We start from the raw sequence: 142,447 nt of genomic DNA, 5'->3' as shown, positions 1-142,447 counted from the left end.
GTTTGATGTTATGTAACTGCCACAAACAGGTTAAGTGTTTTAATGCTCCACTACAGCCCGAGGAAATTGTGCGAGTTAAAAGGGTTGTACATGAGAGGAAACCAGAAGGTGTCAATGATATTGGTCTTACCCCCGAGGGGTTCTATTATCTTCATACTCTTTTCATTGAGAGAGAACATATTGAAACAACTTGGTCTGTCCTCAGAAAATTTGGATATGATGATGATCTAAAACTCAGGGAAGACATTCTCGTACTTCCATCCAAGCGTTCTCCAGATCAGGTATAGCTCAGTCGTATCATTTTAAGGTTTTAGTGTTGGCTACACTGTTTTGTTAATTAAAAGGTATTGGGGCAAGTTTTGTCATAGACAGTTGTATCGGTCTCTGCCAGTGTGTTTATTTTCTACCGTTTCTTAATACTTTGTTTTAATGGTGGATGTGAAATACTTACTCTTAATGTCATATTTCAGAGCATGGAGCTGACGAATGAGGCTGTTGAGCACCTGAAGGGGATCTTTCGTATAAATGATCATGATAATGTATGCTTAATATCCATTCTCACCATACTTGTATGCCTTTGCAATGTGATTTACGCTTTGTCTATGGTAACTGTGCTAATGAGTATGCTGTAATTTTATTTCCAAATGTACCTTGTCAACTAGGATGGAGCCCTTCAACCACGTGAGCTTGATAACCTGTTTTCTACTGCTCCAGAATAGTGAGTTCAGCTAATTGGATATGTTCCTTAGTTTACTGCAATATACATATATTGCATTCTGTTGGATTGCATACCTAGTTGTTCCCTTATTTTTTTTTTCAATGAAACCACTCTATTTGGTGCCAGCATATTATGCTGCTTGTGCCAGCTGAGAAGGGTACGTCTCTGTTTCCTGTAATAATTGGAAGTTAATTGATAGATGTGTGCTTGAGTTTATACTTTCTGTTTAATGGGCGGTAAATTTTCTGTTCCTCACATGACAACCAAATGTTTGAGTGTTGGGATAAGAATAAGATCCTCAATATATGGAGTCATGGTTAATTTCTCTCGTGAAGAGTTTAAGTTTGCGAATGGTAAGAGATGGCCAGGATGTCACACTCCAAATGTTAAAGCTTCTGTCTTTCTCTTATACAATACTTTTGATTGTGATAGTGTTGCAAGCTACGCGTTGTTAATTTCATCCAGCAACAACAAAGCCTTATCCCACTAAGGGGGGTCAGCTGTTAGGATTCATGAAGTCCTGAAGTAACTGTAGCTTGCATGAAGTCCTGATTTATCTCCATGTTTTTCTACCTTTTTTCCTTTTACCCTTTTGTTATTTGTGGATAAAATAATGTATGTTCCTATCATGGTTTCTATTTATTCTCCAAAAAATAGATTTTTAATATGCTGTTAACTGAAATTTCAGTCCTTGGAGTGAAGCTCCTTATGAGGATGCTGCAGAGAGAACAGCATCAGGGAATTTACCTCTTAATGCATTTTTGTCTGAGGTATCTTCTTTTTCATTGCTACCCTGTTTAAATTAGCTTACATATGCTCTTCATGAATTTTTTTTTTGTTTATTTTGGATGATATACATGTTTCCCTTTTTTCTTTGTTTAAAGAATCTCCTTAAGCCAATTGTAAATTGTAACTATATCTTTGTTTTTTGTGATTCCAGTGGGCCCTCATGACACTGTTAAATCCAAAGCAAAGTTTGGCGAATTTGATATATGTTGGATACAATGGCAGTCTTGCTTCAGCGATCCATGTTACTAGGAGAAGATCAGTAGATCGTAAAAAGCAAAAAACAGAAAGAAATGTTTTCAACTGCTTCGTTTTTGGTCCTAAAAATGCAGGAAAATCCGCTCTTTTAAATTCATTCATAGGAAGGTATGGCTTTCCCCCTTCACTGTACTCAACATAGTTAATTAGTTCCGTATATCATAAATGCGAAGAGAAAGGGTACCTCCATACCTAATCCCATTTTCTTAGTCTTTGGTATAACAAAATTTATTGGGTGATAACTTCCTAGCTCTCAGATGCTGTTATACTTCTACACAAATGAACTATTTTGCTCCTGAAACTACCCAATTTTCTCTTCTTTTTTCTTTTCAAACTGAGACAAAGCTCACCGTGTCTGCTATCCCTTTCCTGTTTGACTCTGCTCTATCTTCTATTTTAGAAAATATTTGTGGTGACTAGATTATTCTTTCATTTGGCTTTGTTAATTTGTTGTTGCCAATTTTGACCTCAGGCCTTTCTCAAAGAGTGAGACTATACCTACTGGTGAGCGTTATGCAGTGAATGTCGTTAACCAGATTGGGGTGAGTACTATTATATATAACACTTTTTGCATTGAGATAGTTTTTGTGATAATACAGCAAGTTTAATGAAGTCCTGGTTTAAATGGAAGTGTGGCAAATAAAATAAATGAACAGACAACTATACGAAGTTAAGTATCATGGATCTAAATTTATCCATGATTTGATTTCTTGACTTGTGCTATAGGGGTGTAAGACTCTTGTACTGAGAGAGATACCAGAAGACAAAGTGAAAACATATTTGTCTGATAAGACCTTTTTGACAGCCTGTGATGTTGCTGTATTTGTCCATGACAGGTAATTCAGTTTTCTTTTGTTCAATAAAACGATCGAATTTATTATCTCACTTTTGCACAAGATGTAGTGTAATGGTAATGTATGTTATGCTTTCCTTTCGTGAGATCGTTACTTCTTATAGTTGTTTACCAATCTATATTACTGGCATGATAATAGGATTTAAAATAATTTCGCATGGTATGCTCATAAATGTATATAATTTAACATTCAAGGGATTCTTTATATAGGGGTACTAACTTGGTTTGGTTTGCTTCACACTGGGCTTGACCCAATGTCAAAACTGATTGAGGTTTTTGTTTGAACCGAATTAACCAATTCATGTAAGGTTTGGTGGTTTTGTTTGTTTCGGTTGGTTCAGAGTTTGCAAATTACTTTTTTTGTGGACAAATGTTGGTTCATATGTATACCACAAACATATGGGGGAAGATCGCTGAAAAGTTGATCGAACTTAAAAGATCAACATCAAAATTTACACCTTTCCATGATAAGATTCATACAAATAATTCATTCATTTTGTATATCTTTATATGTAGCATGCAATTCTATTGGTTTTATGTTTCTTATGGCATTGCTTGATTAACTTAAATATACCTAAAGTCTTATTTGTGTCTCTGATAATATGTTGCGACACTGTTTTTTACTTTCTAGTTCGAGCGAACATTCATGGAAGAGAACAAGAGAACTCCTTGTGGATGTTGCTAAGCAAGGAGAAGAAAGTGGCTATGGAGTACCCTGCCTCCTTATTGCTGCAAAGGATGATCTCGGTGCATATCCAATGGCAGTGCGAGATTCACTTGTGGTACACAAGTCTTAATTGTTTTGACTTCACATATTTTCATATGTGCGGGAAATGCATTATCAACTGCACATGAACTTGGGTTTTTGTTGCCTATTATTTAATAGAGGAAGAATGAAGCTGATATATGATTTTCGACTCTGTTGTTTCAGATAAGTCACGAATTGGGCATTGGGGCACCTGTTCGTGTGAGCATGAAGTTGAGCACTATGAATGATGTGTTTTATAAAATCGTAAATGCAGCTGAGCACCCTCACTTGAGCATTCCTGAAACTGAGGCTATGAGGAACCGCAAGAAGTATCTCCAAGTTGTTAATCGATCTCTTATGTGTGTTTCAGGTACGTTGCACCTCTCTCTTGCTTACTCTCTCTGGCTTGTATATGCAACACCTTATGTGAATATTCTTTACTATAGATGTGCTGTACCAAATTACAGTTGGGGCGGCTGCTGCTGTTGTCGGACTGGCAGCTTATCGTGTCTATGCAGCAAGGAGAAACGCTTCTGGTTAGGCTCCAGGATTTGTCCATCAGTCGATTCCTGTTGCAATCTACGACAATATCATTGCTGGTTAGTTTTCCATCATACCTTTCTCAGAAAATCCGGGACTAGTTCAATGGGGACATTCTCGAAACAGCACCATGTACAGAAATATTAGCAATTATTACTTTTATCCTCGAGAGGGCTGACTTCCGTTAACATATAGAAATCTATAACCTTATAGTTCATACCAGAAATGCTTGTAATTTAAGCAGTCATGCAACTTCGAGTTTATTAACAGTCAATTTTGATCTCAAGTATTTTTTACTGCCATTTTTCACCCCGATGCGGAGAATTACACGTAATTACAACTACGAGTCTGCTTCCGCAGGGACGAATGATTTTCTTCCTTGGGCATCAATTGGAATGCAAGTCTGGTTTTACATTCCCAGTTAGGAGAGATGGTTATGCTGTTCAAGATTGGGCTTCTCTAAAGTCCAAATAACCCAAAAGAATGGATTGTCCCGGAAACCCAAAAGGAACTCAAGACTGGGCTTCTTGAGCTTAATACATATCAAGTTCAACTCCCCTTCCTCGTAAATAAGAATACATTATAATAAAATAAAATAAAAGTCCCAACTCTTTATATTTAGAACAACCCTTCTAAGTTGGTGTTTAAAGATATGAATCTCAGTTTTTTAGGGATGTATGATTTGTAAACGATATTTTTACTTCAACATGCAAAATCGAAATATTTTTTAGTGTGCCCGAAACATAGGCAGTTAATTCACATATTATTATACAAATGGATGGACACTTGAAAACAAAAAAACAAATTCCCGCCATTTGTATAATGACGTATGATGGACCGTCCCATGTTCCAAACACATTGAAAATCTCTCGTCAAAATCAAGTTAGTACCTAAATTTCCATGAAACAAATGGTCAAGATCAATATAATTAACAAAGTATTAACAATTTATTTTTTACCTTGATTTTTAAAGCTTGGGGCAAAACAAGCGCTGTGGTTTGAGAATTTATATAGTTGACCTCACTTAGCGGGATAAAATTTGATTATTGCTGTTCTTTGTGCGTGAAGTAATGTTCAAACTCGACTGCAAAAAAGCAAACCTAACCAACTAGACCAACCCACACATACCTAAACCCCCATTTGCCTTGGTACACAAAGTATGGACATTAGGTATTGCGCGTGATGTGTCCCAAATTATCTCAAATCTCTAAGTAGTAATGGTGTAGTTTCGGCCAAAAATTTTGTTTGCTCAAGTAGGGCGTCCTCCGACTGGATGGACGGGCATATGCGAATCTTGTAGTTCCTTTTCCAGTAGTGGGCATATGCGAATCCTAAATTATCCTATTTCCTAGGCAATTGAGTGAGAGAGAACAATGGAGCAAGAGCACTATGATTTTGTCTTTGGGGTGGTGTCTCTGCCTTCACTTCAAACCTTTGATGTTCCTCTTTAGGTTTACCTTGATTGAACTTGTTGGCCAAAATTTTCAACAATTTCATCATTCAAAACTTACAAATTGGGACAAATTGCTACGACAACTATAATTTCATGCGTAATATTACACTAGTAAAAGGCTTAATTTTATGTAAAGCAATGTACGTGGCGGATGGTCTCCTCTGGTTTCACGGCAGCATCAGCGTGTCATTTTTTACCTAGGCTTCTTTTGTTTAGGTCTCATTGGAGGATTTTTCTTATGGTTTGAAGCTCATGTTCGTGTATTTGTTTGTAAATGATGCAGGTGGAAGTATTACCCATGTTATGTTTGCATAAGTGATGTCTTGTATATGTCTGTCTTTTCTTAAAATTTTTCGTAAGCTTATGTGTGCACGATTGATGTACCATGTATTTTATGAAGTAATCACCCTACTTGGAATTGATTTCATAGTGAAGTTGTCAGCACGACTAATGTGAATAGTCAAAGTGGTTAAACGAAGCGTGAAAACCTAACGAAAATAATCAACATAATCAATTACTCTTTATATTTTGTGAAACGAACATTGCCATGCGTGAAAGTTGCTCTTCATTTTTGAATCTTATAGGTATTAGAGAGTGTATTATTTCTGTATGTATAAATAATATCCCACATTCTTAAAACAAAAATCAAAGAATCTGATTTGAATTAAAGGATGGGATTGTGGAAGATCGACGTGTATCAAGTTGGCAGATAGAGGTGAAAAATATCGAAAAATGATCATTGCTGGATTCTTTTCCTAGGGATTTTGTGATCGTAACTATTCATCGTACATCGTGCGATCAGTTTTCGTGAAGTACTATTTATATTTAATCTTAAAATAATTTCTGACCGTACGATGTATGATGAATGGTAACAATCACGGAATCCCTAGGATCTTTTGGAAAAAGATCCGGCAATGATATTTTTTCAAAAATATCTAGTTCTTTGCCGGATCCTTTTACAAAAATATCTAGTTCTTTTTCAAAAAAAATAAAAAATAAAAATCTAGTTCTTTGGTTTCCATCACTCCCAAAGAAGAACCTCCATTTGTCAAGTCTCTCTCTGTGATCTATCTGACTGACAAGAAAGAGCAGTTTTATATCTCTCAAGATCTCAATGTATCGCTTTACTTGCATGCTTTTGACTATTTTCCTTCATGCATCTCTGCAGCGGGCTAGCTCCTAAGATCTTTGTCCGCACGGTATTGGTGCATTTGAGAAAGAGAAATCATGCACATACACGAGAGATTTTTCAGTATGATCAGTACACAGAGTAGTACATTACATATTACTATATAAATAATAGAATATGTGTGTTAAAAAATTAATAACTTAAAAAATAAAATTTTTCACTTTTATAAAAACACGTGGTGTACCATTCATGTATCCGTTACAATGAAAAATTTCTCCACATGCAGAGAGAGAGAGAGAGAGAGAGAGAGAGAGAGAGAGAGAGAGAGAGAGAGAGAGAGAGAGAACGCGCGTCTAGAGAGAAGAAAGCAAAGAGAGGGTAAACTTTTGTGTACTCGAAACATCTGTCACCTGTAAGTTTACTATTTCACATGCTACAATATAAGCATGATATATTTAATATATTTCACTTACAAATTAATTATAATTTATGTAAAACAATAATACAACACGATAATGATTTTGAATACATAGAAAAATCTCTCGATTGTGAAATAAGGAGAAAGAGAGTATCTTTCCATGATCGACCAATGTAAACGCATGTATTCAGAGCTATAGTTAATACAAAACTTGAATGTCATTCTATACATGAAGATATATAATTCATCATTCTCCCCATGAACATGCATACATGCATGCAACGTGTTGCATGAAACTAACGTGAAAACCACCTGAACTAACTCTTTATAGCAACTGATGTACCCAGCTAGTCGGTACATACAAAGACGTACGGCTAGGATTTCCCACCAAGATATACGATCGACGTACTATAGTCTATAGCTAGGGTTCCTACTTCCTAGCTACCTAGCTAGCTAGTTAGCATAATCGAATGAGCGGGCCAGGGTTTACAATCGAATTCAAGACAGACACATATGTTAAAAAATGGATCGACGTTCAGAAAATCTTTTCCTTTCTTTTCTCATTTGAAAGAGGTCGGTAAATAGTTGAGCAAACAGACAGAGAAATCTTATGAAAAACCCAACAAGGAGCTTTGTCAAAGATATCGAGAATCCAAAATGCTTATGGAAATTTCGATCGTGGAATCCTGGTTTGATACCGTCTTGGATCTTCTGCTCTGAATATTCGTCCTTTTGTTAACCATGCAGATTCTCAGATAGATATCATGTGCCACTTGCTCATCAACTTTCATGATGACTAGTTGATTACAGTTTGCAAGCCATTAATTAATTAAAGCATTATATGTAATATTTTCAATTAGTAGACAAACTAGATGAAGCGTAAATATAAAACTTCAAAAAAATAAAAATAAAAGTAAAAATGGAAGAGAGAGAAGTTGGAGAGAAATGTGAAAGAGAGAGGGAGAGAGAACATATTTTTTTCTTTTTTAAAAAAAAAAAAAAAACTTTGACGACATGTAGTTGAGGCACAAAAAATATAGCAAAATTTTTTGTGTGAATTTACTATAATGACCATAATTTTTTTTTTTTTAATTTATTTATTGACAAAGAGTGGTTTATTAATTCAAATCTATAATCAAGTAATATATGCGTGTATGTAGAGGAGTACTAAGGGGACCCCTCAAAGTGAGATTCTTCATAGATTATCTGTCACTTCATGTTTTTGACATAAAACTACCTCAATTATTGGGTTATTAACAGTTTCATACCTCGTCTTTAAAAAGTTTCAATGTCATACCTCATCTACAAATTTGTTACAATTTCATACCTTCCGTTAGTTGTCTGTCAATTTCTCCGTTAAAATGCTGATGTGGCAAGTGACGGGACCTATTTTCTATTAAAAAATAATTAAATATTAAAATTAAAAAAAACCAAAAAAATCCAAACCCATACTAGATCCCCTTCCCCACACCCCCCCCCCCCCCCCCCGACCCACCCCGGCGAAAATCCCCATCCCCTTCCAAACCCATAACCCCACCCAACCTCCCCCGCAACCCCTCTCTCTCTCTCTCTCTCTTCTTCCTCACACATATTCTCACACATTTTCTTCCCCAAAAACAAATCCCAAATCGTGCGGCAAAGGGAGAAAGGGAGAGCGCCGTGAAAGCGAGCCAAAGACGGCGAGCGCCGAACCCCGACGGCACGGTCCAGAGGAACCGAATCTAAAGGCTGAGGCCGACTGCCCCAGGCTGCTCATGATGGCCTAGTCGAGTTCGGCGATCTGGGCGTGATAGTGGAAGAAGGGGGATCGCGAGTGTGTGGGGGTGAAGGCTGGGTGGGGTGCGGCGGCAGTGGTGGAGGACGGACTGGATTTCTTCTTCCGGGAGAAGAGGGATTTGAATTTGAAAATTAGGGGAATTTGGGATTTGTTTTTGGTTTTGGGGATCTGGTGGGGGTGGGGGGGGGGGGGGGGGGGGGGGGGGGGGGGGGGGTTGTTCTGGTTTTGGGTGAGCTGGGTTTTTGGGTTGGGGGTGGGAGCGGGGAAAAAGATGGCTGAGGTGTTTTATTATTATTATTATTTTATATAAATATTTTTTTAATAGAAAATGGGTCCCGTCACTTGCCACATCAACATTTTAATGGAGGAATTGACAGACAACTAACAGAAGGTATGAAATTGTAACAAATTCGTAGATGAGGTATGACATTGAAACTTTTTAAAGACGAGGTATGAAACTGTTAATGACTAATACTTGAGGTAGTTCTGTGTAATTTACCCAATGTTTTATAATTAGCATGAGAATTGACGTTAAATTATGAGAAGTCAGAGAGTCCATGAAAAGTCCCACTTTTAAGAGTCTCCTAACATTCCTCATGTATGTGTGTCCATGCATGCTTTTACTCGGGACAAAAAAAAATGCATTTGTTTCACAAGTTAATTTAATTAATTTAAGGTATATATGCATAGAAATTTCTCTGGTTATCATCGTTTTTTAACAAACGATATTGTCTACATTAAAAAGGAGGGGGTGGGTTTAGCCTCACAATGGGCTAACAATAATGTGATTCAAATTTGCCTTTGACGAGAATCGAACATAAGATCTCTCACTTACAAGTGAAGAGGAATACTATTAAACTGTAGTACTAAGGGGCATCTGGTCATCATTTATTCATTGATAACTTTATGTTCTCTTTGTTATCATTTTATCAATGGCCATTTACCGTTTAATTTGATATTATAGTGAAGAACAAATAGACATATTTTTTATGATTTAATTTCAAACTTAATGTCAAATCTAAGAATGAGTAATCATGCATTTTTTGATCAACTGGTGATGATTAAGAGAGCATTACACGTACATTATTATAATGAACTTGATTAATTCGCCTAAAAAATGAACTTCATTAATTATCATACACAATGTCACTTAACTTAAATAGTAGCGGTGCTTGATTGACTCGTTAGTATCGGATGGCTGAACCTCCTTTTTAAAATCTTTGACAAGTTACAAGTGCTTTGCCCTCACTTGCACTTTCTGTCTGTGGTTATAAAATCCAATATCAACTCAGCCATCACTATGTCATTTAGAATATTGGTGATAAAGATGTCTACAGAAACAAATGTTTTATGATTTTCAGACACCAAGTATTAAGTCGAGCCATCAGCACCAAGGACTCTGGTGGCCTTGGTTTAAAGCTACCATGCATATCTACGTGCCCTTGCTTGCAATATTGCCATATTAATGTTTGGTCCTTACTCCCTTGTTATCTGCTTGCTTGTTCAGTCGACATTTCCCGTCTCCATTATCAAACAAAAAAGGACTTTTCCCATCTATATTATCAATAATCTTGTACTTCACTTGATGCTTTGAATTTGCACACTAACCCTAATTATCTAGAAATAATACGAGTTATATGTTTACAAATAATACAGTTAATTGCAAAATTTAAAATAGAAACTAGCTTTTGAAATTGTCTGAATAATATTTCCCCTAACAAACTAGGTGCAACTTTATCCATCTTAATTAACCCAACAACTACTGTCGTTTATTTGAAACCAACAAAGGTGTGAATTGAAAAATCAAATCAAACATGGCAGCTTCAAACCCCGGAATAGGAGAGGATTGAACAAAGAGGGAATCGGATTAGTACGATGACATGGATATCCAACACAAGGTACGTACCGAACACTGTGGCCTAATGCATGGGTGACAAGAGGTCCAAAATATTATTGGACGCAAGTGGAGAGCAATGGAGTTGAACACGAGGACAAGAGGGGTGACAATGCTGCGTGGAAGACCACGCATAATTAATGGTGGGATTTACAGTCTTCCCATTCTCAAGGCATAATATTATGCATATCAGTATATATGCATGGCAGGATGAGATGGATCACCACGGTCCAGGGGACCTGTCGATGTTGTACATGGACCTAATTTGTGGGTTTGTATAAAGCCTAGCTTTGGTCAAGTCCCTTTTTAACACGCAACACATTAATATATATATATTATATTTTTTTTTGTGTGTGTGTGGATAACTTCTTTTATTCTCCACATGGATGAAGGCTCTTTTCCTTGTTAATATGACATTATTTTATTTCATTATATAACGTCATAATCAAAATTGCTTATTTTCTTTATTACAATCAAAGCCGCTTATTTTTTTAAAGAAACATTTGTACAGTGAAATCAAGTTAGGTTTTCCAACTTACTGAGGATTATGGAAGTGTTATGTGCCGCAATAATTTCTTTGGTATCCATGAAAGGGACAATTAAGGACAGCTCAGGAGTAGCCATGCCGTACATAAACAATGGTATATAGAAGGAGAGAGGGAGAGAGAGATAGTTCAGTACACAAAGTAGCATCTGTATAACGCAGAGGTAGCCAAAGCTTAAAATGTGGGGACAATTCAAGATTTTGAGGTCTTTGTGCGGGCTTTTGTGTTTTTATTTTTCTTGTATCCAATTGGGTGGGAGAGAGTGGTGGGAATGTTTTGAACGTCAAATTTTGAGGAAATAAACTTGTTTGGATTAATATTTGAATATTGGGCTTAATTGATGGGAGACCCGAAGACGCCCAAACAAGATGAATTTGCCTGAAGCCCAGCTACGAAACCTAGAGCAAATTGAAGCCTTCTCGGCCAAGGCATAGGCCACGTGCCTATGATTAAAGTGACAAGTGACAGAGACCAGCTCACTACTAACCAAAAAGTACTTTCTAGTGGCACTACAAGTAAAATGTTGACTCACTACCCTCCAAAAGCTTTCGGGTAAGAGCAGAGCTAAAAGTAGTCGGGCCAGATTGCCTATAAAAGAGGAAGCAAGCATCTAAGACAAGGACACTCAACCATTCAAACAAACAAGCATACAAACTCTGCTCTCAAGCCAGATTTGCATTTAGAAAGCTGAAATCAACCCAGATTCAGTCATTTTAGCAATAGTTTCAATAGAAAAGCCATCTTTTGTCTAGTATAAAAGCTCTGTTACCATCCCTAGTGTTGTAGTATTGATTCCCTCGTGTAAGACCTGCTTACCATCCACCCTTTTTAGTGTATAACCTTTGTAAACTTAAAGAGAAATGGCTGTAAGAAGTTCAACCTTGCCAGACAAGGTGAAATCTTGCCCAAATCTTTTGGTTTGTCCTTTAAATTAGTAGATATGTCATCCTAATGAACTTTTCAGTATGTGTTCAAGTTATTTCCAATTATTTTCTACCTAAGAGTCACATTTGCATCCAGATTTAGTTAACTTAATAAACCTGTTTTCATTAAGAATAATTTGGAATCAAGGAAATGGTTTAAAGAGCTCTGGACTCTCTTCATTTGAACATACAAGATCTTGAACTAAAAGTCTTTGTTTACAAGGCAAGAAAAAGAACTAAATACAGACTTAACACATCTATGACAATCCTTTGATGACAAGAAGTTTGAGTAACTTAGGGCGCAAGTAATCAACTTAAACCAAATCTGTACTACATCTGTTATATTGAGATAACAGTGGCACGCCTAGCATTTTGTTAGTTTTGATTGCGAGCCTCAAGGCCTATACCTAAGACCCCACAAATGCACCTTTCAAAACTAACTTTATATTCTTCTTGTAGTATACTAAGCAACAAGAAGTCAGCAGATACCAACACAAACACACCAAGTGCCATCCACCCCAGGGGAGCTATGCGAAGGGCCAGATCCACATTTGCCTCAAACATAGTTTTGGCACGTCCGGTGGGACCTCATAAAGACTTTTGTATGCCTAGAAGAGGAACGAACGAACTTTCAGGTGGAACGTAGAGTATGGGCAACCACATTGCCCAAAAGGATTAAAAATGACAGATCACCCCAAAGATTTCCCATCCTTACAGAATTCTGCTGTTTTAGAAAGCCCAACTTCATTTGAGAAGTCAGGAGGAAAGGTGACCGATGAAGACTTGCAAGCCACCATGGTACAAGTATTGAAAAGTATGAAGAAGATTTCCCTGGAAACTAGAGGATAGGTAAGCAGACTTTGTTCCCTAACAGGAAGTCTGCAAGGTAGGCTAAACTTAGAGTATTCTTCCCCAAGATATGACCACGCTAGAGAAATAATCAGGGAGAGAAACCCTGAGAGAGACAATGATTCCCCTATTTCCTTTGCTTGAGGAAAAAAAGGATAGGGGAAGGAAGAAGGAAGAGCCTAGAACCAGCCAGCCAGAAACAGAAGAGATATTGGAGACAGATTTGCCCAACCCTCTATTTTTCCCACTAGATAGTAGGGGGCAGATCGGGCAAGATAGAAAGAAGTATGGGTTAAATCAACCAACTGGAAAGACATGTGGGAAATGTGGATCCACAACTGCGGGCAAACTACCTCCTTATAGGCCATCATTATTGGGTAATAAGGGAGGGGAAGTCAAGTGGAGACAGTCGGAGCCAAAAAAAGAAACTTTCTCGGGCAATAAGAGAAGCGCGAAGTGAGGACCTCCTTATACCCCATGCAACAATGCAGCCAACCAGCAACTCAGAGATAAGTTAGTTGAGTTGAGAATGATCGTGGTCCAGAATACTCAACCCCAAGCTCATCTGTTGTGCAGGATCACATATCAGAAGCCCTACCCAGAGTATATTGATGAGCAGCACCCTTTTTCCCTTAACTTCAAGATGCACGCGCTCCCTACTTTCAGTGGAGAAGATTGCAATGTGTCCTCTAGAGATAACATTTTTAAGTTCTGCAACCATTGTGTGGCATTTGAAGACAATCCTAACTATAAGTTAAGGTTGTTTGGGAACTAGTTGGTTGGCTTAGCATCTCAGTGGTATTCTCAATTGCCCCATAATTTCATTGTCAACTGGGGGCAAATGGAGATGGCTTTCCACGAACAATTATATAGGGTGGAACCTGAGATGACAATTAATGATCTGGTGGAAGTAAAGCAATATGAGCATGAGTCCACAAAAGACTTCATGATGAGGTTTAGAAGGATAAGGATGAGATGCCAATTCCCTATCAACCATGCCCAACTTATATCATTGAGGAAAATGTTTTATGATGTGCAGTTCAATGAATTGCAAGAATTGGTGATTACGGCCACAAAGTATGAGAAGTTGTTGATTAAGGAACAATAGGTTAAGCACTCATCCAAGGTACCTCCTTTCTACAAAAGCAAAGCTGTGATTCATCAGTTGAAGTTTGAAGAATCAGAGATTGGAGAAAGTGACAACAATGGAGGATAAGGGATTGAAATGTGTCCAGCAGAGATGACCGCTCTTTTCAAGCCTTTAATAGTGAAGGGTTTGGTCCAGCCATTCAAAGATCAGAAAGTAGTGATGAATGATGGCGGATTCATGCCTATGAAGCCCCCCAAATACCAGAGTTATTCTTTTGATTTAACCAAAGTAATGGAAATCTATGAAGAGTTGGTACGGGCAAGAGTGATTGTGCTTCACAACACCAAAAAGATGCCTAAGCCCGAGGAATTAAGAGGAAATAAGTATTGCAAACTGCATTACATTTTTAACTATTCCATAACCAACTGTGTTCAATTCAGGGATTGGATACAAGACCTAATAGTCAAGGGTAAATTGTTGTTGGAAAAACCTCAGGCCACTATGATGATAGATATAGAAGATATACACAACAACTTTTAGATGCCCAGGACATGTAGGAGCATATGAATATGTGGTCATGCTATTCGGGCTCAAAAATGCTGATGCAACCTATCAAAGGGCGATGAATGCCATTTTTCATGACTTAATCGGCAATAGCATAGAGGTATACATTGATGACATTGGGTCAAATCCAAGAATGAAGAGCAACACTTAGCTAGAATGATGACCCATAAGTTGAAAATGAACCCTAAGAAATATGCTTTTGGGGTAAGATTGGGCAACTTTTTGGGATTCCTTGTTCATCAAAGAGGAATGGAGGTAAGTAAGAACAAAGCTCGGGCAATAATAAAATCACCTTCTCCCACCAATAAAGTACAATTGCAAAGGCTACTAGGGAAAATCAACTTCTTGAGGAGATTTATTGCTAACTTGGCAGGCAAGATTCAGCCGTTGACTTATCCGTTAAGGTTAAAAGACCAAGAAGAATTTGAGTGGGGCCCATTACACTAAGAGGCCTTGACTATATAAAGGCTTACTTGGCCTATCCATCAGTGCTCATGCCACCTCAAAAAAGGAAACCTTTAAAGGTTTATATTTCTACCTTGGAAAAGTCAATATGAAGCTCATTGGCCCAAAACAATGAAGGTGGGAAAGAGCAAGCAATATACTACCTCAGTAGAATCCTTACTAAGGTAGAAACAAGATAAACCCAGTGGAGAAGCTATGTTTAACCTCGTACTTTACAGCTTGCAAATTAAGGCATTACATGTTGCCCTGCCACATCCACATTATTTCCAAGACCGATGTGATCAAGAATATATTGTCAAAACCAATGCTAACTAGAAGGATTGGAAAGTGGATTCTAGCACTCTCAGAATTCAGTTTTCAATATGTGCCTCAAAGAGCAATAAAGGGACAAGCAATTGCAGACTTCTTGGCCGAGCACCAAGAATCATAGGATAAACTTATCAATATCCTAGGAACTTTAGAAGTGGCTAGTCTCTGGATCCCACCAAGCAAAGTCCTCTCGGGCAAAGAAGAATGAATTCAACAAGAGGCAAAGAGAATAACCAGCCTTTGGATCACTCATTGGAGGTTGTATTTTGACAGATCTTGTACTCAACATGCTGCTGGGGCCGAGATTGTCATTATTGATCCCAAAGGTGTTCAACACTGTTATTCATTTATTCTAGATTATCAAGACACTACCAACAATCGGGCAGAATACGAGGCACTGATAATTGGCTTGGAAATCCTGATAGAGCTAGGGGCAACTGAAGTTGAGGTGTTTGGTGATTCAGAATTAGTGATCAATTAGTTGAATGGAGAATACAAGTGCAGACACATCACCATGGTAGGATATTACTTGGAAACAAGGTTCTAAAAAATGCTAGGCGCTAGTCAAGTGGCGGGCAGGGGCCTAGGTGGATTTAGGTAAATTTATTGTATATCGTGTAAATAAGTAGAGATTACATAAAGTACATGTATCCAATAAGCTTACAATTTGAAAACACATTAACCATGTAATCAATATGAGTGTTTTTGGACTATATATGTATCCAACAAGGCAATAAGTATCTATCAAGCTTACAATCAAAATGAATTTTCTTGGATAATATCTGTATGCAATAAGCATCCAACAAACTTCTAATTTGAAAGCACATTATCATTGAGCATATAACAAACTTACAAATTAAAAGCACATGAAAGTTGTTTTCTTGAGTATCCAACAAAATTACAAATTAAAAGCACATTAAGCATATAATCAAAATGAATGTTCTAGGATAATACATGTATCCAACAAGTTCACAATTTAAAGTTTAAACACATTACACATAAAATACAAAATGAAAGGGATAAGGATATAAGATACTTGCAAAGTTTTAAAGCTAGGCTGCAATATCTTCTTCTCCACATCCTTCCAAGACTCTTTCCGTGTCGGACTCAAACTCAATTTCTTCATCATCATCTCCTTCTTCTTATGTATCCTCATCCAATACAAAATCTTCTTCATGAAGCTCTCTTACTTAAACATTTCTAGAACTCATCCTAGGCTCTAGGGAACTATCCACCTTTAATTGCTCCTCATCCATTCTCGAACCAAGCTCAGTTTCTTCATCAACACCCTCCATAATCTATCCTTACGCCATATTAGCTTCACTAGCGAGTAGTATATTCACTTTCTTCTCTTTCTCTCTTTTCTTCTTGTTCATGATCCTCGCATTGAATTGGACATATACCAAATTATTCCACCTTGTAGTATATAGTCTATTCCTTTTATTTGTGTGTATTCCCTCAAAAGTGCTCCAATTTCTCTCACACCCAGACGCATAAAATCTGGCATCATTAGTCACCCCATATCGTCTAATATCCATATGCAACATCAGTCACCCTATATCGTCTAATATCCATATGCAACATCAGTATGCAGCATTAGTCACCCTATATTGTCTAATAGATTGACTCTTACTGATGTAATCTCATGTATTATAAATTTATAAATACACTACTCAACCACATTAATGCATGATATGCAACTCATTCAAATCAAATTGGCTACTCTAATCATTCTCTTAACTAAACTATGACTACACAATTGAACAATGTTTACTGCTGATAATCGAAACTTATGACTGCACAATTAAATAGTGTTTAATGCAACCACTCAATCCACACACCCGACACTCCATTGAGAAAACTAACACAATCGAAAGAAAAAATAAGACCCAAAATTAAATAAAGAAAATGAAAAAAAACCAGAAATCCAGTCAATCAATCAGGGGCAAATACTAAATGTTGTCTAATTCTATTAATTTGGTATGAATTTGATTCATAAATCAGTTCACGGTTCACCACAATATAATGTCTATATTATTAGAATTTACTCCCAGTCCCAGATTACAGAATCTTGCATAAAAAAAAAATCTGAAAAAACTAATGAGATTCATTTGGGCTGCTGGGCATCTCGATTCCTTACAGATACTCAATATTATATATCAAATCATCAATGCAGATTGTAGAGCAGCAAATCATCGCAATTAGCATCAAATATCAATTAGATTTTCGAATAAAATATGGGAAATGCTAACCTGCAAGTCTGCAACTATTGCAAGATGTGGAGATTGTGGAAATGACTAAAATAAGAAAGGTGGACCGTGGAAATCTGGAAAGGCAAGATGATTTGCCCAGTAAAGAAGTCAAGAGATGATGCCCATCAAAGGATTCAATCATTCGAGAGCCAGACGGCCGAAGAGTCGAAGACGAGGAGATACCGAGATAGATGCAGAAAGCAGAACTAAAGAAACTTATGTTTAGAAAATTAGGTTAACAGGGGATTGGACACGGGGGAAAGAAGGAACTTAAGTTAGAATATAAAATTAAAAAAAAAAAAAAAAAAAAAAAAAAAAAAAAAAAAAAAAAACGCCTAGCTGCCTAGCTTCTAGCTGATTTTTCATGACACCTTGCCCAAAATCGGGGCAGGGTTCCGCCTCCCAGTGCCTAGGCCGATTTTTAGAACAGTGCTTGGAAGTAACTCAACTACTGAGTTATTGGGGCACTGAAATATCAGTCAGTCATATTCCTAGATAATCAAATTCAATTGCTAATAAGATGACGCAATTGGCTTCGGGAACACCAATCCAAGAAAGAAGGTTCGAGGTAGATATGGAAGTACAAAGGAAAAATCTACCTTCTATCCTTGAAAGAGGGTTCAGCCTACATCTAATGACTAAAGAACCAGAGATAAAAGACTGGAGAAAAACCATTACTCAATACTTAAAGAATCTTTCTTTCCCCACAGACAGCAAACAACTAAGTATGTCATGTGGGAGGGAAATCTGCTAAGAAAAATCCCAGATGGACTTTTGTTGAAGTGCTTCAGCCAAGAAGAATCAATAAGAGTGATGGTCGAAGTACATGAAGGAATCTGTGGAGCACACTAAGTTGGAACTAAGATGAGGTGGTTGCTCAGAAGATATGGCTCTTTCTGGCCTGAGATGGAGAAGGATTAGAAGGAATATGCCTGAGGATGTGAAGAATACCAATGACATTGACCTCTCCAACATGTGCCTTCAATACCCCTAAATTTGGTGGTGAAGCCTTGGCCCTTGAAAGTATGGGCAATGGACTTCATCGGGCAAATTTACCCAGCTTTTAGCAAGGGGTACACTTTCATAATTGTAGCAACATATTATTTTACCAAATGGGTAGAAGCTTCAACTGCAAAGACCATCACTTCAGCTGCTATAAAAAAGTTCATTGAAACCAACATCTTACACGGATATGGGGTGCTCGAGACAATTGTTACAAACCGCGGGCCATCTTTTGTCTCAAAATAAGTAGAGGAATTTGTAAACAAGTTTAAGATAAAAATGATCCAGTCTAGTCCTTACTACCCCCAATCAAATGGTTAAGTAGTGGCCAGCAACAAGATCTTGGTAAATATTATTAAAATAATGGTAGCAAATAGTCCAGAGAAATGGCATGAGAAGTTATGAAAGACTCTTTGGGCCTACAGAACCTCCAAAAAGGCAAGAACTGGAACTATTCATTATGTCTTAACCTTCGGGCAAGATGTTGTGCTTCTTGTGGAAATCAATGTGAGCTCAGTCAGACTTTAAAACCAGTTTGGTCTACACAGTGAGGAATACATTCAAGATTTGGATGTAGCCCGAATTGAAGCATTGAATAAGATCCAAGAGGGGAAAATAGTTATTGCCCAAGCTTATATTAATAAAGTAAAGTTGAAAACCTTCAAAGAAGGGGAATTAGTATGGAAGGCAATTTTGCCTTTAGGGGCTCAAGTTAGAGGTTTCGGGAAGTAGAGCCCTACTTGGGAATGTCCTTTCATTGTCTACCAACTTTGTGGGATGTCAAGGATTGTTATATTGAGGATATTTAAGTTTTTGAGAAAAGTTGAAGTTAGTTTATGTAGTTAAAGCTTCAAAAAACAAAAAGACAAGTTGATATGAAGAAGGAAGTCATTTTATTTCAATAAAAGAAGGAAGTTACAAAACTTTAGCTCAACAGTTTTACATCTTTTGCCAAAGCAGATATTCTAAAGTAATATGTTTGCATAATAGTGAAAATCTAGCCAAGTTCTTTTAAGTGCATGTTGTTGTTGGCTAGTAGGGCTTCAGAGTCTTCAAATTTTTGGTTCACCTTCTTCACTTCTTCTATTTTCTTGTAAAGTTGACTTGCCAAGGTCATCTTCTTAGCCTTCAAAGTGGAAAACTGATCCTCTAACTTTTGAATCTTAGACTCTACCACCACGATCCTATCTTCCATGGCTGATCTTTTCTCTATTAGTTATTGAAGTGTGGCCGAAGTCTGAGTGCGTTTTTCTTTATAACATTTCACTTTGTTAGATGTCCATTGATGTTGATCCCTCAGTGCCCGCAAATTCTTAAAGAAATTGAGAAATGACTCATACTGAGCCTTTGACATTAATTGAGCCTTGTAGAGCTCGGTCAAAGCCTTCTCAACATCATGGAGAGCCTTGAGGCTGAATGAAGCTATGAAATCTCTCTTCATCCATTCCTTGAAGACTTGGAATGCATTTTGAAGATGTTGAGGCTCAGAAAGACGCCTTGGAGATCTTAGCCTTGTCCTAATTTACCCGAACTATCTGACAAGTTCGGGCAAAGATGTCATTGTAGGAATGGATGCAATTTGGTGATGGCATCACTCCAAAAACCTTTGATGGTAGTAGAGGAGGCAGCTGTGGTTGGAAGAGTAGAAATGGACCCAGAAGTAGGAATGGAAGTGGAAATAGTAGTCTTTTTCTTCTTTGGCCGAGGAATAGGGATCCCTGTAACCTCATAAGCCAAAGGAAGCCTAGGAAAAGCTACTTTGCGCACTAAGGGCAGAGGAGATTGGCCCAAGCCTTCGCCAGAACCCTGTTGCAAACCAAGGAAAAATAAATTAGAAGGTTAGTCTACAATTGAAATTAAAGAAAGGCTAGAAAATGGAAGTTGGTATACTTGGGTTAAGCTTGAGACCTTGGAAGAAGGTGAAGGTGTTCTTGTTGCATTTAACAGCTGAGAGAGAACAACCTCGCTTACAAAAGGAGGATGTGTTACCCGAACCTTCCCCAGAAACCTGAAACACCAAGGGAAAAGACAAGTGTTGACAAGCTGATTTGTACGATGAAGAAAATAGAAGTAAAAATACTTGTATATTTGGGATGAAGCTTAAGATTGTGGGATAGGCACTTCTGTTACCCCAGCTGCCCTAAAATGAGCATGTGGGTTGGCCCGAGAAGCAGCCTGAGAAGCCTGCGTGCTAGTTACCTCTGAGACCATATGGATCTCATAAAATATGGGTTCCCCAAAGGTTGAAGGTGGTTGCTTGACGGTCTCAGGTGCGGAAGAAGACTAAAAAGGCAAATGCAGGACATAAGTATAAAAGAAGAAAGAACTTTAAACATAGGAAGGTTTGAGCAAAGAAAACTCACCTGAGTTGCTATCATCCTTCACAAAATGTAGCATCTCCCCAGTTGATGGATTGAATTGAGAAGTTGGAGTCACCACCAGCGCTGGAGGAAGAGTCGAATGAGTGGGAGTAGAGCTCTGCTCAACTGAACATGCAGGTTCCAACCTTGGCCTATAAAGTCATGGACCTAAACCAAGAATGAAAAAGAAGTATACCTTTGAAGATTTAGCTCGAGAAGGGGAAACATGCATTATTCGGGCTGGAGGAGAAAAAGCCTCGGGCTAAGAGATCCCTTCTTCCCTAGTGTCCTATTTCAAGCAATCATGCAAATGTTTAATACAAGGGTTAGATGAGGTGAACTTCAAAAGGTGACTTAGTGCTTAAAAGAATCGATGTCATACCTTCAGCTCCTCAAGGATAGTGTCAAAAAGCTCATTGTCCTTCTGGTGCATTTCTGCACTCAATGGTCCATCTCTTGCAGCAAAAATGGGTCTTTTGGTTGCCTGAGGCCTTAGTTACAAGAAAGAATGAGGTATTAGCTCATGCGCTGAAATGGAGTGAAACTGCAACTAAGAAAAGAATATTACTTACTGGAAGACTTCTGTTTTTTCCTGCCCTCGTTAACTGAAGGGGCATGGGAAGATTTGGAGGCTTTGAAGGTTTGAGCCCTAGTCATTTTCCTTGTGGAGGTTGCCCATAAACCAGGTAAACAAAGTTAAGGTTAAGGTTGCGTCTCGGGCTCGGATTCAGAGGACCCTACCACTGTTGTCCTTGTCCGTCGAGATGCCTGAGTCTCCACTTCAGGCTTGGCCTCACCCTCAGAGTCTCCAAATAGCTTGAGATGTCCCCAATTTCTCCAGCTGTATGACTAGATCCAACTTCTTGCCTTGTAGCCTTGGCCGCATCCTTTTGAAGGACAATGGCCTCCGCAGCTTCATCATTTGGCCTGTCATCTACCTCTTCAGTGTTGCCTTGAGCTGCAAGTTCAAAATAATCAAGAGGAGAGTTAGTGGAGAATAGATTATAAAAGCATCATAAATACAAGTTAAGGCAATGAAGGATACCTATTAGAAGAAGCTGATTCTTCTGCTAGATCATCTCTTTCCAGCTCTCGAGCTCATTCGGCTTCGTGTAGGGCTTGATGGAGAGTTGCCCGAAGAGACGATCATGAACCTTCCTAAAGTCATCTCTATACTTCTTTGACCACTTGGCTTCCCACCAAGTGGTGAAAGAATGAGTGCACTCAAGGTTTAATGCCACAGGCTTACGAGTAATCTTGCTCAGCACCTCTAGGTTACGCTGAGCTGCTCGAAATGTGACTTCATGAGGAGAATGAAGGCAGTAAGAAGTTCCGTAGTGAATAGAGTCAAAACTAGCACTGGGATGGTTTGTCTGAACCCCAGCTGCCTACCACAGAAGTTAGGGTAGTAGACTTTCAACCCATGCTCGTAACTCATGCGGTTACTCCGCACTCCCAAAGCCAAGTCTATTTGCTGGATGCAGCTGATAAACTTCTCCTTGCAAAGTTGGGTAGAATCTTTCCAGAAAGCATCTTGGAAGATTTGGTTTCGACAACCATGGATATCTTCACAGGACAGAGGCGCTTAATTCCAAGTCTGCCCAAGTCCTGTAGACTCTGAAGAAATATAGGCAGAAGAATGTAAAATGGTTAGTGGGGGATGCCTACGCTAGGATGCGAGCAGGAGTCACGCCTTTGGGGAACTCTAAATTTGATGCCCAAAGTTCTAGGAAATACCACTGGAGCCACAATTGGACCATCCAGGTTGGCTCGTTGAGGTTAGTCTCAAAGGGTTTGCCTCTGGTCATCTAAAAAAGAAGGTGGTAGAGGTGGGCAAGGAGAAATGGCTTCATAACCACATCATCAAGGGAATGAAGGGCTTCCATCAGTGGGATCCACTTCTGCTTCACTCATTTAGATTGTTGGGGAATACATGTTTGTTAAGCCAGTACAAAAAGAAGTACATGTGCTCTTGATCCCTATTCGCATTGGCATAAAACGGGCTAAAGGTACTCTTAGCAAATAGGATGAAGCCTGTGAATGAAGTCTCGTAGCTCTTAAATGTCGAGTGAGTGTATTCTAATCGAATAATGGAGTTAAAGTTGCCCGAACCTTCAGCAGTCGGGCAAAAGGGGGAATACCAGTCATAGGTCACATCCACGCATCGGCCTGAGGGCCTTAGCCCGAAGACTTGGGCCATATCAATGATGGTTGGAGATATGAGACCCATTCGAAAGTCGAATGTGTTGGTCCCCGTGTTCCAAAAGAGGAGAGCTGTGGTTAGAAGCTCGGGCTTACCTGCCATTGTGGTCTTGGAGAGCATAATGAGCTTGTATATACCATTGCTCATCCTTTTTTTCTTCCAGATGGGTTTCAATGTGTCCACCCACTATGACCAGGCTTCATCTTTCATCAGAGGAAAACCTCGACAATGAGTTGACCATTTGGAGAAAGAAATGCCAACCTTAGCATAATATGGGTTGGGGGTAAACCAATTGGCTTTGGGCATGTTATTTTCCACAGCAATTAAGACACTGGAAGTCCAGGCAGGTCTGAGTGAGTGTACTCCTCCCTCTTTGAAGAAAATTGAGGTGTTCAGGCCTGTTTGCCTGAGGTCGATGAAGGTTATTGAACAAGCAACGCATAGTGACAATACCCTCACCGGACTCGCATGCAGGGCGAACAATTTTGGGTGTCATCGAATGTTGTTTGGAAAGAAAATGGAAGAAATTAAAGGCACAAAGCAAGAATGAACTGTGAAGGCAAGTGAGTTCTGGAAAAATTGGGAATTTTGAAAACTTAGAGAATAGGAATTAGTAAGCAATTAGTTAACCTTGGGGATCGTGGGTTAATGTAAGGCTTTATTTGAAAACAATTGGTTAAATAGTGCAAGTCCTGAGGTAAAACATGCGGCGGCTGTTTAATCATTATTAATGTCTTGGATTGCAGACTTAACAATGATTAAATGGGGCACTGTTTGGGTTAATATTTGAATATTGGGCTTAACTGATGGGAGGCCCAAAGACGCCAAAACAAGGTGAATTTGCCTAAAGCCCAGCTACGAGACCTGGAGCAAATTGAAGCCTTCTTAGCCAAGGCATAGGCCACGTGCCTATGATTGAAGTGACAAGTGAAAGAGACCAGCTCATTATCAACCAAAAAGCACTTTCTAGTGGCACTCCAAGTAAAAAGTTGATGACCCACTACCCTCCAAAGCTTTTGGGCAAGAGTAGAGCTAAAAGCAGTCGGGCCAGATTGCATATAAAAGAGAAAGCAAGCATGTGAGACAAGGACACTCAACCAATCAAACAAACAAGCATACAAACTCTTATCTTAAGCCAGATTTGCATCTAAAAAGCTGAAATCAACCCAGATTCAGTCCATTTAGCAATAGTTTTCGTAGAAAAGCTATCTTTTGTCTAGTATAAAAGCTCTGCTACCTTCCCTAGTGTTGTAGTATCAATTCCCTCGTGTAAGACCTGCTTACCATCCATCTTTTTTAGTGTATAACCTTTGTAAACTTAAAAAGAAGTGGCTGCAAGAAATTTAACCTTGCCAGACAAGGTAAAATCTTACCCTAATGTACTTTTCCAAAAGCTTTTGGTTTGTCCTTTAAATTAGTAAATCTGTCATCCTAATGTACTTTTCAGTATGCGTTCAAGTTATTTCCAGTTATTTTCTACCTAGCTAAGAGTCTCATTTGCATCCAGATCTGGTTAACTTAATAAACTTGTTTTCATTAATAATACTCTGGAATCGAGGAAATGGTTTAAAAGACTCTGGACTCCTTTCATTTGAACATACAAGCTCATGAACTAAAAGTCCTTGTTTACAAGGCAAGAAAAAGAACTTAATGCAGACTTAACCCATCTGTGACAATCCTTTAATGACAAGAAGTTTGAGTAACTTGGGGCGCAAGTAATTGACTTAAACCAAATATGTTCTACATTTGTTATATTGAGATAACAGTGGCATGCCTAATGTTTTGTTAGTTTTGATTGCGAGCCTCAAGGCCAATACCTAAGGCCTCACAAAGGCGCCTTTCAAAATTAACTTTATATACTTCTTGTAGCATACCAAGCAACAAGAAGTCAATAGATACCAACACAAACACCCCAAGTACCATCCACCCTAGGGGAGCTATGCAAAGGGCTAGATCCACATTTGCCTCCAACAAAACTTTCGATGTTGCAACAATAATTCTAAATACATATATGTCTACTAGCTCTTATAGCATGTTGTTTTTTTATAACTCAAAAGATATTTTAAGTTCAAATTTTAGACATAATAGTTAATATTGATTTACCATGCATGGAGACATGGACTTATTGATAATAGAATATATCATTACCCTGCATGGAGATATGGACTTATTGATAATAGAATACATCATCACAACACTAAAACTCTTTTTATTTTAGAATTAAATCAATATCTAAAAATGCCATTAGTTATTTATTTACTTCTTTTGACAAACAGTAGTGTTAATAAGTTAAGTTGTTAATAGTTAGGAAGGATTAAGGTGGGAGATTGATGGAGATCTAACTTGCACTAGTGTGCATAAGCATGATTGCTTTCAACCACTGCAGTTAAGCGTCATTTGGAGAATTATTTATGGACGGCATCTCTTTGTAGATGTGCCTTAATGGATTTAATTTCTAGTATACTTCGGGTGCCCTATAAGACGGAGTTTTTAATAGTTAGATCTTTATTCAAATATTAATAGCTAAAATCTAAGGACAAAAAACTTTTGGGTGCATTTGTTTGCCCTTGCTAACTTTCAATAGATTGGACTGGACTAAGTGTTATTGTAGTCCTTTGTTTGTTACCCACAGTGACTAGCTTTAATGAGACTAGGAGGGACTTGCCTCGGCTAAACGCCTCGCTAACCAGCCTTAGCGAGATTCATGGCCAGAAGTTCAATCTAATTTACAGCGTCACAGTCAATGAGTTACACAAACCCTCAAATCAAAACAATTTTACAAAACTCAAGTAGAAAATCAAAATATGCACAGGAAGCATCGTATACTTTCCCTGCAGAGAGCCCGAAGGGCTATGGCTCGGAATCATTCAAGACACGAAGGAGATATATGCTTAGCCGTCATAAAAGAATGATGTCTGATCTAATCTAACGGTTTGAGCAGAGTGAGCAGAAGCTTCCAGAGAAAAATGGGGCAAAAGGCGTGAGAAGGTAAAAGAAAGGAAAAGAGAAAGGAAATGAAAGGAAAAGAAGAGAAAAGAAAAGAAAAGATGGAGATAGGGGAGACAAAGTAAATAAAAAAATGACAAAAAATTATATTTGGATTTCAAAAATAATTTAGTTTGTGGCTTAGTCCGACATTGCATCAGACGGTCGATGATTCTTATACTACTTAGTCTATATCAAGTTAATCTAGGTTAGTTCTTAAGGCTCCAGTTTGAGATAATTCGGTACAACAAATGCACCTTTAAAGTATAAGATACCTCAAAGCATAATAAAACTCTCGATGCCCCGATGACCAATGGGATCGATAGAATCAAACCAAGATGAAGACTGGAGTACTTTGATTGCTTTCAGTTCAAATAGGGAAGAGTATGACCAGTTACTGAAGACTGAAGTGGCTACAGAGCTTTAATAATTTGGGAAGAAAAATGAATTTCATTGGAGGAGGAGTGAATCTCCTAACGTGCAGTATTGCAGAAAGCCCTCCACTATGGGATGTGTCAGATCCTTTCCAATGAGTAGTAGGGCAAAGACATGTAAAATATAATTGCCATGAAAACTGGAAACCCTAATTGGTCCGCATGCAGAAACTCTGAGAAATGCATAGTAACAACATAGGATGTACACTTACCTTTGCAAGTACTAGTGTGTCATGGTGCGAAAATTATAATCATTGACCAGTGCTATCTTTTGTTATCAAATTTCGGCCCTTATGAATTTGCACATCATCGATCATCTGAGCGAACGACACTCCGTCTCTATTTTGTTAAGCAAAAGTGTAAATCAGGTCATTTCAATATTTTTTTTAATACACTAAGGGGGTGAGGGAGTGAGCAAAACCCTATAATTGGGCTGTTACAATAATGTGGTTTGAATTCGGCCTTGGTGAAAATTGGACCTAAGACCTCTCACTTACAAGTGAAGAAAAATAACACTAAAGCATATTTAGTTTGGCGAGATTAAGTTAATCACAGGTGTGTGAAGGCATTAATTCTACCTTGAATTTGGTCCTGATTGGTACAAGAGTAAACCGGCAGAAAAAGAAAAAAAAAACACTATTCATCCTCAATATGGCAATTACAAAAAATAAGAACTCAAGAAAAACATTATATATAACTTTTCACCATCAGTTTGATCATTGATGCTTGGGTTGAATGTATACATCTTGGTCTTGTACTAGAGGCACTTATTGGTGTTATTTTCTAATTGGCACAGGCTCCTAATTAATTAACATAGAGGAAATAAATAAATAAATAATTAAGGCATACATACATGCATAAAGTATTGAAGAATGTAGGTCCATATGTTGGAAAATTGACAAAATAAAATACCACCTATAAATGAATAGTTTCACTCTTAATAAATCACTGAAACTTTTTGTGATCCCAAATGAGAGGAGTTTTGAAGAATGCACACCTCATTTTGGAAACTTGACATGTATGAATGGTTTCACTCTTAATACTACCAAGGTCTTTTGTAAATCACACTTTTTAGTGTACCATATATATACAGATGATTAAGTTAAACACAATATGTGTAATTAGTAACAAATCGTTGACTTATTTCTAAAATCTTAACATGAACAAGCTTGGAAGCTAAAATACCCATATGAAGACGGAAAAAACCTCCACTATATTAGAGGTGCGTATGAAACTATTATTACGAGTGTGATGTTAGCCATCTATAAGAATCCACCAATGGCTAAATGGGGCAGGCAGTTATATAATGCACCAATATGCCAGTTTCTTTCATGGATATTAATAGTACTTTCAACTGGCAGTAAAATGAAAGTGATCCTTCACCAAAAAAATGTGAAAGTGATCACAAGATAGCTTGGCCCCAAGAGTTTCTATCCTAGCTTTTTTTATGACCTTTCATAAATCATGCTGTGAGAATATATTTATGTACCATATATTAGGAGTATGATACTCTCTTCTCTAAATTTTCCTTCTCTCTCACTTTTTTCTTTTTCTTTCTTTCTCTATAAAGAAGTTAACACAAGCTGTTAACGTGATTTAATAGTAACCGTTAAAATATAAAGAAATTGAAAGAGAAGAGAATTCAAAAAAGAAGGAATCCTACTCCATATAATTTAGGGTCTATCTAATCTATCAATGAAGCTCTTAAATTAAGCACATGATGTATTAGATACACTCTTGCATGCGGCTAAGTTAACAACTTCATTTGCTTTCGCATTCTAATCGTACACTCGTTGTACAATGACGTAGGGATGCCCCAACTCCATGAACGGACAATGTCTCCTCTCGTAAAAGTACATTAGGGTTTCGCTAACGTGGATGAAATATATATTTAAAGGAGTAGGATTCTTATTCTCTCCCCTCTTCCCTCCCCTTCCCTTCCCTCTTATTTGAACGGTCACGGTTAAACCATATTAACATCTTATATTAATTTTTTATAAAAAGAGAAAGACAAAATAAAGAATGTAAAAGGAAGGGATAGAAGAGAATGGAAAAATGAGGGGAGAGAATCCTAATCCATATTTAAACTCCATGTGCATGAATGAAAACTCAGAAATTGCTCACGCACGCAAGTACGGAAGTACGACAGCTAAAAACCACTTTTCTTGCAAAGACTCCTAATATTCTGAAAAGAACATGCATCTAGATTAACTTAACCTTGTTAATCATTGTTTTCATTGCCTGTCGATATCGTTTATATCAACCATCATAGCCGTCGATCGCACTAAATTTGTAAGGGAAATTGTATGCCAAAACTGCAATACAAGTGCATGTTATTATCGAATACTTTTTTTTTAGGACAGTGGTCCTCCTCCTGCTGTACTACATGAACGATCGATCGAGCTGACTAGCACAACTTTTGAGTCTTGAGTCTCTTGTGCGTGATGGAATATATCATATGAATTGAGAAGAGGAAAAGCGATCACACATGGATGATGAAGATTGACGAAGTCACTCCATGTTACCTTGTGAGCCCTACCCTATGATAGTTACCATGCATAAGTACCACAAGGTCCACAACTTGCAACATAGTTACCTTTGCATGACACAAAATTTTCGACCACTTGGTTATCTCATGTAAATCCTCTCTTTATTTCTCAATAGTAATTTCTCGTGATGAGATATACCTTATAATAGTTACCAAGCACAAGTACCATAACTTGCAACGTACTTACAACTTTTGCCTGAAACAAATTTTTAGCACACTTGCTAATCATAAGGTTTATGTGACTTCTCTTTTTATTTCTGAAATTGTCACGTAATGCGAGATATATATGATAGTTACATGACACTATATTTACAAGACACACATAGTACATACCACAAATTGCAACACACTTACCTTTGGTTATTGGGGGTTGGTCTCTATTTCTCACATTGTTGCATGGTAAGAAAGAAACTCATATTACATTATGAGATAAATACAAAAAAAATAGCATAAACTCGTTTTATGTAATTTCTTTCTTATAATGTTTGTAGTCGCCTCAAATAACGAACATTGTTATTTGTTTTTTAGAGTTAACTCACACTCATTGCAAGATAATACCACTGAACTCAGCTGTGTTTGCAATGAAGCATATTATTGTGAAGTAGTTTGGGAAGAATATGGGAAACATGAAAGTTGAAATTTTCCAAATACATATTATTGAACTTACAACTTTCAAAAAGGGTCCAAAATGCTAGCCGTAAAAAGTGATTGGACACATTCGATTGGATGACAGTATATTTGGGACCAAGACCAGCAAAATACTTTAAAATTGTGGTAGTTGGTGAAAGTACGTCACTTTGTTCACGTTTGGTTGTCAGTTTGGCTATGGAATTTGGAAAGGGATCATTCCTCTTAATCTATCAAGTTTGGGAATCTGAACCATTAAAATTTAATCAAATGGTTATAAACAGAAATTCATTTGAAAAGTTATAATAACTTTAGTTGTTAGATCAACTTTCAATGGTCCGAATTTTCGAACTTGGTGAATTAGGAAGAAGGGATCCAAAAAGAATCACTTTCCATGAAATTTAAATTAATTCTTGTACCAAAAATTAACGGTACGAAAACCAACATTTTGAATTAAATTTTATAAATCATGTGACGATTGTTGATGATTTAATTATTACTTAATTATTGATTAACTTGTTTATTTTCTATTAGTGACACATCACATGATTTATAAATTTAGTCTAAAAAGTTGATCTGCCTGACATTACTCAAAACGAAATCCACCTTAAAGTATTGTTATTATAATAAACGTTCATGGCCATTATTAATAAAAAATTATTGTGTATTGCTAAAATACATTTTCATGTTATAACTAGTTAACGTGTTATATAATTGTTAGTTGGACATATAGTATAATCGATTTATGTATTACGTGAATGTTATTTACATGTTGGAAACAATAGGTTAATTATATCCTGAGAAAGAAACAAAGGGTAGAAATGTCCAATAATGATAATAACTAACATTAGCATAATTCGAAATTCGAAGCTACGAAAACTTCAAATTTAAGTGACTAAACTTTCAAGGAAAAAAAAGTGAAAAATCATAGTGAATTTTAAGCAGGGACAGAAATAGAGGAGAAGGCTTAAATGGCAACCCAAAAGGATTCCGGCCAATTGATCACCATCTTGTTGTTCCCACGCCCACCTTCTTTACATCTGCTTGGCCTTGGAGGCCTCTTTTTCTTCTCCTTTCCAACCCCAGCATTTCCATTATTCCCTTCCATATCCTCGTTTTCAACAAAGTGTTCATTCTTTCCCTCCACCTCCTCTGTTTCAGCACTTTCAATATCCCCCTGCATCTCTTCTGTTTCAACATTTTCAACCTTCCCATCAAGTTCATCTTCTTCAACTTCACCACCATTTTCTTCATTTTTCGCCTCGATTTGAACCTCGTCGTCTTCTTCAACTTCTTCAATAATGTCACAGTTAGGGGATGAAAAGTCCTTCAGCAATGTAAGCCTGAGTCTCCCATCACCGCGCTCCGCTTGGAAATATGCGGTGGGAGGGGAGACAACTGTGACGGCTTTCAAAACCAGCCGGCCGCCTTCCCGGTGAGGCGTCACTTGAACACCATTCGAGCCACTGATAGATGTCAAAGGAGGAGGGAAATTCGTAGTAGTTATGCTACTACGTTTCAATCTCTTTGGTGTAGCTTGAACATTGGTGTCACTCAATATTTTTGAGCTCTCACTTGTGGAAATAGTAGTAGCAGAACATTTAGGGTTAGGGTTAACTTCCCCACTACTTCCAAGTGAGAGTAAAGGACTTTCAATCTTGTGTAACAAAAGTGAGAGCTTTTCGCCGCCATTTTCGCTACCCGTCTCGTTACCTAAGCTTTCCGTGCACATTTCCAAGCTTCCTGGACTGAGCGCTGAAGCAGAGCGCTTAGCGAGCGGATGGACATAGACTTTCTCCGCTTCGCTTTCGCTCTTGGGGGGTTGAATTGGGTTGGCCAGAGACTGGAGGAAGCTCCAGCCAGCTACTTCAACTTCCTTCTTGTCCTTCTTGTTATTCAAGTTCAAGTTATCGATTTTCTCGATTTGGGATGCTTTCTCTTGAGATAGGGAGAGGAAATTCAATCCGGGTGGATTCAATTTGAGCAGAACAAGAGGCTCGAGGCATGATTTCAGGCCTGGGTGACAGACAGTGCTTGATGTTGAAGACATGTTGGTATGCAAAACAAGAATGTGAAAAAAAAACGGAGTTCGAAAAAAACTTAGGAGCGGAGAGCTTGAATTTGGATGAAAAAAGGTGATAAATTTGAAGGTGTATGAGAAAATTTGTAGGGAAATCCGGCAAAAGACTTGGATTTAAAAAAAAACAACCCAAATTTTGGTTTGGGTGAAATAGCAGATGGTTTGAGAAATATGGAAGAGGGAAGGCCTGAATTTATAGTAAAGGCAGGGTGGGGTTTTGGGTAAATATATTAACTTTCCAATACCGTGTGTTGTGGACTGTAGTGAAGTTGAACTTTTGTGCCCACTAGAATTATACATTTACGATTCCACTAAGATTCTCTCATCTCTCTCTCCATCCCTTTCTATCCCCTCATCTTACATTCTTTATTTTGTCTTTTTCTTTCTATAAAAAATTATTATAAGATGCTGATATAATTTAAACGTGACTGTTTAAATATGAGGGGAGGGAAGGGGAGGGGAAAAAAGAGGAGAGATAATCCTACTCCTTTATGATTTCCTCTCCCACACTGCCACACATGTTAAATCTATTTTTTCTAATAAAAGAAGACCAGCAGCTACTTAGTATTACGGTCTAATAGTATTCCTCTTTACTTGTAAGTGAGACGTCTTAGGTTCAATTCTCGCCAAATGTGAGTTTGAACCACATTATGCTAGCCAATTGTGAGGCTAAACCCACCCCTCCCCTTTAGTGTAGATAATATCATTTATTCCAAAAAAAATAAAATAAAAAAGGTGTAGATAATATCATTTATTCCAAAAATAAAAAATAAAAAAGGACCAATTGATGGTTTCGCCGCAATAGATCATTTTTTAGGGGGATCAAAAAGACTTATAGAGGTATTTTAGTCTCATTCTGATAACCATCGTGTGATTCACGTTAGCAATTGAACCCTAAACGTGTTGTGTGAAAACGAGCCTTGAACATCAACCACTAGACCATCCCGTGGTAGTTTACATATCAAGTCTACTTCATATAACTAGAATTGGAAAAAAGAAGCAAAAGGGCGGGGGGGGGGGGGGGGGGGGGGAAAGAAATGATTTTGGATGGTGGTAAAGGCATTTGCGGGTTGCAGGGCAAACCAAATCTTAGGGCATGTTTGGTTGAGTGTCTAAAAAACTCTTGTCTAATATGGTCTTCTAGAATTAAAAGGTAGAAGAAATATAATTGTTTTGACTTTCATTTGTATGATTTAATAAGAGCCAGTTGTTTTTGAATGAATAAAAAAGAAGAATACTAAGGCTCTCTCCAACCGATCCGGCCGGAGGGTTATAGGGCTAAAAATAACTCAAAATGACATGAAAACCATCTCCAACCGAGGACTAGGCCAAAGGGTTTATGGGCCCTACCGGGCCAAAAATACCAAATCAAGCCAACTGGCTGGCCCAATCCAACCGGTCCAAACAATTCAAATCAGGCCAAAAATACCAAATCATGACGCCAGCTAGCCGTTGGATTTAAATTTTTTTTTTTTTTTTTTTGGGACAAAATTTTAAAAAAAAAAAATTCTAATTTTTTCTCCTGTAACTACCTAAACCATTAAACAACATTAAACAACATTGAACAATATTAAACAACCTTAACTAACATTAAACTTAAACACCATTAAAGAACACAATCTCCACCTTGGTACTACTTGGGGAAGTTATTCAAACTTAAACAACATTAAAAAAAAAAAAAAAAAAAAAAAAACATTTCACAACATAAAACTTAAACACCTATTCCATGCTTCTTTTGGCCCAAAGATGTGCAACAAGATCCTATTGTAGGTACTTGTTTGTGCAGGCGAACATATCATCATATGGCTTCTTAAGTACTCATTTAAAGAGATATTACCAGTTCTTGGATCCAAAGACAAATTATGGCTCCTTAAGTATTCATTTAAAGAGATATTACCAGTTCTTGGATCCAAAGGCAAATTAGGTCCATCACATATTTTTGCACGAGCCCTCCTTAACCTATTTAGATCATCTTGGTCGTCATCAAACTCTCCATCAATATAACCATCTCGCTCATCCTCCATAATCATGTTGTGTAATATGATGCATGACATCATAATGGAGTTCAATTTATCTTTACCCCACCTTCTTGTCGTTTCTTTAATGATCTTCCACCGTGCTTGTAGAATACCAAAAGCTATCTCAATATTTTTCCGGTATGCCTCTTGGTGTAAGGTAAACCAACATTTGGGCGTCAACCACAAGGTTTGCAATTGCTTGGACAAGTGTCGCCCACTTTGGGTAGATGTCATCTGCCAAGTAATACCCCATATTATACTAATACCCGTTGATGTAATAGTTAAGTTGAGGTGATTTACCCTCCGTTAGGTTATTGAAGATGGGTGAACACCCAAGAACTGTAATGTCATTTTGGGATCCTGGGACTCCAAAGAAAGCATGCCAAATCCATGTGTCAAACGAGGCAACCGCTTTTAACACAATAGTTGGCTTTCTCGATCTTCCACTAAAGCCTCATTGCCATCTGGTAGGATAGTTCTTCCACTGCCAGTACATGTAATCTAACGACCCTATCATGCCTGGAAAGCCATAATCTTCAGCTTTGCAAGGGAGCTAATCCATATTTGCTTCATTTGGTTCACGAAGGTAATCTTCTTTGTAAAGCTGAACAACTGTGTGACAAAATTCAGCAAGATTATCAAGGCACGTAGACTCAGACATACCATATGTATCATACATCACATCAGCTGGGGAGGCATAAGCCATAATTCGGAGTGCAATTGTAAAATCTCGTTCTTGGATTTCACTATTATAATTTACGTATTTCGTATTCGCGGTATTTTATAGTATTTTCACGAATTTAAATTAATTTTAGATTTTAATTACTTAAGTACAAAGTTTGAATTTTTGAAAACTAATTATTTATAATTCATAGACCTTCAGGGGTCACTCTTAATGTTTTCGAATTAAGCTCGACACCATGAGCATGTAGGCAAAGGCTGTTCGTGAATCGAGACGAGGAAGGAGAAGTTACGGACTTTAGAAGTTTCTTAAATAAAATAGAAATTTAATATTTTTGGGGTTCCCATTACTTTGGGAAGGGACTAATTAGAAAAGAAAAGAAAAAAAAGAAAAAAAAAGATTAGAAGCTGCCAGATGGCAACAAGAGAGAGGGAAAATTAGAGTTACGGGAGAGAAATGAGGGGGAATGACTAATCAGAAAGGGAAGGAAGGAGGGGAAAGGAGGGAGAGGAGAAGCATGGAATTCCCTCGACTCGTTTTGCTTCTTCCCGACCAAACCTTACGGAAACAAAGGTTTCCAATGCTTTTCCCAGCCAAATTCTGGTGAATTACATCGATTAAACACCTGAAATACCCCACAACCTTCCCTCTTCCATTTTCATCAAAAATCTGATACCAATTTGGTCCTATTTTGCGAGAATTGAAGCCGAGGGCTTCGTGGGGTGCATAGCGATGATCCGCCGTTTCTGAAAGGTATTCCGATGACTACCACCACCAAAATGTTTCCCTTAGGCCCAAGAGCAAACCCCAAACAAGTATGGGAGTGGTGGAGTTGAGAATTTGACGAATCGAAGCACACAATTTCAAGGGTTTCCGGCGAATCGAGGTGGTTTTCAGGCATTTCCCGACCAAATTGGACTTCTGCCTAGGTATAAAAGATCTTCCTCTTGATGAGTTCTACATTTATGTAAAATTTGGTAATTTTTGGAGTTAGTTGGAAAATTGGGTTTTCGTTCGCCGAAAACCGCTACCTGCAGCAGCGCATGGCTAGTGGGCCGATGCTGCCTTTTTAAGTTAAATTCGATGTTCTAATTTCAAATTTGATAACTGTTTGATATAGTTCAATAGTTTGAACCTAGTATGGAATATTACGCCACTTGATCTTTTTATGATTTGACAATCCGACCAATGGATCGTCACCAAACTCTAATGCATTATAGTACGTAATATTTGAGGATCATAGGAACTGACGGATTAGGAATCCAACGTACAGATCTTCCCAAATTGATTTTCTAAGTTTGTAAAACCAAACGTTGATAGCAACCTAATTCTAGCAATTGGCGGAGATCTGATCATTGAATCTTTCCGAATTTTTAGAATATTGTTCTAGACGATAAATGAGAAACTTGGGAAGTTACGAATAGGAAATCCATGGGCGGATGTTCCAAATTGACTTGTATAGGGTTGTGGACCCCACCTTTGACAAAGACTTGACTTTTGGTCAATAGGCTACGAAATGATCTTAAATATTAAAATATGTATTACTAAAGACTATGTAGGGCTTATTGGGCCTATATGGGTTAGTGGGTTATCCTAGATGATATATACATCGGTTTACGTGTATAAGACGTCATATTGTGATATATATGTGTTTATTTATCTTCTTAATAATGTGAATGATAAGTATGGCTTATTGGGCCTATATGGGTTAGTGGGTTATCCCAGATGATATATACATCGGTTTACGTGTATAAGACGTCATATTGTGATATATATGTGTTTATTTATCTTCTTAATAATGTGAATGATAAGTATGATAAATGTTATGACAATGTGTTTTTTATCTGCCATATATGATGTGTTGCGCCATGCTTCATCTTCTTCATCGGACTCCTCATCTTCTCGTCTCATATGCGCCCATTTATCTTCCAATTCGGAATTGGATGAAGACCCCCAGTTGGAATCCGAAGAGGATCCAAAGTTGGAATTCATTGCAAATTTGAATTGAAAGAGATACTGGAAAGGGCAAAACTGAAGGTGTGTGAATTATAGCCCAATATCCACCCTATTTATGGACATTAGAAGTTAAAGATAAGAAGTGTCACGCAGATAAAAATCCTATCTAAAATTCCTACAACCAATTACATCTCGACACGTGACACTCGAAATCCTATCCGAAAAATTATTGAGATTACATATCGACAAGAAATCTGGAGAGTTACTCACATATTGACACATGGCACTCAAAATCCTATCCGAAAAATTATTGAGATTACATATCGACAAGAAATCATGAGAGTTACTCACATATCGACACGTGGCACTCGAAATCCTATCCGAAAAATTATTGAGATTAAATATCGGTAAGAAATCTGGAGAGTTACTCACATATCGACACGTGGCACTCGAAAATCGAGACGTAAAATTATTGAGATTCCATATCGACAAGAAATCTACAAAGTTACTCACATATTGACACGTGGCACTCGAAATCCGAAACATAAAATTATTGAGATTCCATATCGACAAGAAATTTGCAAAGTTACTCACATATCTACACGTGACACTCGAAATCCGAGACATAAAATTATTGAGATTCTATCTCGAAAAATTATTGACATTCCATCTCAAAAATTATTGAGGTAGTTTAATTTAAGTAACCATAGTAATTCAATTAAAATAATAAATTATGTTTGGCCTATGACCCTTTGGCCCCTTGGTTGGAGATGGTAAGAAATATGACCTGACATTGTTCATTAAAATATTAATTTCTTGGAGGACTATAGGGTTAAAAGGAGCCATATGGCCCTCATTCGGTTGGAGATGGCCTAAGGTGCATTCGGGGTGTAAGTTCTTGTTTACCTCCTCGTGATTAACAAAATTTTCACCTTACATATGTTATGCTCAAAATTGTTTATGAAATTAGGTTAGGGTTGGCTTGGATATGAAATTAGGTTGAGATTTTTTTTTTTTTTTTTATAGAGATGGTTTTTAAATGGTTATTAAAAATAAAAAAAAATTATGTTTAAACATCTTTACCGTACATTATTTATCTTCACTTGTAAGTGAGAGGTCTTAGGTTTGAATTTTGTTGATGACGAATTCGATACCAAATTAGGTTGCCCCCATTGTGTGGCTTAACTGAACTCCCTCCTTTTCTTAGTATAAAATATATCGTTGTACTAAACATCTTTACAGTAAAAATTTGTTAATCATAATTTGGACAAAGAAAACTTGGATAATTATAATAAAGTAGACATCTGTACTGAGTTAATAATTCTTAGAATGACTTGGGTGTCATTCTTGGCCGCTAAGACAACTCTTTTTGTTGCTTAACTATAAATTATTGTGGGCTTGAATCAATTTTTGTGATGAAAACGAGTAATTTCCTCATTTGATAGGGAACATAATGCTTTCTCAGCCATTTGCATTTACTGCCAAATGAAAACCAAACAAAGAGACCGGAAATGAAGGAGGATTCTCTTTGTTATTTTTATCATGCGATCTCTTGCATGTGTTCGGGTCATAAATTACGTTTGTAGTGTGCATTTCACTGAGGACGAGCCTTATCACAATGAAAAAATTGTTCATTTGTGATGTAAAAGTCACGAATTTGAGTCGTGAAAACATGCTCAAATGCAAGACTCATTTTCGGTTGACTAATTGCTTCAACTTCCATACAAAAAGTTTGCAGTTATCATAAAACATATAAAATGACCGACCAATTGAAATTAAGAGAACAACCTTGGTGGATGCTTAAATAAATTAATATTAATTAAATTTAACCTTTACTTTGTTTTCTTCTAAGGCAAGAGTTTAAGCACTAATCATGAAGCTTATTGTGCACTCAAAATCCCAAAATGTAGTTATCTTACTCTGTAGAGCAACAGAAAGCAACTTTCTCTCTGCATATTAGTGACAACTTTTTCCTCCATGTTAGTGACAACTTTTTCCTCCATTAATTTAAAACATGCATGCATATTTTTCACCTAGGCAAAAAAATAGACATATATAGGGTCCTTAAATCATGCAACATGTCCTCAAGATAAATGGCATGCTAATTATTGTACTAAATTTGCAGACATAAGCTATAAATATTAGTGAGGCATTTTGATCCCACAACGAAACAACTTTATGGACATATCGTCATTAGACTTCAAGATTAACTTTCCAAATGCTTAATTGTAGTCCTTTGATCTTAATTGGTATTGATAATGAATTTCATTAGTTAATTAGTCCAGTCGCTAGAGAAACTGATAATGTTAGTGAAAATAATATTCGGGTGCAAAGTACCATTTTAAGAAAAAAAATATAAAGTACTTGGAGTTAACGAAACGAAGGACATAACACAAAATCGAGCACAGTAGTATTCTAAAATTCATACGGCCAACCCTTTTTAGTGGGATAAGGCTTGGTTGTTGATTATTGTAAAACACCATTTTGGACATTTTCCCCTTTTGGTCATGTTGTTGAGGATGTGAAGTCGTTGCTTGTATATGCCATTGGAGATGGTTTTACGGTTTACCCATATTATTTGAGGTCGGGCCAATGGTGATGCGCACTGTCTTGCTCGATTTGCTTTACATATAAGTGTAGCTTGCACTTAATGAGTTTATGTACGTATGAATTGTTGTATTATCTGATTAATCTTGTTTTAGTTGTTCGTCGTACACCTTTTTTTTGTTGGGTTGAAAACTCTTAAACAAAATTTTAACGAGGCTATGCTATGCACTTTGTCCTCTTTTACAATGAAAATTGTCAATGAATATCGTACTTTTTCTCAAAAACAAGGCACCCTTATAATACGTTTATGTGGACTTCGGAGTTTCCTTCATGGCATGGATCGGTACGTCGAATTTTAATCAAGATTTGAGTAATATTAACCACCAATTGAAGAGGAAATGATCACCCTCCTCCTTTAGCACCAACATGACAAAAGTCAGAGCCCGAATCAGTTCTTATCAACTATAAACATACTGTAAAAAGTGATTCGGGCTATGACTTTTGTTGATTTTTTTGCATTCTTAATGGAATCTTGTTTTAATTTGTTTCTCCGTGTTGATATTATGGCTGCAAATACTAGTTTATTTGCTTAATTATGGTTTATTTTACTAGTACATGATTCTGGTATTGAATTTAAAGCCTTAGGCTATAAATGCATCATCAGAAACTAAGGAACCACAGCCTGGGGGACCATATCCTTCTCCTGAGAGAGTGGAACAGCACCCCGAAAACGCTGGCCCTCCTCCACGGGAGAAAACTAACTCAAACCTTAGGATGCAAGAAAAATCTGCCAAACCATCTCATTCGAGAAAGAGACCCAACAAGTACAATGCTGTTGTTAGGCGTTCTCTGCGCCTTCGTAACAGCATTACGCCTGTTCAAAACCAGGACATAGAGCCTGTGTACGTTAGTGATAGTGAGACGGAAGATGAAATATGACATCATGAACTATCTATCTTCTAGTCAGGAAATATGACATTTCCTTTACATGTGCAGATTGAAGCCTTGACAAATGAAAACCGTAAGCGTACTTCAAAGTTGGAAGTTGCTCATGCCAAACTTGAAATCATAGTTTATACCAGCATTCATAGGTTTAAAAGGAAAGAAAAAAAAAACGTTACATATGTCGAGCGGTGAGTGGTTGCCATGTTTACTTTGTTTGGTTGTAGTTTGAGAAAGGGACTCATGCATTTTCTGTAGTGATGGAGAAAATGAAGGACGTGATTTTGGTCTCAACTTTATCGAAGGCTACTGAAACATTTATGAATTTCTCATCTCAAGCAGCATGTGATGCACTTTCTCCTCAGGATTCTGCTCAAGATCGCAAGTCAGCATCTAAGGACAAGAGAAAGAAGCCGTCCTGGTGGTTTAAACAGTAGCTGGATTGGCTTAGCTTGTAAAACATGAAACCAGTAGGCAGTAGCCTTAGACATTGAAGCATAACTTTGGTTGGTTGTTAATATTTAGTGCTTGGTTACCCGTATGATGTATGTTTCCTTGCTTGAATGATGAATCGTAACTTTCGTGGTAGTTAATGAAGAATGTTGACTTGTAATATTCCTTGATCTGATATGTTTCCTTGCTGAGAACTGGTATCCGAACTCGTTTTTGAAACTTATATGGGAAAAAGGTTGGATTATAAGATATTTTCCATTGAAATCACCTTAACATATAATTTGAGTAGGGAAACGAAGTTCCGAAAATCAAAGTAAAGCGATAATATAATTTTCATTGAGATCATGTGCTTATGTTTCTGGTAAATCAGTGAAATCACAGAATAGAAGTCAATGGCATCAAAATTTACATCTGCAACAGTTTATTTCGAACCCCGAAGAAACAATCTGCAAAACTATTCTGCTACTGATCATCAAGCGAAGCAGAGAACCCTAAAAGATTACTTCTTGGTTTCTGAGAAACTTCATTATCAGCAGCAGCATCACCATCTCCACCATTTGCCTCGTCTGCTGTCGGTCGTGGAGGAGACGAGAAGTCTAGGCACAACCCTTGTACAACTTGTTCATATGAATCAGAGAGGTCTTGGGAGGTGAGCTGGTGGTACTCCACAAGCTGGTGGAGGCATTGATTTTCCCTAACTAGGTTTGAATTTTCATTTGCTAGTCTTGATTTCTCAGCTAGCAGTGCCTCCAACTGAAGCGTCACCAGATCATCTTCCTCAGGCCTTAACCCTTTATCCAGCCCGTCTCGAAGCCTCCGATTCTCCTCCTCCAGCAAAACACAGCGCTCTTGCATAAAGTTAAAATCTAACCTTAATGACTTGAGTTCCCGGGCAAACGAAGCTGCTTTTGTTGCCATAGAAATCGCAAGCTGTAGACAGATAAAACACACATAAGCACACAATTAGCAATCAACTCAAAACTCATCAAAGCTTTGACACTGAACAAAACAGAGAAACCTACATTTTTCGCTTCCTTCAGCTTCCCCTCTCTCGGGCCTTCTTTATCATTTTCTTTCTGGGATTCATCTCCTTGTTCCTCTGAGCAATGGCTGTCATCGAATTTCCTCTTCAATCCAACATTGGAATCTTCTGCATTCTGCTGTTCTTCCGAATCCTTCTCTCTACTCTTCGTCTCCGAGTTGCTCAGGTGGTTATGTAATATCTCCGTCAATGTGGGTGGCTTAGCTAGACCGTTGGCTCCCTATATAAACACAGCAAACAAAGTAGTCCCATAAGCTCAAATCCCACCTGGATTCGACTAATTTCTACAGTTCAGGCAATCAAAAAACAAATTTCAATCATTACTATATAGGGTCTACAATACGAACACCTAAAAATACCATCATCGTCACCCATTGAGCGGTGTACTACACCGTCTGCTCGGTCTCATACGGTGTACTACATGGATCATTTGTAAGTCTTCGCATTTAGTACATGTTCGTACCCAAGAAAAATCGCCTATTTAAACTCTTTCCAATTCAAATCTGACATAAAAGTTCAAATCTTAGCTACAAATAGGGTAGAAATTTACCTGAAGAGCATTATCCAAAGTATTCGAAAGCTGAGCCAAAGTGTGAGATATGGAATTAAACCCTCTCATCAAAAGCAATGAGTCTTCCTTCGTCGCTCTTGCTCGTTTCGATCCTCCGCCATTCTTTTCCCATAAAAAAAAAATGTAAAAACTTTCAAATTCACAACCACAGCAGATAACCCAATTGAACAATAACCAAAATTCTACAGTTAAACCAACAACTCACCGTTTGAATTGGCCGAGACGGATCAACATTTGGTGGGTTCTGAGCAATTGGGATTGTGGTGCTGCGATCATCTAGAAGCGCGTCAATCCGGCTGCGGAGAGAGCTCCAGAAGCGCTTATCGGAGGAGAGGCTGAATACCGGAGAAGAAGAATCCATGAGTGACTGCTTGTTGAGGTGGATAGGCGACGGCGTGTCGACTGAAGCTGCCATTTTTGAGAGAGAACAGAGGAAAAAAGAGTAACGGCTAGTTTTTGGGGGTTTGGAGGAGCTTTAGATGATGTGGGATATTTCATACATATATTCTAGTTTGATATATCTAGAGGAGACGAATGCCAACGTTACAAAAATAGTCAAATCGATCAATTTATTATTGATCTCAAGATTCTTGACTAACAAAGGGAGTTGGCTTTTTAGGGGAAACTTTTTAGTTTGCTCGAAACACAAGCGATACATCATAAGTCATTGTATAATTTAAGGAAAGTTCTTTTTGCAAGCGTCCCTCTAATTTTATAATAACATATGGCGTACCGTCCGTCTTCTGAGCACATTGAATTATCTCTCTTTATTGAGGTGGGATGGGAGGAATTATTACGTCTTACCCTAACATTTACTCGTTGCATGCTAATATTATAAACTCAACACGTTACAATATCCCTGCCTGAAGGAAAAAAGAAAAAAAAACACATATTACAATACGAGTATATTTATCTCGATAAAATATATGTTAAATTTATTGGATAACACGTGTATAATTTCTGAATTAGGAATATTCTCTTGTACTTTTATTCCTTTTATCTTTTTCATTTTTCTCGGGTCCATAATGCTATCCTTACCATATTTTTATACCACAATTGTATACCACCTTAGATGGCATCTGATGTGAACAATCACATCATCTAAATTAATTAGCATTTAATTTCAAAATGTTAATAAATAATTAATAAAAAGATTGTTTAAAAAGATTGTTAATTAAATGATGATTGTGGTATACGAGGAGTCTTCTTCTTCCACCTAAGATTATTTAAGTGTTTTAATTAATAAAAAGATTGAATTAAATGATGTAACTTGTCCAACTCATCTACTATCTAAGATGGTAAATAAATGTGGTATAAAATTGTGATAAGAATAGCATTATTTATACCATATTTTTATACCACATTCATATACCACCTCATGTGGTATCTGATGTGGACAGCCACATCATTTAACTTAATCAGAATTTAAATTAAACTAAAAACCATTTAATAAACCAATAATTAAAAAAATGCTGGAATTAAATGGTGAATGTGGCATACGAAGAGTCTTCTCCTTCATTCCCCATCCAATATTGATTCTTCTCCCGTTTCTTCTTCCACGCCACTTCTTTCACGCCATTTTTTTTCACCCCAATTTTTTTCACGTTAGTGTGAACTACCACAATCTCAACTAATTCTCATACAGCAAAGATTCATCTAACAATCACAATCAAATGTTAGTGCAATTTTCACCAATTCGCTGCAAATTTTCAAGCTTTATCAGATAATTAAGCAATCCAAATTTCCCAATTATGTCTAACAGAAAGTTGTTTATTTGTTGGATAATCTGCAGTAGGGGCAAAAGAAAGACACTGGCTTCGGGGGCGGAGGTGGCAGAGAATAACAGCACAGCCCAGAAAGCTGTGGCCCAAGAAATCAGTGAACCGAAATGGGCTTTTCTACCAGTGCAATTACTGCACCAGGTCCATGAGCGACGAGTTGAGCTCCAGTACGAGCACTCTCTCGCCGAACTCTGTCCTCCACAAATCGAAGCTCTCCACAATTCTTTCCAGAAAAGAAGCCAAGGAAATCGGAAACCCGAAACAGATATATTCAGAAGAAGAACCACAAAAGAAAGTAGAAAGGAGGAGGAAAAGAAAGAAGAAGAGTGAGAGCAAGAGTTTGACACCTTCAGTTTGAAGAGCTAAAAGGGTTTATAGATCTTGGTTTTGTTTTCTCATAGGAAGATAAAGAATCAAACTTGGTTTCAATCATTGCCAAGTTCATAACTGATGAGATGGCCAAGGCGAATGAGTTCATAAGGAAGCAACGGCAAAGAGATTGGGAAGATGCTCGGCTTTCTCTCATTGAGGTGGAAAAAAAAATGTGGTGATTGATGACAAGTTCAGCACCGAAGGAGAATTTCACATATATGTTGATTTCTGGTGTCACTTTTCAATGACCATATGTCATCCGTTTAGGTACACTAGTTTCAAGTACATATATGCAATCAACTTTGTCATGTTTCCCAGTTTCAATGTTGCCGAATAAGTATTTGTGCTTCGTAACATTGTTTATTTATGTAGTATTGATTGATGGATCAATGTTTAATTTAAGTATTTGTGCTTTGTAACATTGTTTGCAAAATAAGAAGACAACTGCTCTCATTCCCGAGTACAGTTCCTTTCCAGAACCGGAAAAACGGGGAGTTTGACTTCTATCTGTGTAAGTTGCAAGTTGGCTTTTCAACAACTAGCCAGTTTATGAGACCATGTCAAGTTCATCATATCCGTCAGCATTACTATATGGATTGTGCACCTGATAAAAAGAGAGACATCACATTTAGATGAGGACCTAGTGAGAAAACTTTAACTAGTTGCGTGATGAGTCTTTGTTTGAAGACTACAACTTCACTACAAAGTGTAGAAGATATGGATCGGCCCAGTCCTCTTTGACTTTCTCATCTGCCAGAACTTAACAATTTTATGATTCGAATCATATCAAAATTCTCACCGAGGTAGGTAATTTTTTACAGTTCAAGTCAGAATATATATTAAGATCAAGTTGATCAACTAAGTTTTTTGGTATGGAGATTATAATATTTTACCTTTGGTAATCGCCGATTTCAATATCTTGAGCCTTAGCTAGGTCAGGCTTTCCAATACCAACACCATCATCATTTTCATTGTTGAAAATAGGTGCAAGTGAGCAAACACACGACCCTTTTTTGAAATACGATTCTATATGAAAAACAAATCAATGAAATTGTCCAAGAAGTTATGAGTCATGTATATAGTTCTTAGCCCCTTCAAAAATTGGCAATGTTATACTTCTTCTGAAGCTCCAGCCAGGCACCGAAATATGCATATATATGTATGATATCATATATACCTCTGCTTGTGTTTATATATCATAAAAATAGTAACACGAACTCAACGGCAGCAACAAAACCATTTTAGTTTGTCAGTTATGTAGCGCTAGGAACATATGACATTGATGGTGACTAGAGTGCGGATAAGAATTTGATTAAACTCCACTTTCAGTATAACAAGAATTAGAAGAGTAACACGTCTGCATACTGGCTGCTGTTACAAAATATTTGAAATGCATTGAAATCTATGTTTAGAAGAAATAGGATCCAAATCCACAAAAACTCAAACTGCATAAAGAAATTGCTTTCATTTTTGCTTCCACTGCTTAGTTGAGCTCTTGGTCATCGTTTCCTCTTGAAGTACTATAACCTCCATTCCAATATGGATATTGTTGACCCTAAAGAAAGAGAAAAAATAACCATAAGAACTACAGATAGAGCATTATACCATAAGAACCACAAGAACTCACTTAAACTACATCTTCTTCAGTAAATTCATTAGAAGAACTCCCTGTTCCTAAAACATAAAACATAATTATACAAGTTTATATATTACACCACATTATCAATGTAAATACACTAGTCATATGTGCAAATCTCTTAATTCTAGTGTATGCACTACAATGGCTGAAAAAACAAACCCCCACAACAAAAAATCTTTTATCCCTAACACGAAGTGATGTATAATGTCGATCACAACAATATAACAAATGAAATAACAAGCTCGAAAAATTACTATATACACAAATAAAACAATTACTCATAGCTGTTTTACATACATATTTCAGGTGAATCTAAATGGGCTATTGCTTGCATTCTAAGGAAAACATTCTTATTTGCAGGCAGTATATAGAGCCTCAATTCGGGTCAGAAAATCGATTCAATCTTTTCCCTTTTAATGCATTTTACTCTAAGGTCATCCCAGTCTCACCTTTTTTTCCAATTCCGGATTCTAAATTCCGCTCTAGCTATATTCAAAGCTTAAAAATTCAAAATTTCTTCAAGCAATTTCAACTAGTCTAAGATATCAGAAATAAAACAACTTTGAAAATGTAAAGGGGAACTGACCACAACCCTGTAAGGGTGATTGCATTTGTGAGGTGAAAGCTCAGCTCCAATAGAGAAGCACTCAATGCAAAGGTCAAAATCCGGACACACCACGCACTTTATCCGAATTTTCCCAGAAATATCCTTGTTGCAGTAATTGTAATGGTAGAAAGCCCCTTTCGGTTCGCTGATTTCTTGGGCCACATCTTTCTGAGCTGTGCCGTTGTTATAAAGCTTGAAAATTTGCAGCGAATTGGTGAAAATTGCACTGACATCCAATTGTGATCGTCGACGTCAATGAATCTTTGTCATATGAGAATTAGTTGAGATTGTGGTAGTTCACACTAACGTGAAAAAAAACTGGGGTGAAAAAAAATGGCATGAAACAAGTGGCATGGAAGAAGAAATGGGAGAAGAAGCAGGATTGAACGGGAAAGGAAGGAGAAGACTTCTCGTATGCTACAATCACCATTTAATTGCAGCATTTTTTTTTTAATTATTGATTTATTAAATGGTTTTTAATTTAATTTAAATTTATTTAAATGATGTGACTATCCACATCAGATGCCACATAAGGTGGTATATGCACGTGGTATAAAAACATGGAAAAATAGCATTATTGATCAGCAACTAGACTGGTAGTCATCAATGGGCACTCTTGCTTCATCCTCCTCCTCAGTGCTTTTCTCCTCCACACCCTCCAACCTCTCTCCACCGTCTCTCTCTCCTCTCCCCCGCCTCTCTCTCTCCTCCTCCTCCTCTCACTTCTCCACTCTCTCCTCCTCCCTTTCAAGCTCTCACTCTTTCCTTACACACCCTGCAACTTCCAGGCGCTTCAATCATTGCTCCTTCAGTATCCGGGCCAATGCAGGGGAAAAGAAAAAGGTCCTAATAGTCAACACCAACAGCGGCGGGTACGCGGTGATCGGATTCTACTTCGCAAAAGAGCTTCTGGGTTCCGGCCATGATGTCACCGTATTGACAGTTGGTGAAGAGAGCTCGGACAAGATGAAGAAGCCCCCATTTACCAGATTCTCAGTTATTATCTGTGCACATTTTTTTCACAGACAATATTTATATATAACACATTTTGTATATCTTTCTAGATTTTCAGTGTGGGATTATTCTTAGAATTTGTTTGGAATTGCTTTTGTACAAAGTACTTCTGCTAAGTACTTTCATCAAAAACACGCTGAGATATTCATTGGAAGTGATTCATTGAGTTGGGATTTGGCATTGGGTTTAGGTATTTGGATTGGGCCTTAAATTTTATTATGTACGGTTGAACTTGAAGGACATCTTCATGCACACACATAAACAACGGCACGTGGTATTTCAGGTTAATGAAACAAGGATATACAGACAAAATTTATACATTGCATTTATTTCATTGGCACGAAAGGTTAGGTAACAGTGTATCCATGTCAATGATTAAGAAGATTATCTTTTTGTTTTATATGATACGGTAAGTAATGTATACACGTAAGTTGTTATATTCAATGATTCACCAATAATACAATACAAAAATGCGGTTTCCTAAACTTTCACGACATGACAATTTTTCGATTTATTTCTGCACCGACATTATTTGCAGTCCAAATTTCTAACGCGGTCGGATTCGACATCTGCTGGCTGTACCCACCGGACTGTAATTTCGGCCTGGAATTGAGGACTAATGAGGAGGGGATGCCAACAAAACAAAAACTTACAATAAACATGCAGTCTTACGTTCACTTGTCCCCTCAGCCCTACGCCAATGTCAATACCAGCTAGTTTCGCTTGTCACGTGACTTGTAAAGTGTCAAATATCATATATTGTTGCAAGAAAGATTTGAGTAAATATTGAGAGTGTCTCATTTATCATGTGAATGGTAAAATGTCAAATGTTGACTGATACTAAAAGTTTAGAATATTATTAATAATACAATTCAAAAATGATGTGATAAGCAATGTATACACATCATTTGTCGTACTCAATTTATACACTACAAAAATTTGAGTAATATCGAAAGTGCCTCATTCAACCTTACGTTCACTTGTACCCTCAGCCCTATGCCAATGTGGAATGTCAATGTCAGCTAGTTCCACTCATCACATGACTTGTAAAATGTCAGGTGTAGTATGTTGTTGCAAGAAAGATTTGAGTAATATCAAGAGTGTCGTATTCATCACATGAACGGTAGAATGTTAGATGTCTACTTACAGTGAAAGTTTAGAATATCATTAAGAATATACTGATTTGTAATTGTTTCACTCAAAACGTTCGAAATGAGGAGAAACTCTTGAGTATAACAGCAAGACTAGACATTTCCAAAGTGATAAGTTATTTAAAATCCAATCAAACAGTAAAAACGAAAGGAGGAAGAAAACCAGTCACCCCACTTGGATGATGAATCATAAACGCATTTGAACTTAATTAACAATTGGGGATTAATCAAGTACACCTTTATTAATCCAATTCTCCTCCCAGTCACAAATTTTTTTTGAAATTTTTTATTTTTGAAAATGTTAGGTAGATAAATTTTTATCATTTTTTGTAGATCATGATGTGACAGTTGATAATTAAAATTATTTTTAATAATTTAAAGAGAAAATCCAACCATCAAACGTAACATGATGTTATCTATAAAAAATGGTTTAAAAATAGAGAGTCTTAACGAAACATTTCGGATAATATTCACTGTAACGAAAAACCACATTTTTACTCTAAAAAGTCAATCTTGATACTATTCACTTACAACATATTTTTGTCATTTTTGTTAAAACTCAAAATATTCAAATCATTTTCATTGGTTTTTCTTTATACATGTAATGTAACATCACTTCTTCTTTTTTTTAAGTATATATTATTGGTTGCCAATCATTATCATTACAAGTGACCCACTAAAAGGCGTCATGTCCTGTCTTGTGGCATTGTCTGGGGAAATAAAATTATATTTATGAATTTGGACTATTCATATTTTTATTAGTGAAAGATACTCTTTAGTCACATGAATCCTCATCATGTAGGATAGGAAATAAATTAGGATTCTTGAAGAAGATTAAATTTTTAAATAAAATTTTGTAAATTAAATGATATAGTTGTTGATAATTGGATTATTATTTAAGTGTTAATTAATGTGTTTATTTCAAATTAATGACACAACATTTAGTTTTGCAAATTTAATTTCTATAGCTTTACCCAAAAAATTATACAATGTCCATGCATGTATTGAGTTCGATACAATAACTTTTTGGTTTCTATCTGACAAGAAAATATGATGTATAATGATAATTTATTCGATATCTTTCCATCTCACATCTTACGTAATGATAATGGACCTAATGATTGTATTAACACTTTCCTTTAACGTTTTGAAGGATGTAAACTGTAAAAACGTAAAGTTAAGTTTTCCTAACTTTTAATTACATGGCCTAACTAATTTTTAATTACATGGCCTAGTTTTTAATTACATGAAATTAAATTTGCAAAAAGATAAATACTGAAATTTAAATAACTAGAAATTATAAATTGACTGCAGTCGCTCTCCTCCTCCCTTGCGGTGGAAAAGAAAAGGAAAGGGATAGTCTTGGGGGTCCCGCTTAACAACCGTGAAGGCAAGAATAATAAGAAGTCTTTGTATTTGCAGCTTATTCCTAATAAAAATTGGTGTTGAGTGCACACCGACACCTTGTTTTTGCTAATTTGGAGAGAGATAGACATAGACAGACAGACCTCCCATTCCATGTGAAGAGAGAGAGAGTGAGGAAGAGAGGGAGTAGTTGTAGATGTAGCATTGCCTTTGCCTTGGGGATTCCATTGAGAAAGCAAAGCAAAGCTCTTTCTCTCTCCTCTCTATCTCTCTATCTCCTCCTGACTGCAGCAGATAATTTGCATAAAAGAGATTTGGCGCCAGAGAGAAGGCAGAAGAAACTCCATGAGCTAATATTGTTCTGCCTTTGCTTGTTTTCATGTAAGCAAAACTCTCTCTCTCTCTCTCTCTATAAATTATCCTTATATGTCCTGCATGAACAGCATTGTTTAAATTAGTGACTGGGATTTGGATCTTGCATCTTCTGGATTGGGATTTGATGAAAATTTGATGAAAAGGTTTATCCTTTATATGTTTCTTGATCAGATAATTTGTGGGTTGCTCTTGGTGTGCTCAGTTTCTTGATTTCCTCTTCTGGGTCTGTTCATTTTTTATATGTAGATACTTTGATTCTATGACTTCAAATTCTTATAGTTTATCGAAAAAATTGTTCATGGGATTCAAATTTTTGAAGATTTGATGATAAATTCGTATCTGCTTCATATATTTGGACATTTTATTTATCTCAAGTTGATAATTTTAGAACTAGTTTCATGCTAGTTTTGACCAAAGGTGACAAATTAACTCATTGAATTGTTAATGCATACTTGTTAAGACCCATTTAATTTGATATCATCGTAATATAGAGGTGAGATTGGTCGTGGTGACGACGGTATAAGGTGAAATCAAATTAAATGGATCTTAATGAGTAACCATTAATAACCAATGGGTTGATTTGCCCCTTCTAGTTTTGACAAGTAAAGAAAGAGGGTAGCAACTTCGTGTTTGCTAATCGATGTTTTACTTTCCAGCTTGAATATGGCAACTTTAGCACTCGACAATGAAATTGTAAGCCCAGATGTTTACCTTTCCTTGGGGCTTAAGACATCGGGCAAAGGCGTGATGAAAATTCCGCGGGTGCTGTCACCTCTCTCGTCCATTCTCGAGAGATATGTTCAAAGGAACGAGATGCTCTTGGAGACAACAAAAATTAAACAGGTTATAACCATATATCATGGTTTAAGAGCACCCCCTCTGAGCATTCGACAATATATTGATCGCATCTGTAAGTACTCTGGTTGTAGCCCATCGTGCTTCGTTGTTGCACAGATCTACCTTGACCGATATCTTCAGTGCACCCAAGTGCATTTAACTTCTTTCAATGTTCACCGGCTACTGATAACAAGTGTAATGCTAGCAGCGAAATTTATGGATGACGCGTAAGCATTAAATCTTAGAATCAGATTTATGTGTATTGTTTCTGAACACGATGTTTTTGTTATGCGAAACCTTCTGACATTAAAGATGAACGCGGTTTTGCAGATTCTTCAACAATGCATACTATGCAAAAGTGGGAGGAGTGAGCACAACAGAGTTGAATAGGTTGGAAATCAAGTTTTTGTTTACCATAGATTTCAGACTGCAAGTTACTATAGAGACATTCAATAAGTATTGCTCTCAACTGGATAAAGAAGCTGCAGGAGTCCAGATCGAACGCTCAATCCAAGCTTGCAGGATCAAAGAGAATTGGTCGAAGTCAAAAAAGAAAGATTCAACTTACGTTCACACAGTTGCGAGATGACACAAATTGTCATATCATCTCAGCATTTATTACACGAATTTTCTGAATTTCGATTGAGTTACAAAAAATCCTATTGTTTGGTAAAACACTTGAGTGAACAATAATTTTAGTATCTCGCTTTCGTTTTGTGCAAAGTTTTGGTTTCCATTTTAGTATCTGTCTCGGCAATGGACATCTTCACTCCAAGATGAAGCTGGTTTGTATCCTTCATGGCACCGGCATCTTCACTTGCCTAGACTTTGATACTCCATGAAGATGCTTAACTTGTGTTTGCAGCAATTTTGGATTCTTTTGATATTTATAGAGTGACCTTAAAGCCTGACTACTTGCCTACCACCAAGTCGTCCCAATAAAACATCATGTGGGAGGACTCTCGAGTGCAATCCAACCGAACTTCCCTTTCCGAAAATCCAAGAACACACGAAATGCCACTTGATGACCATCCATCCCCATTGAACATGTGAACGGCAAGCTTCTGAACAAATCTGCAATTACGAATACATGGTCCTCTTTGACAGTCTGCAACGCTAGGAGAAGGCCGAACATTACCCCAGTTACTCGTTGTAAGTTTCGTGAAATCGAAATTTCAAAACCAAAAACTAGAAGAATGTATAAGGACCCCACTGCACGCAGAAGAAGTCCTTTGGCTCTGCGTTTGACATTCACATCTGCTGCTAGCGATCTTGCTAACCGGCCTAGCTTCATAGCGCCCTGTACTTGCCACGTCAAAGAAACCATCATCTGCCATGAGCGTTTTAAGTCGGGGAAAGAACATTTAGTTAGTACTCACGTCCAGAACTTTTACTTAACTTCACTATGAAGCGGAACATATTAATTTGTGACACCTCGTCTGCGTATTTCTATTCCGTAGCCACTTGTTCTTCACTTGTTATGCAACCAAGAGCATTGTTGTATATAGCAACAAGAAAAGCCCCCCAAACCTTTTTTCGTTGACATGCCCATTGAAAACATGTGGCTCTTTCATGTTTCTGAATAGTAACAAACATTCATTGCGTTTGCTACAGAAAACCCAAGAATTTATCCATTCCCATATTGTGTGAAGGTAAACAAATAACTCTTTTCTGTTTGCAACAGAAAACCCAAGAATTTACCCAACGAATATGTTTGAATACCCATCTCTCTCAAACCGTTAACTTAAAATAGTAGAACATCGGCTACCTGCAGACATCCCCCATCAGCAATGATCAACCCAATAACCTTGGTTCTTTGACTTTGGTAGGACTTCTTTGATATAAAATTTTGGAGAAGCCAATAATGATTTTTTTTACCATGTTAAAAACCGATTTTTTTTTTCATCGGGTCTGATTCATTGCCTTCGTAATGCCCATTTCATGTCTAATTCATTTGTTTCATCTTGTTAAAAATCGATTGTTTTCTTTTACCAACATGAACAGCAGTCTGTAAGGTTTATCGCCGAGATTGGTGTAAATGATTTTTTTTTTTTTTCTCATGTTAAAAATCGATTTTTTTTTCATCGGGTATGATTCATTTGCCTTCGTAACTCTAATTTCATATATGTCTAGTTCATTTACTTCATCTTGGTAAAAATCAAATTTTCTTTTGCAAACATAAAAGGCATCGGCCATGGTGATTGGTGTATACGAAGGGCGACGCATGAAAAGGTTTGAAAGAGTTGCAAGGCTTCTTGCCGAGATTGGTGATATAAATGATTTTTTTTCTTCATGTTAAAGATCGAATCTTTTTTTGTCGGGTCTGATTCATTCGCTTTTCATTTCATTTGGTTCCAAACGGGCGACGATTTGGCACCAGATATGTTTATAAAAATCGATTTTTTTCTTTTACAAACATGAATGACAGTCTGCCTTGGTGATTGGTGTAAACGAAGGAAGACGTAGGAAAATGTTGGAAAGAGTGCAAAGTTTCTCTTCGAGATTGGTGTAAATGATTTTTCCTTCATGTTAAAAATCTGTTTTTTTTTTTCATCGAGTCGGATTCATTTACCTTCGTAACTCCCATTTCATATGGGTCTGATTCATTTGTTTTATCTTGGTAAAAATCGATTTTTTTTCTTTTACAAACATGAATGGCAATCTGCAAAATTTCTCGTCGAGATTGGATATTCATTTGCCTTCATAACTCCAATTTCATATGGGTCTAATTCTTTTGTTTCATATGGGTTATCAATCACGTTTCGTTAGTTTCAATGGTAGGAATTAAAAATCTTTGAAATTTCATTACAATTTATCTAGATATCTGTTAATAATGCTTTCTTTTTAAGTTTGTTTTTTTCTGCCATACTGGAAAATTCAATATTTTTTTTGTCACGCAAGAAAATTCAATTTATCCATTCTTTACAAATTTTATTCTTTTACATTGCCATTTGAGGATTACCATGGCACCGTTAATATCACCAAAGATTGGGCAGATTGCATATGCGTAGCCATTGATTCAAAGGCTACGAATGGTATAACCAAACAAGTGGCTAGCTATAGTTAACCCAAAGTTTCGTGAACTGTACCAAAACATCTGCATGACTGCTATGGACTTCAGCTCTGTTTTTGAAAGTCTTTTGTAAATTACACACATTTGGTAAGAATTTTGTGGGGTTTGATAATTAAGAGGATCTTGAAGAAAGATTTTCCACCAAAAATCTGGTATTCAAACTATTTTGGACTAAATATTTAAAAGGCCTATGTATGTAATTTGTTGATAAAAATGAAACTTATTTTTAAGTGGAACTTGAGATTTAAGTTGTTCTTGTCTTTATTCATTTGAAGCTAGTTCTTGTCTTTATTCATTTGAAGCTAGTTCTTGTCTTTATTCATTTGATCCAAAGAATATTTTATTTGGAAAAAAAAAAAAAAAAAACACCATAATTATGTAGGATGCTTCACTGGTTAAATAATCCTCAATTATGTAGTAATAAAAGATTCACTAATAATTCTAATTTAAGGAAGGATGATGTTGCACTGTCATTCTTGAAACATCGATTTGTAACCCTAATTTTCCTATGGGTCTGATTTTTTATTTTTTCATCTTGGTAAAAATCGATTTTTTTTCTTTTACAAACATTAACGGCAATCTGTGTGTGCAAAGTTATTATTTAAAGAGGACTATGTTAGGCAATGAGATTGGAGCCAAAAAAAGAGGAACTGTGTGTGCAAAGTTGCAAACTACTAGGGTGTCGCATAGATGTATGATGGGCTCAGGCTTTTACCAAAGTGGGAGGGAGGGATTGAAAAGGAAGGATAATCTCTTCCTAATCATCCAACGATTAAGGTTAAACAACATTAATATTTTATACTGATTTTTTTATAAAGACAATAAGACAAAGTAAAATGTTGTATTTTTATTTATTTATTTAACATCTTGTACTGATTTTTTAGAGAAAAAAATGACTTGTTTTGTATTTGTATTTATTGCTATGTTGTTGTGATTTTTTTTTTCTTTTTTTTTTTTTTTTGCATAAATTTATTAATTATCCATTGCAAATTCATGATTAGTTGCATCCCCAAAATAACTACTATTTTTGCATTTTTTTTTAATCAGGATTTTCCAAAACGTTTTTATTATTACCATCCCCACGGTAATATTAAAAACTTTTTATTATTACCATTCCTACTCCGACTTCTTGTTCTATTTGTAAAAGTTGGTCTAAAGGTCTTTTATTTTATTTTAAACAGTTTAGTTTTATCAGATCAATTTATGAAAGATAGATAATTTATAAACTAATCCACAATATTCATTTCAGCTGTAATTTATTATAGTTTTTTATAGTTGATTATGAGTTTCTTCAATACTATTTATTCTAATATGTGACGACGAGTATGAGGCATCTCCAATCATATCCGTAACATCAAATAGCCTATCACAGTATCCTCATATCTTCGGTATTGTATTCCCTTTGGTCCTTATTGCATAAATGATAAAGGTCATCCTGGGAATGCTCTCGCGCTCGCTTAACTTCGAAGTTCCCATGGAACTCGAAGCCAATGAGCTCCCACAAGGCCTCGTGCTAAGTAGGGATGGGAATATACATATAAAGATCACTCCCTTAGGCGATGTGGGATGTCACAATCCACCCACTTAAGGGCCCGACGTCCTCGTCGGCACACACGCGACCAGGGTTTGGCTCTGATACCAAATTGTCACATCCCGCCCTGGGGGGACCACTTCCCGAACCCGCTCCATCACCATAGCACAATATTGTTCGTTTTAGGCCCCGACCACGACCTCACGGTTTTATTTCTGGGAACTCACACAAAAACTTCTTGATGGGTCACCCATCTTGGGAGTGTTCTCGCGCGCTACTCGCTTAACTTCAGAGTTCCCATGGAACCCGAAGCCAGTGAGCTCCCAAAAAGCCTCGTGCTAGGTAAGGATGAAAATATACATATAAGAATCACTCCCCTGTGCAATGTGGGATGTCACAGGTAATGCTATTCACATACTCAATTTTATTTGTCACACATTTTGTGCATTGATTTTCTGCAACTCATTCGATCTAATGGTCGGAAATTAAGAGGAATGTGTGAGGGATAAAAATGTGTATAGACAGCACTACCAAATGATAAGGAACTCTGTGAAGATTTTGGCCAAGGGTTCTGCCTTTTTAGCATTTCTTAGACTAGGTTAGACAATGAGTATTTCATCACGAGATTTGATGGCTAATCTAATGACAAACAAAGTACGACAAGAGTACCGCTCCAAATATATACATGTCTTCTAAATTATATAGTGCTCCTAGCAGATTTAAAATAAAGTCACAAGATTACATGCCCATTAAACCAATTAGACATCAAAAGGATACCTGTGGGGAGGGTGATGGAGGAGCTGCATCCACACGAGAGAGTGAAGTAGCTTTTACTCTAATCCTGCAAGTAACGAATTTGTGCAAAAGATCAAATTCTTGGAACCAGATGTGGTGAAATTATGAATATCAACAAGGTAAGATAAACCAAACTTTCCGATAGACTAAAGTCCTGTATTTGGAGGCAATTCAACTACAATATTAAGTGAAAACATACGAGTAAACAAAGAAAGAAAAAACCCCATTAAACCAAGCAAGCGTGCACATTATAAGCTTCTGATACTTTATTCTGAACAGATGCAATAAACAGAATCCTAGGAAAATTTGAACGCATAAAATTCATACCTTTTTTAGAAATAAAAATGATTTCCCTGTCACTAGAGTTGCAAAGACGAGCAAGAGATAAAGCCACTATTCGAGTGGCCTTATCTTCAACCCGCATCATATATAACAGATGGTTTAAAACCTGTCAAGGGAAATCAGGTAAGGAATTTGGAACATGCTAAATGAACATGCGATACGAGCACAAGAAGAAATTACAAAACAAAATATAATAAACACCGGACAGCCAAACGAAAAAGACAGTCCAGAATTATAGTTGCAGTGTTATCCTGCAAAAGAAATCTCACTTTTTAAATGATACACTGAGTAAAACAGCATGCACTACAAACTGAACTGAAGCAGGGAGATACCTCATTATCTGCAAGACCATATAGACAAAACGCAGCATTATGTTGGAGAGATATGTTTTCTGAACCAAGAAGCTCGATTAGAGGCATGATACCACCATTCTGAGCAATGCCAGCTTGGTTATGTATTTCCTAATAAGAATCATTGAGGAATCCAATAAGCTGTATATTCCCTGAAAAATTAACCACCACTTAAACAAAGTAAAATAATCTAATGACAGAAAGCACACAAAATTGACAAGTAACCACATGCCAGTAACCATTTATGATGAAGAAACAATATAGCCAATAAGAGATTTAACACTAATACAAAGAAACGTGCATTACAAGTAGACATGCCCATGATATTGCAGCCTTAACCTTTTCCAAAAGTACAAAACAATCCGAAGTAACATAACTTTATTAGGGTTCCTATCAAAGATACATTATACAAAAACAAAAGTATAAATGAGTTCTAGGACTGTTTAAAAACCAGCCGCTATGCTAGTATGATACTTGCAACTGCCTGATTATATTTCATACATATATGCACTAAAGAATCGACAATGAATAAAAGTAATGCTAACCTGTGCCAACCTCCCAAGTGTAAAGGCAGACATCTCCTTAACCTGTGGATCAGGTGACTTAAGCATCTCAGTTAATGGTTTTAAAGCACCCCTCTGAACAATATGTGCCTGCATTGACCACATAGTTATAACATCTAACAAAATCATCTTACGAAAAGAGTATGAGGGTAAAAAATACAAGTTTAACCAAAATGGTTTATTTTACCTTGCAATCTGTATCAGTTGCAGCAAACTGACCAAGTAATAAAGCAGCTTCTCTTTGGCTCTCCATACAGTCGGAACTGTCAATAAAGAAACAAACAAAGGAGATGTCATTGTTTGAAAAATAAGTAAAATTTTTCAGGCAAAAATGATTATGACAACAGCAACAACATGATTGTTCAAGGAAAAAGTACAAAGTTCAGAATCACCTGAGCAATCCAATAATAGGTTGTAAAGCACCAGCAAGAAGTACTAATTCCTTGATGTGTGGGGATGAGTGGACAAGATTGCCTATTACACCAACCTGATAAACCCCACAAAATTTCAGCAAGAGCTTACAGAACAATGAGGTCCGAACTCTCAAAATACGAGAGAAGAAATATTAAGTATATCTCAAAGCTCACCGCTTCAAAGGACATCACAGGATCCTCAGATCGAAGCATTAGTACCAGGGTAGGCAAAGCACCGCACTCTACTACAATCTGGAATTTTGCAATGCAAATCAGCTAAATACTAAAGATTCCTAAATCAGTTATGTAAAATCTCAAAAGGAAAACTTAAATACCTGGTTTTTGTTTTCATCATTTTTAAATGCCAGAGTCCGAAGGGCACCTGCAGCCGCTATCTGTACCTTTGTGTCGAAGAAGTTAAGCAGTTCAACAAGAGGAGGGATTCCACCTTCAATCCTGAAAGTCCAAAGATAAACAAAGCGGTAAGTACCGAGACTTCTCTAATATGAGACTCAGGAGAGGAGATGCAAACAGACCTGACAAGGTTCTTAGTGTTGCCATTTTCATGGGCAATGTGAGCAATTGTATCACAAGCTCTCCTGATCACAGCATCAGGTGCCGGTGATCCACTTCCCCGCTTGTGCCTTTTTAACAGATCAACAAGATGTGGTAAAGCTCCGGCATCAACCACGAGTTGTTGATACTCCAGCTATATAACATAAACACAGATACAGAGCAAAACCCATCAAATAAGAGTACACAAACTGAGATTAAACCAATTTTTTTCAGAATCCAAATCAAGAAAAAGCTACCCACTAAGAGATCAAACATTTGTATTGCAGTGAAGGTATTGTTTTTACAGAATCATAATATTAATTAATGCCCCAAATATTTACAATCCTCATAAGATGTACCATAACACAAAAAATTTCTTACAAATGGATACAAAGAACAGGCAAAACAAATTTAGTTACCGTACTATGTAATAAAGGTGTTAAATTTACCTTAATGGCAATAAGTCCCAGGGCATAAGCACAGTATTTCTCGACCTCGTGCTCGTAAGGGATCGGATATTTTCGGCCGTCAGCCGCCGGCGCCCGCAGATGCTTAACCAGAGCCGGAACAGCTCCACAGTCCACCAAGATGTACACGAGCTCCTCTGCATCCAAATTACCAAAAAATACTTAAGCTCCAAACAATCTCACAAGATTTCGATCAGTTTAAAGATGAAAAAAACAAGTAAACTCCAATAACAACCCACCAAAAATAGAAGAAAACGGTGGGTACGCTACCTTCCTTGGCGGTGAGAGCGAGGCCATGGGCGGCCTGCTTGGCGAGTAGGCGGTCGGATTGGGCAGACGAGAATTTGGACTCCAGAATCTGAACCTGCTCGCGAACCCGAACGACGAGATCTGGGCGATCGTCCTGAGGTTCGAGGACGGCCGGGACTTTCCGGTCCGGTTCACCCTCAAGCTTTTCTTCTCTGAAGCCTTCTTCGAGCTTCCGCTTCAAGCCTCTTTTGGTAGTGACGGTTCGCGTCTGAGAGCGTTCCATGACGGATGGCAGAAATGGTAAATTTGGAGAGTGGTTGGGGGCAGTTCGGGAATAAAAGTGTGGCGGATGGGATTTTCAGAAGTAAATCTGGGGTGGCGCTTAAATATCACACCGTTAATTTCTCATCTCCCGCCGAAATATAATTTCAGTGGCTTATTACAAATTTTGGCTCCCGCCAAAGTAATGATTTGATTTTACTAATTTGGGCCTGGTGTATTCGAAAATCTTGTTTATTTTTCGTCTTGGGCTTCCGTAAAAAGGGAAGTATTTGGGCCTATTAAGGTAAAATGGGCTAGGCTTTTTATTTGGTTGTTGGGTCTATTTAGACAAGTACCAGCCCCTCATTTTTGGGGCCACTTTTGTTATGAATTGGAACAACCGCCACCAAGTCTTATGTCACTATATGGAGTCGGTTGTATGAATTCTAGATCGTCATTGTGCTTGATTTTCACTTTTTATGCTTTGGTGACCATCTTTAATTTTAGGTTTTTACCTTTTATGATTGAGATATGTGAAAATGATTAACAAGAAAGAGTGGTGAGACGGTGAGTAAGAAACAAAAAAATGATAAATTAAAATAAAATTTTGAAAACGGAAACAACTTAAAAACAATTTTAGTTATCATTTTGTACATATCTCTCACGCAACCCTTCCTCAACTCTTCTATATCATCATTTCTCAAATCTAGTTTTCCCCTATTTCTAACATAGAAATAAAAACGTAAAATGATAAATAAAATGGTTATTAAGTCAACCCTTAACGAATCTTACTTGTTATTAGTGTTTTAATTGACACTAATAACTAGTAGAGCAATGTTCTTGTTTAATTGACAATAATAACTAGTAGAGCAATGTTATTGTTGATGGCACTAGCATTATTGGTAAATTGGCAATATCAACATCATCGACAACGAATCGATACGTTATTTATGTCATGTAAAAACTATTAGGGTGGTGAGAAGATATGTACGTAGTGAGACTTTGGGTATAGTAATAGAGCTTGTTGAGAACACTCCCACATTGTAGTTTTCCTTCTTTTATTTTTTATTTTTCATTCAATAACAAACGTCCATAATTTAAGCTTGGTTAATTTTCAAATATACTAAAAATTATGTGTCACTAAATCAAACGATCATTTGATGCTCATGACGGAAGATGGAAGAGCCATACAACTTAGGGGTTTTGTCAGTATATGAAAAAAGAAAAACTAATAAAAATAACTTGAAAACTTTAAGTTTTAACGATAAGGACAAAATAAAGAATAAAGTGAATAGTACCATGATTGACTTTTTAGTGTAAAAATATGATTTTTTGTTAAAGTAAACAGTACCGGAAGTTTTTCATTAAAGTTTTCTATAAAAAAAACAATGTGTGCATTGCAAGTATGATATTATATGGTAAGAGTACACTCGTAATGTACTGGCACTGGAAGGTGTGGTGAGTGTCAGCGGTGCAAAGTAAACAGGTAAACAAAAGTGTGAAGAAGCTTCCCAGATGGTTGTCATAGATCACATCAACATCATCAACAAGAACACGACCTCCATCTCTCCCCTTCAGATTCCCTCCCTCACAGCTAAAGCCGGAGAGCCAGCCATTCCTACACAGACACATAAATATGAACAATGTTTGGCTACTCAAATACAAATAGGAACTCTTATTCAAAGATGAGTAGGAACTTCTACTCAAAAGTTTTGCGTTTAAATTATAGAGCTTTGTGTTTACGATCAAAACCGTTTTTATTATTAATCACTCTGTAAAGATTATCTCTGCAAAAAAAAATGAATTAAAACTAAGGTCGTTTAGTCAATCTATTGTAGCAAATACATAGAAAATTCATAATGCTTTTACCAATTCCGTTCATTTGTTTTTATACAATTAGATGACTAAACAACCTTAGTTTTAATTGATTTTTTTGCATAGGCGATCTTTGTAGAATGAATTGTAATATGAACTGTTCTGATCATAAGCACAAAATTTTATGAATCGGTAATGAACAATTTTGAGTAGGAGCTCCTACTCACCATTTGAGTAGTCAAGTATTGTTTTATAAATATATACATAGTTTTTAACTGCTAGCGCAAAACAAATAGAGATTCACTCCGAATTTCATTCTTTGGAGTTTAAGTATTAGACAATTCGAACAACTAAAATTGAATTCGACAGTCCCCATTAACTTAGTCTGCTGCCCACCCCACACAACTTAAGGACTCCAATTTCTCTTTCACACAAATCAAAGGCTCGAATTTCTTAGTATTTAAACTCCGAACACTAAGATCCAAAGAGAATCCAAATTAATGAAAAACTCAACAAGTTTGTCCTTCTCCCATTCTCCAACACATAAATGACAAACAACTCTCCTTCTTCATCTTCACAACATGGGCTAGGGCAGGTGTTTTGTCCTCGAATAATAATAAAGTTATAATTGAATCCAAATCGTACAAATGAGATTTTTTTTTTTTTTTTTTTTTTTAATTTGATCTTCTCACTATTACGTAATTTTATATGTTTGTTAATATTAGAATACTTATTTTATTATATTAAAATTTTAAATTAATTGGTCAAGAGAATTAACCTAATTACACAAAGTTTCAAGTTCGTTTCTCTTTCTAAATCTCGTTAATATAGAATAATATATGATCTTTTAATTAATATCCTATAGATATTTAATATATCGTTCATATCAAAGCACATCAATTTATAATTTTATGTAATGATGTGATGATATGACGATCAAAATAAAAAATTTCTCTCGTCACACAATACTATACTAATGCACGTGTAAAATGACCATGCCTATCATATGAGAAGTTGAGTGAAGCAGGTTAAACCATCGATGAGTCATTACAAGATTATGTGTAATAGTGTAAGAATCCCTTTCCACACCACGGTAATGGTGAACCTGTTTTACAAAAGTCTCACATGCCATGCAACTAGAGTTCTAAACGAGTTGAGCCAAACCAAATATTATTGTGCTTAAATTTGATTTGTTTAATTTTTTTTTATCTCCAGTTAGACTTGGCTTTTATGCAAGCAAAAGCACAAACGAGTTCAAAAAATTGAGCCCGATGCGAGCTCGACTTGTTTCGAGCAAATTTACAACCCTACACGCATATGTTATTTCGTGACAAGTTTTCCACGTGAGTATATGTACTATTGTGTACATATATACGGAAAGGGATCATCTCCGGATCCCTTCCACCAAATCCACCAAGTTAACGAATCTGAACCTTTGAAATTTGATTCAATGGCTAAAGTTATTATATTTTTTAAAGAAGGCCCTTATTTTTAGCTGTTGAATCAAATTTCAAAAATCCGAATTCATTGACTTGGTGGATTTGGTGCACGGGATCCGGAAAGAATCCCTTTTCCCATATATACTTAACTGTAGGGGCGGGTAACTCAATTGGCCAATACAATAGTATCTAGTACTACTGCTTGATGTGCCTGCACTTGTAGATGTTGGGAGATCTCTCCCTCTCTCTCTCTCAATAATCCTACCAATCTTATGTTAATTTGGCATTGATTAAGTTTAATAAAATCTGTCCTTAAGATCAAAGAACATCTTTCCAGGGGTGAGCTAGCTAGCATATGCTTCACGGGACTCATACACGTACGTTCCTACACAGTCCACAATCGATTCGATTAACAAAAGTATTAAATCTTAAGTAATCTCTATTAATTAATTTATAAAGTAATTTAAATTAATTACTTTAAGGTCAATGGTTTTGACTGAATTAAATGCCTATTCCATTGGTGTGCGTGTGACCAAGGAGGACTTGTTTGACTAAATTTAGTAGCAAATCAAACAACAATTTTATGCAGACTAAGGACGCAAGAGTTCGTGAAACATACTAAGCAAGCAGTAGGAAAAACGCTAACAATCTTCTTATTTGAACTTGCTAACTCTTTTTTTTAGTTTTTTTCTGTTTTTCACATTCGACATTATTACACATGATTTTTGCCTTTCATTTTCAAGGTTACATTTAATTAAAGATCTAGCCTATCAAAAATTAGTTAAATTTTTAAAATATTGTAGTCATCTAACAGTTATTTAATAAATTAAAGAATTATATTATTTAACTAAATATGAAAAATTTTACAATTTGAATTTTGGCATTTTATGATTTAGTTAGTTTCTTGCAAAATTGTTCTTTAAAGAGTAAATTAAAAATATATAAGATTTTTTTGTTTTGAAGAAACCGAAAATTTTCTCCATCTGATATCCTTTTAGCATGTTATTGGAAATTTCCTTCTTGATATCCTTTTCTTTTCAGTATTAGTTATTGGAACTTTCCAAAGGAAAGCACCATTAATATTGCACCCGAGGCACATCGTATGAGTATGATGGTGATCAGCCATGCACCGCCCGCATGTGTGGCAAGTGGCTTGCTTAGAATAAAAGCATGAAGCCACGAACCCTAACAAACCAAGATCCAAATTCACATGGAGTTCAGCACATACACTATAAAATATAGGAAAACTAACAAAAAATCTTTAAAAAATTTAGGTTTTAACAAAAATGATAAAATAAAGATGTAAGTATTCAGTACCGTGAATGACTTTTCAAGATAAAAATGATCTTTTCATTAAAAGTGAACAGTACCAAAAATGTTTCATTAAGATTCCCATAAAATATACTAAAAAATCAGTAATATTGTCATAAGGAAACAAAAGCGTCACTATTAAACAATCATGAAAGCTTTTCTGGATTTTAGTTGGGACTTGCAGTGAGCGATCCCAACATCCACAGAAAACTCTGAAGCATGCCCGAGAGAGGGGATTTGGATCCTCTCATGAGCCTAAGGAGAGGATCCTCCTAACCAAGCTAATAACAGGAGGATCCTTTTAAAATTATATTAATTATAACCGTTGGATAAAAATCTAACAACTTACACTGCTTGGTCAGAAAGATCCTCTTCTTAAGCTCAGGAGAGGATCCAGATCCCCAGAGAGGCATACTGGCGCAACCCATGACAATTAATATGTCCTACGTATTAAACATGTTGGTGCTTTTCATCTTCCAAAGTTATGTTCTGATTAGATGTCTAGAAACTATAATCTTTATACTATGTTTGAATGAGGAAAATAAATTTAAAATTTGGATAAAAGTTAGAATTTATAAATTGACATGCACCAATTCCTTTGTTTGGATTCATAAACATAAAAATTTAGAATTTCCGCGTGGAAATAAAAAACTTGGAATTTGAGACCTCTAATTCCCAAATTTAATTTCCATGTAAATATGTGTCATTCCCAAATTTAATTTTCATAAAACTCTCAATTATAGAAATTGGGAGTTTTAAAATAACAAATTTCGTATTCAATTTCATTGTTAGGTTAACCAAACAAGAAAATTCATAAATTCTAAAAAATAAAATCCCGTCATTTCAATTACCGTCATTTTAAAATTCCTTACACTATATTTGAATGAAGAAATTTAAGATTACTAAGAAATTTAAAAATGACGGGATTTTATTTTCTAGAATTTTTGAATTTTTTTTTTTGTTTGGTTAACCTAAAAGAATAATGGAATTGAATACGGAATTTGTTATTTTTAAACCCTCAAACATAGAAATTGGGAAATGATACATATTTACATGGAATTTAAACTTGGGAATTTGAGGTCCCAAATTCCAAGTTTTTTTCCACATGGAAATTCTAAATTTCTATGTTTATGAATCCAAATAAGGGAATTTGTGCATGTCAATTTATAAATTCTAACTTTAGTCGAAATTCCAAGTTTATTTCCCTCATCCAAACATAGTGTTAGTAATCTTAAATTTCTTCATCCAAACATAGTGTTAATATTAAATATTTATCCTATCAATTACTGTACTCTCCCTGTTTAAAGGGATCCTTATGTACTCAAAAGGAAGGAAGCCAATTTAGTGAATTATAATCAGTCTAAGAAGAGAGTGAGTTTTTTCCTCCTTAAATCAAGTGTGAGACTTGGTTGTGTCGAGTGAATCCACGATTAGCGACGTGAGTGATTCTGTTACCTCTGGTTGAGTGATTCCCAAGTTAATTATCATCCCTCGTCTACAGATACTGTTGGGTTCTCTACTGCATCAAGTGGTATCAGAGTGGATTTTTGGATTTTTTTTTTATCCGAAATCCTGATGGAAGCACTGCGCATATCATCTGATTTCGTCCTCAAAGTTGACTTAGTTACAGTGACTTCTATCCAGAGTCATACATCACTAGAAGCCGTGGAAGTCTAGTTTCCAACGCAACAAACGATGTGTCAATCCAAGCTTTCTACAGAAACTTATTAGCAAAATACTGAAGGGTGTGGTTGTGCGCGAAAATCTGCAAACGCCATTTCTTCCGAAGAAAATAGGATATACAAGCATCTTGCTCCCATGGATGAGAATCAGGTATCGGTAATTAATGTGAGTCAAATATTGTCGGAAAAGAATTTGTGTTGACACGCCACATGCTATCTGACACCTGAGGTTACACAAGTCATTTTATGAATGCATATGCCGAAAACATGTGAAACATACATATAAATTTCGCACATAACTATGCAATGTAATATTCAAATACGACATAAACAAAATAATATAATAAGTTCAACTGCTAACAAAATAATAGTGATAATGCATGACATGTTCAGAGCATACTACTAATTCAGAATACAAGAAGAAGGTGTAACAGAAAGTGCTATTACAAGAATGTCCAAGCAGAGAGAAGGACACAAAGTCACTGGTATGAGAATGCCTCGAAGCTCAGATCGTATGCCCCATTCCTAGGTCTTGAGGGGGTGCAGAACAAAATATGAGTGGACCAAGTTGATATATAAGTAATACTGAAACAATTATTCATCAAAGTACTAACCCCCAAAATTTATGAAAACTCAATAGTATAATATGTAATAGATTTTCCGAAAACCCTAGCGTGCCATAAAACTTCATAAAACATATATTATATATAGTGTGTTTAGTAGTGGTATCAGTATTGCCCGAAGGCATATAGAACTCTTCATTCGCCCAAAGGCCTACATTCGCCCGTAGGCCCCTACAGTACCCGACCGAAGCCATATATAAATATCAATCGCCTGTAGACCCCTACATCACCCCGACCGAAGCAATATATAGATATCATTCGCCCATAGGCCCCTACAACACTCGGCCGAAGCCATATATAGATATCATTCACCCGTAGGCATATAGTGACCACTAGATAAGCACAAAAATCATTGAATATAATATTTCCAAAATATATCTCATCGGTGCTAAATAGCTTAAACATCATATTGTAAAACCACATTCATAAGTAGATATATAGTCATCAATCACACATACCACAAATAACGTAAAGTCGATAAAGCATAATATATCATAAAGTGTAAATCCAATTTACACATAAACCTTTCATAAAATGTAGCCATTAAATCATGTTTTTCATGTATGCATTTCTAATAGTAAAATATGCATTTTAGAAGGGGTTCACTCACAGCTACTCCGTAGTCGAAGAGCCGTGCGAACTAGGAAGAACGAAAACGCCACTAACAAATGCACCTAAGCATATAAAGGGACCAATTAATAAAACTATACTAAAACGATTGAATTTCGGAAAACGAATGTCATAAATAGATTTAGGACGTCGAAAAACATAAAAAGGATGCCAATTTAGTGAATTATAATCAATCTAAGAAGAGAGTGAGTTTTCTCCTCCTTAAATCAAGTATGAGGCTTGGTTGTGTCGAGTGAATTCACGATTAGTGACGTGAGTGATTCCGTTACCTCTGGTTGAGTGATTCCCAAGTTATCATCCTCGTCTCCAGAGACTCTTGGGTTCTCTACTGCGTCACATACCGATCGACCACTTCTTTTGGAAATTATTTTGGATGATAATCCTAGCTAATTTGTCTCGACTATGTCAAGTGGTTAAATATAAATCTGAATTCGTATGCATGCAGTTACAAACTTACTACGATGAGATAATTATTTGGAAAGGATGCTAAGTTTCCATATTTGTCATCTGTGGATTTACGTGTATTTAGACAATTCTTGATCATTTGATTAATCTAAAGTAATTTAATCCGTTCATGTCAAATTTAAATTGAGGACGCCTTCGCACCATATCACTCTGTGTCTCTCTGCCATTCTCCTCACCCTTCTCTCCTGCCGTCTTCTCCCCTCTTCTGTAAATCACAAAGAGAACTTCACATGGATGTTGTGTGGTTTCGTACGATGGATGCGTGAAAGGGTGACTAATATCAGTTAATCCTACTAATTATGAAATGATACTGAAACGTCGTGGAAAGTTTGTTCTACTTTCGAAACTTGTAGTAGTTTTGTGAAAACCCAAAAATTCTTAGGGGTTTATGTGTATTTAACCCTATCGCAATCTATATATAGTATTAACACCTTCTATAGGGTTCGAAAAGGAGAGATATGTACACGTACTTGTGCATGGGATCTGGAAGGATGGAGGAATGGGCGGCGTTGTGTGATTTGGTTTGGTATAATAAGAGAGATCAGCTGATCCTATCATGGTGACGATCATTTTCCCTGGTTTTGTTTTGTTATCAATTTTGCAAATATTGGCAACGATGAAAATATATTGACTCTAAAGGCACTAGCTCCTGTTAGTTCAGTAGTGATGAAGGTAAGGTTGTGGGCTAGAAGTAAACAAGGTGATCTAGGGTTTGAAACTGCCCAATATAATGGTTAATCTTACACAGGGTCCTATTACATGGATGTTATATATCATCAAGTATTGAGCCTCAAATCAATTTTATGTATTGACGCTAGGGTTTCTAGGTTTTGCATGAATATATATTAGGGAGTTTTAACGAAAAGGCCGTGGTACTGCTCACTTTAACGAAAAATCATATTTTTACACTAAAAAGTCAAACTTGATACTATTCACTTTACCCTTTATTTTATATTTATCGTTGAAATTAAAATTTTTCATATCTTTTTCATTAATTTTCCTTAAATATTATGTCTTCATTCACTTAATTGATCTCATATCTTCATTGATACCATGTGTTTTTGAGAAAGATTGTCATTACAAAATGTATACCGTCATCTTAGTATTCTGTATTATTTAAGTTGTCTTTCCTTTGAAGGCAAACTTTATGTATTTGTGTCTAATCAATTATTTTCACACCAAAAGAAAAATGGATCAGGATCCTCTCCTGATCTAAGGATGAGGATTCTCATGACCAAGAAGTGTGAACCATTTGATGAAAATCCAATGGCTATAATTATTATAACTTTAAAGGGACCTCCTTGCTTGTAGTCGTTAGATTTTTATCCAACAGCCTACACTCCTTGATTATGAGGATCCTCGTACAAGGATCAGGAGAGGATCCTCATCCAAAGAAAAATGAAGGAAGAAAAGGACAATTGACATTATGCATGGGTGCCATGCACACCCACTTGACATATATAACTATGAAAATTTTAACGAAAAGATTCAGGTACTGTTCATTTTAACGAAAAATTATATTTTTATACTAAAAAATTAATTCTAGTATTATTCACTTTACCCTTTATTTTATCCTTATCATTAAAACTCAAAATTTTCAAACATTTTTTTTATAATTTTCCTTAGATTTAAAGCAATCAAAGTCGATAGTACTAGTATTACATTTCTTCCTGCCTTATTTAGTAAGGGAAATATCTTAGAGTTGTTCTCTATTAGGAATTCAATGAGAAAAAACAAAATACGGATTGTCAACTACTTGATACTCTCTTCCCCTTCCTTTATTTGAGTTTTGGAACCGACAGTGTAAAAAAATCTTACACAAGCGGAGTTAGTTGTTCAAATAAAACGAACAATTACAATCTAGTTGAAATCATTAATTGGTAGCTCAAGAATTAAAGAAAAATGTAATGTAAATGTCAGAAGGAAAAAGGTAAAAATCATATTTATTAGGTGTCCTCGCTCCTTAGGCCATTTAAATTGTTCAGGTCCTATTCACAGAGACTCACGGAAAGATCTTAAATTGTCATACCGACTGAAGGGCTTTATGGGGTGGAGTCTTTAACCTGACCTTAAATTGTTCTGATGCATAAGGACATGGAGATGGTGAAGCACAATTAAATAAAGAACTTTAACGAAAAGTTTTCGATACTGTTTATTTTAACGAAAAATCATATTTGTACACTAAAAAATCAATCATGCTACTACTCACTTTACCTTTTATTTTGTTATTATCGTTAAAACTCAAAGTTTTCAAGCTCTTTTCATTAATTTTCCTAATTAAATATAGTCCTAGATTTTTATGCCTCTTTATAACTAAATTGAAATAAACGTAGCAAAAGCTTGTACTTCAAGTTATTATTTAGAGCATTTGTTTATATCCTCGAGGTTCTACATATATTTAGGATGCGTTTGTTGCACCGGACTATCTCAGACTGGATTAGCTGCAGGGACTAAGTTGGGCTGACTTAGACTAGGCTAAGATGGACTAGCTCAATGAAGCGTTTGGCGCAATGTCAGGACTAAGGAACAGACTAATAACAAATTCCAATATTATATTATTTAATTCATATTTATTAATATTTTACATTATTTAATAAATATTTAGTAATATTTTATTATTACTTCAGTCTATTTTCTCATTCTAGAAACTTTCTTCCATTCCCAATTGTGTTCCGTTCATCCCATCTTTCTTCCTTAATTTTCTCCACCCCTCTCCCTATGTTTTCTTCCTAATTTTTCTTCGTCCCTCTCCCTCTTCATCTCCATCTTCTTCTTTTGTTCTCCGTTCATCTCCCTATTTTCTACCTTTTGTTTTTTGTTCATCTCCATTTTTTTATGAAAGAAATTAACATCAAAATTAAACTCAGAAGCTGTTCATCTCCCAACTTCATAATCGACTGCAAATCTTCACAATCAAACCACGAAGCAAGAAAGATATTGAAAATTTAGGAGTTAGGAGCAGGTTGCATGTGCGACTGGCCCAAAGGTAGAAGATGGGGGTTGGATTTGGTTTGCGTTTTCTGGGTGCTGTGATTGAAAAATTCAAGCTCACCTCACTACAGTTTTTTTGGGTTTCTGGTTTTCTTGGTGTTGTGTGATTGAAAATTTCAAGCTCATCTCACTTTTAGATTGTTTTTTTTTTTTTTAGGTTTTCTGAGATTTTGGGTGTTGGATGTGGTTTTGAAAATAGAATGTTTGCAGATTTTTCTTCAATTTTGTTTATGAGATTTTGGGTGTTGGATCTGGTCTTGAAGATGGTTCTAGGAAACGTGGACGAAGTAGATGGATGTGCGAAGCGGGAGGGGGAAGCTAAGGTCTTAACAGTCCGCCAGATTTCGAGGGGTCTCACTAAGCCCTTTTAGCGAAGTGTTTAGTCCAATTTAGTCAGGGTGAGTCTCATTAAAGTCAGGCCCTTCCGTAAACAGACACGAGATTAGACTAAAAGGTAATCTTGTCCAGTCCAGTGAGAGCTAAGGAGGGCAATCAAACACACCCTTAACCTCCTCCTCCTATCAAAAAAAGAAGAAGATAATATGTATACATGAAGTTGATAGAATAAAAACGTTTTAAGGATTCTTTGTTCCACAAGTATTGTAATTAATTGTACTTTAGAATCCTAATCCTTGAAACCCAAGTTTTGTGACATATGTATAACAGGGTTTACTACTTTATTGTATGAACGAAGTATAATGCTATTTACACACTCATTTTTACCTCTTACGTACCATTGTTAATTTTTTACCATTGACGTTCTTCAATTCATTTAATCTGACAGTTTCAAATTGAGAGAGGTGTATGAAAAGTAAAAATGAGTGTGTAAATGGCACTGCCCATGAATGAAATATGTTGAAATTCTTACTGTAATTAAAGGAAAGGAGGAGTTTCGAATCCAGAAAGCATGGGTTGAACTACAGCTTGTTCTTTCCAAGCTTAATCATAAGCTTCAAGAATAATTAGTCAATTATTTTAATTAATTAAATAGTTTGGAGATGAAAATATTAAAGGTGGCTCTCAATGCTTGGTCTGATGGAAATGGATATGATTCTTAATAGGAGCATAACTTGCGTCTTAATCAAACGGTTTCATCACTAAAAAGTTGAAAATTTACTCTTTCTTGGTATCCTAGGTCTTAATCAAATGGCCTCAAAGATCAGTTGATCATTGCATGTATTGAACAAGATTGCCCGCCAAACCACTTTAAGTTCAATCTCTCTTCCTTTTGAGCAAGGATGATATTAATCAAATAGATTTAATGCAAACCAATCGCTTGAAGATAGACACAATATTTATCGAAAGTCTCTATCTAATCTCTTATATGAAATAAGAAATATATATTAAGTGGAGACCTCGTTGAAAATACCAAAATAGAGGTAGTCAATTATGACAAGCCAACGACCAAAGTTAATAACCATTATGGATGGTCCAGTAGTTGGGAACGAATTTCAAATTTGTATTTCACACAACACGTCTTGGGTACAATTCATAATGGTGGCGAATCACACGATGGTAGCCAGAGGGAGGTTGAAATGCATTTTTGAGTCATCTCGTCCTTCAGAATGGTGGACTGTCGTGGCAAAACCACCAGCTGATTCGCTTTTTTAGAAAGAAAAAAAAAACCAAAATTAATAATTTAATTAGCAATATGATTATTAAAGGGAACTTTAACGAAAAGCTTCCGATACTGTTCACTTTAACAAAAAACCACATTTTAAAAAACCATATTTTTACACTAAAAAGTCAATCCTGGTACTATTCATTTTACCCTTTATCTTGTCCTTATCGTTAAAACTCAAAATTTTCAAGTTATTTTCATTAGTTTTCATAATTGTTAAGAACATAAAGTGACCATTTTAACATATGGGTTATAAAGCCAAGAATCTGCTTTACTAAAAGAGGAAACAAACACTGTTAAATAATAAGCATTGATATGAAGCCAATAACGTAAATGAATAACAAGGAGATCCTAGCAAAAAATTGTGTGATTTTTTAACCATGCACGATTAAAAGTGAAAGAAATGTGGAGTTGATGTGTGATAGGGTAGAATAATAATATAATATATGGCAGAGGTGCTCTTCCATGTTACTTGCACAGTTTTGCTGGTGGAGAATAATGACCTTGTTTTTAAGGATCGATATATGTCATGAGTTTTTTCCCTGTCAGTTTATAACAGATTTGAAGTTATCATGGAAAGTCGGAGCACAAAATATGATGCAACCCTACAAGTTTTTCTAGTGAGATGAATCGAGATGTATGGCATCCAATGGCAAAGAGGGTGAAGGTTTTCCTATATGATGTCTTATCTTCAGGGCTGGTTTTGAAAATTTGGGGATTTTAGGCGAAGCTTTTGAAGTGAGTTTTAAAGTTTTCGATCCCTTAATCTTTGTACATTGATATGTATAAAAAAAAATTTGTTAAATAAATAAAAATGTCTAATTTTATATTAAATATCATTAAAAATTAATAGACGAAAGATAAATAAATATTACTTAAATATTACACGCCTCGTGGTTTCAAGTCAATAAGAATAGATTTGAGTTGTTTGACGTTTTACCTTTCATGTACAAAACAAGTTTGCTGTTTTTTATTCAATTAATTATATAAAACAACTAAATCTTACAAATGTTGGGCTCAACCGCTTCGCTTAATGGGTTATTGTATTTAGGCAAAAACTCAAAGTATATAAACTTCTTATTTGAATTGACACAAAATTTGTAAAATTAATCTTTATAAATATATAATAAAAATTTTTGGGGGCCACCCCGAAGTGGAGTCCTTAGGTTGCCGTCTACTCCGCATACCTCAGGATCAGCCTTGTCTATCTTTCTTGTCACGTAAATGACAATGAGAATCTTCCATTTCACTAGGAGCACATATTATACTAGAGATTTATAGAAGAATATGCTTTTATACAAATACGTGTCTATCATTATCATCGCATCACAATAACACCTGATATGCAAAAAGAGGTTAGCAACCATGACGATGGAAGTACAAAATAAATATTGCTCAATGTAATTTTTCTATGGTACGTACTTATCCTACCTACAAAAGGAAAAAAGCATTGAGCCACGTAATTTGGATTCTTCAACTAGTTTGGTACACACGAAACAAAACATGAAACAAAAAAGGTTAAGCAGTGAGTTAAAACGAAAGGAATTTTTAATTAATTGTGGTGGCCAGAACGGCCAGGGATGAGGGATCGCCCTAAGATATGACTCACATCCCAAACTTGTTTACCCCCAAAAAAAAAATTAAATAAATAAAAACCTTGTCGGCCTCAGGTCGTTTCTGAAACACAACTTATACGAAAAGCAGAAGCCACCCTCGTCCGCCAATTTCAAGCCGCCATGCAGCCAACCTTATATCTTTTTTTATTTTCTCTTTTATTTTTCGAATATTTGTGTTCTCTCAATTTCTAACACCACTCTTTATTAATTCGCCAATACAGGTGCCTTGTGACACACTCCGACCGAGATCGGAGCGTGCTGGCCGTCACACAAAGGTGACGAAGCCATGTGCACGTGCGGAAGCTAATAAAGTAATAATATAAAAGTACGAATAATAAAAAAAAACTAGCATACAAGGTACTAAAACAAGTGCTAATAAGTGAGATACAAATTCAGAGCAGGTCTGTAGCAGCCCAAACAAAACGACAACAGTAGTACGCCCGAAGGCGACCCTACAATGTGGAGTGTCTGTCAGAACGCCGGAAAGCCCTCAAGGGAAAACCACCGCAACGGCTAAGCAACTAGAACCTGGAGGGGCGCAAAACAAAAGCGTGAGTGGGCAAAAACAAAGCTCTTTGAAAACCATTTAGCAAAATACATTCTAACCCCTCGCCGTAAAACCTGTATGCTTCCCAGAAAATAAACATATAACGTATGTATAAATATGCCAAACATGCTCAAGGGTATATTAATCATGCTCAAGAATATGCCATGCCAAAGCCTCATAATAAATGTAAGTGCCCAGGTATAAATCATATCAACATCATAACATCTGGCAGCCGGAGTCACCTAACGTGACCTGTACGGCTGCATCTAGAGCTCAAATCTCAACTCTATAACTGAACCTGCCCACGAGTCGGAACCACTCAAGGTGGTCTGTACGACAGGCCTGGGTGTAACATATATATACGCTCTAGTGCTACGATCACGTGAAGACTGTGCGAATAATCGCGGGTCACCTACGAGTCGGAACCACCTATAGTGGTCTGTACGACAGGCCTATGCACCTAACTTGGATCCAAGCTGAGCGTGTGGTGCGGGAGGTGAACATCACGTGAAAGACTGTGCCCTACTCTGGGCGGGAGCACTAACACCGGGGGTGCAGGTTATGAGCTCTCTAGGCATCTCAAACCACTACTGAAACATAAACGTGAATGTCACTTACCTGGCACTTACCTGTGAGTCCACAGCACCCAATATGCATATGAATGTGTATGCCACAAATAATGCATGTAATGATGTGTAAACGATAATAATAAAGTGCATGGCATAATGTACATAACCCTTTTTAAATCAATTTCTGGGAATATAAATGTATATAGGTATATACGGAAAACAAAAGCCCACTCACTGGTATGTAGAAGGGTCGTAGCCCCCCTGTCTCGCGTGTGCACACTCGTCCTCGGGGTACGTGTCACCTAAATGCGAAACAACTATAAAAACGTTAACTTTAAAGCACATAACCCATTTCTCGTAATAACTTCTCATACAATGCTCAAAATGGACAAATGAATATACCCACGTGCTCTACACAACCTCAGGATCACAACCATATTTTTAAAATAATTTTTGGACCCCGCACGCGCCCCCACGCGCCTGAACAGGCACGGACCCACGCGCCCCCACGCGCGGCCACGTGCCAAGCACACTGACGGTGTCAACAGACGCCGTCAGGAATATTCCGTTAAACTGACGGAATATTCCGTTAAACTTAACGGAATATTCCTGCTTCTTCTCCGACCACCCTCGCCGGACTCCGGCCACCGGAAACTGGCCGGAAAACTGGAAAAAACTTTAAACTCACTAATCTCCTTCGTTTTTCATCCATTTTTCACGTATTTTATACCAAAATGAAGCCCTAAACCTCATCTACCACGTTGGACTAGTTTTAGAGCCTAAAAACAACTGGAATAAACTTTTCAAAAACATGGAAAATCGGCCAAACTTACAGTTCTTGGTTCCAACGTCCAAAACCGTCCAACGATGCACTCCCAAGCTCCTTGGGACCTCACCAACACAACTACAACCTTCAAAAGTCCAAAAACTAACTAGATTAAACTTGCATGAACAGTACACAATTCGGACCACTTCGAATCGACGTGAAAATGGTAGTTTCCTTACCTGAAAATGGTATGGCTGTGCTCGCCTTGACCTCACGAGTCCAATGGTACCCTTAGTTCCTTCGATCTGTGAGGTTTTGTTGGGTTATGGGTTTGTCCGTACGCAATAGGGTGAGAACGGGAAGGGAGAGAGAGATGAGAGACAGAGACAGAAAAGGATAGAGAGAGACAGTGGATGTGCAGGTGTGTGTGTGGTCCAACACTTGCCATAACACACAAAACCACCAATAATGTCAAAGAACGAACTAGGGGTAATTTAGTCATTTCACACGTGCGTTTCGATATTTCCGGGACGGGATGTCACACCTTGTGAGTCTGTGACCAGTGCCGGTCTAGAGATTTTTGAGGCTCAGGAGATATCAAAAAATGTGCTCTTATTTTATATAAAAAAATTATTTACTTTCACACGTAAGACATCGATAAAATTATACTTAGAAAATCACTTTAAACTTAATAATTTAGAAACACAGAAAAACTAATTTATTTTGTATCGTGAGAAGAAGACAAAAAAACTCTGGTTTATAAGTAGATAGATATCAGTTTTGTTTTCAATTTGAATTTTTAAAGTGTTTTTGTATAAATCGTGATGTGTTTTTTCTTATTTACTAACCTTGTCAATATGGGATTAAAAAATAATGATGTTTTTGAGTCTTTAATTGATATGTATAAGTAATAAATAGGTACTAAATTAAACTTTTTGATGACATGTCATATGATTTGCAATTTGGTCTAAAAATTTGGTCAACGCATTACTCTTTATTGAAGATTAGACTTGAATTGGAACAAATGTTTAAAAATAACAACTCACATAGCTACTAGCTACTAATTAAAAATAAATTAACAACCAAACAAAAATTCGTAAAAAATCAAAGATAAATAAACACACATGGTGTTTTGAACCCAAGACCTCCTCATTAATTTCAAACAACAAAACCAACAGTTCTAGTCAAATTTCTTTGTCATTGAACCAAATTTTATAAAATTATACTCTTAGAAAAATATATAAATATACTACCCTAATAATTTTGGTGCCCCGGACGATTGCCCTGGCAGCACTGGGGCGGGCCTGTCTGTGACTATACAATTTCCATTGTTCGTGTATTATATATTATATGTGTAATTAGCATAGAAAGATCATCCCGTAGACCTGGCAAACTGATTTTGTTTGTTGTGTTCATGTCGTACTTGTTATCTTAACAAGACATTTATGTCAAACTTGTTATCTTAAATAGTTCCTAACAGATGAGCCGATAAGAATATGATTCGCTAGTGGATTGTGTCCTTTTGTGTTGGGTAATGGGTCATCATAATTTGTATGTATCATTTGTAAAGTGTAATTGACCTGTTAACATCTAGAATTGTAACCAATGAATTGTTGCAAAATGCAAAGTTATGGATGGAGATATTGATCATGACATTTCATTTCAAAGAAGTTACAAAAAATGGTACAAAATAGTACGTACGTATGGTAAACTGAGAGAAAGAGACAATGGAAAGGACCTGCTGCAAATTCTTATAGAGATGAATAATTCGGTGAAAGAAATGGATGGACGACTGAGATATACTGCACCAAAAAACCAAAAAATTAGTACTTAGCCATGTAAAATATTAAATCCAGTGCCAAAATTAGATTAGGTCCCCCCCCCAAACGGCCAACCTAACCTCACATTCCTCTACTCCTTTTACCATGAAAGCCGACGGAATTGAAAAAACCATGCACACTGAAATCCCTAGGATTCTGTTTTCTCTTCTCTTTGTGAATGTGATCCCCACGGAGTCCACATCAAACAGGTTGGCTGGCTCTACTCCACAGTACAGTCACACGAGAGAGAGAGGAACTTAGTTTTTAAGTCGCAATAGTATATGAGATTGTCATAACTCTTTATTTTGGTTATTGAGATTTAAAATCGATATAAGTATTGATCCTTGAGATTGTTGACCGTTAATCATTTTGGTCATTCGAGGAGAAATCTCCTTTGAATTGAGGGTATTTTTGTCAAATCAACACCTCCACTTGAACTAATGGTTTCTTCAATTTAACGGAAATTTTTCACAGAGTGACCAAAATGATTGATGGTGGACAATCTCATGGACCACTTCTATCAATTTTAAATCTCATAGACCATAGTGCAGAGTTATGACAATCTTAGAGATCATTCTAGCTACAATACCGAAGAACTTTTATGACACGATTATACTATTATTGTGGTGTTGTATGTATGTGATACACCATTATGGAAACAACACGCAAATAATCTGTTTGTTAATACTGTACCTTAAGTCGGATTCATGTGATATCAACCACATAACTAAGTCATGTTATAACATGTGTGTTAATAAAAAACCTGTAACAACCATCACACTCATAAACGTTTCTGCCATTTCTCACGCATGGTTTAATAAGCCGCAAATCTTGTCTTATTTATTGCCACTATTGTCATGTTAACATCCGGTAGAAGATGGAAAGTACATGTATATATTTAATTAAACCAACTAATAAATTTTTTTTTTTTTTTTTTTTTTTTTGTCAAACGATAGATTTTGTTAGATTAGATGTTAGATTAGCTACCGACGGGGTTTGAACCCATACGGTTATGCAATGGCTCAACTCCTTTCCACCATTATGGTAAAGGACCACTTGCAAACCAACTAATAATTTGACCAAAGACAACTATGCATCTACTATGTAAGAAAAATCCAAAAGGAAAACAGAAAGTTTAGGAACATATGCAAACTAGTGGCCTAGGCCCCTTTATAGTGCCGAGAATAAGTGCACGAAGCGATTCACATTAAGAGAAAAACTTATATGTATATGTTCCATTCAATATATATATCATATTAAGCGCCCCAATATAAATGTAATGACAGCATGCAAGTTTTAGACCAAGCCAATGACGAATGCTTAATAAGACCTAGATGGTCCCAGATTCATCCGATGTTTGAAAAATATACATGTGAAGGTCTTTCAAGATTCTCTGAATGTCTGGTATGGGTCCTTTTTGTACCCACCAAGTGTTTTGACGAAATGCATGTCGCATATTGCATCAACAACACTTCTCAAATTCTCTCAATAGTACGCATCAAACTGTTTCGACATATGTCAACATGTGTTGACAGGTGCGTTAATTTGTTCAGCTGACAACATCAAACTCACTAAGTATTCGACGAAATGCCTTAGTGAATAAATTGAATTTTTTTTTTGCGCGCTTCACGTTATGTTTCTATTAAAAAAACCTTGAACCCTTAATACTAGACTCCTTGAGATTCGAATCCTAAATCTGCCAATTTGACCTAGCATATGGTATAATTGAGAACCGAAAGGTGAAATTTAATGAAAGATGTGTGTGTGTGTGTGTGTGTGTGTGTGTGTGTGAGTACAGCAGGTTAAGAAGATGAATGTTGAAAAGGTTGTTTGTTAGAGGCTCACGGTATGTGAAATCTTGCTCACCTAATAACGGGATTCGGTTCCTTTTCTTTGCCTACATTAATTACTACATATTTCAGTTGTAGCTGAAAATAATATGCAAAAGGGTTTGCAGGGCCCACTCGTTTGATGTTCTGAAAGTACAACATGGTACTTTTTTGTTCAATTAGTCATGAATAAAATTACCGCATTTGCGATAATTATTTTGTTCTTAAATAGTTTCTGGGATAATTAATACAGTCCTTTCCCTACATAATTATTTACGGGATGTAGTGTAGTCAAACTAAGATTTTAAAGGATTTTAAAGGATTTTAAAAATGATAGATTTGATAAGAATTAAGAGGATTAAAGACTCCAACAAAATTCATATGGATTTTTAAAGAATTTGAATGGATTGTGGTGAAAGGATTTGAAATCCTAGGGGGTGAGGTTAGATTTTTTTTTTTGAAAACAGGTTAGATTTTTTTTAGTATTGGTTATATATATAATTTTGGCTCTCAAATCTCACAAAATTCACAACTTATTGAAATCCTCCAAAATCTTAATTTTTTGAATACGCTTATATTTGGATGGATTTTAAAATCCTTTAAAATCTTTTAATTGACTACACCTAGATTTTAAAGGAGTCTAAAATCCTTTAATTGACTACATCTAAATTTGAATGAATTCTAAAATCCTTTAAAATCTTTTAATTGACTACACTAGGATTTTAAAGTCTTTTAAAATCCTTTCAAATCCAAGTTTGACTACACTTGAAACTTAGATCTCGTCTTTCAACTTTCAGCGTAGTTTAGATATGATTCTTAAATTAAAATTTAAACGTGCATCATTGTTTCTTCGTATGTGAGATTTTTTTATCAATTTGACTACATATGGCAGGGTATAGGGGACTCACAATAATATCCAAAATTGGTCCATTAACTTTACAATAGTTTAGATTTGGTCACTAAACTTTTGGGCTTATTATATTAACACCTCAAGTATTGTTGAATAAACCCCACATACTTAATACACCATATATTTACTTTTTTAATTAAAAATTATCTTAATACACCTCACATACTTCCCCATAATACCCGCATACCCCACATTCTCAACATACATCTCGCATTTTTTTCATACACCCCACATTTTTTAAATCTTATAACACTCATTTTTAAACATCTTATGATTTTGTTTTTCATTCTACTCTGTTGTTTTTCGTTCATTTTTAAACGGTGTAGTTGGCTCATGGAACTGTGACTCAAGTTTACTACTTCACCATCCGAATCACGCTCTAACATCTTAGAAATTAAACGTCTTATGATTTTGTTTTCCGTTCTACTCTGTTGTTCAAGCAAGGGCTTGCCTGTGTAGCCTATTAATTTTCGAAGATGATTTTGATACATGTGAACTTTTAAGTTGTGCTTTGATGTAGTATCTTACGAAGCAATATTTGGCCCGTGTAATGAAATCAAAAGCTCTTACCAATTTGTAGGCATTTTTCATATGAAAAATTATGGTTTGCTAACAAATTTTATAGCTATCATATATGTGTGTTCATCCAATTTGTAGTATTCCACTACTACAAAATTACCTATAACCGGCGGTCCAAAAACTGACAAGAAAACATAATTTATGTCAGATATTTGGTAAAAATCTAACATAAACTCATGCAATGTCGGATAATAGAACTAACATCACTGCTAGCGTCACGAAAAGGCTTTTGATGTCGGTTAGTCCCCTTAATTCGCCACGAAGAAGGAAAGCAAAAAATAAAAGAGGATAGTAGCGTAAAAAAATGGAGGGTGGGAGAAGTTTTGATAGTTGGTGAAGATAAATAATAAAAGTGATTTGTGGTGTATTTAGAATTTTTTTATTTTTTAAAGCCTAATAAGGTCAAAATTGTCATTGCATAGTATGATACATAAATCATTTAGTATGAAAATTTAATGTGGGGTGCATTTAACATTTTGTGAGGTACTAATATAAAAAGCCAATTTTTATCCTTGCCACGGAACGCATATTTAGAATTAGATATGTGAACTCGCACGTGTGCCACATCATCATACTAACATAACTTTGGACAAAATTAATGGCGGGGGCAATGGGGTGTACAGTTGTTAGTTTGTTCAACAAACAATAAGATAATCTATATTAAATGAAGTGAAAATGGATTCAAACACAGGACCTCGGGAGCAAGAGTGAATGCAACCAACTTAGGTATAGTTTAGGGACTAAATGTTAATTAGGATGAAAGTTAAAACAATTGAACTCTTTTATGTGAGTCTCTTACACCGTCATTGATGTGAGGAGTTACTTATCGTAGTAGTATATTTCAAAATAATTATACACTATCATGTGTATTTTAATTTTCAGTGTTTGTCTAAAATACCTTTACAGTGATGTAACCGGAGTAAGTACACCTCATAAACAACTCTTAATTATAAGGGATTCCCCTAAATTCAGGATCATTTTTTGACAAAAGGATCCGATGATCATGGACGGAGGGAGGTAAGGCCCAGTGGGGGCACATGCCCCCTCTCATCCTATTTTTTTTGCATTACAAATTATTCAATTAATCATTCCCTTTTTTTTTGCTTTACAAATTATTCAATTAATCATATTAAAATAATAAAAATCCTCTTTTAGTTTTTAAATGCCCCTCCTTTCTTCCTGTATATTTTTCTCATGCACTAATGTCTGAGCCTTATTGAGTTGCATGTATTTGGTTAGTTAGTACAAATGAGCATTGGATTGTCAATACAACAATTAAAGACAAAATTAAACAATAGAGTAATAAAATAGGCATTTTGTAAGTAATTTTTTCAACATTTGTAGAAGAACCAGCTTTATTTGTCCAAAAAATGAGCTCAAATTTTTTAAGGTGCCCCGTCTTAGTTAAATTTCTAACTTCGTCCTTGCCGATGATCAAATCCAAAACTACATATCAATCACAAGAAGGATATGATTTTTTTTCCTTTTTATAGGCCTGTGGCTGTGGCTGAAAAACTAACACCTGAAAATTTGCCATTTGCCATTTGCCAATAGATTTTTAAATTATATGCATATGACGCTAATTTGTACTATTGGCAGATCCTTGTGATCATTTCTATTTGTATTTAGTTTCGAAAAGGATATATTGACAGACCACCAGGTCGAAGTGCAGGCTGACACTCGAATAATTGGGAAATGAAAACCAAGCTCCCATGTACACAAAGGTAAAATAAGTGAGACTCGTGGGTATAACTGGAACCAAAATATGGTATTGTGATTTGAGATTCTATCCAGATTTTTGTGTACGGAGTCGACGGACTCAGAGATTCAATCATTCATTTAAAATTTTACAGTTCTTATTTGTCCATCACAGTAACACGTCTCACACATAATAAGGATCTAGATCTCTCTTTTTCATTTGAGCAGCCCACATTTTTTAGTCAGTCGGCTCCAGACTTGAAGATCCAGATAAGATTTCGATTTTATTTCTTATCGTGTGACTAAAGTAATTCTAATTGTATGATAAAATCTAATAGAGGTTTTAGTTTAGACGATAGTGGCCTCAAATTTACATCAAGTTTCATAAAAGTAGCACAAAATCAATTTATACTACTAAAATAGAAAATTGATCGCATCCAATTCCTAATCTTGCACATGGATAAGGAACAGTGTAATTTGGAGTTAATCTGAAATGTCAGCATTATTGGTGTTTTTGTGTTTCTTCGATAGACCTACCTACAACAACGCCGCCATTGTAACACTAGTTACTCATTATCATATCATAAGCAATGTTAAAACTCATAATATTTTAACGTTGATTAAATATATCGTCACAGTGTCTACCTGGTGTAAGTTAGCTTTTCTACATCGTCCTTCGCGAAAAAGAGAAAACATAATTGTGTCATTTAGTTGAATAATTAAAGATGCACAAGGGGTTATTATTAGCTGCTACTCGTAGTACGGTGAACCTGAGATCGGTTACAAATTGCAGCTTCCAGAAAACCTACCAAAAGAGGAAAAATTACTGAGAAAAAAGAAAGAAATAAAAACCAAATTCTAACTAACGGCCGTTAGCGAGGGGGCTAACGCCGGAGTCCTTGCGGGGACTAGGTGGCAGACTGCTCCTTCCACAAGCCACGAGTCGTTGCACGAAACCCTCGATTCTCTCTCCGTTTGTCTCCGTCAATAACCGCTTCCCGCCAAACGGTAACGACTCCACCCCTCTCTCCTTCAACACCTCCGCTTCCTCCTTCGATCGCTGGCCCGCAACCACTTCGCTCCCCAATCCGAAAGCCTGCAACAAACGCCGTCAATCATTCCGTAACAAAAACCTTTAATTAATCCAGATTAAGTTAATCTAATCTCCATAATTATATACCTGAATTCTGACATAATCAGCGCGGTTATAACAGAAGGCGTTTCCCACCATCTGGTCAATGGTCTCGGAAACTCCGTCCAGCACAATGTCAACCACCGACGACGGCGAGCACTTTCCGTTACTCCGCCCCGCCTTCCCTCCGCTCAACGGGCCGTTACCTAACGACAAAACCAGCAGGTCCTCGACGCCATTGACGGAGGGGAAGTCGCGCTTGTTGTTGAGTACGTGAGTCACAGCAGCCGCCGTCGGGTTGTTCATCACCAGACCACCGTCCACCGCCGAGCACGATGTCTTCCCGTCCACGGAGATCAGGCTGAACGGCTTGAACACGCCTGGAGTCGCTGACGTGGCCCGGCAGACTTTCCACATTTCGAAGTCGAAACTCGCCGACTCGGACGCGTCGGCTCGGGAGAACACGAACGGGGCGGAACTTTTCATGTCGTAGCAGGGAACCAGGAGCGGCTTACACGTGTCCTTGAGCGTCAGGACCTTCCCGTCCTCCCTCGTAAGAAGCTCCGCCAACGCCTTCTCCATGCTCCCGCCGGAGTACCTCCGGCGGCGGCGAAACACTCCACCAAACATCAATTTGAACATGTCGGCATTCTTCTCGGAAACCGAGTTCACAGCATCTCTAGCGGTGTAGAGAGGGCGGCCGGAGCCGTCATCGGCGACAAGCATGGCGGCCAGGACGGCTCCGATGCCAGTACCAGTGACGAGGTCGAAGAAATCGGCGATTTGAGCGTGGGCGTCGCCGGTTTTGAGTCGGATCTGATCCTCGAGGTGGATCAAGGCGGTTCCGGCGACAATGCCGGTGGTTCCGCCGCCGTCGATGCTGAGGATCCGAGTCTTCTTGGCGGTTTCGCAGTGGGAGAGCCACTTCTGCTCCAGCTTCGTGAAGATCTCAAAGGTTACCTTGCTCAGCTCCATTTTGTGATTAATTGAATGCTTTGCGACAATTGAGAGCGCTAAAAGTGTGTGCTCACGCTTTGTTGCCGAGAAGCATTAATGGCGGAGAACTGCTCCTCTCTCTCTCTCTCTCTTCTGGTTTTTCTCCCTATTTCCTTCTCTCACTAGAAAATGGAAACGAAGTGGGTTTTTGGGTAGTTGGAGAGTTAAGAGCTACCAAAAACAGTGGGAGTGGGCGAACTGGGGAGTGTGAGAGTGGGACGCCGTGTTTGGGAAGGACCTTGGTTTATATACGCGAACAAAATGCAAGTGGACCAACATATATATATATTTTTAAATTTATTAGTAATATAAGCGAAAAGTTTAAATTATTATAATAATTTAAGAGCTTACAGGAGATGGTTTCAGAATTATTACAATAATTTAGAAGAGGGAGACGGGTTCAAAACTACTATTTAAGAGAGGGAAATTTTGAACCTAAAACGCATAAGTAGAACCCAACACCTTATCTATTAGTATATTGTTATATGCAAAGTGCACCAATATATTAAAATTAGTATAATACTTATAAACCCTAATGTAGTAGTAGTGTCATACATAAATGCCTAATTCTTATAGGTGTGAGAGTGTGAGTAAAAATGTCTCAAACAAAAAATCTTGTCACCCTAAAACACAGACTCCACTCTCAATCTCAACGCGCCTCTGCCAATTTTCATTAGAAATTTTATTCAAAACTCATCATGCCTTGCACACATGAGCACATTTTCATGTGTACTTTCACCGCTTCAAATGCATTCACAAGCTTTAGTCAGTTGGATGTTAGGATTATTCATCTTGAAGTTGAGCCACTCTTGATTTTCATGCTTATACAAATGATAAGTTTTGACTAAATTTTTAATGAAAAATAATGAATGCTGATAGTATACGCGATACATTGTATTAAATACAAGAGAAGTGTTTGAATTCAGAATACAATAATTATTAGATGAAGGCACTAATCATCACGGCAATTTACCAAACAAGAATTTTAATTGGACCGATAATTACTATTTATGCAATTTCCTCATTTGTTTTTATTTATTAGTATTATTATTTAATAAGAAAACTAACGAAAAATTCAAAAAAAAATTTAGTTTTAATAAAAAATAACAAATAAAGATGTAGTGAATAGTACCAAAAAAAAGTAAAAATACGATTTTTCATTAATAATGAACAGTACTGATAATATTTTGTTAAAAGTCTCTTATTTAATTTGGCCTTTTTACAAAAATCGTGTGTGATTTCCTTGCACGTGCAACTTTGCGTGTAAATTTCGGGTTACGGGCAAGCGCGAAACTCGGCTTATTAGCCGGCTCAGCTGCCGCTTGTCAACTGTCTTCTCTCCTCTCACATATTTATTTACATTTACATTTTTTTTTCTTAATTTTTTTATGTGTTTTTTATTTTCTGTTCTGGTTAGATTGTCTTATAAATCAGATGCTGCCAAGTGAGGAAGGAGACTGGAAATAATGGTGGAACACCATGGAACTAAACTAATCCCAGTAGTCTTGCCAGACAGTTGTCCAAGATTTATCTTAATCCCCTTAATTAAATGATCTAAACAGTAAACAATTCAAGCTTGCATTTTCATGTTTTTCTTTATTTCTTTTTAGAATATATCATATAATTTCTCGTTGCTACGAATTGACAACTGCTAACTTATTTCTTGTTGTATAGCGTTATTTGTTTTTTTTCTCTCATATTACATGATGAGAATAGAAGAATACGAGATTAACAGGCCTAAAATAGATATGCATGTAAATTGTAAGCAAGATGCATGGCCAAATTAGCTAGGATAATGTGTTCTTCATGCACGTCAATCCGAATCTATATCCCTATTATTTAGATTAGGTTAGAATATTGCTCGAGTCACAAAAGTGTTCGATGGACAAGTATAGTACGAAGTACAAATCTAGTTGTGCCTCAAATCTGGTGGTAGCTTATTAGTTTAGATTTTTTTTTTTTTTTTTTTTTTTAAGGCGGACAATTGGTGACAAGTCACGGTTATCCCTCCATTTTGGGAGCTGAAAAGACTCACAAGGAAAGTAATAAACGGTTTGCAACTTTACATGCATACTACGTGTAGCAAATGACATATATCAATGATCCAATGCCAAGATAGATGTGTATTAATTGCCCAGCAAACAGACTTGCACCCTCAAATCTATGACGAAGGTATGCATTTTTTCCCTTGCAAATGTATCAGTCTACCTCAATTTTCGACAAAGAATCTGACTTATAAGCGGTTATATATTTCTTCACTCCTTTATCTCTTCCGTAATTTGTATTTATCTCTCTTGTCAATTGACTCATACAACCCAAAATAGCTTAGAATCTCTCGCGGAAAAGTCAATTAACATATAAACTTTGAAGCTAATGCTAGCAACATTGGATACTGCTCCACTTGATCTAATGTGCCATATATTGCTATAATTGCAGGTTTATTAGTTCGTTGAATCTTAACTGATGATATGATGATCCGACAGAAAGTTCTAAAATCTCATGTGATACCGCTAAAAAATCTTGATTAGCATAATTAATTGATGCATTATCTAAAATCTCATGTGATACTGCTGCAAAATCTTGATTAGCATAATTAAGTGATGCATTAAACAAATCATGCGAGCTACGTTTAAGTTAAATTTGAAGATGGAAGTCTTCTTCGTTTTTTGACGGTGAAGTAAGACTAAGCTCATGAGTTTATTACCCTAGGTCGGAACAACTTGATAAAATCGCCTTTTTACGTCCCCATGGGCGTTAAAAAGAAAAGAGACTCGCTTTTAGCTGAGTTAATTTTTACCCCGATGTACTACTTTACAATCTCTGCTGTGAATATCTGTAAACCTGCCAAACAGTCCGTCTCTCATCACAGGGTATCCATGACAGGATGCACAACCACACAGACAAACACACACCATATCTTAGTATTAAAGTCCCATCTCTGTTACAACTTCTGCATTCATATATAAATGATATATGAAAGATACATTTGGTACAACATTCATGTCGAAAATCGAACCAGCAAAAAAAAGTGATTTCCCTCCATCATCATACACAAAAAAATATATCCTCTGATTTCGTTTTGAGAAATTTCCTAGAGCAAAGAAAAGTGATTTCCCTCCATCATCATGCACAAAAAAATATATCCTCTGATTTATTTTTGGGAAATTTCCAAGCAATTATTTCAATTCACCATGATGAGAGTATCAATCTACCTTGTATGTGTTTTTAATTATAAGTAGTTAGGTTACTCTCCATATTGCCAATTAATTTTATGGTGAAATCTCAATTTTCTTCATGGTATCAAAGCAGATTGTCACGAGTGTGAAGCCCAACGGCTACACCTACTCCACGTCACTCGATTTGTGTTGTCCACGTAATAGACTTGAAAATTTGTTACACGTGAGGAGAAGTGTTGAGAGTATCAATCCCACATCAGGCAAATGAGGGACCTTGCATGTCCTAAATACTTGGGATACTCTCCATATTACTAATTAATTTTATAATGGAACCAAAATATTGGAGGCATATAGTATAGGAATGAGTTCAGGTTTTGAGTATAGTGGGCTAAGTCTATTAAACTCAAAACACCAATGTAAACTTGAAAAAACTCAGTCATTTTGATTCATATATTAATTCAGTGTTACATGTTAGTGTTACACAAATGTTTTCAACATTTTGACCAACAGAAGTACTAGCACCTGCGAGAAAGTTTGCTTTTCTAAAAACATGTTGTCACTTATTAGAATCAAAAGAGGTCGCTAGCCATTTGATGTCGTCAACAATAGTTTTGAACGTCCAAAAAACTTGCAACGGTCAGGAATCCCAGCTATAATCATCTTGGAGTCGCCTTCAACTTTCACATCCTTGATATTTCTTTATATTTCCAAAACTCCACCATCTTTCTTCAAGAGTTTACAATGTGTTCCACCAAACAATGGGTTACATGGACCATCCTTCAACAACTAATCACTTTTTGTACCCAACAATATCACTATCATAGGCGTGAAAATTGTAATATTTACTTCTCAGTCAAGTCTTAGGGGCTTTTAGGCCTCATCATTATGTGAGCATGTTTGAAACGCGTATTTGGTAAGTTTCTTTTTTGCCAAGATGTTTGGTGGTATGTTAATTTGTTTAGGAAGTTTCTTCTAATTTTATTTTTTCATTTTTTAAGGTTCGAGTTGGGATTGGATCCTCTAATATTGTAAAATCGTTCTAAATAAACATTACTGTATCAAATCGACAGTATCAATGCAATATTTGATACTTGGTTTATGCCACACCAATATTAAATCGCAAACTATTAGATATCGATATAATGAGACACTATGTACATTATTGTCACTTATTGAAACGACATCGGTATAATGTGACTAATTGCTAAAGTAAATTGTCCAATACTCAAACCCAACAAATAAGAAAAAGAGAAGATCAAATCAAAGGGATAAGCAAACTTAATCTAATTAAAGTAATTAAGATTAAGTACAGATGATCGGGATTTTACCACATGCAAAAGTAGGAATAAAAACACTTAAAAATACCGGTAAGAGTACAAGGTTATCGTAGTATAGCGGCTCAAGCAATGTCGTTCTCCACAGGGATTAAATGAATAATTTATGTAAATACCAAATCTTAATTAATTATTTCAAAACAAAATTTGGAAGAGGTTGATTTTATGACCCAAAATATTAAAAACGAATTTAATTAAAAATAATTAAATAAATTGGCACAGTAAATAAGACAAAAGAAAATAGTTTGAAAATCTATTTAAGCATTAGGGTTCCGCCATCACCTTAACAATCCTACGTAGGTCTTCCAATTACTTATGAATTACACATGCATATTTTGAAGGTTAGGTTTTCCTAATATATATCCTACTTGAAACCTCCAACATAGAACGTATATCTAACATGCAACATGTCCGTAGCATCCATATCGAATGTGAACATGCAAGACTCATTAAGTTTTGTGAAAACCTTTTGAAAAACCATACAACCTTTAATACGTGTCATCCATCCTAAGAAGTTACACATATTAACCACAAGAAGCCTTTGTCAATTTTAGGGACAACCCTCCGCCAAAATTGCATCAAATTACTTTTTTAAATATCCTAATGGTGGCCAATCATTAAAACAATTAGATAATTTAAACCGATGATTAATAATTCAAAACTCGCATGCATAAATTCATAAGTAAATTGAAAAGAAACTACATATTAATGCTAAGGCTCGCAGCCTCGCCCTAGCAAACGAAACTAGTTACTAACAATCATAAAACAAAATATTATTAAAACATGGATAGAAAACACCTTGAAAATAAACTTGAATCGTCAAAATCTCTCTCCAAAGCCAAAGTATTGTGTTCTCTCCTTCCCTCTTTTCTCTCATGGCTTAATAGCCTTATTTATACTACTAGAAAATAAAACCCTACCTAGAAAAGGTCTTAGAATAATACTAGGAACCCAAATAAAATAGGAAATATAATCCTAATCAAATATGAGAAATCTGCCCAGCCACAAATCAGCCACGTTTTTGGACTTACAGGGCTCCAAAACATGCCCAAAAAGACTTGAATTAAAGCTTGAGATGTCTTAAACATAATTGCAGAATGCCTCGAACCCAAAAGAAATCATTTTGGACGTCAAAAAGCCCAAAGAAGCCCAAAACGTCAGTTTGGCAGCACTCTATGCTGCTCCTTTATTTCATCGCTATAAATAAATTGCTAGGTAGAAAAATCCAAAACTTTGACCCAAACAAGTTAACAGACTCATGAACATCCTTCAATTGGAATCACTCCAAAATTCATCTGTTTCATTACTTTTTCCTCTAAAGGAAGTCGAATGTCCTACATTAAAAATATAAATAAAAGTATCAAAATTATACTAAAATAACGAATAAATTATTATTAAGATAAGAGTAAAATATATAGTATAATATCACCTCATCAACATAGATACTTTATTATTGATATATGAAACAGCATACAAAATATTAATAAACACCAAAATAATGATGGGGTTGGAGATATTAACACTAAAACCAAAATTAATAATATTTCAATAAAATTAAATGAAAGAAAGTATTTTTCATAAACTCATCTTAAGCAATTTAAGCCAGGACCGCCACAGCCATCAAAACTTGCATGATAGGTACCCTTTGGATGCGCCCTAGGATGGGCTGGAGTATGGCCTGGCCTTGGTCCCGTGGCTTGGGCTTGGGCTTGGGCCATGGCTTTCAGTAGGGCTTGGATCGTGGCTGAGGGGCTGGGCTACCTGAGTGAGTTGGGCTTGGGTTCTAAGGGATTGGGCTCGGACTTAAACGTGATGGACTAAGACTTTAAATGTATGCGCACATCATGATCTCTGCTCGAGTGAAAGGGTAACCATTGGATGTTTTGTCTTGCACTTTTTGAAATGTTTTACTTCCATTTGTAGAACACCTTGCTTATTGGGTTCGTACTTAAAAACTGCAAAAGCAGTTTTGCAAAGCGTGTCAAAGAATCCGTTGCGATGATTTTGTGTGGCCTCACATTCGACGTTGGCCGGTTGTAGTCGTTTGTACAATCTATTACGTTTATCGTCTTTGTAACAGATTTATTGTTGGGAGCAGTTGTAGTTTTTCGTACATGTGGTAGCCATTTAGAGATTCAATCAAGTTGTTTGTTTGAGCATATTCACTCCATCATTTCTTGTAAATAAAAATTAGCTAAAAATGACCACCAAACGGTGTTTTGCTTTTTGTCTCTTCCTCTTGCATTGGCCAACCTGAACATGTACTGAAATGTGTACGGATACGTACGTACTAATTTCTGCAATCATCTTATTATATATCAAGTGACTTACTTTCATGGCATCATCAGAACAATTAAGTATTAGGGCTTACTCAACAATACGGTTAAATTTAGTTTTATCGACATCTGTAACGGATAATTAAAGAAATTAATTCATGTTCTAATTACATTAAAACAACTAATTTTTCACTTGAAAGTGGAATATCTTAAGTTCAATTATCAAAAAACGACATTTATATACCAAATTATTGATAATTCATTGTGAAACTTAGCCTAACCCTCACCTCCAAGCTCCGTTATATAAAACAAATGAATAACAAAAACCAATTACACTATTCATAAAAAGAAGCAAGAACCCCCATAATCATCACAAGTATAAGTAGCCCATTAGAAGACTGGACAAATGGAGCACTGCTCTTCTTGGGTGAGACAGGAGCAGGTGAAATTGATGCATTAGGGTTTGAAGAACTGGGAGCTGGGGTGTGACTCGGACTTGATGCATTAGGGTTTGAAGAACTGGGTGGTGGGGTGTGACTCGGACTTGATGCATTAGGGCTTGATGATGAAGCAACAACTCTGATGTCAACCTTCTGGCCGGCCTGGCAGTGACCGGGGGCACCGCAAATGTAGAACAAGTGTTCAGGTTTCGTCAACTTTATACTGTCGTTGCCGGAGGCGGTGGTGGTGATTGCATCCGTTGTGTTGCAGGCGTTGAAATTTCCGTGGGTCACTTGGGCCACATTGTGCTCCTTGGCATTGTACTCAAAAACTGCACATGCAATAATACCACACTGTAAAGATAGTTGATTTGCGCTACCACTATAAAAACGTGGCGTTGGAGAGAAACATTTGAAAATAAAAAATATTCAGAGAAAAAAACCTATCCACTATCAACGTAATTTCGGGTGCTATAAGCCTACAATAGTGTGAATAGATAAAGTTGAGTTTATGATTTTTTTTTTTTCTCTTCAAAACAATGTTTTAAGCAATTTTGACAATAAAATGGACCTTTAGGAGCTTTATTTAGGAAAAAAATATGGTATCGAAAAACTCATGAGTGAGGATTATACTAAATTGAGAACACAACAACTAGTTCTTGGTTAGGTTGATATTTATTTCACGGAAGGGTGGGCTGCCGTAACAAAACCACCAGTTATACCCCTTTTTTTTTTAGAAAAAAACCTACCTATCCTCACATATTAGAAAATAGTCTCATAATACCAAATTTCAAATTTTAAAGTTTTTTAAATTTATTTTTACAAACAAGTGATATAGGGTTTCACATCATGAAATTTAATTTAACGGTTACTCCCACAAGGTTCAAACTCCAACATCTTCTGACAAAGTAAAGACTATATCAAACAATCATAGCCCCATTTATACAATAAGATTAAACCACAAGCATATATAACTGCACACAGGAAAGAACAAAACCCTAATTAATCTTTATCAGAAACCGTAGTTAAATCCATATCAAACAATAGGGTGAAAAATAAGAGGAGAAAATTGCTTATTACCGATGGTGTCTCCAACATAAAAGGTCTTGCTAGCTGCCCATTCCTTGTAATTAAAACCATCTTTGACTGTCCACCCATGGGAGTCACCCACCTTGTACACAGTACCACCAAAGCACACCCCAAACAAAGCCACCACCATTACCACGGAAGAAACCAGTGAGTAATCCTTCACAAAAGCCATGGCTAATCAAATATTAAGAACACACGGATATCTGTGACCACAGAAATTCAGTAAAATATAAAGATTATATCTCTGAATTTCGGACTCAACTGTGATGAAGAGCACCTATAAGAGCATTTATATATAGTAAAATTCAATGGTGCAAATTCAGGAAATGAAATCCAAATATTATTCTTAACCAAAAACTGGTATTTAAATTATGGCAATTACGAAAGCAATCTTTGATTGTTGATCTGACGCGTCAGATCCAGTAATTCTTCTGCTATAGAAAGATCATATCTTGAATCTTAACTACAAAATCATATCTTATCAAAATTAAAAAAACAAGAATCGTATTACAAGGCAATAAATGTGGCTAGAGTTTATGGTAATGCAAAAAATCTGTTCACTCTTGTGTTTGGTAGGTTGCAATCAATCCTTCCCATTTGAATAAATCTGGGTTAACCGCTCCAATGGTTTTGGGCCTCAATCTACCACAAATTAGGTCATCTAGTTGACTTGGATTCATAATTTTACAACGCCTTGAAACCAAACCAAACCTGAATTTCAGAGGCTGAGTCACACCAAAATATAAAGGATGCTATCCAACCTACTAGAGATGCTTCTCTACCATTGGTGGAAAATTGTAAGTTATGTTGCCTCAACATGTGATTGGTCCGACCCATGTGTTTTGGTGTCCCTCCAGCCTCCAATCATATGTGAAAGACTCTTTTGTAACGAAAGACACTACTGGATGGATAATGATGGTAGGATCATGTCTTGAATGCTAGAGATGTTTTCTACTACAATAAGGCCTTTGTGTTGTGTGTATGCCTTAAATTAGGGATAAATGTGCTTAAGAAAATGATAAAGCACACTTCTTTTATTTTCTCTTATATAATTTGACCGTTGTTTTCATTTGATTTATTTAATTAATAGCAATGCGGAAGAATTTAAAATAGATGCGTGAAAATCAGAATACGGGTGCATGATACGAAAAGAAAAAGTAATGGAAGCCCCGCGGTTTTGGTAACTCATACATTCCCGCACAAGTGCAGGATATCTCCATCCCGGCTTTGGATTATCTAATCCGAGGATACAAACATATCCCAAAATTAAAATAGCGAAGGCCAAAATTCTTATCCACACCCCCAGAACGTTCCCTCCTCTCCTCCTCAGTGTTCTTCCTTGTCATCTTTCACAGGCTCCGACCATTTTGTACTTGTATCACAGTCACTACTTCACTGTTATATGTTTTCTGAGATAAATATCTCAGCCCCAAAAGCTTCAATCCGAACAAAAGTCCTCGGCTTTCATGGCGACCCACTGCTCCCCAGCAACCCCTGTACGCTTCGTCCTCCAGCCCAAGCAAAACCCTCCCAAAACCCTGCTTTCCATTCGAGGTGCATAACCCATTAGTCAATATTATATATATGGTCATTGCATTCTTATTAACTGTAAATTGATGAACTTTATTACTTGCTTTCGAATTTCCAATGGACCCTTTTGGATTTCAATACCGTAATCCTCCATAAATTAGTGGGCTGAGTTTGTAGTTCGGTTTTGTTTTGTTTTAGCATGCTAAATGCTGTAAAAGTTGAAAATTTTGCAGATTCTTTTGGCGGAGGATCGGCTTGTAAGAAATGCCAGCCTAGAACTGTTAAGGTGTGCTCATGGAGCTCATCTGCTAGCTATGTGAGGTCAGAGGACAGCGCTGCGAAGTTTTCAGGCAATCCCATTGTTGTGAAGAAGCAATTGTTCCAAAAGAGGCAAGTTTTATTTATGCCACAGAATTAATACTCTGGCTTCTCGTTGTTGTTGTTGTTTGTAATTTTGTATGGGACTGAAAATTGGGTTAGAATTGCATTGTTGGCTTAACATGTAACAACAATATACTTTAAACGACACGACTCAGTTGTTGCTTGAGACTTTATATTGGTTGATGTATCCTCGCAATTTGAGAATGCAATAGGAATTTGGGTTGCGTAGCGCAGACTTGATGGTTAAGTGAATTGTGATGAGTTATTGGTTGTGTAGTGGGCTGATTTACCTTCTAATATCTTTTTCATGTCCAGAGCTGGAATTGTAAGGGCTGCTACTATTGAAGAAATAGAAGGGGAGAAGTCTTTGATAAAGAAAGATACTGTAAGTTTGATTATGATATCGTTTCATTAAAACATGCAGTATGAAATTAGATTGGAGGAATTTGAGGCTCTTTGGATTTTTCGGTGGGGTTAGGAAGAACAAACTTCTATTGAGAATGTTAGTTGTATTTCAGGAAGGAAGGATGGAAAAGACTCTTGAAACCGTACGATCCAATTTCAATTCTATTAGGACAGGGAGGGCAAGCCCGGCCATGCTGGATAAGATTGAGGTATGAATTAACTTAGGGGGTTGTCTAGCTACTTTTACAATTCATTTTTGTGTAGATTGAGAACGCTGTAGTGTTATTTTTCCTCTTAGATCAGTTATAACACAATACTTTTTTAGGTTGAATACTATGGAAGCCCAGTTGGCTTGAAGACCATTGCTAATATTAGTTCTCCTGATGCAAGTTCCTTCTTGGTTCAGCCATACGACAAATCCAGGTATTTCATTAAGTGTATGAAACTAGTAATGGTCATATAAGATCAGTGCGCCATGCTGCATTTCGCAGCGTTGCGGTAGACATGTCTGCTTTGGACTAGCCACTGCTAAATCTATCCAAAATGAGAGGAGGAAAGGCATATTATAAACTTACTTAAGACCCAGCTGAAAATGCTAGCTAGTGGGCAAGCGCTTCTCCGATAGGAGCTATTCAAGATTTTCTCTGTATGTATGTAGAATAAGTAGATGGAGTGCATGGTAGAATTATATATGCTGGTGATTGTTCCAGTGAAATTTACTGCCTTCTCTTTTGATAACCTAAAAGAAATATGGATGCTGTTTAGCTGTAAAGAGCCTGTGTCTTCTATTGGAAGAATGCATTTGATATCAACTGATCATGTCGATTAGTAATCATTTTTTCTAAATGGTGCATCCTTTTTTATCAGCTTAAAGGCTATAGAGAAGGCCATCGTTAGCTCTAATCTTGGTTTGACTCCAAATAATGATGGAGAAGTAATTCGATTGACTCTACCTCAACTTACGTCAGACAGAAGGAAGGTGTGTTCTCATTTTAATCTTCGATTTCATTATATAACTAACCTCAGGGCTTTTCAGCTCTTCCTATTTTATTGGCCAACGTACATGTACTGAGATGTAATCATTTGTATGATGATTTTATTGGATGGGAAAATTGTTTATACCTTGGTGATCCTAAAACAAGGATACGGAAGTTATGAAATATATCAAGGATATGTAAGTATTCTGTTTCTGATGACGCTAATAATCAGTCATGTTCTTTAACAAGTGCTTCCTTTTTCTTTTTCATTTTTCATTGCAGGAGTTGTCAAAAATTGTGGCAAAACAGACGGAAGAAGGAAAGGTACAGACTTACTGTAGCATCTTTGGCTGATTGATGGTTTAATGTTTTGAGATTTTCGAGGTTTTGGCTATTGGACATATGCTTAACCAGATCACACAAACTGATAACTGATCCCCACCCCAGCTCCCTTTCCTTTCTGTTGTTCATGGTGAGGTCTCATCATGGCACCATATTGAAGCAAAAGTACATAGCATTTACTGCATCTTAGAAATGCTGTCTTTGCTACCGTTAGGATTTCATTCATTTATACTTTAAAGCAATTGATCTTGTTCTTCTGAAATACCTATTACTTCCACTTTTGTAGGTGGCATTGAGGAACATAAGAAGGGATGCTTTAAAAACTCTTGAAAAACTTGAGAAGGTTTGAATCTTAAAGCCCACCCCCACAACTTCTCTTTCTGTCTCACTTCCTGGCATCTGCTTACCCCACCCCCAACCATTGTACTTTTACCGATTGCCAACAACTTTTTTTTTTTCCTAAAGGGAAAAAAGCTCTCTGAAGATAATGTCAAGGACTTATCAAGTGACTTGCAGGTAATCTATAGCTTTTGTATACTTCGCTATTTTTATGCGAACAAAACCAGGTATCATGGTTTCCCTGGTGACAAAGAAACCAACTGACTGATTGGTTTCTTTGACATCTGTTTGAGTTATATCCGGCACCTATTTCTTGTTTCACGATAGATTGGAATTTCATTTCAAAGGTTACAGTAGAAAGATATATTCTCGAAATTTGTCATTTCTAGCACCATTGAACTTGAGTTGAGTTTAAACTGTTACTGGATGATACAATGTTTAACTATTTCCTTTACACAGAAATTGACGGATGAGTATGTGAAGAAACTTGATGCCATATTCAAACAAAAAGAGAAGGTAGTACCTCCATTTGATTATCTACTACATTTGCGAACATCTGCGTTATCTACAGCATAATTGTAGTGCATGCTGATTCTAATGTTAACCTAAGTCATTCGGTGATTTTTTCGCCCACTACAGAATCAAATCTCGAAGTTTAACGTAAATTACAAACTGTGTTTCAGGAATTGCTGAAGGTTTAGTGATTGTTCATGCGCTGATGATGTAAATGGTTGAGCTTCTATATCGAAACCTTTATAGGTGTTCCTCTTCCGTGTGCGGATAATTTGCAGTGCTGTTTATACCCTCCACCTCTACAAAGCACCTTTTTGAGATAACCAGACATTGGAAAATACATGCAATGTTCAGTTGCAAGGCTTTCAAATTTCAATCAGAAGCCTTTATATTCACAGTTCACTGCCATTGTTATTATTCTCGTAAAATAATGTAGATCTTCATGAAAAGGAAGAGAAAAACTTGTGTAAGGGCATACTGACTGCATCATCCGTACGATAGCTCTGGCAAAGGTATGAGACCTCTATATTTTGATCTCATCCGATTTCATGTCAATTTAAGAACTGCCCTAGTCAAGTAACTTTCCGAAGTTTCCCTCAAAAAGGAAAGCATATAGCACCAACGTGAAGCTTGGCTTATCTAGGAGAACCACTTCATTAGTCGTAACATGGCATTTGTCCCATCGTTCGATTCGTTGTCTTGTGACCCTACCCTAGAAACCCACAAACCCAATCCAACCTTACCCTACCCTCCAATGCATAAAGAAGAAAGAAAAGGCATTTGGTGATTTGGTCCCGTCATGTAGATATTCTTCCATACAACCCTATCTAGAAACATTATTTTACATCAAGTCTTTCGTTAGCTCAAAGTATTTCATGTCATTTTTTAGAGTCTCTTTCCAAGTCTTCCTAGGTTTTTTTTCACCTATTTTACTTTGAGTCTTTTTTCTCACAATCGCATCTTCTGATCGAAGCATTTATAAGTCTTCAGTTTACATGTCAAAACCAACTTAACCGATTTTCTCTTATCTTATCTTCAATTGCGGTCACTCCTACTTTACCTTGAATAACCCTATTTTTAATCTTGTCCTTTCTCGTATGTCCGCACATCCAGGAAAATATTCTCAACTATGCTACACTCATTTTTTATACGTGTTGATGCTTGATTTCCCCGATCCATAACTTTTCTGAATAAATTCAACATGCCATTGGAAAATCACCATTTTAGGGCCATCACCTTTTTCCTTGGCAATAAGGGTTGCATTGGTGATTGCTACTTTTTTTCAGTTCTAGTGAGTCCTTTTCAGTGTATATATGCAAAAGAAAGATAAGATAAAGTTTTATTTGCTTTTAATTATTTGACTACTCACAAGTCATATTCGTCATAACCCATAAGCCTCTTTCCAGATATTTAATCCAAAGAACTCCTATGTTTGGCCCACTTTCATCGACATACACTAAATAAAAAATCATTTTCACCATGATATGTTTTCACAACCAATACGAAAGCTAATTTCAACACACTAATTTTCTCCATATGCACACTTTACATTTGAAACGAGTGACCCATTAATTTAATAGGTTAGTTTTGAGTGATATGTTAACTTAATATGTCAGGTTAAAACTGATCCAAACCCAATAAAATCGACCCGTTTACAGGTCTTATCAAAGCAATATATCTTTTCTTCTACACTTAAGCTTGAATCCCCTCTCAATAGCTTAGATTGAAATAACCAGTTTAGATATGGCTCGAAGGAAAAAAAAATTGATGAAAGTGACTTTGATTAAATATATTTCTTCATGCCATTAACAAATTGAAAATGTAGCAATTGCATGTTTGATGCTTCTTTTGGAAGCTGAAACGCAAAATATGCATAAAATTTTGCAAAATAAACATTTGAGTTTGAAGTTTGATCTTATCGATCTCAACTCAAAAACAAATAGTATATCCAGTCTCTTCAAAGTTTCAAACCCTAAGCCAACCATGAATTCACCACTAAATTAAAAAATAAATAAATGTTCACATTTTAATTGTTAAATTGTACAACTTTCCTTGACCACGACGACCTTCTCGACCAGCTGTGTGATTTTTATTTAAGGAAAACTACCAAAAAGTTCTCAAAATTTTTTAATTTTGATAAAAAATGATAAATAAATGTGTAAATGAATAGTACCAAGAAAGATAAAAATGTGATTTTTCGTTAAAAATGAACTGTACCGGGAGTGTTTCGTTAAAACTCTCTTTTATTTGTAGGAAAACTAATTAAAATGGTTTGAAAACTTTGAGTTTTAACGATAAGGACAAAATAAATGATAAAGTGAATAGTACTATGATTGTTTTTTTAGTGTAAAAATATGAATTTTCGTTAAAGTGAATAATATTAGAAACTTTTCGTTAAAATTCTCTTTATTTATTTTAGGTAAAATTATTTAATTATTTAATTTTTAATTGGAAGCTGTGGGGTGCTTATTTTTAACTCATTACCGTTTCCAAAAGTGCTTTTGTACTATGTGGAACATCAAAATGCTTGCCACATTAACAAATAATAATAATTCCTTTCACACAAAAATATGACTTTTGTCGATCCAAACGGCTTGCACTTTGGATCTAATTATTAAATATTTGTTGTTATTTTATATTATTTTATTAATAAGGTGCCACTAGGAGGGATGATCTTGTCTTAACCCACTAAATACAATGTTCTTTCCCAATAAAGAATTTATAATAATGTTTTAGTTGTACAAGCATATTAATATGTTAAAAAAATAAGTGGAGGATAGCTCAAGTCAAATTACAATAAATTTAGTATAATTAGGCTAGTTTATAAGTATTTTTAAAATGATTGAAAATGTTTTGGTAATTTTTTTTTGAAACTAATTCTCAAAAAAAAAAAAAAAGCGCAAGTGAATCATGGAAACTTCATGCAAGAAGCACCAGGAAGCACTTTAAGTGCTTTTGGAACTCAAAAATATTTTCTTTAAAAGCACTTTCAGTCATTTTAAAAGTAGTTCCAAACAAATCATAAACCAGTTTAGTAAGTTAGCATTATGTCAATAGTGTGCATGGTAAATAGTGTGCGTGAAATGCTAAGGAAACTCTCTTTAATTGAAACTCTTTATGAACTCTATCAACTCACAATTTAACATCAATTCACATGCCAACATTATAAAACATTGTGCAATAAATGAGGTGATAGAGAATCCCATTTTTCAAAGACTCTCCTTAGCCTTCTTATAGTGCGCATTTCTATTTATATGGTCATAGTTCAGATAAATTTTTCTAAGTTCCCAAAACATCATATGAGAATTGACAACTAATGATTCCCACCAATAGCATTTTGACACGTTTTTAGAGATATTTAATGTTTCACCATTTTGTAGCGCTAATTTTATATATAAAAGTACATTATGAAATATTAAACACGAACAATATTAGATACCGAAAATCAATGTGAATATACTTAATTTTTTTATTCCTTGGTTGTTTATAAACATATAAATAAAAATCATACTCATTCCTCGAGGTTTACTAACTTCACGTATTACTTAACAAGAAAATTTATGGGAGATGCCAGATGTGCATGCAATTAATTAAGGATTAACATTAAAAAGTATTGTTATGGAATAAACAAAGGTTTGTTTTGTTCATTATTTTATTTGAAAAAGAAAACAATGTAAAGGGAATAAAAAATGACTTTTCTAGTATTGGGCAAGTTGGGTGGATTCCTTTCTTTAGTTTTTTCTGGAATAATGCGTACTCAAACTGTCAAACACAAGTGTTGAAAAGCCAAGAAGCATGCTTTTTGTTTAAGTACTTTTTTTCTTTCTTTCAATTTAATTAAACAAAAGAAAGACCAAGCAATTAGTTTAAAATAAAGAAAGAACAGACTTGTGCAGCCATTAGAGAATTATGATACTGAATAGGGGCTTTTGATCACCACGTTTGAGTAATGATGATACTCATCATCGTAATTATTAATGTTAGATAATTTTAACTTTCAAAATTATGTATAGATAGACACAAATATTAAAATTTAAATGTATTTAACCGTGATAAAGAAAATGATGATCATTACAAATATTTAAGGACGGTGAATAAAAATGCATCCGACTGATAGTACTTTATTGTATCTTTTTCTAGTTTATCTTTAAACTAATGTTTTGCGTTGATCTCCATCTGGTTTTTCCTCAATAATATATTGCGTCCATTCATCACCATTCTTTGTCCTTTTTAAAAGCAAAAATACAAGCATACAACAATAATTAATAAAGTGCTACTGTTGTTTTTAAATTATATGACAGAGGAATTTGCTTCAAAACAAAAGAAAGAGGAATTGAATTTAGGACCTCGAGGGCAAGGTTTTACTATTAACTATTTGAAGTGTAAACTCTTTCTTAATCAATAAGTTCATTTATACAATCAATATGCTATTTTAAATTAGGACAAACTGTCGTTGTACTCTTTGAATTATTATCCTAGTTGAAATTGACCCTTAAACTTTTCTTTGGTAAGTTAACCTTGAATTATTTGAAATTAGATAAACCCCTCATCGTCAGATTCGATGAAATTTCATTCATTGTCAAATATTAGCACGTGATTTACTCTTGAAGGTAAAATTGTGTCAGTATTTGAAGGCAAAGTGGATGAAATTTCACTTAATACAACGCGAGGCATTAATTTACTAAAAGAATAGTTTAGGAGATCACTTTCAGTTGAGATAATAGTTCAAAGGTCAAACGACGCTAATTTATTGAATAAAATCAATATGTATATAACACAATGTTTTAATTCAATTTTTTTTTTTCAAGAAATAAAATTCATAAACCCCAATATTATAACACGTCATTTTACCATCTTATTTCTTTTATGATACAATCAACGAGTTAATTATTGCAATAGAGTGACCATCGAATCCACAAGATATCAAATAGAATGATATATGCAATTCTCACTGCATGGGGCATATCTGTATCTGCACGCATAGTTAGAGAGAGAGAGAGACAGAGACAGAGACAGAGAGAGAGAGACAGAGAGATTCTGTCTTCCATTCTGTGAGTTTTGATGATCATGGAGAGAAGCAGAGAAACAAGAAGGCCAACCATGGCAGCAAGCAAAAAACAGAAGAGAATCGTGAGAGAGCAGAGCCAAAAACAGAGGAGGTACAGAGGAGGAGATCAAGATCAAGAGAGCACAGAAGAGAGCTTGGGTTTTTCCGACCACCAAGCTCCGCCGCCGCTAAAGGCTGCCCGTGAAATGATCGGAGTTTCAGTTCCCAGAAAAGCTCGCTCAGGTAAACCAACGTCCAAATGCACTCTCTTGCTCTGTTTTTGGAATTCGTATGTAAATTTGATATCCTTTTTGCAGCTGCTGGAAAGAGGTCGCATGAAAATTTCTCTTCTGGGAGTCATGGAGGAGTTGGGGAGGAAGAACGGAGTCTTCAGCAGCTGAGATTCAAAGCTGCTTCGCTTTCTTTCTCAAATATTTCATCGAGGAAGACGATGGTCAGCTAGTTCTCTGTTTTTCGAGAAACAAAATTATGATTTGAAGATTTTTTTGGAAAGCTTTAGATTTGAGCTCATGAATTCATATTTTGCAGAAACCAAATGGACCCAAGATTCGGATTCCAAACCTGTCGAAATCTTCAGGGCCTGTAGAAGAGGAAGACGCCATTGAGATTGAGATCGCTGAGGTTCTCTATGGCCTTATGAAGCAAACCCAGAATTCGAAAACATGTAGAAATGGTATTAGTGACGGTTTCCTGTTTTTTATTTTTTATACAAGCGGTGTTCTACTTTAAAAACAATCTAAATTGCAGGGAGGGAATACGAACTGAGCTACATGGGGATGCGCATCCGCTCTAGTCAATATGGCTACGCCCACGTCTGAGTCTAATGATTTTTCTCTTTCTCTGTTTGCATTTGCAGACTCCGAGGAGAAGAAACCGGATGCTGAAAGTGCTTCAATGGCGGTTCAAAGCAGCTCAGTGGCTGAAGCAATTGAAGTTGAAGAAAGTGACCGGCCGGAAAAGATTGAAGCTTGCTCTGAAGGTGCATCAGGGTCGATGGACTCGCACGAGGAGAAAGCCGGAAATCCATACGTGGAAGAAAAGAGCAGCATCGCCACAAAAGCCGAGTTTCCGTGGGAAGATTCGACGGGGACAAACGCGTGAGCATCAAAGAATCTTTGCTTTTGCTGTTTCCTTTTTTAGTTTGATTGATTCCGTAAACCCGAAAGCGAAATCTGATTAGTTCTTTGTTTTGATGGGTGGAAATGGTCAGGATTTCAACTGGGTTGGAGCTTAAGAGGAAGGGAGAGGAGGAAAGGTTTGAATTTGATCTGATGGTGAGTTCTGGTTTTTCGGGTTTTCGCTTTTAGTTGCCTTTAGAGTAATGCCTGTTTATCTGCATTTTACTGATGCGCTGGGGCCGGATTTTCGACCAGGCTCCTCCGCCTGTGGAGCAGGATGACGACTCGACAGATTCTCCACCCCCTACCCAAGATTTAGATATGGTAAGAGGACTCACCCGTTGAATTCTTCAAGGCTCGTTTGATAACTATTTCGTTTTTAGTTTTTAATTACTCATAACTGTTTTTTCCTGGTTTTAATGCAGAAGATTGAAGTTATGGTCAAGAACGAAGAGAAAGGGGAAACATTTGCGGAGGAAGTTGTGCTAGAAAAATCGCAACAGAAGCTTAAAGACAATCCAAATCAAGATAGTACCAGTAAATCCACTGCAACGTTGCAGGTTTCCATTCTTTTCGCTACGCCAAAACTTTCCTTTTTCTTTTGTTTTCTTGAATTTTTAAGGCTGAAATTTGCTGCTGTGCAAAAATGCAGCCTTCCGATTCCCTTCTGTTTCAGCTGCGGCGGAAGAGATGCGCAACCCACCGTCACATTGCTCACAACATTTACTTGCATCAGAAGGTTGCGAAGACAAACGATTTCTGGCCTGCAGCAACTGGTTCTGTTCCTCTTTGTGGCACCAAGCCAGACATCCCATTGCTGGGAAGCTTATCAGGTCCAAATCTTCAGCATTCGCAGAAAAAGGAGCAGGCTGCGTCGAAGTTTTCAAGTCATAGTGGAAAGGAAAGAAGTTCTGAGGCTACGAATTTCGTAGAGACATCAATTAATATGCAGCTTTCAGTTCAGCCAGCCTATGCTGGTGGTCAAATGGTATGTATTCTACACCATTTGCATTACAATTTTCGGTTGAGCGGATGTAAATCAGCAAGTAGTGTTTTGAAAATTTATCACCGTTCTTTCTTAATTGTAGCATGGACATACTTTCGCGGTTGAGGATCAAACAACAGTTACACCAACCAGTAATCAATCCGTCCCGTTGAAATATGCACAATCAACAAACAATGCAGCACTCTCTAGTCATTCATCTGCTAGACCTCTGGAGAGTTCTTTAGTGAACTTTAATGGCTATCAAGTCCCCGTTTCAACTCATATAGGAACAACACCAGTGTTTGGAAGAGGAAACCCTGCTCAAGCATTGCCTGTATTTAACACACCTTTCTATTCAAATCAAATGTTCCACCCTTCCTATGTTCAGCATCAAGTCCAACCATCTCATCAAAACGCAAACGCTTCATCACCGTCTCACAGGCAACATGAGTCCCATAAACTGAGGGAAGCACAATTTAGTAGCAACAGTTTTTTTACCTCACAAAAGCAGCATGTCTCACCATCGCCTCAACAATGCAAGCTCGAGGGTGAAGCGAACGTAGAGAATGCTGCATCTCCTGCTGCCGCTCATGCTCAGAACAGTGTTTATGGGCAGACTTTTTCGGTTCCATTTCAACCCGTCAACTTTACCTTGATGCCTTATGTGACAATGGGTGGTGGTGGCAATGGAAACAGTGTTGAGCAATCCCAGCAGCAGGGCTTAAAGGGTGGAGTTGAGCTCATCCCATCTAAGGCATATGGCATATCATTTTCCACCATCACTGGAAACAACGGCTCGGGTACATGCTTGAATTTTTCATCCAGGGAACAAAATCCTGCAATATTTCAAAGCCTCCCAGATATGGCCCAGCACGGGTATAAAATCACACCAGCACGTCAAGCTGCACAGCAAAAGAATCACCACCACCAAGTATCCCAAGGGAAGACCGATGGTGGTTCGAATAACGCTGAAGATGGGTCAAGAGCTGCTTCTGGGAAGTCTTCATCAGGTATTGGGCAGAAGCAGACCCTTGTTTTCGACAATTCATCGAGAGCTCTCAACTTCATGTCATCGAATTCTCAACAGCAGAACATGTTCCAATTTCAGCTGCAGAACCCACATCAGTTGCAAAAGCAGCAACCTGCTATTGCCGCCAAAGTCCCGAAAAGCCCCCCAGTTTCCTCACAAGCTCTAATACAAAGCAATAGCCATCACCAATCTCCTCAGTTGAAGAACTCAACAGTCATGAGTTTTCCCCTGCAACAAGGAAGAGATACACAAGGTCAGACTCAGATATCGTTCGGGAAACCCGAAATCAGCCTTAGCACCACAAGGGCAACAGAGACCCACTAACAACCACTCTTCATCAATTTCTGCATGACAGTCACATAAACCCAGAATTCTTCTCCGAGCGGTAATGGCCCAATCTTCTCCTCTGCTTGTAGGCGGAACTTACCATCAATCTTGAGCACATGTCCCAGCCACATTTCTGAACTCAAGTACTAGAATAACATTTGCCGCAGCATATGCTGTGACTCTGCTAATTACTTGCTCTACAAGTCTCTCAGTCAACAATATTCTCCGTTTCACCGGTATTAAAGTTTTGATCCCGAAAAGGGTGGTGCAGCTCCGGCGGCACGCTATCTCGAAGAACGAAAACTTGTTTAAGATCAGTAACCCTAGTTGTTGCTGACAAAGTGTAAGTTTGGGATCTCATCTGATGGTGATGTGTAAATATGATAAAGCTTTTTTCTTGACCATGAAGCAAAGCACTCAAATTCTATTTCTGTACAAAATTATGAACAGCAATTTTATCCCTTTTTTTAATTATTATTTATGCACATCATTACTTGTAATTTTGTCCAGCATGCTTGAATTGACCTGCATTTTAAGAATAAACCAAACTCACTAGCACTAATTAAAAGATTAAACAACTTAATCCAAACCTAAATCTGATTCTCCTCGCCTTTATATATAAAATCGAGTTGTTAAGCCTTGGAAGCATGAACTTCTTGATGGTTGGTTGCCTGGAAATAAAGATAATCGGTACGCGCTTTACACATAGCAAACAAACCACACGTCGTCCATAGAGACTGTAAAATGTAAATTTTGGATTTGTTTTCTCATGAAGATTGAATTTCGTTCTTGCGAACGATGTTTTTATTGAATATGATTAAGCATGAAATGGAAAAAAGTACACAAAATCTGACTCATTTGGATGTCTCCCATCTACTTCTGAAGGAGAGAGGCCACATTGAGCTTCACATCTTCTTTGGCTTGTTTATCAAATGGCTCCTCGCCTATATACAAATCCAGAAGCGATCGGCACAGGAGCTTGCTCTCTATGCTTCCCACCTCCTTTCCGTCAACTGCCAGAGTTTCACATACGTTAAGGTTAAATATAATCTTAAATCTACGAACTAAAATTAGAGCAAACACTTGCTGCAAACCGTTATGAGGAATCGGTGAAAATTAATATCATCTGTTGTGATATACTTTGAAGGAACTGAAACATAAGTGAAAAGAAAAATCTTACTTGTTGTGCGAAGTACATAGCCCCGTTCCCTTGAGAGATCTATTATAGATCCCTTAGGTATTTTATATTCGTCTTTGAATTGGGACGTGAACCTACAATTAATCGGGCTATTAGGTTGATAAAATTGTAATGCTAATTGTGACAGTCTGCAAATCAAGTCTTACAAACAGAAAACAAGAATATTTATCAAGTGAAGACAAAAATAGCAAATGTAAGCTGAAAATAAAATGATTTACCTTTTGAGCAATTCTTTGTTATCGGATCCTCCAAACTTCTGTAGTCTGCTACCCACAGACTCCTCAAAAGCACTACGTACAGAACCAATGCTCAATCTGCCGTAAACTATTTGAAGCCTAACTGTCATACATATATCAGCTTCCAGCAGATCATCACTATACTCCATGTCCTTGAGTTCCGAAATGGACAATTTCCCATATTTCTCGCCAAGCAAATTCTTTATGTCATTATCATCAGCATAAACACCTGCAGATGCACACAACTAGTGCAATGAGATGTACCGCAAAGGCAGTCCACATGGATAACATGGACTTAAGGACTACCGTTGTGCTAAGAGCCCCAAGAATAGCAGGAATAAGAAAACAGACATTATTATGTATATGAGGAATCAAATCGTGTGAAGCACCAGGTCTCTACAATAAGTCACCAACATCGATATTGCCATGACACGTTAATTTTGACCGAAAGTAATTAACTATTAGCAGTATTACTTCTCATTGCCTCAAGTACCATTTAATTCTGCAAACCATAAAAAACCCAGAAAAAAACTATTCGTTCCAAAATATAATTAGCAAATTCTTAATCCCCATTTTTTATAAACGTATAATCAACATGAAACCAAGCAGGGTTATAGTAAACTTAGCAGCATCGCTGCTTTTGTTCCAAAGTAAATATCATCTGATAATATTAGGCAATGTTTTTTGAATTTTAGTCAATTTAATCACCAGGAAATTACAAAGCTTCAATCTTCTTAGCATTTCAGATAACCAACAGGTAGAACGCATCAATCATCTATTTCCAACATTGACCAGATTACACTACTTCCACAGCATTGTATATGAAAAATTCGATTCTGTTTCCGAAACCAACCAAACCAATACAAAGTAACTAGCAAAAACCCACCAAATAATACTACTTCTACAGCATTTTACCTGAAAATTTCGAATCATTTTCGAAAACCAACCAAACAAAACAACAACCAAGCCTTATCGCACTAAGTGGGTCGGCTGTAAAATCCTAGAACGCCACTGCACCAAGTCTTCCGTTACAAACCGTTACAAAACTAATCCATCCAACTGAACACGAAGTAGCTAGCAAAAAATTGACTTCTTTCTACACTGAGCTAACAATGTAAGCTTTAAACACTGCAATTTCGAAAATTTGGCAATGGAAATAATGAAATAAAAAAAATGCAAGATAAGGAAATGATATACCAAATGAATAGACATCGATGTTCTTCAAGCCCATCACTCTTTTTCTCCGCAACCCAATTCCCAGAAGCCGCCGAGACTCCGCAAGAACGGAAGGAAACGAAGCACCGGTCTTGGAATCGACGACGGAGCTCGGTGCGTCGGTCAGAGAAAGCGATCCCCAAAGCGGCAGAGAGCGATTGGCAAAGAAGGAATTGAGTGCGTTCTGGAGAAATGGCTGTGTAGAGCTGTGGGAGGAAGCAGCGACCCCGGCGACTACAGCCACCCCGGAAGCTACGGTGACGGCGGCGGCGGCATAGAAAGGGCGTGATGTGGCGGAGAATGAGTGGGTGGGAGTGCGCTTCGGGGGCTGAGAAAACGAGAAGGGGAAGCGAAAAGACACCATTGTTTTCTTCTACTCTGAAATTTGAAAGGTCGGTGAAGTGGGCAGAGTTCTGTACTTAAGGAGGTTGACACGTGACCGGCACGTGACATATGGTAATTGGCTAATGGATTTGTGTCTTGGGCCTAGAAAGTGGGCCTTGGCAGATGTGAAGTATTATGGGTTTGGGTTTTGAGTTCATTTGGGCTTCATCTATGTCCATCAACGAAACCAACCCTAGGAAGTACAATATATAGGGTAGTGGATCAATACATTTTAACCTGATTCACTACCCGTAACGTGCATGAATGTAGAGATAAAACCGTTACGCCTGGATGGATCAATGGGGGATTATCTTTCCAAATTTATTGGACTTAAAGTCGTTAAGTTCGACCAATATCAATGCTCTAGTGGCTCTACCATAAAAAGTCTTCAACAAAACCAACTATAGGAAGTACAATATATAGGGTAGTGGATCAATACATTTTAACGTAATCCACTACCCATAGCGTGAATGAATTTCGAGATAAAACCATTACGTTTGGATGGATCAATGGGGGATTATCTCTCCAAATTTATTGGACTTAAAGTCGTTAAGTTTGGCCAATATCAATGCTCTAGTGGCTCTATCATAAAAAGTCTTTGTCTTCTTAGCTAGCAACTTGTATCCAATTGAAAGTTTACGTTTTGCTTTGAACCCTCTATGGCTCTATACTTGTTGACAAAATTTGGAAGTAAAGCTTGTTCATTGTTTTTTTTTGTAAATTTTGAACAAAACTAGCTAGGAACAAAATGAGTTTTTGGTTGCTTGTATACAAAGTTAGACAAAAAACAACAAATTTAGTGGATATTATTTGCCTAAATCGACTTTTAAATTTATGAGTGTCAAAATATTATCCTTTATTTTTTATTTTTTATAAGAAACGATAGAATGATATTTTGTTAATCAACACAAACAAATACAAGAGTGCCAATTGGGTATAGTACTCTAGTAACCAATAAATTAATCTAAAGTGATTTTGCACAGATACACAATTGAGTAAAACCCCTATATTATAACCACAATCACAACAATAAAATGGGCACCAGTATAGATTTTGTCACAAACGGTAGTAGGCGCAACAAACATATATCGACACATGTTAGTCAGACTCATCGATGAATAGTAAGCCCACATAAGGTCATTGCAAAAGAGTGAGATCATATAAAGTCATTATTAATTGATGAGACTCCATAATTCATCGTTCTCAAGCAAAGACCACAACACTTGCTAAGGAAGACAATAAAAACTAAATTAATCCAAAAACAGAAACACCAGTCGTGTAATCATTGTGGACTGTGGAGAACACTCTATCAAAATGACAATCACATCTTCCGCAGGTCAAGGTCAGGGCGCCAGTTCTAGACGTCTAAGACGGTGGAGACACAAGAACTTGGCACATAGGGCGGCGGAGCCGCCGATCTAGGGAACAACTTATCTCTTACATTGAGTTTTAGAATATGGTTACTATGAATGGCGTATTCTGTTACATCTTACGTGTTTAGAAATGGTAGCTATCATGAGTGAGACTTTGTTGATCCGGAATACATGTTTAATACTCTTAATTACTATGTAAAAGTATTTAAATAAATACTAATATATTTATGGTCGATTTGTCCTTTATGAGTTGTGGTTGTAATACAGTCGTTAAAAATAAATATGTAGCATTGTATGCTCATTTGCTCCAACAATACAGCAACCTGTAACAAGACGAAAAAAACACGCAAATTGTCACCAAATTAAGTATGGCATTTTACTTTAAAATGACATATTGTTATAGTAGGTAGAGCGTTATCTTCAACTCACTACATTTCAGATTTAAATTGTCTTCTTCTTTTCAGTATAAAAAGAGTTTTACTTTTTTTATATTTTTTATTGATGAGGTTACCATAAGAGGAAACCATGACTGTAACTTTTGCGATAAATATATTGTTTGTCGCTGAGTTACTATATTGAGCTTTTTTGGGCCTCGAAAGAGTGGATTGTCGTGACAAAGTCACCAGCTAGTCCCTTTTTTGACAAACAAAAGAAAAGGAAAACCAACAAAAGCAACAAACTACAACACAACAACAACAAGGCCAGGCTAAAAACAAAAAAAATAGGAAGGCTGTAAACAACAACAACAATCCAACCTAACAACCAGTACGAAAGGGAGAGCAACTACATAGAGATTATCCATTCTTGAAAAATAGGCATATTCGCAATAGAGAGCGGAGTCTACATAGAACAGAGCCGCAAGTGTATAGAGCTAACAATGGTTTTAAAGACAATAATGAAGTGGAGGTGTTCATTTCTAAATTTACAGTTATACCTTTTCTTCCAAATAGCTAGTATAGACAACAACTTAGAAGCACAACTTCCTAATAGTAACATTCAACGACTTACTCGTTCAATTATTAGCATCCCAAGTGATAAACTCATGCGAATCCAAAAGTGAGATCAAAGAAGAGGTTAAAATCCTTTTAAAGCATATTTGTGGCTTTTATGTTTTTTTTTTTAATCAAGAAGCATATTTTGATATTAGTTCAACGGAATCCCAATATTTAATAAATTAATAGCGTGCAATTCTTGACCAAAAAATAGCATGCAATTCTTGACCTAAAAAATAGCATGCAATTAGAATACTAATTTTATTTGATTTCGATCCTATAAACTATAAAGCATCGCCACGAGGAGTAAAAATATTAAAACACAGGTGCGGACAATAAGGCATCTTCAGCACAGTTTACAAGAATCTAATTGTATTCAGAAAATTTCTCAGATATGTCGTTGACTCGTTGTTATAATAATGTTCTTAAGTAACAATATTACTGTATAAACTCGAATTATTAGCATAACATGATTATATTTATATAATACCAAAGACTATTAATAATTATTTTGCTATTAATAGTATAATGTGACAATTGCTATAGTATTAATGTTATTTGAGAACACTAACTACATTAACAATATTATCTCACAGCATTTTAACTATTTTTTTGGGGTGTAGTCAAATTATGATTTGGGAGATTTTGATTATTTAAATAAATTTAGGGTTCTTCAAACTGGATTTCAAGTGACCTCTGAAATTTAAATTGTATTCAATCAAGATTAAAATCCTTAAAAATTCAGGTGTATTCAATTAAGATTTAAAAAAAGTTTATACATTATAGATGTATTCAATTAGAAATTGATTTTTAAAAAGTTGAGGAAATTGGAGAGATGTCATAGTGTATTTGAGGGGAATTGGAGAATTTCTCAATTTTCATGGAATGATTAAAATACACTATGAAATCTTTTTAATCAACTCGAATTACTCAACATTTGTGAATTCTTTAAAATCAATTTCTAACTGAATGCACCTAAATGTTGTAAACTTCTTTAACATTCTAATTGAATATACCAAGATTTCTAAGGATTTTAATAAATTATCTTAAAATATTGATTGAGTACACTTTAAATTTCAGAGAATCACTTAAAATTCTGATTGTATATCCTAAATTAATTAAAAAAAATTAAAATCTCTCAAAATTCATTGAATACACCTTCGTTATTCTAAGTCAAATGGCCATGTAACTGGTTTTTTTAAAAGGTACGTGGGACTATATTATATAATGAAATATGTTAAAAGCATAACAAATAATTATTGCCGCGACAACATTTTTCAATTTTTAATTTTTTTTAAGGGGGACAACTGGTGGCAAGTCACAATTATCTATTATTTTCAGGTCCTTAGGGGCTACGAAATTTCACCCTACCCGTAGTCACAGTCAAGTAGATTTACCAGCTCAGAACATCAAACACGGAACCTCTCATATTTTTTTATTTATTGGGAAATCACAGTCTATGCCCTTACTATTGGGCCACTTGTGGTTTCAAATTTTAATGTTTGCTATCCATTGGTTCTTGCTCCATGCATAAAGGAAATGAACCAAATAAAAAATGAAAAGGGCCTCCCAAAGTTCAAGCCAATTGCTTCAATAATTTACAAAAATTGATAAACCGCGTTGTAATTATTTATGTTTGTTTTCTATACATTCGACAAAAATTAAAAGCTGCACCACTTAACAACGTAATTATATTTTAATACGACCATGCGCTTATTTATTCATACTTGATCCCTAAGTTAGAAAGACGATTCATTCTTTTTGTGAGAATTTCGAGAATCTTCAAATTGTGTTCATTCATTATATATCGTGTGGTCAGTTTTCGTTGTGTATTGTTTATATTTAAATTTAAATAAAATTATTTAAAATAATTTCTGACCGCACGATGTACGATGAATAGACACGATCGGAAATCCTCACAAAATTATTTTGTTGTTTTTTTGTTTTTTTTTTCCTTAAGAAAACTCATAAACGAAAGGAAATAAGCATCTTCATCCTTAGAAACGAATGAGATTCTATACGAGAAGAAAACAAACACCAAAAAGAGATACTAATCTTTCACTTCTCGTTTGACACACGTCACATATTAAAATAAAGCTTAATGTATTTCTCCGTAATTAATGTATATGTGGTAATTATTATTGCAATTTCTCTCTTCTTTTATTGATGTGACATCATTCTACTATATAAACATTACAATTGGAACGGTACTCATTTTATCATCATCTGAAGGTATCTTTAGAAAAGTTCATTGCTTTAAAAACCGTTTAGTCATCCAAATGAATAAATATAATTATTGAAGGGCCATCATGAGGATGATATTAATTACCATATTCCAGCTTGTTTGGATTTGTTTTTAAAATAACTAAAAGCGTTTTTGGTGAAAATATTTTTAGAACCAATCTTTAGTAAAGATGCAAGTAAATCTTGAAAAATCACTTAAAATGCTTTCTTTTGGTGAAAATATTTTAGAACCAATCTTTAGTAAAAATGTAAGTAAATCTTGAAAAATCACTTAAAATGCGTTTCGGAAGAAGCACATAACTGGTGCTTCTTCCAGAAAGCACCTTAAGTGCTTTTGGAACCTAAAAACATTTTATCTAAAAGTGCTTTTAGTTATTTTAAAAGCACATCCAAATGAGTAATTCGTCTCTTTGTTTTATACCTATACACGATAGATAAATGGTCTTTAAATCAAATTATTTTTCTTAAAAATAAACTTTACATGATAAAAAATGTATAGTTAAATAATGTGACGTTAAACAGGAAAAATAACTTTTCTATTTACTTGAAATGAATAATATTATCTGTTTGACATGACTTTAATTGCATAATGAATTTAGATGATTATTCTCTACCTACCATAATAATAACAAATAAAAAAGAGCATTTAGCAGGTGATCCTCTACCATAGTGGTGAAGAGGAATGAAACCCTTGCATGACGGTGTGGGTTCAAACTCCGTCAGCGACAAATCTAATTAATTGTTGTACTAAGTACTTTTGTCAATTTTCCTATTCATTGAGTTTTAATTAAATAATTTATAGATGCAAATTTATAATTCAAATGTGAAGAGAACATATACTATAGTATAGTTAGATAAATAACTAAACATGTTACACAGGGTATAAAGTATAATTAGTTTGTAATACAAGTATATACAAATAAAAAACATGGAGGTAGATTAATTACAAAATCTATGATATAGGAAGATAAGCAATTGATTTAAAATAGATTATTAAAAAACATTTGATACAAGTAAATAGAATATAATTAATTTGTAATACAGGTATAAAAAATATAGAGTAGTTAAAAAAAATTCATGCTGCCATTTGACCTAATCCTATTAAAAAACCGTACGTATATGGTATCTACATGCCATTTATCCAAGGGAATCCTCATTTTTGAGTAAAAATGGAGGCTAGTTGTAGAGTTCACTCAATGTCGAACTTTAACAATCCAAACCGTTGTAAAATTCAATTTAATCTGAAACTATTTGCCCATTTAATTATTACGATGAAATTTAATTGTTTCTTGTAAAACAAAATGTTCAACAATTTCTTTGAATTCAATTAGATGTCTCACATATTTCCGATTTGGCTAATATTTTGCAGGAATGATTGTTGAGGTCAAACTTGAAAAATAGACGTTTCAAATCGTTGAAATTCAAAGTGGTGTGGGTCCTACAACTAATTCCCAATTTTTTTTCAAAAAAAAATAGAGATCCATTCCCTTAAAGTCCTCCACACTTTCCATGATCATATGTACGTTATTTATGATTACTTAGATACAATTTAAAATTGGCTAGGCACAACAAATCATTTAGAATCTATGTAACTTTCCTGTGTATTCTTCTAAATATGACTAATTCATGAGTTAATGCTGGATCATATTTCATCGAACCAACCGGAAATTATTTTCTGGTATTTATTTCCACAAAAAATATAAACTATATAAGTACCATATGTTATACATTCAGTTTTAAGTATAGTCTCCCTAATGAAGTTTTATGTTCGCCAAACGTTTTTCTAAATTTGAAACAACCACCAACCCTAAATAAAGGAAAAGGACAGGACTGCCTTCAATTCCATGTATCACTCAGGATGATACCTTTCCTCCTAGCAGGAATCTCTTGGGAAGTCCTTCCCTGTCCTCTTCTCTCTCCCTCTCTCTCTGTCTCTCTCTGTCTCTCCTCATATTTTCACTACTTCTACTTCCTCCACGCAGCAAACCACAATTTTCCCCACGATCATCATGTCTTCTCATTCCACTCAACTTTTTCTCTCTGCACGGTTGCACCTCCTCCAAGTTCCAACTCTTCGACCCACCTCATCCTTCTCTGCCTTTAATCAACCTAAATATTTACCAGGTGAGTTCCCAATGTTTATTTACCTTTTCATTTTAACATAATCTATTTTATTATTTTTATGTTTCTCTCCCGCCCACACTTCTTTGCTTTCTATTTTGCCGACACAGACAAAAATGATAGAAAATACTTCCAGATGTTTTCTATTTTCCACCCTTTTTCTCAGTCATATGATCACTTTTACCTTGTTTTCTTTTAAATTCACAACTGGGTTTTATTTAAACTCCTTCAAGATTGTCGATCTTTGGTTGTTCCGATCGATCTTGTTTTCTCCTCGTTTTCTTTTCATTTTTTTTCCGATTTTCTTGCATGTGTTTGGTTCCCTAGAAAATTCAAGAAAAAACTTGTTCACCATTCTTTGTTCTATGGAACATCAAAAGGGTTTGCATGCAGATGAAGATCTTCTCAATTCCGACATCTTTCTAGTTTTGATAGTCATGTTTTATCACAAAAAGCTTCGGTGATATTAGTCATGAACTTCTCACATATATTTATTTTGTTGTATTTTCAATGTTGGACTCTGTTCTTGAATACGATTTCTCTTTTGAGATAGCTCAGTGCTTTCTTCTTCCTCTCCTTTTCTGCGTTTTCTTTTTCTTGAACTTCCATGGCGTGAGGTTCTGTCTTGGATTCTCCTTAGTATTTGTTAAACTTCGTGTATTTCACCATGCAAGCAACTGCTACATAGTCTGCAACTGTTTCTTTTTGCATTAGATCTTTGTCTTTATCCAATTCACGTTTCATACATACAATTTTTTTGCCTCTTGAGGCCAGTAAAACTTATTTCACCACGCATTCCACCACCTTTCCTCACAGGTGTTTGGCTATTTGGCGCTAATGACAAAATAGTTTTTCGCTCGAAATGCAGTGCGGTTTCCAAACCCCGCACTCAAGGTAATTATGCTACAGTATTCTTTTACTTTATTTTTTTCTTTCCCTTTTTTTTACTTTTTTACCTTTTTACTCTTGTTGTTTAATTAGTAAATATGTGCATACATTTTTATAGGAAATTGTTATTAGTACTCCAAAAATCTCATTTTACACTCCAAACTTTCTATTTTAGGAAAGAAAAATACATTTATGAGAAGTGTAGAATAAGATTTTTGGAGTGCTAATAACACTTCCTTTTTTATACATCATTATCTATGTACGATCAGAATATGCAGACGTGTTACAAAATGGTCTGCCAGTGATAAAGTGGACTGAGATTGTGGAGGATGACATCGAAGGAGATGAAGCTGCTGAGGTACAAATAAATACATGTCTACTTTCAATAATATTTTAGGATTAATCTCAGTTTATTACCTTCAAATTTCATGATTTTTAACATTTAGTACATAAAGTTTTTTCCGTCCCAAAATCACACTTAAAGTGTCCAAAATCCTTTCACAAAACAAAAAGGAAAAATCAGAAAATAGAAAAAAAGCATGAAGTTGAAAGAAATGTAAAATATTGAGTTAATCTCAATTTAGTACTCTCAAATTTCTTTCAACTTCATGCTTTTTTTCTATTTTCTGATTTTTCCTTTTTGTTTTGTGAAAGGATTTTGGACAAATTAATAAGATCAAGCAACACGTGGAGACTGTCAAATCGATGTTGGAGTCGATGGAGGACGGAGAGATTACGATTTCGGCGTACGACACCGCTTGGGTAGCGTTAGTGGAGGATATGGAAGGCAGTGGCTTGCCTCAGTTCCCATCCAGCCTCCAGTGGATTGCCAACAACCAACTCCCAGATGGTTCTTGGGGAGATAGTGTGATCTTCACTGCTCATGATCGCATCCTCAACACAATAGCTTGCGTTGTCGCACTCAAATCATGGAGCCTTCATCCCGACAAGTGCGAAAAAGGTAACTGCTAACCAGTCAGTATTTCAATATATACAGCGGTAACGACTCGTTTGAAATCTTATCCGGTCATTTTTGGGTCATAATGATGTCTGCCAAAGTGTTACCCAAAATGAAAGTTAGCGTTTAGTTATTTAACTGTGACTGTACTTTGTTTTTGGCCGGTATACGCTTAGGAATGACATATTTCAAGGAGAACATAAGCAAGCTTGGCAACGAGAATGCCGAACACATGCCAATCGGGTTCGAAGTTGCTTTTCCCTCGATTCTCGAATTGGCTAGGAGTTTAAACCTGGACGTGCCTGATGATTGTCCTGTGTTGCATGAGATTTACGCCATGAGAGATCTAAAGCTCACAAGGTATATGTATACACGTCTCATACTTTTTTGGAATTTTAATGTTTGTTTTTCTGTGAGAGTTAAAAAGCAACCTTATCCACGGTGGATATATTATAATTTGGTCTGTTGGGGGTGTGCGAACTCTTTTACATGTACGTAATTATTAAGGGCAGTGATATCCACACACACATTTAAATGAATCAATTACTAAATAGAATTAAATGTAGTAATTAACAATCCACAGCAAGTCGTCTAGTGGTAAGGGTGTGGACTGTGGCTTTCCAATAAACAAAAAAATATGGGAGGTCGCGAGTTTGATACTCTGAGCTGGTGAGTCTGCTTGATTATGACTATGGGTATGGTGAAATTCCCCATAATATCTATGGACCAGGAAGAGATGGATAACCGTGACATGCCACCAGTTGTCCGCCTTTATGGAAAAAGAAAATGCAGTAATTAACATATGTGAAGAAAATATAAAGAGGTATGTGATCCATTATTAAATACTGGGTGTGCGCATGTGTGGTGGATAGGATACCGAGGGAAATAATGCACAAAGTACCCACAACACTTCTCCACAGCGTGGAAGGAATGGCAGGCTTGGACTGGGAAAAGCTTCTAAAACTGCAGTCCCAAGATGGCTCTTTCTTGTTCTCTCCAGCCTCCACCGCCTATGCACTCATGCAAACCAAAAATCCAAACTGCATGAATTATTTATCCAAAGCTGTTCACAAGTTCACGGGCGGAGGTAAGCGTCAGTATATAGGGTTCTTTAGAAAAATGCTGTTGAAACTCCTATTTTCCAAATAAAAACCCACCTAATATTAAACATTTAAATAAACACACAAATTTCAAATAGAATACCATGTAGACAAATATGTAACCAATTATCATCATATATTTACAATTTATGCCACAAAACCCTAATTATGATTAGCAATTAACCCCATATGAAAATTTTACCTTTCTTGTATAATAAATATTAGGAACATATATATATATATATATATATATATATATATTAATTTAGCCATGTTCATAAACAATTATGGGCACATTTTTCGTATGGAAAAAAAAATCCTTTGTACAATCAGTTATTTTGCATCAAATAATATTGTTTGATAAAAACAACAAAGAACCAATTAATATTATTTTATGTTGTAAGTAAATTATTTCTCCTAGATTATTACATACATTAGGCATTTTTTATTTGTTATTATATATGCGTGTTAAAAATAATTTATCTATAATTATATGTAAAATATAATTAAATTAATTTTGAATCAAATAGCATTTATTTTGTAGGTAAATTAAAATAGTAGTTCCATTATTTTGGTAAAGTTAAACAGTGCCTAAATTAATTCGTAAAAATTAAACCATGACAAATTATCTCTATTAAAATAAAACAATAGATGTTCGACAAAAATAATAAAAATAAAATAGTAGATACATTATTTTCTTATAAGATTGAACAATAAGTAAATTATATTGTAGGTACATTATGTTTGTAATAAAAAAAAAAAGAAATTGAAATTCATAAACAAAAAGCAGTAGATATATTATTTTTAATCAAATTTCCTTTATTTGTAGGTGAATTATTTTCATGCATTATTATATATATTGGGCACATTTTACTACTAATATATATGTGTGCAATAATTTACCTATATTATTATATAAAATATAGATAAATTTATTTTGAATCAAATAACATTTTTTATTTTATAGGTAAATTATTTTACATGTATCATTACATACACAGGGCAAATTTATTACTAATACACATTTCCAAATAATTTACCTATATTTTTTTAAATATACGTAAATTGTTTTATAGTGCTCTTTCTGATTTTCATTTGGTAACAAAATGACAAGATTAAATTAAAATTATCTAATTTATGCAAATTTGAAAAACAATACATTATTAGTTTTTTTTTTTTTTTTGCCTTAACATACAATTTGTTATGATATATTAATATGCAATGATTTTAAATTAATGCATTTTTTTCATTAATCTCTCCCTTCATATCTGCATAGAATTAAATGTCTACATTAAAACTGTAATTAGGGGTATTTTAAGCATCTGAAAAATGCAAAATGTATAAAGGCAAACAAAATTAATGAATTTGCTTATGTGGAGCCTAATCATTGGGTTTTATTTAGATAAAAAGACAATATCGGATTTTATGTAAAAAAAACTTGAATTACATGAGCTAAAGTCATATTTTTGTATTATCGAAATATCTGTTTAATTATTTTAACTGCATGCATGCCATTTGTCCAAACTTCTCCGACCAAAGTTCGCCTCTCGAGCCGAATATTACCCCTAGTTTACCTTCTTCTACTTCTTTTTTCAGTACCTAATGTGTATCCAGTTGACTTGTTCGAACATACATGGGTTGTGGATCGTCTGCAGCGCTTGGGAATCTCGAGATATTTCGAGCCACAACTTATGGAATGTGTTAATTACGTAAGCAGGTATCCTCAACAACTCACATTGACTATCATATTGTCGCGTAGCGTAAATGAAATATCTTCTGTTAAATATAGATACTGGACTGAGAAAGGAATTTGTTGGGCAAGAAACTCGGAGGTTCAGGATATTGATGACACAGCCATGGCATTCAGACTACTCAGGTTGCATGGCCACCAAGTGTCTCCTGGTAAGTTTTGTTACGACATATGTAGTAATTTTAGTGAATGTTTTGACTTTCGTTGGTTTATTTAAAAAAATCTAATTAACTAACCTAATTTGGTAACGAGGACAGATGTGTTTGAGCATTTCAAGAAGGGCAATAAGTTCATATGCTTTGCTGGGCAAAGCACACAAGCTGTGACTGGAATGTACAACTTGTTTAGGGCTAGTCAGGTACTGTTCCCAGGAGAGACGATCCTTGAGGAAGCTAAGGACTTTTCAACAAAATTTCTGAGCGAAAAACAAGCTTCTAATGAGCTGTTGGACAAATGGATCATCACGAAGGACTTGCCCGGGGAGGTTTGAAACGTCAATTTTCCCAAAATTAATTTTCCGTTATGGTCAAATTGTCATGTGGTGTATGCTACAAACTTACTCGTTATAATACATTAAACTTTTTACCGATGTTATACTTTAGTTACATTACCGACAGAAGATATTAAACATATTGTCTATTCATATCATAATATAAAATTTGTAACTTCACGGGATGTGAAACTTTCTCTAAGAACCGCGAAAGAGTATTTTATATATATATACACACACACACACATATATTAGAACAATAAGGCCATTAACAGTTGTGTTTTGTCTTTCATTAAGTTTTATAAGTACCATTATCGATCTTTCCAAAAATAACAAGAATATTGTAAAGAGAAGGGTTCAGAGAAAAGTTGACATAATACTCTAGTAACTTCAAGTTTGTCTACTCATATACCAAAGATAGTAACGTCAGGTTGCGATCAAACCGTCATACTCAAAACTGTCTTTAGAGATTGCGAAAGAGTGTATGTCAATAGTATAAAGCGATTAACAACTGCGATTTGTCTTTTTATTAAGATTTGTACGTATTTATATTGAACTCTCCAAGAATAAATAAGAATATTTTAAAGATAAAGGGCAAATAAAACAGGTTGGGTACGCACTAGATGTTCCATGGTATGCGAGCTTACCTCGACTGGAGACCAGATTCTACATCCAACAGTACGGTGGCCGCGATGACGTCTGGATTGGCAAGACTCTCTACAGGTATTTTTATTTGCATTTGTTATTTTTCCCATATTTAAATTCCAATAATGAGAAATCTCTCAAAATATGACTTTTTATGAATTATATGTCATCTCACAAAACGTCAATTCCGGTACCCATATTATAAAACATTGTGCTGAAAACATAATATGTTAGAGAGTACTCTATATAAAGTCTCCTTAGTATTTCTCTTCCAATCATTTGTCATATTATTTAATTCATCAAATATTTTTTAATAATTCTGAACTTGGAATCTAACGACTTGTTTGGTTAGGATGCCTTACGTGAGCAATAACTTGTATCTCGAGCTGGCAAAACTGGATTACAACAATTGCCAATCACTGCACCTGATCGAATGGGACAACATTCAAAAGTATTAACCAACAAAACCTAATCTATTATATTTATGAATAGCAAATTATAATTACTTGTTAGAACTTGATTTTTTACATGTACACGGTATTAAATTACTGCTTATGCAGGTGGTACGCAGAATGTAAACTTGAAAACTATGGATTGAGCAGAAGAAGCCTCCTCATGGCTTATTTTGTTGCGGCAGCGAGTATTTTCGAGCCGGAAAGAGCCAAGGAGCGACTTGCATGGGCTAAAACGGCTTCATTAATTGAGACAATTGGGTCTCATTTCAAGGAAGGAACTTCTCAAAGGAAGGCCTTTGTACATGAATTCAAAACTAGGTACGTAAATGTTATACGATTGTTGTTTGGTCTCTTGGTGTCTTATTCATTGGCAAGACACATTTGTGCCAATCCACAAGTAGGGTTCGTTTTGCTAGGGTACCCTACCAAGGGCTACAGTTATACGTTATTTGTATGTAAAGGCAAATCTAATTTGACTAGATTATTGTGTCATACACGCACCAAATATTCAACTCAAAAGTGGGAGTGTCCCAAGATTTGGATCTAGGGTAATAACGCACACCCATCCATATGACCAATTATTACCTTCTGCATTACATGATGGAAGCTACTGATGCCTATTAAAGCATTTCCAAAGAAGATGTCAAAATGTCCAAATCAACAATAACGGTAACAAAAGATGTACAACATTAATGTTTTTCAACCGAGAAGCCAAATCTGATGTGGCATGACATGAAATGACATCTCTCTCCCTTGCTACCAAATTTGACAACACTTTCAGATTTTTTTAATTAATTATTAAATACTTTTTATTAGTTTAAAGCATTATCCTTTTGTTTCTTTCATTCCCAATGCAAAGAAAATACATATGAATTTTTATTTTATGTTTAAAATTTGGCATATAATTGTTGGAGAGCAAAACTTTAAAAAATGTTAAAGTGCCACGTAAGCCTTCAAATTTAAATTTTAGGTTTAAAATTTGATATCTTCTTTAGAGATGATCTTAGGCACTCAAAATAGCAATTGGGTATCTTGACTATTTTGGGTACTGAATATCTATCCCTAAGCTATTTTGCATATTAAATTGTTATTTGTTGAGAAGAAGGAATGATTACTTACATGGAAGGATGACCCTTGTATTTTCCGTCGTTGTGGAAGAGTTTTAGGCATTTTGGACGAGGCATAGTTACATGTGGCTTGTGTTAACAGGAAGGTGAATACCAACAAGAAAGGGCAGGGACTCGTTGAGACCTTGCTGGCAACCCTACACCGCCTTTCGTTTGACGCCATGGTGGCGCATGGCCAAGACATCAGCCACCCTCTACGCCAAGCTGTGAGTGCAAAACACCCACTTTTTTAGGCTTTGTTTGGCTGCCAAATCTCTATGTGCATTACCCAACTATAGAAACTAAACATTTCTACTGATCCCTAAACCCCGAAGAAAATTCTATTCTAATTCTTGTCTAAGATTATTTTTTGAATAAAACCTTATCTAAGATTAAAAACTAATTCTAATCCTTGGCATTTAATTGTAATTTTTTAATATTAAATAGGTTGTAATAATTATTGTGTTTTTTTTGTTTGTAGGTTATATATTGATTCCTATAAATAATACAAATGTTATTTATCATTGATAGTTATTATTAAGTTCCCATAATAAGAAGGAGACTATTATTAGCACTTCAAAGATCTTATTTTACACTCTCCAAAAGTTTTTAATTATAGAAAGTTTAGAGTGCAAAATGAGATTTCTAGAGTGCCAATAACAATTTCCAATAAGAAAAGTCATATATTATCATATAGTTTTCATTGTGTGTGAATTTCTCCATATATATGTATATGCATATTACGTACATATGTATGTTTAGATAATATAGTTACGTACTGATATATTTGTACCCATACATTCGTACCAAAAGTTATGTATAAGGTACCTAAAGTTATGTACCTATGAGTTTCTGTATAAGGTACCTAAATTTCTCCATATTCTTATCAAAACTTACGAACGATATTTCTGTACCTATAAATAAAATAAGGTACCGAATATTATGTATAAATTGAATTTGTTTTGTTTTTGAATTTTTTTAATAGTGAGAATTTGAATTTGAATAAATTTTTATCTATTAATATGATTAGAGCACAAAATAAAAAACATAATTATGGATAGGTAAAGAATTTCGAATGGTAAGTTTATAAATAATAAATGTGCTATAAATATGGTAAGTTTTAAAAATAGGGACTTATATTAGATTTTGAAAACCATTCAGGTTAAAATCTAAAAACAATCTTATTGAAGCCTTAAAATCTAAAAGCCCCAAGTCTAAAACTTTAATTTGATTTGTTTTTTCTTTTGTATTTTCAATTAATCAAAATACAGTGGGAAAAGTGGCTTCTAAAGTGGCAAGAGCAAGGAGACATGCACCAAGACGAAGCTGAGCTGCTGGTGGAAACAATAAATCAAACCGCCGGCCTTTTGCTTTCAAACGGGCTGCTGTTGTCCATTCCAGAGCATGAGCAACTTTTCAAGATCACCAACACAGTTTGCAACAAACTTCGCAGCTACCAAAACCAAAACCACAAGGTCAGAAATTTAAACCTATTTCTGCATTAGGGTTAACTCTTTTCCCCACGGTTTATGTTATCAGGCCGTTTTGATTTTTTTTTTTCGATTTAATGTTTCTCAGGTGAATGAGAACGGCGGCTACATCAAAGCAACTCAGGAAATCGAATTGGAGATGCAGCAGCTTGTTCAAATGGTGCTGCAAAAGCCTTTGGATGGTGCCATTGAATCTTCGATCAAGCAAACCTTTTTCGCGGTTGCAAGGAGCTTTTACTACTCTGCGTACTCGGACCCTGGAACAATCAATAGCCACCTTGCTAAAGTACTCTTCGAGAGAGTAGACTGATCGTTGTGTATAAGATTAGGCCACAGAGCAATGCCTCTTTTGGTCATTGCAATTGTACTCAGTTTAACCTGAAAAAGGAAGTAAAAATTAGTGATTGCGCATGTTCTTTGTTTTTCTGTGGTATCTGATAATTTCTTCTCAATAAAAAACCAAAGAAGGTGAAGTAAGAAAAAAAACATAGTGTTCTCTTTCACGATAAAACTTTAAACACTGTTTTAGGGTTTTATGGTGAAAAACACACTTCAAACGCAGCAATTGAACAATCCTTAGGCTCGACTATTATTACACCCCATATTATTTACACTTGATAGGTGAGAGATTTGTTATAGAATTTGATTCTGATTCTTGAAGTCTTACTAACATTAACAGTTGTCACGGGAGTTACCCTAGTTAAGCAAAAAAGGTATTCGACCTAATTCAACTGTCCAAGAATTATTTGCATTATGCGATTAAAATGAGAAGCAAAATAATGCATCATTGAGCCAGATCAATAATTACAAATTATAGAATAAATATATAAATAAAAAAGGACAGAAACACAAAACACAAAAGGAGATGGACATATCGAATGAGTGAAACATCGTTGTCTGTCCCGCAAACCCCTGTGGCAAACCAAATGAAAAATATCATAAGAAAATAAGTTCTACTTTCAACCAAATCAAAGGTAAAAGCAACCATGATTAGTGAGTAAACAAACTGTTAATTACGAGCTTAACTTGCAGATTAATACCAAAGCAAAAGTAGTCAAGACAAACAGTCTCACACTCTCCAGGACAACGTCAACTCAAATCAAATCCAAACACGGAAAAAGAACTGAAGCATTGTTTGCTAATTTTTCGAAAACTCCAATCTCAACGAGGATGATATATACGGTGGTTTGCACAAATGTGGTTACTGGACAAATAGGTTTTTTTAGGGGGTTTGAAATCTTTCAAACCTGTTGGTTTAATGGTTTCCTCCTACGTGTAAGCATATTAACAATGGCAGACAATATTTTCGTACAAATCCCATTTTAAAGTTCCTGGATTGGTCTTCACCCTAAGGTGGAAATTCACCGAATCTCACATCTCACATCTTAAGATCCATTATCAAACGAGGTAATGTACGTACGACTGTTGTAGATATACATGTAGAGCAAATTCTTTCCTACATGGCACATTATTATCTCAGTAACTAATCACGTGATTAATAGTGCAATGCACAAGTACATATTCCCAATTCCGATTGTAGGGTAGAAGCTCTCCTAAATGACAGTCATATCACATCACGAAGCGAGGTCCCATGAATGCAAAGGCAAGAAGGGTCTCCAAAGCAAAGCCATAAGGGATAGAGAAAGCATAGATGGTTGGCATGGTGATGTCCCTCCATGGTTGAGTTGAATCATGGAAAATGGAGTCCTAGAAAAGCACTCTTTTTTTTTTTTTTTTTGGATCTTAGAACAAAAAAATCACTTGACGAGATAGGATGGTGGTGGTGGAGGAATCGTGGAAGTGTGATCTGATCTGAGGGCCATGACAAACAATGACAAAGGGCTAAGAGCCTTGAATGGGAAAGAAAAAAAAAAAAGAAAAAGAAGCATGAGAATACAAAAGCGACCCATTTCGGCAAAAGTGCTTCCACCCCAAAATTCCCCATCTTGCTTTGTGGCTTTTGATGTTTGGTTCAATTTTGAGATCGTGACGAGGGCACGTGAGGCATATTTAGCATCTCTGAAGAGAAGTCAAAATATCTAAATCAGCACTAACAGTAAAAAAAAAACTGCAATAATGTGTTCCAACTAAAAAATCAAATCTGACGTGACATGACATGAATTGACAACCCTCAACTTTGCTGCCAAAATTGACATCAACTTTAAATCTTTTTTTAATTGATTATTAAATGTATTTTTATCAATTTTATTATTATTAATGTTTTAAAACATTTATTTTAATAGTTTAATGTAATAAAATAATAGTTTAATTTGACATAGCGGATAGAGATCAAAATTTAAAAGAAATCAAAATGTCACATAGATTGTCATATTTAAATTTTATGTTTAAAAGTTGACACCTTCTTTGAAGATGCGTGTGCTTCTTTGTTGTGTAAGCGGCAAACATGACATTGCCACCCACCTCCCATGGTGGGTGCACTGCACATCCAAAGCCAAATATGACTATAGTAGAAACTGCATTCATCTCTTCCTTTATTACGCTCCATCGAGAGGGAGATATTCATGAGTCCAGCAGGTGGACCACATGATATGTCTATCCACGCTCTACAAAACCCCTTGCATTGAGAGTGGGACCAACATAAGGGTTGGTGGGATCTTGATAGAGAGCACTCTCTCTATTTATGGCCGGACATATGACGTGCTCCACCTACCAAACAAAAGAATTTCTCCACCATGAGGACGTAAAATGAAGATCCTATCAACTTGTTCCTACCTAGATTTCTAACACAAGCAATTTCTTTTTCTTTTTCTTTAATGAAAGTCAAATGAAGAGGGGTTTTAGGCGTTTTTGTAGGAAATATTAACCCACTTAACTTAGGCGAGGTTTCCTAAAAGGTTAAAACTTAAAAGTGCCAAATTTGACAGCTAAACAAGATTTACGGGCTACTCATTTGGACTGGATCTCAATATTTCAGCTGCAGCAGCCCACTTCACAATCATCACGATGAACTTCCTCCTAATCAAATGAAATCAATTTTCTATAAATCGGACCCAAATTTGGAGAAATTTTTATTTGAAATGAGATGCTTCAGAGGTTTTGAAACCACTAATACACGAGAAAATCCTTCGTAGGGAGGCCACATGGTCACGCTTGTGTGATCATCCAATAACAAGCTCCCATGCCTGGAACTAATGAGGCCCGATGAACCAAAATACAAGGGGTTTTGTGTGCGAGAGCAAGTTCAGACCACGCAGAATCAGCTGCCCTGCTTATGTTTTTCCCTAAATTCACATCAATATTATTTCCACAAACTCAGATTCGCAGTGATTAGAAGTGATTTTAAAACCTTTTGAACCAAACACAAAGCAAGAGACTGCGACAATACAAACTTGTAATAAATCCGCTATGTTTTCGTGTACTATTCATCTGAACCACACACTAGGATTCTCAGTTTCACAAAAAGACATAAGCACAAGGTAATGCATCATCATCATCACACTTAGCACGAATAGATTTAGTCATACTCTAATTCGTCAGGAGTAACTGGCCGTTTGAGAGGTATGACTGATTTCTTCTCCACGTCACGAGATAATGCCTTCCTCATATCTGAAACGGGCACAAACTTGTTAGAAAGGTGAGAATGAAAATATGTTGTGATAAAGAAATTATGAACATTGTGAGAACTCACCTAACCCGTCTTCCTCCCCTGAATAGTACCGTAGCACTCGTCTATAGATTACATAGCCAAGCTGTGGGAACAAATAACAGCAGAAAAAGAAACAGATAATGAGCATTACTTGTCCTGATGGAAATTGCAGAATATCCCCAAGTCAACTATGTCAGCTTCCCACAAAACCACACAAGCACATAGAAGCTCCAAATCATATACTTGGGAGTTCTCAAAAGGTGCACATTTGTTATATTGATATTAAAGGAATTACTTTCAAATCTGTACCACAAACAAGAATTTTTTTTTTCACGAAAAACGGAGAGTATGCTAGAAATATAGGTAACCTACTTTCCACTGATTTCAACTGGGCTGAAAATACAAAGCAAACCATCTCCACTGCTAAAGAAACATTACCTTTTCGTACATCTTTATGGCGGGTGTGTTTGATGCTCTCACAAAAAGATCAACAAAGTAACCTTATCACTGCCAAATGAAAGTTGTTAAAGAGGTGAGGCATAAATGACAAAGACTTGAAACTCATACAACCCAGTAACACTTTGCTCTCAACCTAAAAATGGATTCACAAGACAATACAACCCGCAAAAATACTCCCAAAATTGTAGAGAATTCAATGCTCATTTTTTAAGATAGAAATTAGAATTACATGAAAAAAGGAAAATGGGGTCCGAATGGTCATAGGATCACTTCACCTATCATCAACATATATCTGAGTTTGTCAAGAAAACTATTATCGGAATTTCTATTATCGCAATGAAATGATATGTGCAAGAAGAAGGCCAAGTTTCTATCATACATCTGATCGCTGAAGTTTTCAAGCAAGTTCATGAGTTTCTTGGCCAACTGCTGCCTGCGATATTCTGGAGAAACAGTTACTGCAGTTACATGACCATGCCATGACTCACCTTGCCCCTCAACCTTTCCCATAACTGCAAATAAATCAAAATCAGATAGCTATCTGTAAACCTATCAAGACTAAAAACAAGGCTTCGAAGGAAAAGAGAAAGAGAAGCAAATCATATTAGTATCAAGAAGCAAGCCAACATGGTGACCAATTGGAAATATCCACCCTCTATTCTCACATAACCTGAATGAACAAATCGGTGAGCATCTCGTACGTGTCACTAACACTCCATTTTCGAGAACAATACGTAACAGAAACTAATCCTAGATACTCGGGAAAACAATCGCTAGCATTTAATTCTTCACAAACCCGTATGCTAAGCAAAGGCCCGTTTCTTAATCTCACCCCGCCCCCCCCCCCCCCCCCCCCTCCCAACCACAACCTTCCGCAACATATTGTCTTTAGCAGTCCAATTCCATCAATTCCATTATCCAAGCAACCAACTTTATACCAACGGGCGATACAACAAACTTCGTAAAATGTAATTTTACAAAATATGAACAAAATAGTAGCATTATATACCAAGTCAAGTGCTAATTTAAGCATAGCATAGAAGAAAAAGCTCAATCCCAAGTTCCAAACTTCTTATCCACCCTCCATTTTGTACTTACAATGGAAAACTTTCAACCCCAAATAAATGGGATTGCAAGATATCATTTGTAAATGCAAAACTACAAATATATATATTGCCATTTTCCAAGGGCAAAAGCAAATATGAGAGAGATATGGGGTGCTTACTGTAACCCATAATTCGGTGTCCAGGTGCTTCGGCAACATGAAAGTAGTCGGGCCATCTCGCCAAATACGTCATGTAAAACGACATATTGAACTGCAAAATCACCAGATTTATTAGAAATTTGCACAACAATTTCAGGAAATTGGAGAAGAAAGTGCAAGGAAAGCGAACTGGAGGAGCAAAAGGAAAGAACTTTACAGTTTCGGTGAGGTGGTCAAGATTCACAAAGGTGAATCGAAGAAGATCATCGTAGCGGAATCTGCGTATCGTCGTCATCTCTCTTTGGAAGCTTGAATACTCGAAAGAGTTTGACCGTTGTTTCAGGACGGTTTTACCGCCTGGACAAATAAGTAATTAGACTAGAGCCTTGCTTGAGAATTGAGAATTGATATCGGGATTTCATAAGAAACACCTCAAAATTAATTTTAAATATTTTTAATTTTCTCCAATATCTTAACATAACTATTTCACCAAACAATATTGCTTGTAACAAAGTCGAATAGTTAGAGATCATATCATTTTCTTCCTATTCTTCCTTGTTTCGTAATGAACACACAATCTTTATAGTGAAAAACAATCACATAATTGTTGCTTACCTCCATACAATTCACATGTCTCAATTCTTAGATTCATAATGTTATAGCATACATACTATTTTTCTTCTTCTTTGTCATAAAATGCCAAAAGCACTCGCATTTATCAATCAACACTTACATGAACAACAACATGCCAAGAAAAAATTGACTTAAAAAAACCCCGCTGTGATATGCTTTATTATTTTGCTGATGTGATGTGCTCAAAATAAATGGTTAGATTGGCCCAAGTGTTACATTTTCATGTATACATTGATAATGTTGGTGGCAGTGTCACTCTTCTTGTATATAACAGATAAGCAAACAAAATCAACAAAACCCCAGAAAAGCAGCTCACAAATGTAATTATATGAATGCAAGATGGCTCGGCATCTTACTTGATAATATCAGACTCGTGTCTATGATCCTGATGAACTCCTTACGACACCAAAAAAAAAAATAATAATAATAATAATCACTCTTTTTCTTTATATAGAACTCAGGCCAGGAAACACTAAAACACAACCCCTAAATCCAACTGAATCGGATGTAAAACAGATTCGAATATAATTTTCTAAGGCGAAATTTCTAACCGTTAAATTGGATTAGACAAAATCATGAAATTTTTTTCCAACAGCCCAATTATATTAAATCACAAATTTGAAGCCGATTTTGACATGCAATCGGTCAATCAGGTAGGAATCGTTTCGGACTAACCTTGATGGCGTGCGTCGGAAAGCTTGAATCCGAACAAAGCTCCAAGGTTTTAGGGAGATGCTGTTGATGTGAAATCCAACATGCAAAGGTTGAAGGAGAGGAACTTTAATTTGAACGATCTGGAGCAGAGTGGCTGCTTGGTGACGACGGCCGGGCAGGATAAAATTTGGGGAATTTGGATCAGTGGCCCCTTAATATTTTCCCAGTCCCTTATCTATAAAAATTCACACTAACTACTCATACTTCCTATTGTTTACAATTTGCCACCTTCATTCATTTAAATTCACTTTTCTGTTAATATCACTTTTCTGTGATATTCATATACTCATTTTTTATTTTTTTCATACTTTTTTAGTTTTAGACCTGTCGAATCAGATGATTTGAAGAAGATCAATGGACATAAATTAACAATGAGTATGTGAAAAGTAAAAAAAAATATGTGGATAGCACACCCCTTTTATTTTCACATCCATATTATAAATTGCTTCAACTTCAAATGACCCAGTTGCAGAAACTGACGAGGATGCCCTTAAAAGTGGGTGCCAATTGTAAAACAATACAAAATTTGGATGGTTGATTTATAAAAGGATTTAGTTTATGTGTCATTCATGCAATTTTATCATAAGGTTATTTTAGACCCGAACCGAAAACCCAAATCGCGGTCCGTTAACCCGCACCACAAAATGTATATCCTTTTTTTCGATCTATTTAATTCAGGAAATCAAATCATCATCATCTTCCCCAAATCCGAAACCCATTCAAAACCCTAGATGGATCTGCTGAAGGCAGAAATCGCCAAGAAACGGCAGAGGCTCGAAGAAGACACCGGCGGCAAGCGATTCTTCAAGCGCTCCGAGATCGAGCAGAAGCAAATCCAGAAGCTTCGGGAGCAAGAGAAGCGTGAATTAGAAGCCAAAGCCCAGCGTCAAGCCGCCGCCTCCAACTCCGCCTCCGCAAGCGGCTCTTCCGCCGCTAAATCAAACTCCAATTCCGCCGCAGCCTCATCCTCCGGCACCACATCCTCCAACGCCGCTGCGTCTAAGTCGTTAACCGATGAGCAGAACATCGACAAGATGAACCTTCCAAAACAGGAGGTCGTCCGCCGGCTCCGGTTCCTCAAGCAGCCCATCACTCTCTTTGGCGAGGATGATGATGCCCGGCTCGACCGGCTCAAGTACGTGCTGAAGGCCGGGTTGTTCGAGGTCGACAGTGACATGACGGAGGGGCAGACGAACGATTTCCTTCGCGATATTGCAGAGCTGAGGAAGCGGCAGAAGTCGGGGCTTGTGAGCAAGCGGCAGAAGACGGAGGTTGATGGTGGTGTGGAAGATGGCGAGGGCGGGGTCCGGGAAGACGATTTGAGCGCAGATGGGTGCTCGAGCGGCGTCGATGCTGATAAGGATTTGAAGCGAATGAAGACGAATTTCGAGGAGCTGTGTGATGAAGATAAGATATTGGTGTTCTTCAAGAAGCTGTTGAATGAATGGAACCAGGAGCTGCGTGAGATGCCGGACGCGGAGAGGAGAACTGCTAAGGGGAAGTCCATGGTTGCTACATTCAAGCAATGTGCGCGCTACTTGCATCCTCTTTTCAAGTTCTGCAGGAAGAAGGTACATTGATTATGGCTTTTGGTGTTCTCATTCGATTTCGATTATGTTGTTTTAGTTAATGATCAATCACATTGTGTTCAACTTATATACATTGTGCGAAAACGTAATCAGTTCAATGATCAATCGCATTGTGTTCAACTTATAACATTGTGCGAAAAAGAACTCGGAAATAGAAAGCCGAAACTATTCTTTTAGGTGTAAATTCCTTATATGGTTGATCTTAGAAGTTGGAATTTAAAACCCAGTTCTTTCTTATTGTATAATTCTCTTTCAAGTATTACTTGTTTGAGAATCATATCAACTTGATAAAGAGTTAGGGAAAGAATTCGAAGGAATGCTCTTCGGTGTATATTTTTCACACAAATGAGCTTAGAATTTAAAACCCTGTGCTTTTTTCTTGTTGTAGCTCCCTTTGGATTGTGTAGTTTTAGTTCACTTGATCTTTAGATGTATAATTCGACCGTCGTATTTTGATTTGTAGATCCTTCAAGATGATATTCGCATAGCATTGATGGTGGTGGTTCGGTGCTGCATGAAGCGAGACTACCTAGCTGCAATGGACCAGTACATCAAGCTGGCTATCGGGAATGCACCGTGGCCAATTGGTGTCACTATGGTTGGCATCCATGAGCGTTCAGCTCGCGAGAAGATCTACACCAACAGTGTGGCTCATATCATGAATGACGAGACAACTCGGAAATACTTGCAGTCAATCAAGAGATTGATGACCTTCTGCCAACGACGCTACCCAGCCATGCCTTCAAAAGCTGTGGAATTCAACAGCTTGGCTAATGGTAGCGACTTGCAGTCTCTGCTAGCATCGGAGGAGAGGGCGGCCGCTAGTGGAAATCAAGCCTCAGACGAAAGGCTTCTGCTAATGCCAGCTCCATAGAAGAGCTTATCATGTATAGGACGAGAATGATCTGTTTGTGTGAATTTTTTCAATGCACAATCAAACCGAAACTATGTTATGAAATTAGCTCGTAACTTTTATTCAATCGAAATCGCTAATCGATATTGATCGGGATATAACATCTTGTAGCTTTGTTCTAGAAATAAGATGTAGTTATACAAACATTGTGAATGCATTCGTTTTGTACATTTGATGTTCACAAACAAAGATCATCGACTCTTCCCAAAACCAAACGTGTCTTCAACACCATTGTTCACCTTGCTTCTCCGCATGGCGGTCGTGTCTGCATACGCCTGGAGAAACGAAAACGACAGTAACTTTAGATGTGGGTTATGCCAGTTAACTAGGGCAGCCGGCAGCGTATTAGCCCATCGCACCAAGAAGAAAACCATGAAAACAAAGAATAGAGAAAGATGTACCAACAAGTGCTAATTAGTAAGGCTGCTAAGATTGTCACTACTACTGAGTGCTAATTAGTAAGGTTGCTAAGATGTACCACCAATCACTACCACTCCAGTCAGTGTAATTGTCCATGGCTGACACATAGAAACAAGAAACTTACATATTAGATGAACCACAAAACCTTGTTTGATCTCTTCGGGTCTGTTTGAAAGTATTTTTAGAATGACTTCTAAGTGTTTTTCAGACATCCAGAACTGCTTATGACAACATTTGTATAAAAGAACTTGGTAGAGTTTTTCCAAACAAGTGCCGACTTTTAACAAGAGCTCGTATGAGTAGAAGTACTTTCTAGAGAAGCATTTCAAAACATACCCTTAACTGGATGATTCAATTCCAACAGAGTCCACAAGCTAAGACGAATCCAAGGCAAACCTAACTGAACCAAACCAAACAAACCGATTCAAAACAGAAAAAACCTTATTTAGAGCAAGCAACAGGAAAATAGGGAAGACCCAGGAGCTCATCAGGATGGCTTGGTGTCCCAAACCGCGTCGTATTCAAGAGAAAGGTAGTTCGTGTAGCCATCCATGTCTTCCACAACTCCGTCTTCGTCCAAGAACTGAGACTCTTTCGGGTCAAAATTGCTGCCAAAGACGACGACATTTTCGCTACGAAATATTTGCCGGTTTCGGACAAGTTACGGAGATGAGCGGCACCGAAACTGGGTTGCAGAGATGGGTTTGTACGGAGGTGAGACGAGGTCACGGTAGACAATGGAGGAGGGGGAGAAGAGGGAAGAGATACTGATTAACTAGCCTAACTCACACTTGCATTGCTTTGCTTATTTGGATTACAATTTGTTCAATAACTTGGATACACAAGTGAGTCGGGAATTCAATAGCCAAATGACTACGAAAATTTCACAATGCACCGGAGAATGAGATACACTATTTCTGTGGATGGCTGGATTTGTGTGCGGTTCATAAAAATAGTGCATCACATACACGCGTAAATGTTACTTTGATGTTATATTTAAGTATCTTGAACCCAAATCCTGATAGTTTTATCCAGAGACGCAGAGGCAATCTTGTTCTCCTGATGATGGCAGGAAACAGCGATGACAGTGTCCGTATGGCCTTCGAGTTTCTGAACCATTGTTCTCGGCTGGAGATCCCATAAGTAGACGCAGTGATCCTCCGACCCGCTCACAATGTATTTACCATTTGTCACAGAAAATGTAGATGTTATGCAAAACACCTTGTTCACATGACCTGTATAGATCTTCAGAAACTTCCCCGCCGCGTAGTTTGACAGCCTCTGCACCCAGAAACGAAAAATGGAATTCACATTTCAATTAACCAGAATTACAGAAACAGTCCTACATTAGTAGCTGATATTTAACGGGATGCACAAGTTATACACAACCACTGAGTCTCTGCTTAAATCAAGAACTAGGAACGAGATATCAAAAAGCAACACACAAATTGGCCAGCAACATGATGCACCTTCTTCTTCTCTTGCGGTTTTTCTAGGGTACGAACAAGGAACAAGTACGAACACCTACAAATGATGCATCAAATATGTGCATAAAACCCATTAAATAGGCCAAACATACCACTCTCAATTGGCCACGGTGATTCGGTGAATGTCAAAAGGCAAAACTCAAATCGGTCAGCAACATGATGCACCTAGTTTCTTCTATTGCGATTTTTCTAGGGTTTGAACAACCAAATAAGTATGAACACCTAAAAATGACTCTTAAAAGAGGTGCACTATACCCATTCAATGTGCCAAACATACAACTCAATCGGCCATGACAATGGCCAATTGATGATGGTATCTCCAGGTGTTCGTGTTTTCGTACTTTCGTCAGACCCTTCTCTCAGACTTACAAATTACACTGCTAATCAACTCAGACACACAAACAAATTGCCCTGCCCAAATGAATCATGGCACGTTTAATGACAGTATTTCCAGGTGTTCGTATTGAGTACGTTTTCGTGCTTCCGTCTTAATTTTTTTTCAGAATTACCAATGACATTCATTGCTAATCAGCTCAGAGACACAAACAAATTGCTACCCAATTCAAACCGCATGCCGATGAACATCAAAAATCACAACTTTCATGTACCCACAAAAGAAAAACCCCAACTTTTCAACGGCGAATCGGAACAAAAACGAAGGGAAAATGCAGATGGAATTCTTACGAGGGTGTCATTGAGAGTGGCGACGAGTATGAACTTGCCATTAGGCGAGAACTTGGCGAAGGAGACGGAGGCTGATTTATCGTCAATCAGCGTCTTCAGCAGAGTCCCCGACTCGGTGTCCCAAATCTTACAGGACCCGTCGTGGCTGGCGGAGACGACAAGCGAACCGTCGCGATTGAAGCTCACGGAGGTCAGAGGCATCGAGTGGGCCCGGATAGCGTGGAGGCACTTCCCGGTCTTGACCTCCCAAATACGCATCGTTTCGTCGAAGGAGCCGGAGACGATGAGGTGGGACTGGGGATTGAAATTGACGCAGAAGACGCGGTCGGAGTGGCCACGGAGGGTCTTGACGCACTCGCCGGAGGGGGAGCGGGCATCCCAGATACGGAGGGTCCGATCGTCGGAGGCGGAGCAGATGTAGTGGGAGTCGGAAGACCAGGCAAGGTCGGAGATGCCGTCGGAGTGGCCGAAAAGGCGGCGGAAAAGGGTTAGGGCGGAGGCGGACCAGAGGATTACGGTCTTGTCGGTGGACGCCGAGGCCAGAAGGGTGCCGTCATTGGAGTATTTGACGCAGGCGATGGGGCCTTCGTGGCCGCGGAGGGTCTTGAGGTGGCGGTAGGGCCTGTAAGGCGATGCTTGGCCACTGCCACTGCTTGCCATCGCCTTCTTTGGTACCACAATTTCACCAGCCCCACAGCTGAAGACGGAGTAAGACTTTAATCTCTTCAAATCATAATCACGTGACAATCACGTGACATCTACTATTTTATTCGTATCCTCGGGTGTATTCAAAATATAAATTAGTAAAATAATACGACATGAATTTATTCTAATTATCTACTTTATTGTACTTTACTCTACTTTTTGTTCCGATTGCACATAAAAAAAATTACTCTTGAAATACAGCTAATGTATTAAATATTCTCATTGTCCCCTTCTCTTGGTCACTCATTCGATGACCAAGGAAATCAGGGTCACTTATTGAGATTCATTTTTTGTATAAATCAAAGAGTACGTGACCATGAATTCCTTGATCATCGGGTGACCAAGGAACATGTCCGACAAACACAAATTGTGGGGATGAAGAAAGATAACTAAATTCATGAGAACCAATAAAATTAGTTTGAGAAATTTGTTTTCTTTTGATGAATAGCGGAGAGATCTTTTAACAATCAAGTACAAAACGAACTCATGATCAAGTCCGTAGGCTTACATATACAGAGAACAAAGAATTGACAAAACAGCATACTTCAAGGGCCATTTTACTCGTCTACTGGAAAATACGCGGCCGAGAAAGGAAAGAGCCAACCAGGGACCTTCGCATACGAAACTGAATCTCGGTTCGGCCACATAAGGTTGTTTGATGGACAAGGACGATTATGGCGGCACACCTACCGTCCACGAGTCGTATTTTTCGATTATGGTTAAACTGCATCTCATATACGGCTTCAAAAATTACACTTCATAGGCACAAAAGGGCACTCTGTTAGAGAAAGCAGAAAGTAAGAGCTATCAGTAATGCAAACCTTTTACATATTGTCGTGCAATGCACATAGGCATACATCATGTAACTATGTCGGTGGTTCGTTGATTTGTTTTGAACTATGTCATATCCTAATTATCCGTCGGATTTTAGATGATTCATGTAGATAGATAATCATCAGATCTATTTATCTTACTCTAATTTGCTAAATGTGTAAAACAATCCCAAAAAAAGATCACTCTGCAACTGCTTATTTTGCATATGTGAGAGGGAGAAAGAGAGGTACATGAATGGATTTGGTGGCCAAAGATTCTATCATTGCCATGCTTGGTTTTGTCCTACACGGCCACATAGTCCACCTCGTCTGAGCTTTCATCATAAATTACATAACCAACATCTCGAGCATCCTCGTTGCCACTACCATGATCGCTATTGTAACTGCTCTCAGAAAAACTCACAAACATTGAACCATCAGATAAAGGACTGCTCATCTGCGATGCCGATGGCAGACTGATATCACTATATGGCTCACTGTCAAACATTGGGTCCATGTCGGGGTAACTGCAAAACCATTCGGAACCAGAGACAACTATGATAAGCCAATTTTCAAAGACCTATTCATTCTAAATTTGGAAAAAGAAAATTAAAACAGAAGAACAGAAAAATGAAGTTCCATTGAAATACAACAGTTGAAGAGTAAGCAAACCTTCCTTCTGGTGGAAGCTCAGCCAGCAGACAGAGATTAGGCCTTTCTTCTAACACCTGCTTCAAGGGAATGGTGCTGCGACAAAATAGACCCAAAAAAAATCACTATTAAAATATCTGTGACACAATACGAACTGAAGATCAAATCCCACCGTCAGTATGGTGGCGGTTTAAGAGATGGGAAGGCTCTATTCCATTACCTTAAGGTGTGGCATCTCTGAATCCAGTCATCCTCAGATGCCAAACCTTCTCTGTTAGATATATCCTGTTTGAGGCAATAGGAAAGTAAGCATCACTCTGAGCCCTCAACTTTATATTCAAGCTTACACAAAAAGAAGATGATGATATTTTATACACCCACAAGATGTCTAAGGAACTTGAAATCCCCAGCAAGAACAGCTGTCAACAACCGAGTCGCCTCCACCTTCAAAATTACAATTTAGGTTTCAGAGAGAGAGAGAAAGAGAAAGAGAGGAGGGGGCACAAATGTAGAGGCACAGTATGAAGTGCTCAACTTTTTTTGTAAAAAAAAGTTGATAAAAAAAAGTGCTCACCATTTTGAGATGCATGCAATCCCGTAGAATCAAGACTTCCAGCAGATTCCCACCTGTGGTGCTTCCAAGGTTCCTGCAAAATATGAAGTTTCATTAAGTCTATGATACAGAAACTTAATAAAAAGTCTCCTCTATTAAAGGTAACTGACCTTAAAAATGATCCAGTGATTGAGTAGGAAGTCGAAAAATCAACGTACTTTAATTTCTTAAATCCCTGAACAAGTACCCAGATATTAGATTTCAGTCTGACAGAACGCAGTTATTTCACCAAAAAATTGTTGTAAATGTATTACTCCTCCCAGTCCTTTACTCAATGCGTAATAACTCATGTAGCAATTCTATCTACATATTGTTAGGAATCTACTATAACACCAAACAATATAAGACTCGAGGGTATTGTTTCTTAAAATTCCCGAGAGATACCTTAAGAAGTATACGAACTTTATAATCATGTAACTTAAACCCTCTGAGGGCCAATGATGTTAGATGAGGGCAATTGTTCACCAGATCAACACAAGTTGGTGATTTCAAACTGTCATCTCTACCTGAGATTTGTCAAACATGAGTAAGAAAATATTTTCTGAGAACATAAGGTGAGGTTCCTCATGAAGAAGTGCAATACCTGATTTTGAAGATTCAAAGAACAGACGCTCTATTGATTGACAGTTTGCACTCACTGACAGCAGTGTTTGCCTCAATTCAACGTGACTGAAGATTGCACAAAATCAAGAATCTTGTAGTGTAATCCAACAAACAAGATTGCAAAACATCAAAAACTGAACTTACAGGCCAACAATCTCCAAATCAACAAGAAATGGGCAAGCACCTAGGGCCCCAGAGAGTGACGTATTATCCATTCTTTCAATACTGTAAAGGTGCAACCTTCTTAGAAGAATCCTTACAACAAGCAAAAGAAAGTATAAGATAAACAAGTAAGTCGCCCGAACAAAATTTTCAAAAGTCTTAAAATTCAAGCATACCCTGGAGCACCATTGTTCGCGCCTAAAGGGCTTAAACAGGACCTACTAAGAATCGATGACTCCTTCCCTTGTCGGGATCTCTTATCATTCCATGAAAAGTTGGATACATCTACAGAATTCCTGATGGTATAAACTAACGGTTGACAAGATCCAATTGGCGTAGTTGGGCCTGGAACTACCCCAAGCTTAAGAGACCTGAATATTCAATTACCCATAAAGGGGAAAATGTTATACAAATGAGACTATCATGTGCTAGTGCAACATCAAATTAGCGTTAAAATGAGGAAGCATAAAGTATGAAATTAGAACTGTAAACTACAGAGATTCAAAGTTTTCACTTGACACAAATGCATGAGTAGACTGTTAAGACTGAAGGTTTTTTTGGGTCAAAAACTCTTACTGGAGAGATTTCCCTGCTCGGTGAATCATTGTGGAAACTACCGCATTGTTAACTTTTGGGACAACTGTTGTCAAGTCAATATTGGCGTAGCAAGAGGAATCCATGGCACACTTATTAAACATTGAACAAGTAGCAGCAGCATAGCATAGGCTTTGTGTATCAAGCATGGAAAAGACCTGCATGTCAGCATACACTCAGATAATGTATGCATTTCCTATCTAAATTCTGACAAATAAAGTAGTTCTGGCATGCAAACAGTTGGCGCTAAGGCCATTTTTTGGATGAGGGATTTGCAAGTGGAAGTGTATTTGGGCCAGATCAGTTAGAAATGAACTAGAAACATTAGATAGCGGTTTTGAAATGCATTACGTGTTCATTACCAATACATAAAGAAGGGATTTTAAAATGACTCATTTGATCCCTATTAGTGTATTGCAAGATGTATCTACTCTTTTCCAATTCCCCATCTAATATTTTGTAGTGCATTTCTAACTAATTAAGCCTAAATCCCTCATCCGAACATAACCTACAGATTGATATATCCACGGAATAAATGAGAAAAAAGGGGCCTCGAGGCCAATGCAAATGATAATTTCGGTTTCGATTTGATGGGGCACACACTAATCACTAATAATCGCATATGAATTATGGAATCAAATCAATAATATCAGTGATCAGGCAATTAAACATAACCCACCAATGCAAATCAACCAAAATGCAACTATCAAATCTTCAATTTCACATGCCCCAAAACGAAAATCAACAAAACAATACAGCTTTCCTATTCAAACCGATCGCCAAAATCAACCAAATGCAACTATCAAATGCCCCAAAAAGAAAATCAACAAAACAATACAGCTTCCCTATTCAAACCGATCGCCAAAATCATATCAAATTACGCAATCAACCCGCCGGATTCGCATTCAATTCAGCTCGATTTCGATTCTGCGTACCTTGATAGTAAGGTCGGGAGGAAGAACCCAGGCGAGCGAGTTGTGCTTGGAGGCGCGCTTCCTGGCGGAGCGCTTGGCCGCCTCGAGGAGGACGGAGCCCAATTGGAGGGCGCGATCGATGAGCTTGGTCTGATCGGCGTCGGAGGCCCGTGACTCGAGGAGGCGCTCGAAGGAGAGGTCGATGGCGAAGGGCGGGGAGTCGGAGAACTCGAGAAATGTGTCGAGGAGGTGGTCACGATCGAGCTGGTTGAGGTTTGGGGTTCTAGGGTTTTGGGAGGGGCAGGGTCGCTTCGCCATGGATGACGGGCTGTGCAGCAGGGTATCCATAGCGGGTGGTTTATCGAAGCCGAAGTGGTTTTTTGAGGTTGGAGACACGGAGTGGGCGTGGTTTGATGACACGTGTTTGTATTTGCGTGGGTTTGGAAGGTTTTTTGCCCGGTGAGGTTATCGGAGCCCCTATACACTACATGGGTGCACATAACCGCACCAAATGCTTTTGTTCTTTTCCTTTTTTCATCAATAGATTCACTCTCATCAATCATTCTAACATCAAAAAAATTTACGTCAGATCGATTACACATTGTTACGCAAACAATTTAAAATGCATGAATGATTATTTTAAAATATTTAAGGTATTGTTTACTTATTTGAAACGGTCAAAAGTTTTGAAAAAAAAAAAAAAAAAGGTAAGAACAAAGGAGAATTAGTACTGGTTTGGTATGAATGTTCTTTTATAAAAAGTAGGTATAAAAAAAACTATACTAAAAAAGGTGTTTGGTAACCACTTAAAGACAACTCATTTTCCTAGTTTTGGTTGAAAAAGAAAAAACTGAATACGTGAAACAGCAAAAATGAGCTTATTCTCACAGCACAGCAGAAACTTTTTTT

General features: G+C 36.5%; 13 protein-coding genes and 1 pseudogene across 18 annotated transcripts in view; 6 read left to right on the top strand and 8 right to left on the bottom strand.

The window, feature by feature from the left end:
• LOC137715327 (mitochondrial Rho GTPase 2-like) overlaps positions 1–4,634 on the top strand; it is a 5,784-nt gene extending 1,150 nt beyond the window's left edge. The window contains exons 5-15 of one of the 3 annotated variants that reach the window (XR_011065560.1): positions 30–281; positions 471–539; positions 663–718; positions 1,407–1,488; positions 1,659–1,870; positions 2,235–2,304; positions 2,489–2,598; positions 3,247–3,397; positions 3,547–3,733; positions 3,810–3,962; positions 4,264–4,634. Coding sequence is in view for 2 of the 3 variants with exons in the window: in XM_068454613.1 (XP_068310714.1) it covers positions 30–281; positions 471–539; positions 663–718; positions 1,407–1,488; positions 1,659–1,870; positions 2,235–2,304; positions 2,489–2,598; positions 3,247–3,397; positions 3,547–3,733; positions 3,810–3,904 (1,284 nt within the window). In the remaining variant the exon portion in view is untranslated. Of the gene's footprint in view, positions 1–29; positions 282–470; positions 540–662; positions 719–1,406; positions 1,489–1,658; positions 1,871–2,234; positions 2,305–2,488; positions 2,599–3,246; positions 3,398–3,546; positions 3,734–3,809; positions 4,193–4,263 lie in introns of those variants that run through there. The other 2 variants (XM_068454614.1, XM_068454613.1) reach the window with 2 other exon arrangements.
• A 25,906-nt stretch (positions 4,635–30,540) lies between these two features.
• Positions 30,541–31,950, bottom strand: LOC137716404 (protein FANTASTIC FOUR 1-like). The gene has a single exon (XM_068455852.1). The coding sequence runs from the start codon at positions 31,777–31,779 to the stop codon at positions 30,697–30,699; it is 1,083 nt and encodes a 360-aa protein (XP_068311953.1). The 5' UTR covers positions 31,780–31,950; the 3' UTR covers positions 30,541–30,696.
• An 18,096-nt stretch (positions 31,951–50,046) lies between these two features.
• On the top strand, positions 50,047–51,905 carry LOC137716534 (cyclin-P3-1-like). The gene is made up of 3 exons (XM_068455988.1): positions 50,047–50,330; positions 50,981–51,388; positions 51,492–51,905. Exons 2-3 carry the CDS (start codon positions 50,988–50,990, stop codon positions 51,748–51,750), a joined length of 660 nt encoding a protein of 219 aa, XP_068312089.1. The 5' UTR covers positions 50,047–50,330; positions 50,981–50,987; the 3' UTR covers positions 51,751–51,905.
• A 4,801-nt stretch (positions 51,906–56,706) lies between these two features.
• Positions 56,707–59,804, bottom strand: LOC137714643 (ARM REPEAT PROTEIN INTERACTING WITH ABF2-like; annotated as a pseudogene).
• Positions 59,805–83,385: 23,581 nt separating this feature from the next.
• On the bottom strand, positions 83,386–84,916 carry LOC137716529 (probable inactive patatin-like protein 9). The gene is made up of 2 exons (XM_068455984.1): positions 83,852–84,916; positions 83,386–83,767 (listed from the first exon to the last, which is right to left on the bottom strand). Exons 1-2 carry the CDS (start codon positions 84,776–84,778, stop codon positions 83,534–83,536), a joined length of 1,161 nt encoding a protein of 386 aa, XP_068312085.1. The 5' UTR covers positions 84,779–84,916; the 3' UTR covers positions 83,386–83,533.
• Positions 84,917–91,920: 7,004 nt separating this feature from the next.
• Positions 91,921–93,286, bottom strand: LOC137714642 (mavicyanin-like). The gene is made up of 2 exons (XM_068453804.1): positions 93,106–93,286; positions 91,921–92,357 (listed from the first exon to the last, which is right to left on the bottom strand). The coding sequence occupies exons 1-2, from the start codon at positions 93,284–93,286 to the stop codon at positions 91,921–91,923; spliced, it is 618 nt and encodes a 205-aa protein (XP_068309905.1).
• Positions 93,287–94,335: 1,049 nt separating this feature from the next.
• Positions 94,336–98,001, top strand: LOC137716091 (ribosome-recycling factor, chloroplastic-like). Its single transcript, XM_068455488.1, has 11 exons — positions 94,336–94,668; positions 94,878–95,034; positions 95,341–95,410; positions 95,544–95,639; positions 95,756–95,853; positions 96,298–96,409; positions 96,690–96,731; positions 97,036–97,092; positions 97,215–97,265; positions 97,548–97,604; positions 97,772–98,001. Exons 1-11 carry the CDS (start codon positions 94,581–94,583, stop codon positions 97,787–97,789), a joined length of 846 nt encoding a protein of 281 aa, XP_068311589.1. The 5' UTR covers positions 94,336–94,580; the 3' UTR covers positions 97,790–98,001.
• A 4,599-nt stretch (positions 98,002–102,600) lies between these two features.
• On the top strand, positions 102,601–106,601 carry LOC137715927 (protein TIME FOR COFFEE-like). Of its 2 annotated transcripts, none has more exons than XM_068455291.1 (9): positions 102,601–102,891; positions 102,966–103,102; positions 103,198–103,342; positions 103,526–103,766; positions 103,880–103,943; positions 104,043–104,111; positions 104,216–104,347; positions 104,440–104,775; positions 104,876–106,601. In XM_068455291.1, exons 1-9 carry the CDS (start codon positions 102,663–102,665, stop codon positions 106,124–106,126), a joined length of 2,604 nt encoding a protein of 867 aa, XP_068311392.1. In that variant the 5' UTR covers positions 102,601–102,662; the 3' UTR covers positions 106,127–106,601. The 2 variants fall into 2 exon arrangements, with proteins under 2 accessions (XP_068311392.1, XP_068311391.1); XM_068455290.1 differs by having other exon boundaries at positions 104,213–104,347.
• Positions 106,602–106,870: 269 nt separating this feature from the next.
• Positions 106,871–109,168, bottom strand: LOC137715928 (fatty-acid-binding protein 1). The gene is made up of 4 exons (XM_068455293.1): positions 108,761–109,168; positions 107,546–107,792; positions 107,310–107,401; positions 106,871–107,142 (listed from the first exon to the last, which is right to left on the bottom strand). Exons 1-4 carry the CDS (start codon positions 109,140–109,142, stop codon positions 107,003–107,005), a joined length of 861 nt encoding a protein of 286 aa, XP_068311394.1. The 5' UTR covers positions 109,143–109,168; the 3' UTR covers positions 106,871–107,002.
• Positions 109,169–115,780: 6,612 nt separating this feature from the next.
• Positions 115,781–125,135, top strand: LOC137714164 (ent-copalyl diphosphate synthase 1-like). The gene is made up of 15 exons (XM_068453442.1): positions 115,781–115,895; positions 116,709–116,786; positions 117,050–117,138; positions 117,435–117,741; positions 117,915–118,098; positions 118,611–118,825; positions 120,435–120,555; positions 120,628–120,740; positions 120,846–121,072; positions 121,686–121,801; positions 122,076–122,174; positions 122,284–122,496; positions 123,388–123,511; positions 124,556–124,759; positions 124,863–125,135. The coding sequence occupies exons 1-15, from the start codon at positions 115,781–115,783 to the stop codon at positions 125,082–125,084; spliced, it is 2,427 nt and encodes an 808-aa protein (XP_068309543.1). The 3' UTR covers positions 125,085–125,135.
• A 2,974-nt stretch (positions 125,136–128,109) lies between these two features.
• Positions 128,110–131,492, bottom strand: LOC137714641 (N-terminal acetyltransferase B complex catalytic subunit NAA20-like). The gene is made up of 7 exons (XM_068453803.1): positions 131,353–131,492; positions 130,262–130,401; positions 130,066–130,156; positions 129,220–129,352; positions 128,820–128,883; positions 128,424–128,484; positions 128,110–128,341 (listed from the first exon to the last, which is right to left on the bottom strand). The coding sequence occupies exons 2-7, from the start codon at positions 130,337–130,339 to the stop codon at positions 128,250–128,252; spliced, it is 519 nt and encodes a 172-aa protein (XP_068309904.1). The 5' UTR covers positions 130,340–130,401; positions 131,353–131,492; the 3' UTR covers positions 128,110–128,249.
• Positions 131,493–132,083: 591 nt separating this feature from the next.
• On the top strand, positions 132,084–134,059 carry LOC137714767 (uncharacterized). The gene is made up of 2 exons (XM_068453901.1): positions 132,084–132,962; positions 133,444–134,059. Exons 1-2 carry the CDS (start codon positions 132,123–132,125, stop codon positions 133,852–133,854), a joined length of 1,251 nt encoding a protein of 416 aa, XP_068310002.1. The 5' UTR covers positions 132,084–132,122; the 3' UTR covers positions 133,855–134,059.
• A 1,025-nt stretch (positions 134,060–135,084) lies between these two features.
• Positions 135,085–137,205, bottom strand: LOC137714768 (COMPASS-like H3K4 histone methylase component WDR5B). The gene is made up of 2 exons (XM_068453902.1): positions 136,485–137,205; positions 135,085–135,594 (listed from the first exon to the last, which is right to left on the bottom strand). The coding sequence occupies exons 1-2, from the start codon at positions 137,142–137,144 to the stop codon at positions 135,310–135,312; spliced, it is 945 nt and encodes a 314-aa protein (XP_068310003.1). The 5' UTR covers positions 137,145–137,205; the 3' UTR covers positions 135,085–135,309.
• Positions 137,206–137,606: 401 nt separating this feature from the next.
• Positions 137,607–141,916, bottom strand: LOC137714766 (F-box protein SKIP17-like). 3 transcript variants are annotated; one of them, XM_068453899.1, is made up of 13 exons: positions 141,560–141,916; positions 140,607–140,782; positions 140,207–140,401; positions 140,013–140,123; positions 139,849–139,934; positions 139,650–139,771; positions 139,376–139,440; positions 139,227–139,299; positions 139,034–139,096; positions 138,873–138,937; positions 138,674–138,748; positions 138,254–138,528; positions 137,607–137,944 (listed from the first exon to the last, which is right to left on the bottom strand). In XM_068453899.1, the coding sequence occupies exons 1-12, from the start codon at positions 141,884–141,886 to the stop codon at positions 138,306–138,308; spliced, it is 1,581 nt and encodes a 526-aa protein (XP_068310000.1). In that variant the 5' UTR covers positions 141,887–141,916; the 3' UTR covers positions 137,607–137,944; positions 138,254–138,305. The 3 variants fall into 3 exon arrangements, with proteins under 3 accessions (XP_068310000.1, XP_068310001.1, XP_068309999.1); XM_068453900.1 differs by having other exon boundaries at positions 137,607–137,967; positions 140,013–140,093; XM_068453898.1 differs by having other exon boundaries at positions 137,607–137,967; positions 141,560–141,915.
• Positions 141,917–142,447: the final 531 nt, after the last annotated feature.

The sequence above is a fragment of the Pyrus communis genome, chromosome 14 (assembly GCF_963583255.1).
Source record: "Pyrus communis chromosome 14, drPyrComm1.1, whole genome shotgun sequence".
Taxonomy (NCBI): Eukaryota; Viridiplantae; Streptophyta; class Magnoliopsida; order Rosales; family Rosaceae; genus Pyrus; species Pyrus communis.
This window is presented reverse-complemented; position numbering and strand designations above follow the sequence as displayed.

Excerpts from the sequence above, each read along its gene's own strand:
- LOC137716404 (XM_068455852.1), bottom strand. The coding sequence starts at position 31,779 with ATGTCTTCAACATCAAGCACTGTCTGTCACCCAGGCCTGAAATCATGC.
- LOC137716534 (XM_068455988.1), top strand. The coding sequence starts at position 50,988 with ATGGCAACTTTAGCACTCGACAATGAAATTGTAAGCCCAGATGTTTAC. Across the intron at positions 51,389-51,491 it reads GCGAAATTTATGGATGACGC|ATTCTTCAACAATGCATACT; the intron begins GTAAGCATTAAA and ends GCGGTTTTGCAG.
- LOC137716529 (XM_068455984.1), bottom strand. The coding sequence starts at position 84,778 with ATGGAGCTGAGCAAGGTAACCTTTGAGATCTTCACGAAGCTGGAGCAG. Across the intron at positions 83,768-83,851 it reads CTGATTATGTCAGAATTCAG|GCTTTCGGATTGGGGAGCGA; the intron begins GTATATAATTAT and ends CGTTTGTTGCAG.
- LOC137714642 (XM_068453804.1), bottom strand. The coding sequence starts at position 93,286 with ATGGCTTTTGTGAAGGATTACTCACTGGTTTCTTCCGTGGTAATGGTG. Across the intron at positions 92,358-93,105 it reads TTATGTTGGAGACACCATCG|TTTTTGAGTACAATGCCAAG; the intron begins GTAATAAGCAAT and ends TTGCATGTGCAG.
- LOC137716091 (XM_068455488.1), top strand. The coding sequence starts at position 94,581 with ATGGCGACCCACTGCTCCCCAGCAACCCCTGTACGCTTCGTCCTCCAG. Across the intron at positions 95,640-95,755 it reads CCATGCTGGATAAGATTGAG|GTTGAATACTATGGAAGCCC; the intron begins GTATGAATTAAC and ends ATACTTTTTTAG. Across the intron at positions 97,266-97,547 it reads ACTTATCAAGTGACTTGCAG|AAATTGACGGATGAGTATGT; the intron begins GTAATCTATAGC and ends TCCTTTACACAG.
- LOC137715927 (XM_068455290.1), top strand. The coding sequence starts at position 102,663 with ATGATCATGGAGAGAAGCAGAGAAACAAGAAGGCCAACCATGGCAGCA. Across the intron at positions 103,767-103,879 it reads GATTCGACGGGGACAAACGC|GATTTCAACTGGGTTGGAGC; the intron begins GTGAGCATCAAA and ends GGAAATGGTCAG. Across the intron at positions 104,112-104,212 it reads CTACCCAAGATTTAGATATG|AAGATTGAAGTTATGGTCAA; the intron begins GTAAGAGGACTC and ends GTTTTAATGCAG.
- LOC137715928 (XM_068455293.1), bottom strand. The coding sequence starts at position 109,142 with ATGGTGTCTTTTCGCTTCCCCTTCTCGTTTTCTCAGCCCCCGAAGCGC. Across the intron at positions 107,402-107,545 it reads AACAAAGAATTGCTCAAAAG|GTTCACGTCCCAATTCAAAG; the intron begins GTAAATCATTTT and ends GATTAATTGTAG. Across the intron at positions 107,143-107,309 it reads CTATGTACTTCGCACAACAA|TTGACGGAAAGGAGGTGGGA; the intron begins GTAAGATTTTTC and ends AAACTCTGGCAG.
- LOC137714164 (XM_068453442.1), top strand. The coding sequence starts at position 115,781 with ATGTCTTCTCATTCCACTCAACTTTTTCTCTCTGCACGGTTGCACCTC. Across the intron at positions 120,556-120,627 it reads TGTGTTAATTACGTAAGCAG|ATACTGGACTGAGAAAGGAA; the intron begins GTATCCTCAACA and ends TGTTAAATATAG. Across the intron at positions 122,175-122,283 it reads GAATGGGACAACATTCAAAA|GTGGTACGCAGAATGTAAAC; the intron begins GTATTAACCAAC and ends CTGCTTATGCAG.
- LOC137714641 (XM_068453803.1), bottom strand. The coding sequence starts at position 130,339 with ATGACGACGATACGCAGATTCCGCTACGATGATCTTCTTCGATTCACC. Across the intron at positions 128,485-128,819 it reads CCATAAAGATGTACGAAAAG|CTTGGCTATGTAATCTATAG; the intron begins GTAATGTTTCTT and ends TTGTTCCCACAG. Across the intron at positions 128,342-128,423 it reads AGGGGAGGAAGACGGGTTAG|ATATGAGGAAGGCATTATCT; the intron begins GTGAGTTCTCAC and ends TGCCCGTTTCAG.
- LOC137714767 (XM_068453901.1), top strand. The coding sequence starts at position 132,123 with ATGGATCTGCTGAAGGCAGAAATCGCCAAGAAACGGCAGAGGCTCGAA. Across the intron at positions 132,963-133,443 it reads TCAAGTTCTGCAGGAAGAAG|ATCCTTCAAGATGATATTCG; the intron begins GTACATTGATTA and ends TTTGATTTGTAG.
- LOC137714768 (XM_068453902.1), bottom strand. The coding sequence starts at position 137,144 with ATGGCAAGCAGTGGCAGTGGCCAAGCATCGCCTTACAGGCCCTACCGC. Across the intron at positions 135,595-136,484 it reads CCACTCTCAATGACACCCTC|AGGCTGTCAAACTACGCGGC; the intron begins GTAAGAATTCCA and ends TTCTGGGTGCAG.
- LOC137714766 (XM_068453899.1), bottom strand. The coding sequence starts at position 141,886 with ATGGATACCCTGCTGCACAGCCCGTCATCCATGGCGAAGCGACCCTGC. Across the intron at positions 140,783-141,559 it reads CTCCCGACCTTACTATCAAG|GTCTTTTCCATGCTTGATAC; the intron begins GTACGCAGAATC and ends GCTGACATGCAG. Across the intron at positions 140,402-140,606 it reads CGAGCAGGGAAATCTCTCCA|GTCTCTTAAGCTTGGGGTAG; the intron begins GTAAGAGTTTTT and ends TTGAATATTCAG.